General features: G+C 40.8%; 1 protein-coding gene and 1 non-coding gene across 2 annotated transcripts; one reads left to right on the top strand and one right to left on the bottom strand.

Annotated features, from left to right (window-relative positions):
* Positions 1-26568: 26568 nt before the first annotated feature.
* Positions 26569-26673, bottom strand: LOC123391428. Its single transcript, XR_006606110.1, has one exon. It is a non-coding gene; the product is annotated as a U6 spliceosomal RNA (small nuclear RNA).
* A 20040-nt stretch (positions 26674-46713) lies between these two features.
* Positions 46714-143941, top strand: SLC9A2 (solute carrier family 9 member A2). Its single transcript, XM_004764383.3, has 12 exons — positions 46714-47264; positions 82224-82687; positions 88969-89219; positions 108475-108692; positions 109097-109299; positions 120372-120461; positions 121221-121291; positions 127567-127728; positions 136808-136904; positions 139201-139332; positions 140561-140651; positions 142192-143941. The coding sequence occupies exons 1-12, from the start codon at positions 46979-46981 to the stop codon at positions 142560-142562; spliced, it is 2436 nt and encodes an 811-aa protein (XP_004764440.1). The 5' UTR covers positions 46714-46978; the 3' UTR covers positions 142563-143941.
* Positions 143942-144179: the final 238 nt, after the last annotated feature.

Below are 144179 nucleotides of genomic sequence, written 5' to 3'. Positions count from 1 at the left end.
CAGCAGACAACAGCTATGCCTCAGTCCTAAAGGGGGTCTGAAGGGTGCACACAATGCCTATTACCTCCACAAATTTCACACACAATCTTGAAGACAAGGGAAATGAGGAGATAATAGAAATTACCATCCTTGCATGTTTTAAGCTATGAAAATGGCACTAATACTTGTGATTCCCCCAAGAATGTGGTACTAATATCAGTTGGCAATTTTGCAGAGCAGGAAAAGGTCTATAGTTTCACTTGCTCCTTCATGTTGTGATAGCCATCATTTGACAAATCAGGGAGCCAATTGCTGAATAACTGTGTTTCATTTGTGCATTCAGGATCTGGAAAATTAACCACAGATAGATCCATAGATCTAGCAGGCCATCGATAGCAGAACTCATACCAAAATTCCATGTCTTGCTTTACCTCATAAGCTTCTATTGGGACTAGTTTTCCCCTGTGGAATTTTAGATTTGCAGAAATGAAAGGTACCTCAAGAACCCATGTCCAATAATTCCCTAGATCTTTCTTTCTCTTGGATACAATGATAAGGAAAATATCTGCAACTTACTTTGGAAAATATTGGATGAGATATTTCATGTGTGTGGTTTTGATTTATCATGGGATGTCCAAGGGTACCTGGTCTTGCCTTTATTCAAGGGGCTCTGGGTTTGTGAACTGAGTTAAATCTGAAAATTGGCAAGTGTCTATGAATCTACTGTGGTGATTTAAGCCAATGTCTGGTTGACAAATCCAGAGATTTAAGGGATCAAGACATATTAGCAGGAGTCCTTTCTATTTCATCCTGGGAAACCAGTCATCAATCAGTGACTGCCAAAGACCTCTGAAGATCAGACCATTCTCACACCCACACAAACCAATCTGACGACTACAGTGACGGTAGCTACCCTGCCTGTGGTTAGTAAGCACTGCTACTTTTCAAGAGTTTATCATCCACTGAGATCTGGAAGTCCACTTCAAGGTTAGTACCTCCCAAACATATCTATCATCTATGAAAACGGCCATTAACAGTGTTTTTCAAGACACTTATGCTAAGCCCCACATCACCAAACTGAGATTTAGCTTATTTACAGTTTCAGCCCTCCCAGAAATGGAATCTTACACCAATCAATCAAGAATCCCCTGATCAGCACTGATTAGGTAATCTGCCTGATGGGGCCCTACCATCCCCTAAAGAAGTGTAATATTACCATAACCAATTTACTTTTTGGCCTAATATACCTTCTTCATTCTTGCTTCCTTCAGCCTGTAAAATTTTCATTTGTACAGCTAGCTCCTTGGAGTTCTTCTCCATCTGCCAGACTGGATGTTGCCTGACTCATGAATCAATGAATAAAGCCAGTAAGATTTTTGAGATTTACTCAGTTGAATTTTGCATCCTAACTTGGTCAAGGAGTCTGTACAATTTTTAGCTCTGTTAACCCTGTAGGTCTTCAGGTCCAAAAGATCTTCCTAGAATGTGCATAGAAGCTTCTCTGGTTCTCTGACCATGCTGTATTCAGAGAATTTAAAATGTGGAGCCTAACCTTGTCCTTCCTTTATACCTCCAGCACATTTGGAAGCAGGAGCCCATATAGTATTGTGTTCCTCGTGTCTTCCCCATTGCCTAAGGCAGCACTCACTCCATCCTACAAGGCCTGATCTGCACTGGGGCATGTTACTCTGGGTGAGTGCTGATGACAATTAAAGAAATTCTTCCAGCATTATGTGAAATGGACAGCTGGAATCTCATCTTCTTATTCTCATCAGTTTTTTTGTTTTTTTCTTGTTTCAACCAGGCTTCTCCTTTATTAACTTCTCCTTTAAGGGAAGGCATGTTCCCTGCACCCACTGCTGGTAACGATTACTGAATAGGTTAAGAATCAGTCAATTGATTGACTGTTGATTGATCAGTCAATCAAGCAACAGAATCCACTATCTAGTTTACAAGGAATGTATTAACTGGCATCAGTAGCTCATAGTATCATTGGGACAGAAGGAGAGATGGGTCTGGGCCTAAGTGTCCACATAAAATGCTTAAAAGCTGTTGTTCCTGCTGCTGCCATGATGGAGAGCAGACACCAGATGTCAGGAACTCCACTGTAGTCCCAACTTCCTCTGCTCCTTCCAACTCAAATCCTATAGCAAAGCACCCGAATTGGAGGGGCCCACATCCACAGTATTACAGCTAGAAGAAGTGCATATTGAATTCTATCTGTGACACAGGCACGAAGATATTGATTGCAACATGGGAATATATGCCAACATACAAAGGCTTTTCAAAGGATGATGTGTGTATATATATATATTTTTTTTTTAATTTATTTTTTAAATTTTTTATTTCTTTTCTGCATAACAGTATTCATTGTTTTTGCACCACACCCAGTGTTCCATGCAATCTGTGCCCTCTCTAATACTCACTACCTGGTTCCCCCAACCTCCCACCCCCCGGCCCCTTCAAAACCCTCAGATTGTTTTTCAAAGTCCATAGTCTCTCATGGTTCACCTCCTCTTCCAATTTCCCTCAACTCCCTTCTCCTCTCCATCTCCCCTTGTCCTCCATGCTATTTGTTATGCTCCACAAATAAGTGAAACCATATGATAATTGACTCACTCTGCTTGACTTATTTCATTCAGCATAATCTCTTCCAGTCCCGTCCATGTTGCTACAAAAGTTGGGTATTCGTCCTTTCTGATGGAGGCATAATACTCCATAGTGTATATGGACCACATCTCAAAAGATGATGTATATTGATTGAAAAAATAAAATAAGGATATTATTTTAATCCTTATTAAAGGATTAAAATAAAATCTTTGAAGGATTGATAAAAATAAAATAAAAAGATCCATTATATCTTTACAACATGGAAAACTATTTACCATATGGTGATAGTTGTAGAAAAGCAGAGTATATCATAATAAGTCAGCTTCATTCATCTGCTTATTTATGTATTTATTGTTTGCTTCTTCTGTCTATAGTATGAGCTTCCTGAGGCCTAAAAGTTTTAGGATATCATGGATGTATCGGCTGGCTTTAGGTAGGATAGAGTTTAAACCAGAAAGTTAGTAGATAATTACTGAACAGATTAAGAAATAAACATCTATTTATATCTAGCTAGGCTTCTTGATATGTGGCATGAATGTTGCACACAAATGAAATTAAGGCTTACTATTGTTATTTTTGGAATCTAAAGTGAAATGGTCCAATTTCATTTTTCTGCATGTGGCTGTCCAATTTTCCCAGCACCATTTATTGAAGAGGCTGTCTTTTTTCCATTGGACATTCTTTCCTGCTTTGTCAAAGATTAGTTGACCATAGAGTTGAGGGTCTATTTCTGGGCTCTCTATTCTGTTTCATTGATCTATGTGTCTGTTTTTGTGCCAGTACCATACTGTCTTGATGATGACAGCTTTGTAATAGAGCTTGAAGTCCGGAATTGTGATGCCACCAACTTTGGCTTTCTTTTTCAATATCCCTTTGGCTATTCGAGGTCTTTTCTGGTTCCATATAAATTTTAGAATTATTTGTTCCATTTCTTTGAAAAAGATGGATGGTACTTTGATAGGAATTGCATTAAATGTGTAGATTGCTTTAGGTAGCATAGACCTTTTCACAATATTTATTCTTCCAATCCAGGAGCATGGAACATTTTTCCATTTTTTTGTGTCTTCCTCAATTTCTTTCATGAGTACTTTATAGTTTTCTGAGTATAGATTCTGTGCCTCTTTGGTTGATGCTTGAACATACAGTAGCTACTCACTTTATTGTATTATTATTTTAAAGTTGACCAAATACTGTTGTTTGACTTTTAGGAAAATAACTTGCCTAAGACTATCCAGTTAGTAGAGACCCGTGATTTTGGTATTAAAAATACAAATTCTGCTCCTGACACATGGTGACCCTGAGCAAGTTATCCTACTTCTCTGTGCCTCAGTTTCCTTATCTATGAAATAAGGGTAATAATAGTAACCATAAGATTGTGGTGATTTTTAAAAATTACACTTAAGTGTTTGTCACATGGTGGACATCCAGTGACAATATTACAAATGGCCAATTCATTCCATCCTCAGATACAGAGATGTGGTTTCTGCAGCCCTAGGGTCCCAGTCTTGGTGTCAGATGGGTACTTCTCTGGCAGGGTTTTCTTCTCTGACATTTGTCTTAATCCATCCACTGTTCGTCAAAGATTCATTAACAAGTCTATCACTGAATCAGCAGCTTCTTGAGGGCAATTACCAAGTCTTATTCATCTTTATTTCTTTAAAATCTGGTGCAGTAGCTAACACATTTAGCAAAATGATTTAAACATGCTCAGATAAAGGAGTCACACATACCAAGTTCTTATATAAGATTTCTGTAGGTTTTTCTGAGAAAGTGTTTGGTTTAGCATAAGATAAGGAAATGAGCAGGAGTTTCTCTGAAACTTAGATATCTCATACAAAGGGGAATAAGGAAATCAAGAAATAATCATTATAAACATGACTCAGAAAGAGAGAGGTGACAACCCGTATTCAGAAAATGTAGCAATCCATCCTTGCCCAGACTGGTCACAAGGAAAGCCTAGAGGTTGAGTTACAGGGTGGGGAAGTGTTTGTTAAAGGAGGTTGGAGAATATGAGAATGGTGTTTCTAATATTAATGTGATGTCAAGAAAACTTGTGCCTCAGGATTTTGCAAATAATCCAATTACACACACCCTTTGTAGAGTAGGAATGTGGAATACATTTGGACACAATCTTATGAAAGCTTCCTCAGATCCATAAACATTACGGCTGCTGGGGTTTATCTGAAAATGGTATACCAAGTAAGAAGTGTAACAAAATTGCAATGATAAAATGTCGTTGAATAAGTCCCAAGTAAAGGAGTTGCAAAAGTGTTTGTTGTGTGGATGGGAGGCAGTTATAGACTAGTGGTTAAGATCATGGGCTTCAGAGTTTGACTACTTGGGTTTTTATATTAGCTTTCACATTGATTAGACTTACGGTGTTCATGTTCATGTTCTCATCAAAAAAAATGATGATAATGGCTATGTGAGCTGTTGGAAAATGAAAAGAGAATTCCTGGAAAGTGTTTAAAGTACCATTTGTCAATGGTAACTGCTCAACGCATGTCAATTGCTATGATCATTTCCAAGCAAAATGTGAACCTCATTCAAACTTCCTTTATCCTTCCAAGAATACTGATAACTAGTACACTGTCATTTTTTAAAAAATATTTTATTTATTTATTTGACAGACAGAGACCACAAGTAGGCAGAGAGGCAAACAGAGAGGAAGGGAAGCAGGCTCCCAGCCGAGCAGAGAGCCCAATGGCAGGGTTCGACCCCAGATGCTGGGATCATGACCTGAGCTGAAGGCAGAGGCTTTAATCCAGTGAGCCACCCAGGCACCCCTACACTGTCATTTTTAAAGGGACTCTCCAGTCTAAACTGGAATGCAATGGACTCCTTTTGTCCAGGAGAATGGTAAGACCACTTCCAGCAAAAGATTTAGTACACTGTGGTAGGGAAGGAGTCTTCTGTTGGGCAAACTCTGAAAACTGGGCTTTTCTTGGCTCCTTACCTTCCGCCATTCCCATGTAATGACATTGTTTGTCACTAAAACTTATTTTCACACTTTCAAATGTCCGGTGCTTATAGTTCAGGTGGGGCTTCGTAACTCCTTAGCTTCAAATTTATAACTACATCCAGATTCCACTTCCACGTACTTGATCTTGAATAGTGAAGTCACAGATCCCTGACTAGATATGTGTGGGTCTATACCTGGACCCTCCCTTCTGTTGCAATGAATTATTATCTCTCCTTATTGCCAGTATCACTGTCTTGATTTCCTGTCCTCTTGATTTGTTATATGGATCCAAGATTCCATTGGACGTCAATCCTCTCAGCTTATAGAACTTTTAATATTTTCTATAGTCAGGGTCCTGGAGTCAAATTTTCTAATTTTAGTGTAACTGGGAAAAAAGTCTTCATTTGAGGTGCCTGGGTGGCTCAGTCAGTTAAAGGTCTGCCTTCAGTTCAGGTCATGATCCAGGGCCCTGGGATCGCGCCCCCACATCGGGCTCTTGGTCAGCAAGGAGCCTTCTGCTCCCTCTCCCTCTACCATTCCTCTTGCTTATGCTCTTATCCTCTCTCTCTCTCTCTCTGTCAAATAAATAAATAAAATCTTTTAAAAGTCTTCATTTTCCTCTCTTTTGTAAGGATATTTTCACTGGACATAGAAGTCTAGATTTTTTTTTCTTTTCATCACTTTAAAGACCCTATTTAATTGTTTTCTGGCCTCTATTTTTTTTTTTAAATAAAAAGTCAGCCATAATTTTAATGTTGTATTTGTCTATTTAATATCTTTTTTTCTCTATCTCCTTTTAAGAATTTCCCTTTATTGCTGATTTTAAAGTTTTATTATGATTTTCTACTATGTATGTTTCTCTTTGTTTTTATTTTGCTTAGTTTCATGGAGATTTTTAGATTTGTACATTGATTTTTTTAACCCAAATTCAAGAAGCATTGGCCATATTCCTTCAGATAGTTTCTGTATACCTACCCAGCCCCCTTCTTATCCTGGGGTTCCAATTACACAAATGTTAGACTGCCTCATGTTTTCCCATTGTCATTGAAGGCCTCTTTTTTGTATGTGTGTGTCATTCTGTTTTTTCTTAAAGTTCAGTTTGGATAATTTTCGCCCTATTTTAGAGCCTAGTGATCCTTTCCTATACAGTGTCCTATTGCCTAGTACTATTATTTTTTTCTCTGTTCATGAATTTTTCATTTCTGTAATTTCTACTTCTTTTTCTAATAGCTTTCTTTCTATGTTGATATTATCAATGCTCAAAAATCTGCCTTTCTTTTTCCATAAATCACTTACATATTAATAATAGCTGTGTTAAAGTCCTTGTCTGCTAGTTTTACATCTTTATGTATACCTCCATTGTTACTGTGTTTTTTTCTGATTAAGGGCCATTTTTCTGTCTCTTTGTGTATCTAACATTTGGACACTTTGGATGATATGCTGTAGAGATTCTTTTATTTTTTTAGTTTTCTCCAAATAATATTGAGTTTTGTTCTTCCAGGCAATTAAATTACTACTGCATCTAGTGAGCTTGTGGATGGTCTGGTTTTAGGCTGTGTTTGAATAAGTTATCTCAGTATTTGTTTTTCAGAGTACAGAAATTCAATTTGTTATATCAGTGAGAAATTTTTACTATACTTAGTGTTCATATTTTCTCAACTTTCCCATGGAATTTTTCTCTTCTACTTTTTAATCTGGTGAATTATATTAGTTGATTTACTAATATTAAACCAACTATGTGTGCTACTACTAAATTTGTTACATATTATCTATTATCTATAATATGTTACATATTTTCTTGTTACATATTATCTATTAAAATGTTGATAATTTTTTTGGTGATATTTTGCTTAAGATTTTTATAACTGTGTTCACCACAGACATAGGATGTATATAATTTTACCATACTCATATATAACAGAATGTTAGTCCAAGCATATTCTGCTTCAAGGTGAAGCCATGAACTTTCCCCTTCTCTCTCAGCAACACTAGTTTAAATCCAATTTCCACCTCAAGGTTCAGTTGAACTATTCTATTTCTTTCATGAATTTAGTCTCAATTCTTCTATTCACAGTGAATCATTCCATTCTGTATATAACAGTTTATCTTTGTTACACTTTTTCTGTATGATAACCCTTCCTACCTACTATGTCCATGATGTTTGAATATTTCTTCTGCAAGACAGTAATCCTCTTAAAAAGAGAACTTTGTGGGCCTCCTGAGTGGCTTAGTTAGTTGAGCTTCTGACTTCTTTTTTAAATATCTTATTTATTTATTTGACAGACAGAGAGTACAAGTAGGCAGAGAGGCAGGCAGAGAGAAAGTGCGGGAGAGGGGGGAGGCTCCCCACTGAGCAGAGAGCCCAATGCCAGGCTCAATCCCAGGACCCTGGGATCATGACCTGAGCCGAAGTCAGAGGCTTTAACTCACTGAGCTACCCAGGTGCCCTGAGCTTCTGACTTGATTTCAGTTCAGGTCATGATGTCAGGATCATAAAATTGAGCCCAAGTAGAGCCCCACATTGGGTTTACTTGGGGGTCGGGGGGAGTCTACTTCCTCCATCTTCTTCTCTCACTGCCATAGCTCTCTCTCTCTTTCTTGCTCTCTCTCAAATAAACAAATAAAAAATATATATAGAGATTTTTGTTTGTAAACTTTGCAAGCTCTATCACGATGTCTGGAACAACATAGGTGCTCAGCATGTTTGTTGAACTGGTTTATACCACGTTTTACATACTTTTCATTTGGATGTCCTTGTTCTTCATTGCCTGAACTCACTTTCGTTGCTTACACGGATTCCATGATACCCTTTATTTTTCTCTATGCAGTTCAAATAAAGTAATGATAATAATGATGCTGATTATAATGACAATATAACCAACACAGAACCAAAATGGTTCCTTCTGACCTCAAACTCATTCCACCAGAGAGTTGGTGTGAAAGATACAATAGTCCATGAGTAAAACAAATTGCTGAAAAGCAATTTAGTTCTTTTTTCTCTTGTGAAAAGACCAGATATAAAGAACATTCTGAGATGAATGCCTTAAACCATATAAAAATTAATTTCACATCTCTCTTACTCTGAGGGCCCACCATAGTGTGCTGGTATCCGAAGTCATCCTTTTAGTCAAGACTTCCCAAAATTGTCAAACCCATGCAAGGTCTGAATTCTTTTTTCATGCTTTCTCTTTCTTTTTCCATATTGAATCTTTCTTCTCTGCAACAAGTGATCTTTTTTTCCTTTTTAAGGTTTTCTCCTCAGGAATTAATTGGATAAGGCTGGTATAGGTGAAGGAGGCCTGAATGCTATTAGTCAAAGACAAAATTTTTCCCATCAGGTAAAAGAAGTGAAGCAACTATGAAACTCTTGTTTCACTTTAACTTTTTGTCCCTCTCACATTAAAAATTATCAGCCACCTATTACATTTACCAAACTTTTAATTTCCACACATATATAATTCTTATAATAACTCTGGTAACTAAGCCAGGTAAAGGCCTTTAATGGATTCTGTTACCAAAAAAAAAAAAAAAAAAAAGAAGAGAGAGACAGAGAGACAGAGAGAAAGAAAGAAATTCTAATTAATTAAATTCTAATTAAATAATTAAATAAAATTAATAATAAATAAGTTAATTAATTAAAATAAACTAATTAAATTCTAATTAAAATAAACTAATTACAAAATGTATATAAGGAAATGTAGCAGAATTATGATTCCTTGATAATACATTGATCATTTTTCTTTTGAAGTATCAAATGTCACATTAACAAAGCAAAATTTTGTTTTTTCTTAAACAGTCTCCTGATGCTCTAAGACTGGAACAAAGCTTCCTTATGGGCAATACATCTCTGCCTGGAAGGTAGGGTTCTTTTCCACTTAAATAAATAAGCTAAGGATCAGAGCACTTACCACCTCCCTAAGATTGCACAGTTGGTGTGTGGCCAAATAAGAATGGGAACCCAGGTAATTCAGTCATTTGAGACAGAGCTCACTAGTGTTTTACTTTGTTTTTTATTTTTTGCTAGAATTTTGGTTGGTTGGTTGGTTAGTTGTGTAGTGTTGTTACCTTCCATTTTATACTGCAAGTACATCTTACCATCAACGTGTACCCTATCTTTGGATATCTCCCAAACTCTACTTTTCTGATTGTATGAGCAGTAAATGTTGACGCCCAATAGATACTTCCTATTATCTACCTGACTTTTTACAAATCTTCCCCATCCAAACAATGAGCTCTTCTGTATTTTGAGCTCCATTATTATATGGTCTTCATTTTTACCTGCATTATTGCATACAGCTATTTCTGGCAAGAACAAAGATTGTAGGGGGAGGGGAGAATGAGGGCAAAAATGACCAGTTAAAGTGCAGGGAAAACTTGTTTAGCCCTTAGCAGAGGAGCTGCCCAGTTTACGATCCACGTATGTTCCCACGAATTAACATCAAATAACTCTCCAGGCAGCCTCTTGACATCATTCTGAAGTTGTTCTCAGTGTTAACAGAATGACTGTGAAAATTATGACCAAGTACTCAAAATCACAAGAGAAGAGTCAATATTCAAGCAAGTATCATTTAATATCAGTAAGAGAGGACGTATTTGAAAAAAGAATGGAGCATTCCATCAGGTCCATAGATCTTCAGAGCTTAATGGAAAAATACTATATATCTTAAGGGCCAAAGACACATACAATCTAATGAGCCCTCTGCATTATGGTGCAGCATCTGGGTTTTTGCCCCAAATATTTAGTCCCTGTGTAATTCTATCTCTGGGACTACCTGACTTCTTCTGAGTAATGGAGTCATCAATCCAGCCACCACAAATACAGCCAGGTATAACAACTCTTAGGGTCAGAGACAAGGATCAGTTATGTCCTGCCTAAAATCCCTGGTCATTAAGAAGCTCACCAAGCTGAGAGCCACCTGGGTGGCTCAGTTGGTCAGTTGTCTACCTTTAGCTCAGGCCATGATCCCAGGGTCTTGGAAGCAAGTCCAGGGTGCTGAAATCAAGACCAGACTCGTACTCTCTGCTCACTGGGGAGTCTGCTTCTCCCTTTCCCTTTTATAACCCATACCCCCCGCTCGAGATCTCTCTCTTATTCTCTCTCTCTCTCTCTCAAATAATAAATAAATAAATCTTAGGGGGAAAAAAAAAAAACCTCACCAAGTTGTGAAAGTATCACCTAAAATTATATAAGTAAAAAATCCCCAAATGTGTGAAATGCCATAATTCTTCCCTTACTGGATACCTATCTTTCAATGATGGGAAGACTTAAAACCTAATTAGAAAATATCCATGAGATCTAATCTTTGGTACTGATATCTTATAATTAAGAAATCTGTGCATGATTGATACTGTATGTATTTGTATTGTTTCAGATTTTCAACTATACAGACAACAGATTAGCCTTCTTAATGCAGTATAAGATGAATATTCAAGTAATTGAAATAGTCCCATGATTTTTAAGTAGGAAGATTACAAATAGGCATGGAATTGTAAGTTTGATTCATCAAATGTGGACTGACCTTAAAAGTTTAGAAAAATAGCGGAATTTTAGAATTTTAAATCTGTAGCTTTAGTAAATTTATTACAGATTTCTTCTGATACTCCAAAGCAGAGTGTTCCCATGAAATATCTCCTAAACTGGCATAAAGTGGCATCAAGTGAAGACACAATTATTGTTCACTTATATGGAAAAAGTTTTGAACATTCCCAGACTCCAAAAATCACCTCTCTTAGGCTTTTTCTGATACCTGTAGCACACATCTTGCTAACAGATGCACAGAAAAAATGGACATAAAGCTCAGAAGATCACAGACACAGGTCAGAGCTCTGGGGGTGTGATGCTGATGATGAAGTTCTAGAACCTAGGTGAGGTTCGATGTGCAAAAAGGTGGTTTATTAAAGCATGTGGACAGGACCCGTGAGCAGGAGAGATGCTGCCCCACTGTCCTGAGGAGTGGCTGATTATATACACAGAAGTTGGGTAGGTGAGGACAAAGGGGGTTTCAGGGTAAAGAAGACTGTCAGGATATTGGATATTGGATTTGGATATTATCAAGCCAAGGCTGTCTTTCCCTCTAATGAGGCACTAACATGAAGACAATTGGGAGTTTCCTGGTGGAATGTTACATTTCTCCTATCAAACATACTTGTCAGTGAGTTTTAGGTTTATTTTTTTTTAAAGATTTTATTTATTTATTTTGACAGAGAGATCACAAGTAGGCAGAGAGGCAGGCAGAGAGAGAGAGGAGGAAGCAGGCTCCCTGCTGAGCAGAGAGCCCGATGCGGGACTCGATCCCAGGACCCTGAGATCATGACCTGAGCCGAAGGCAGCGGCTTAACCCACTGAGCCACCCAGGCGCCCCGAGTTTTAGGTTTAGAAGAAATTTTTTTGTTTTAAAGATTTTATTTATTTATTTGACAGACAGGATCACAAGTAGGCAGAGAGGCAGGCAGAGAGAAAGAGGAGGAAGCAGGCTCCCTGCCGAACAGAGATCCCCATATGGGGCTCGATCCCAGGATCCTGGGATCATGACTCAAGCCAAAGGCAGAGGCTTTAACCCGCTGAGTCACCCAGGTGCCCCAGGTTTAGAAGAAATTTAACTTTGTTTCCATTTCCTTCTGCCTCAGCCTCCTTCAGTTTTATGGAGGGGAGGGTGATGTTAGGCCTTGAAGAACTGAGTTACTTATCTGTGGAAGTTGGGCTGTTAATAAGATAGCTTCTTTGTTGTAAATCAGTAGGACATTTGTAAACGGAGGGAGACTCCTGTCTTGCAGGATTGTGATCTCTGCAAGCTAACCATTTGTTTTTCTTTTAGGGCAGCAAAAGAGGTGCCTGAGGAATAAGAGGGGGTGCAAGGTGCCACCTTTTGCTTTGTCCTCAGCCAGCCTTCTGCTCCCTCATCACTGAGATGCTGAGATGCTGAGATGCTGAGATGCTGAGTTTAGCTCCTGGGGAAGGGGCTCAGGCACGCACTCTCTCTATAGGAGCTCACAGCAACACCAACAATGAATGCTATTTTTACTTTTTTCTTTTTTTTGCAAAAGACAAAATCCTTCCTGGATTTCTCTGGGTTAGGGAAAACAGGTACTGATGTAGGTCTTTTGTTAAAACAAAGTGATGCAATGGGACCTTTGGAAAATCAGGGGATACCTGTATTAACTTTTTAAAACCAAAGTAAACCTCTGAATAGCTTTTCCGTGCACAACACTGCCCTACAGGGCACCAAAACACACTTATCAATTGTGAGCCAATCTCTTGCTAAGCTTTCTGCCTGTTTGACTTTCCATTTGGCTCTTCTTCAAATTCTTCTAGAAAATGCCTTCAGACTTGGGATGGCAGCCTGGGAGCTGGGGACAGATTCACTAGGTGACACCCGAGGATCACGGAGAGTTACCAGATGGTTAAGCACAGCCAGGCTGTAAACGAAGAGAACCAGAGAGACTTTGGGAGTCATCAGAAAGTATTCTAGAGAATTCACCTGACCCCTGGCTACAATTTGGAGAACACCAAGGTTTAGAGCCGAAGTACACACTGTACCCTTCCGCCATAGGGATCCAGGACCCAATATTTGGACTCATTATCTTCAATGATAAGGAATTAAGACTTAGAGCGTGTTTCGCTCTGAAAGCCAATGTGAAAGGTTGTTTCTGAGATAATCTTTTGTTAATCCTTGCTTGTTGGGTTTTTTTCTTTCCCTCAGGGTAAATTCCCTGGCATGAAGGCCCACTCCCTTCTCTATGTGGATGCTTTAGCTGGCAAAAGAACTGAGGTTGAAATTTGAGATTGGCTTTATGGGTGAGGTTCCTGTTTGTTCAAAGCCACCTCCTATCTTTCCCTTCTGAAGCCACCAAAGAAAACTCTGAAAATCCTGGAGTGACCCTTAATTAAGGCAGCTCAGGGAGGAGGTACAGAGTAGCTAAAATAGAGCCTTTCTTTTTCTGTATAGCAAATATAGGCTGGCGGAAAGGCTTATATGGGCTGATCAGCTTTCCCTGGTTTGATCTACTATCTGACTAAAGGAAAACAATCTTTCTTCTGTTCCTTTTAGACAAGGGGCCAGGTTTTGAGCAAGTGGGTCCTTCAGCTGCAAATAGCTATATTTCTGGGAAGCACCAGCCATTGTCTCCAAATGTCTCTTCCCGACTCTTGGGGAAAGTAAGTGGTGACAGGATGGCGCTGGTCCTGGGAAGGGGTCAAGGTCTTCTAAAGGATCCAGCTCCTTGTTGCTCAGCCCGCCCCTCCCCTTAAGGCCTTGCCCCCAACCCTGGCCTACCCCGACACCCCTTACTTTATCAAATGCCTCCTTAGGCAAGTTCAGAAGAAGCACCTTACGTTTTGGTGTGTTAGAGCTCTCAGATCTAACTTTCCTCAAAGCCTCATTTGCAGAAAATGAATTTCAGGCATCAAAGTGGTTGAAAAGGGTTTTTAGGGAAAAAGAGGATTCCCTCTCACTCACTTTAAGAAGGGAGGCCTTCTTAAAAGGAAATGCGATGTGCTCAGATCTGTGTGAGGCTCCAGACCAAAAGGAAAGTTGGTCTGGACTAGTGCTGTAGCTGAACTTGATCTGGCTTGAAGCAAACACTTTAAGCAATCTATTGAAGTAAAAACTAGAAAGCACTTGGGAGTGTATCTTTAAGCTTAGCTGAAGGGAATGTGAAAGTGTGCCATTTTGTTTTTGCCACGCAATTTAAAATCATCTTTTTTCTCAGGGAGGTCTTTCGATAGAAGACATTGGACAAAGTAGAAAGGTTTAAAGGTTATTTTCTGGATATTTGCACACTCCCAATGTTTTCTTAAGAGCACAGGTAATCACCTGTAAAATGTTTTATGAACATTTTGTCTTAATGATTCTCAGTCTTTATTGTGCATGAGAAATACCTGGAGAAATGGTCCAAACCTGGATTGCTGCACATTCTTCTTCATTTCTTCCCCAGATAATCTAATCGGTGCTGGGGCCCAAGAATCTGCATTTTGAAATTCACAGTGATTCCGATGTTGGGTAAAGCACAGGGTTTCATTTAACCTGCAGGACTGCATCGCTAATTCTGATTTGGATGCTCACCCTCTTTCCTGGCCTTGCCTGTGCTCAGCTCCCTTTGTCCTTCTTTGTCCCTTTTGCCTGTGTTGCCTCCTCCCCGCCCTGGGAAGCTAAGCCCTGGAGCACCACACTTTGAGTCCCCGGTTGTGACTTCGCCCCTGACCTTACATGCAGACCTTTATTGGCTATTGGTCACGTGGCGAACAAATTCTCACTTGCTCTGGCCTCATTTCTCCAGGATAAGTTCCAGTCCTGGAAGAAATGACCACCTAGAAGTATGTTGTGTGAACGGGTTACTACACTTTAGGAAAAACATAGCAGATCTGGAAAAGAGACTGCAGACATTAAAACAGCACAGAAGGTTTCATAGGAGGCAGAAGAAATAATTACAGTCTGTATACCTGGGAAGTAAAAAAATTCCCCAGGAGGGCCATAGTCAGAACCAGCTGGCACCATCACGGGGTGCTGGCCTCTCAGTTCAAAGTCACTGGAAAACATGTACGTAAGAGCAAAACAATGTGGTCTTTCCTCATACAGAAAAATACCTATCACGGCTTGGGGGAGGGGATCATTTTGCAAGATAAAAGAAACATATTATCTAACAAGTTATGCATTAGATGTAGACAATACATTATCAGCAAATAAATCACGTAAGAGTTAAAAAACATTCTTGAAACATTGATGCCTGTGGGATACATGAAGAAATAAAGGAAACTAAATATGTTCTGATGAATCTCTAATATTTGAAAGAGACCAATCTCTCCCAAAGGGATTTCTTTTTCCTTTACTTTTTTTTTTCTTTTTAATTACTGGTTTGCTGAAACCAGACATTTATTTCTTCTTCAGCCAGCAGGTCAAATGAAACCTCAGCACACCTGTAAAGTAATGTGCATGGTATAATAAGAAAAATGGCATGCAGCCCTCTGGAATGTCAGTGTAGTTGGAAGATAGAACATATGCATAAAAAAAAAAATAAGCATGGCACAGCCAATGGAATGCACTGGAGTTGGGGAAAAGGCCCTGCACTACGAGAGGCAGAATAGTCTAGTTAGTCCCTAGGGATAAATGTCAGGATCTAGAGTCACCCTTAAAAGATTTTTGCCTCAATTTTTTTTATCTTTACCATAGAGACAATGGTAACAGTGGTAATACCTCTGTTAGTTTATAAGGCTAAGATTTAATTAATGCATGTAAAATGTATGCCATCCAGCGTAAAAGCTTAATAAATAATCAGGTCCTTATTATCACTGTGCCCTTCCTTTTGAATGTTTTCTGTCATGCCATACTTTCTTTTAATCTGGTTAACTCTTACTCACCCCTCAAAACCCTGCTCAAATAACACCTCCCTCAGGAAGCTGGCCCTGATTGCTCATTTTGGTTTTGGAGTGCATTACTATCAGCATTGATCTCTCAGTTTTTGGTCTCCTCCACTAGATTCTATGCTGTCTGAGGGTAGAGAGCAGGATTTATTTGACTGTGTCCTGATGGCTTAACAGCACACTCAACATATCTCAGGTACCAAGCAAATAATTCATTAGGTAAAATTAATTTCCTTTTTTTTTAAGATTCTATTCATTTATTTGAGAGAGAGTGAGGGGGAAGAGAGAGAGAGAGAGAGAGAGCATGTGCACAAGCAGTGGGGAGGGGCAGAAGAAGAGGCAGAAGCAGACTCCCTATTGAGCAGGCAGCCTGACTTGGGGTTGGATCCCAGGACCCTGAGATCATGACCTGAGCCAAAGGCAGAAGACACTTACCAGCTGAACCACACAGGCACCCCAGAATGAATTTCTTAAATAAGGAAGGCAGGACTTTGTACTCAAGGTCCAGGTAAAATCCTAAAGGACAGCAATGGGAGGGGCACAAAGTCTCATGAATGAAAAACTATTGGTTTATACACATCTTCACAAAAGTTACAATCCCCTCCTCCTGTTGATCCATATTCTTCTGTTGGAAATGTACCTACAAGATGCAATTTTAGTTTGGGTATTGATATCTAGATGGTTACTCCACCACACTAATTTAAAAGAGCTTGACATATAGCACCAATGGCCATGGTCGCCAAACTGTGGAAAGAACCAAGATGCCCTTCAATGGACGAATGGATAAGGAAGATGTGGTCCATTTACACTACGGAGTATTATGCCTCCATCAGAAAGGATGAATACTCAACTTTTGTAGCAACATGGACAGGACTGGAAGAGATTATGCTGAGTGAAATAAGTCAAGCAGAGAGAGTCAGTTATCATATGGTTTCACTTATTTGTGGAGCATAACAAATAGCATGGAGGACAGGGGGAGTTAGAGAGGAGAAGAGAGTTGGGGTAAATTGGAAGGGGAGGTGAACCATGAGAGACTATGGACTCTGAAAAACAATCTGAGGGGTTTGAAGGGGTGGGGGGTGGGAGGTTGGGGGAACCAGGTAATGGGTATTGGAGAGGGCACGGATTGCATGAAGCACTGGGTGTGGTGCAAAAAACAATGAATACTGTTACGCTGAAAATAAATTTAAAAATTAAAAAAAAAAGAAAAGAAACACAGTTATAAAGACAGGGAAAAAGAAAAAGGAGCCTGACAGAATTTCTACTTCATAAAGTTATTATTGTCATTAAATGTAATAATAAATATTTGGAAGCAGAGTCGCCCACTAGTAGTGTATCCAATATAAACTCAGAGCACTTTTGTTAATCCAGCACTTCTTTCCTGTCTCATGCTCTGGCATAGGAGCCCCATGAATGAAGGAACTATCTCTTTCACCATTATAACCAGAACACCTGGAAGAATAAGTTCCAAGTAATTTCTCAATAAATATTGGTAGATTGAATGAATGATTGAACAAATTACTGAGTAAGAGCGTATAAGCTTTTTTTCTCAAGAAAATAGTTTATTTACGCTTCCCCACATGCTGTCTGCCTTCCTGTGTTTCTCCCTTTGACTGACCCGCGTTCTATAGCTGGTTAACCAACTTTACACAGATACCTTCCTGCTAATATTGTCCTCTCAGATTTCATTTTCAATGGCCCCATCTTTCTTTTAGAGCCTTATTAATCCCCCAATATAAATTATTGTCTCTGCAACTCAAGTCCTATAATAACTGTCATCTTTATTAGAACAAATCTTTCATGCTGCTTGACTTTTTCTGACCCTGATCCAGATCTTAAGTAACCCATTTTGGTTCCTTGACTCGTGTCAACTCATTCTTGATCACATGTATGGTATGAGTTTTTGCTATGTTGCTTCAAAGACAGTTTTTAAGTTATAAAAGTAAGGACTGGGCGCCTGGGTGGCTCAGTGGGTTAAGCTGCTGCCTTCTGCTCAGGTCATGATCTCAGGGTCCTGGGATCTAGTCCCGCATCAGGCTCTCTGCTCAGCGGGAATCCTGCTTCTCTCTCTCTCTCTCTCTCTCTCTGCCTGCCTCTCTGTCTACTTGTGATCTCTCTCTGTCAAATAAATAAATAAAATATTTTAAAAAAGTAAGGACTTCAACATGTCAACATATCTCAACAATAGGTTATATGTAGATATAATGTCTTATATAATATATTGTTAGGCATTTAGATTCAGTTATTTTCCAAATATTTTCATTTGTGGGTATTTAAATAAATATGTACTCTTGCTGTATTTCCTAATTTTAATTTTAAGAAGTATAACTTTCGAAGGCACATGGGTGGCTCAGTTGGTTAAGTGAATGACTCTTGGTTTCAGCTCAAGTCCTGGTCTCATGGGGTGTGGGATCAAGGCCCCTGCTGGGATACCCACTCAGCAGGAGTCTGCTTGAAGATTATCTCACTCTGCCTTCCCACCACTTGCACATGCATACGCGTGCACTCTCTCTCTCTCAAATAAAGAGATAAAGCTTTGAAAAAAAAAAAAAGTATTACTTTTTTTCCCTTATGGTTCACAACATAGTAATTCAACAATTGTATATATTACACAATGTTCACCCACAGGAAGTATAGTTACCATTTGTCACCAGGAAAGGTATTACTTTGTGTGGATTTAAAAATGACTTTTTAATTTGGTATATTTATATATTATATTATATATTATTATATTTGTTATATTTAATGGTGGTTCTATAATTTGGGCTGGTTCTGATGTCTCAATGACTTAACTTCCCTGATTCCCAGTTTTTAAGTTTATAAGGTGGAGTTTCCTGTCAGTGAACATCACATATGTTACAAAATTCATTATTCTTTCATAGTATTTAACCATAATATTAAGAACATTGTGTATTATATTAATATTATTTGATTCCTAGTACTTAGGGTATGAATTTTTTAAAGATTTTATTTATTTATTTATTTATTTGGGAGACACAGAGAGAGCACACAAGCAGGGAGAGAGGAAGAGGGAGAGGGAGAAGCAGACTCCCTGCTGAGCAGGGAGCCCTTTGCAGAGTTCAGTCCCAGGACCCTGGGATCATGACCTGAGCCGGAGGCAAACGCCTAACTGACTGCGCCACCCATATGCCCCTAGGGTATGAATTTTTTAAAGCTGTTGTAAGTATTGTCAAATAATTTTTCAACGTTTTCTGCCACATTGCGTGGTCTCCAGAAATGGATAGATATACCAGTTCCATTCATATTTTCACTGGTACTATACACACTATAATTTTAAAAATAATTTAATAGAGGAAATGAACTTCATTATTGTTTTCATTTGAGATCTTTCACTAGAAATGGAGTTGAACAATTTTCAATTTACTCAGACATTTTTATTTTCCCTTACTCTTAGCATACTGATCCCAGACTATAGCGGAAAAAAATATTTTAGCAATTTTTATGCATTAAAAATCATCACCACAGATTTCAATAAACTAAATGTCTAAAACAATCTTTTCAATAATACCAGTTCTCATCATGCAGTAAGTATTTACATAGCTTAAATCTCACTTCAATGAAAAGGATAGTCATGGATTAAGAGAGAAGTCGTAAAAATCAAGTCCTGTACCCAGGTCTCTTTTTTAACAGTCAGCTTCTGTTAATTACAAGCCAGGGGCAGAGAAGGGAGAGACAGTTTCTATTCTATACCAAATCAAGAGAAAGGGAGGTCACTTATCTGGTGAGTACAAAGCAAATCAGACTCTGCTCCTTTCCCTATTCCACCTTTGTTTGCTTATTTAACCAGGCAAAAGTACTTAACTACACAAAACAGCTTCTACTATATTGACATAAAACTCATTTCCCATGACCCACAAATAATCGCTGGCAGCCTTCAAAAGGGTACCTGCTCACAGCTCCATCATTTCCTTAAAATGAACTGTGGCAACAGCCCTACATTCAGTCAGTGCAATTTTTAAAATTTTAGAACCAAATGGCCCTTCATTTGCCAAGCAGTTTCCATGAAATAGTTTTTTTTTTTTTTTTTTTTTTTAATCATTTATAAAATGTCACTTTCAGGGCACCCTGGTAGCTCAGTGGGTTAAAACCTCTGCCTTCGGCTCAGGTCATGATCTCAGGTTCCTAGGATGGAGCCCCACATCAGGCTCTGCTCAGCAGGGAACCTGCTTCCCTTCCTCTCTCTCTGCCTGCATGTCTGCCTACTTGTGATCGCTGTCTGTAAAAATATAAATAAATAAATAAATAAATAAATAAATAAATAAAAGTCACTTTCACTGTTGGACAAGAACCCAATTTGATGACCAAGTCTGAGGACTTCCCGGGGCACTGGCTCTCGGTCGTAGCTGCGCATTGGAGTTTTCAGGAGCTTTAATGGACACTAGTGTGCCCCCTTGCCCAAGGTTCTGATGTCATCTGCCTAGGCTGAAGTCCAGGCAGTGGGATTTTTTTAAAAGAGCCTCAACCAAGAGCTTCAACCTCACTGCTTTAGGGGAAAGTAAGGGATAGAGTTTCTTTGTTACCTGCTGTAGGACTTCTGTTTGTGAAATGTGATGACACATGTGAGTTTATTTCTCAAAAGAAGAGATTCCTGAGGATTTGTTTTTTGTCTGTTTACTTGCTTGTTTGAAGCCATACATATTTTGCCATAGTATTTTGAACTACGTATTTAAATACTATGTATATAGTATTTAAACTATAGAATAAACATGATGCAAGTTAATCAGATCTTTTAAAAAAGTAGTTCTTTGGTTTTAAGACTTTACACAAATGCGGTTGAAGGAACAAGTACCAAATGGAAACGGGACACCAATGGCTTTGCCAATGATGCTCTGACTCATAGTTACTGTTTTAGCATATTTCCTGGCATCCTTTATTCCTACTCTTCTGCTTTCCAGAGACATCCAGACCACCTCCTTTATGCATCTCTTTGTTCTCCCTGCCTGGCAGTGGTGCCTGATACCGTCCAAGACGTGGTTGTTGACTGACTGCATTTTTCCATTGTTCTGCTAGCTAGAGAGGCTGTTATTCGTAGCAGTGCCACAGTGACCTCTCTTGATGAAACCAGAAAGTGCAGAAAGGCATTTTAGAAAGGAGTTCTCATGACAACAATCAAGTTGAGGTTAAAATGGGAGCCAGTCTCAGCCTTGGACAAAACTGAGGAGGAGATAATACCAAAGGAGCTTAGGGCAAATGGGAAGCGGAACAACACAGTTGGTCTGTTTCTGTGAGTAGCCTGCCCCACACTTTTAACTTGTCCGAATCCTTTTCTCTGTACATCCATATCCCAGAGGCACAAGCCTAAATGCACTCTTTTTAAATGATTTTCCTAGGTTTTCAGCATTCAAAGATTTAAATGTTTTGTTCTATGGATTGATTTTTCATGAGTCAACAAGGCATTCTAACCAAAGCAATTAAAAAACCCCATACTGTATTTTGGAAGATAAAGTCACAGTGCTTTAAAGTAGTTTTTTTTTTTTCTTTTTTTTTAACTGTTCTTACTTTTAGTTTGTATTTGTTGTTATTGTTTATGTACTGATACACACTTGGTGTAAACTCAGAGGGAGGAAGAAATGAAAGAGACAGCTTTTGATGCTATGGTCAAGGAGATATCTCCTTAAGAATTTAAAGGCAAGAAAATTCGATCTTAGGGGCTCCTGGGTGGTGCAGTTGGTTTAGCATTAGACCCTTGGTTTCAGCTCAAATCATTATCAGGGTCATGAGATCCAGACCTGAGTGGGACTCTGTGCTTAGCATGGAGTCTGCTCAAGATTCCCTCTCCATATTCCCCCTCCCCTCCACTACCTCCTTTCCCCCACCCCCCTGTCAATCAATCAATCAATAAATCTTAAAAAAAAAAAAAAAGAAAAGAAAAGAAGAAAACTTGATCCTATGATACAAGTACAAATGAGAATATTGCTACCAAATCATAAACATTTAGGCTATCAGGGTTAGCCAGCTAAGAGTTAACCTGAAGACTCTGGCTCTAAACTCAGGGTTCAGTTTCAACCTTTGCACTGACTGAATCAATTAACTTTCTGCCTAATTAACTCAGCTCTCAGATGAGGCTACCCATTAAGCATCCCATATGGACAGTGGCCCTATTTCCCCTTCTAACAACAAGGTATAAAATTGCTTATCTGCATACTGATAACTTAGAGGTTAAAGAAAAAAACAGGAGGTAGGGTGTTTGTTTAAATAGAAATAGGATATTAACACAAATGTGCTTTGAACAAAATGATAATTTTAGAGCTGGTAATAAAGGAAAGAGTATACAACATCCAGGTGAAGAATTAAAACATTTTCTTCCGTGAATGATGAATGAAAACACCCTGGGTCCTCACCCCATTGACATTCTGGGGGCTTCGATCATGGGCCCACCTTCACAGTGGGCCTACACTGCAGACCCCCTAATAGCAATAAATAAGCCTTTTGCCATAAAACCATTTTAGAATGAATCCAACAAAGAACTCCATGTCAAAATACCAAACTATTTTTATAAGACTGCAGGTTTACTCTATTTATTTTTCTTCACACACCCTGTCCCCAAGACTTTTAAAGAGTGCTAAAAATGATACAAAACCCAAGAAGATAACAATAATAAGGCAGAAGCAACAGAATAAAGGAAACTAAAGATAGGGCCAGAGAATGGAGCCAGAAAAGAGGCTAAAAATATGCATAAAAAAATATGCATCCATGTGCTCTCTTCTACACTAATGGGCCACAAATGTGGCGTTCACCTGCTAGCAGCCACAGTGAATAGTGGCCTGATCAAGGACTTCCAAACAGACTCTCTAAGATAAAAACAAATGAATTTCACAGAAGACAACCAACTCTTCCCTGTGCTGTGCCCAGAAAAACAAAACAAAATAAAACCAAAAAACCCTACAAAAAAAAAAAAAAAAAAAAAACATTTTGCTTTGTCCCTTTGTGAAAAAGAAACTATGTGATAGAATAAGCAATGTCCTCAATAATATCTTTTTCCCCCATTTTATTTTATTTTATGTCTTTTCTGTGTTCCAAAATTCATTGTTTATGTACCACACCCAGTGCTCCATGCAATACGTGCCCTCCACAATACCCACCACCAGGCTCACCAAACCCCCCATCCCCTCTCCCCTCCAAAACCCTCAGTTTGTCATCAATAGTATCATAATACAAAATTTCATAGGACTTTTCCTGAAAATACTCCTCTGGACGGGGTGCCCAGTTTCATTTGAATTTCAGATAAACAAGCCAGACATACTTTCACTAAACAATTACTCATTGTTTGTCTGTGATTCAAGTTTAACTCAGCTCCCTGTATATTTATTTGCAAAATCTGGCAGCTCAGGGAAGGCCTCAGATAGAAATGCAAATCCCTACATCTGTGCATGTTGATAATACCAAAGTGTAGGACCCTGTTGAGCTACCAGCCGAGGGCAGATCTGTGCTATATAGCTTAGGACTCTTTAGTATCTAGGGGACAAATATTCACCCCAGTTTAAGAATTGGAACATTAGGGGTGCCTGGGTAGCTCAGTGGGGTAAGGCCTCTGTCTTTGGCTGGGGTCATGATCCCAGGGTCCTGGGGTCGAGCCCCACATCAGGCTCTCTGCTAGGCCGGGAGCCTGCTTCCTCCTCTCTCTTTGCCTGCCTCTCTGCCTACTTGTGATCTCTCTCTGTCAAAAAAAGAAAAAGAAAAAGAAAAAAAGACATTAGATGGGAAAGCAATTTTCTGGGTCATTAAGAACTAGAAGAGCTTTTACTTAAAAATGCTTCTAAGTCTGCTGTATGGACAGGGGATTGTTTCTCCTCTGTGGGGGTATCAGAATATCACTGATAGTCTCCCCTGTAAAAAATCAGTGAGTTTGCTTGTTTATTTTTTTCTGGATTAGGTGCCATATAAAATGATTGCACACTGACATAGATTAATTATCTTAAAGTAGAGCTTCCAATCCATCCTGTGGAATGTGAGAACCTAGTAAAATATTCTAAATGCTTTTTGAAGTATTAATTAGTGATAAAAAGGCACTTGACAAAAAGAAAGAAAGAAAAAGGATAGCTTTTCAGTCTTAGAAAGTCAATTGTGGGTTCAAAGAGATTACATAGTCTGAAATTTGATAGAAATTGCCAAATTGCTCCCTAGTAACAGTTTACATGCCAACCCATGGGATAGAGAGACTGCTTTCCAGCACCCTTAGTAATAGGATACTTTGGGTGCTTTCATTTTTGCCAGTCTTCATGTAAAAGAAACTGTATTTCCATGTTGCCTCTACTTGAAACTCATCAACTATAAACAAAATTGTAGTTGACATTTGTCAATGTGGGACTGCCAGCCCCCACTGTCAGTCCTTTTCACCATTCCCAGGCACCCAAGGATTACCCTTTGGAGAATTGTACCTTGCTGTGTCTTTGGCGTAGGCGGTAGGGTCCACATCTCATTATGAAAACTATGGGGTCAAAGCAGGGGGTCCCATGCAGGAGGTCCCATGACAGTCCTTTGGACATTTGGACTTTCTAGGGGAGCGCTGATTAGGAGAATGACCCAAGAGTGAGGGCACTGGGTGAAGCCACAGCCGTCGCGATGAGAACTGCTGTGTGAGTGCTCTGTGCCTGTGCTGAGACTTTGACTGCAGTTCTTACCACACAGAGCTCTGTGGCCATGGTCTGGTTTAGAACATAAGCTTTTACTGCCCTGAGCCCCAGCTCTCTCTCCAATGCATCCACTTCCTCTTTGAGAAAAATCATTGTATTCCTTCTGCTTGCCATCAGGGACACTGGCACTATTGCATAGAGAGAGGTTCCATCTAATTTTTCTATAGTGGATCTGTTAAATAGTGAGCCTTTCCAGTGCATGAACATGATTTGATCACAGTTTACCTACAATTTCCTCAGGAATTCATCTATGGTATTATATGCAAGTATTAAATCCAAATTACAAAAAAAAAAAAAAAAAGATTAGCATGAACCCATCTAGAAGGCAGAATTATGAGGTTTCATTAAGGACTGGTTCACTTTTAAACAAAACGATTACACCATGGTGTAAAGCGGTGTTTGGGTTTGGCACATGGAGCATAGTGAGGAGAATTGAAGTTTGTTGATTTCCGGGTTACAAGATTAGTAAAAATAAGGACTTAGCCCTAAATATCAATACTTTCATCACTGCTTACCAGCTAATGTGGAGAATCAGAATATGCCACCCATTAATGTACAGCTTTAGTATAAGGAGATTCAAGACATGTAGAAAGAAGCTTCTCAGAGCTTCTTACCTGACTCAAAGCAAAAGCTTCTGGAAAGGAAAACTGCCCCAATTGCCCTCTCCATGGCTCTATGGCCATGCAGAAGATGGAAAGCTGGCACCAAAATGGACCTGCACAGACAAACTTTGTTAAGAAGGCCCTCCTTGGGGTACCAGGGTGGCTCAGTGGGTTAAAGCCTCTGCCTTCGGCTCAGGTCATGATCCCAGGGTCCTGGGATTGAGCCCCACATCAGGCTCTCTGCTCAGCAGGCAACCTGCTTCTCCCTCTCTCTCTGCCTGCCTCTTTGCCTACTTGTGATCTCTGTCTGTCAAATAAATAAATAAAATCTTAAAAAAAAAAAAAAGGCCCTCCTTTTCCATTAGTTTCTCCCATGTAGGTGGCCTCCCACAGTCTGCAGCCCCCCAGAAGTCTGGAAACTCTTCTCCCTTTGTCTTGTCACTTCCTTACAAATTTGTCATTCTTTGTCCAAATGCCATGTAAGTCCAAGTTTGAACCATCCCTTTGAGTTACCCGTCACTGAGTTCCTCCCACATGCATGTATGCTGTCCATGTCAGGACATTATGTTTTCTCTCATTCATCTGTATTTTGTCAGATTATTATTCAGGAGCACCTGTAGAAGCCATTCATTAATAAATACCACATGTTCCCTATAGAAAGTACTATTTCTTTTTGTTATTAAATTGTGTGTATGGACAGCACCTTCCCCTATCAAATGGTTGCAAAACACTGCAACTGCCCCCTTGAAGTGTAGCCTTAAGGTTTGATCATTTCTCTTTCTTTCTCTGTGTATGTATGTGTGTCTCTTTCCTTTTCATCTGTGTATATAGTCTCCCCATCGCCTTTGGCCAGAATCTTTCATGGATATAGCTGTACAATTACATATAATGCATGGATTTTAAGTATTCATTCTGAAGAGTTTTGTTAATCATATACACCTATTTAACTGCCATCTGTGGAAATAGTAAACATTTCCCAAATCCCAGAAAATCCTCTCAAGCTTCTTTCTAGTCAGTTCTGCACTATTTCCCCTAAGAGAGAGAGAAAAACAAAACAAAACAAAACACTAGTTTCTAACAATTATACTTGTTTTGCCTATATGAATATTCATATAAATTGAATCATAAAATGTGTGCTTTAGTTTTAAATTTGTTTAAAGATTTTATTTATTTACTTGACACATACAGAGAGAGATCACAAGTAGGCAGAGAGACAGGCAGAGGCGGGGGGAGTAGGGGAAAGCAGGCTCCCCACTGAGCAGAGAGCCTGATATAGGGCTTGATCCCCGGACAATGAGATCATGACATGTGGGGCTTGATCCCAGGACCCTGAGATCATGACCTGAGCTGAAGGCAGAGGCTTTAACCCACTGAGACATAGGAGCCCCGTTTGTATTTTTTCTTATGAGTTCTCTATGTAATTTGCAAATTTGTGTTCATCTTTGTGCAGGGGCCCTGCTACTCTGCTCTATATCATTCCAATTTTAGTATATGTGTTGCTGAAGAGACCATAGTTCTTTATGTATTTTGGATTCAATTCTTTAATAAGATAAACATTTTTTCTCAAACTACTATTTTTTAATGAACAGTGGCAAGTACATATCATAACCATTCTCTGGAGTAGATATACCCAAACATTCAAGTAACAAATATACCAGGCAGTTATTGCCATCACAAATATTTGGTATAAAAAACTATCCTAAAACACAGTGACTTAAAAGAATAGCATTTATATAGCAACCAAGGGATGAAGTCAGTTTGGGTCAGCGGATCTAGGCTGGGTTCAACTAAAGCATCTTGGCTGAGGTGGTTCTGTTCCATGGGTCTCATGTTCTCTTCCTGGAATCAGTGCGTGGGCACAGCCATATTCTTCTCATGGAAATGGCTGAGGCACAAAAGGACCAGCAGAAACATGCCAGGCCTCTTGAGTCTTAGACTCAGACTAACACTGTGTTACTTTCTCATCCACCTGCAGACCAAAGCCTCAATCATGGATGAAACTAGAGCTAAAGTGAGAAAAGTGCCCTGCCCACCATTAGTAACCTTGGCAAAATTACTTGGCAAATGACATAGATACAGGGAGGAGTGAAGAATGGGAATTATTGAAATCTGTTGCAAACATGTGACAGTTGCAAGTTTATAAGTCCATTTTTAAGAAATTTATGATAGAAAAAAGACAGGAATAATTCACAGAATATTTTGTCCTCATTCACTGTCTTGCTGAATGTTTGATTTCCCGCCATCCACCCAATTCATTCCATTTCGTATTCAACTAGTCCTAAAACCATTCATTTATGAATCCATGAGTTTATTTAATAATTATTCAGAATATTTCATCTATGCGAGGTACTGTGTGCTGGGTTCTAGAAGTACAACAGTGAACAAGACAGGAAGAAATTATGAAGTTCAGAACAACTGAGTAGGAAAGTTCATTCTGTAGGATGCTAAGGGAGTCCACTGGAAGGGCAGCATACCCCGAATCCTAGTGTGAAGAAAGATTTTACAAAGAAAATTATATCTAAGCGAAAGCCTAACTGACACATATGAGTTAAAAAGGCAGAGGTGGAGAAGAGATGTAGTAGCCTGTGCAAGAAAATGCGTAAATGCAGCCCAGAGTTTGAGTAGAGAGGTGACTATGGGCACAGAGTGGAGGAGAGTGGGTCGAAGATGTGGAGAAACAGGAGGCAGGGAAGATACTGGAGGGATGGATTCCATTGGACGGATTCCAGTGACATCTGGAGTCCTGGTGAGAGGGGTTGGAGTTTGATTTTAGGTAGGATGAATGGAGAGGGAGAAATCAAGTATAATGGCCAAATTTCTTGACTAATCAAATAGATTTCACATTTAATGAAGTAAGACGTAGAGGAAAGGGTCACATTGGGTTGATGGGAGGAACAGACAAATTTTATTCTAAGATATTGAGTTACTGTGTTAAAAGGTAAACTGAGCCATACTAAATATTTTAAGAGGGTTGTGTGTGTGTGTGTGTGTGTGTGTGTGTGGAAAAATGAATTCAAATCAGGCAGCATCCCATCTAGAAGCCATAAAGAAGTTCCAAGGAACCCCATAAAATGGAGGACTTATATGGGCAGAAAGGAGATGGAATGAAGAAGATGGAGAAGAGGCACATTAACATGTGCAAGGTTATGGCAAGCTGACTTTCCTTTGGGGGATAACAGGGACTTCTCTGGAAGATTATCTAATTAGTGCTGGTGAGATGATTCCTGATCAACTGATTCAGGATGCCATTTCTGGAAGAGCTGGAACTGTAATTAAATTAAGCCTTGGCTTGGTGACATGGGGCTTAGCATAAGTGACTCTATTGGGGGCCTATTGGTTTATTTTTAACACTTGTGAGATACCTAGGAGTTACTGTCTTCCAGCTAGCAGTAAATATGAACCTGAAGTTTAATAGAGAATTTAGGACTGATAGTAGCTTTACAGGTCACAGGTATAGTCAGGATTGAACGCCAGGGAGAGGGTAAGATTCTCATGGAGAATACACAAAATAGGAGGACAGAATGGGGAAGAATATCAGTCAACAGGTCAACAAGGAAAGGGTCTACAGATGAGGGGATCTCGCCAGGAAGGCAAAACAACTTTTTATTTTGTATTTTTTAAAAATTTCTTAGAATTATTTGAGAAAATCAGAATTTATTTATTTTGATCAGCTCCACAGAAATAATAAACTCTTCAGTCAACAGTAAAGAAATAAAAATGGGCTTTCCGCAACGATGTACATTCCATTGCTCAATCTCTTGTTGATGTTCTTATGTTTGTTTTCAGGTGACTTCAATGGACAAGTGAGTTTATCTGCTTACTTTATTCTCTACACCCAATACCTAAGGAGCATATCCTGAATGTATGGTAATTTACCATGATACTTTAAACATTTTGGAAAAAAAATCATCTGTATGGGTCAACATTTTATATGTTAAGGCAGAAGATACACCTTTAGATAGGTTTCATTTCAACCACAGTCTTTTGAATCAAGATACAACCATGCCTGATGCAGCAGATTCTCACTTCCCAGAGTGTAGTAACACATCTTAGGACAGAGCATACTAAGGTGTTGGTGGAAAACACGAGTATAACTTTATTTATTTTTATAAAGATTTATTTATTTGAGAGAGAGGGAGAGAGACAGTACAAGTTAGTGGACAGGCAGAGGCAGAGGGAGAAACTCTCCCTGCTTAGCAGGGAACCTGATTTGGGGCTCGATCCCAGGACCCCAGGATCATGATCTGAGCCAAAAGCAGACGTTTGACTGAGCCACCCAGGTGCCGTTATAATTTATTAATTTAAAGACATACTCATAAGAGAGCCTGGGTGGCTCCGTTGGTTAAGCATCTGCCTTTGGCTCAGGTCGTGATCCCAGAGTCCTGGGATCCCTGCTCAGCAAGAAGTCTGTCTCTACCCCTGCCCTTCACCATGCTTGTGCTCTCTCTAACTCTCTCTCTTTCAAATAATAAATAAAATCTTGAAAAATAAATTAATAAATTATGATAAAGCATCTTTATCAACTCAAGTTGTTAAAACAGAAGCAATTTAGTTATAAAATGTGGAACCTGGGTACTAGTGGAAGAAGGCAAGTCTGCTTAACAGAGACAACTACATAATCTAATGACAAGAAGTAGGCTCTTGGTGCAGCCTAATAGAGGAACTGGTTTTACAACTTTGTTTGATGTCTGTGAATTAAACAACAGGTCTTAAAAACAGGTTTATAAGAACTGGTTCTTAAATAGTGAAAGCTAGATCGCACCGCAGGCATTTTTGAAGAGGAAACTGCCTGTTACCTTGAGTAGAATATACACAAGATGAATGAGTCAAAAGATTTCATATGTTTTGGTTGTCTTCACAATATAACTATGACTCAGGCAGTGAGTCACATCAGTTGTTAAAAATGATTTAAATATAAGCCAAATAATGTGTTCTTATGAACACAGCTTGGCCATTAATTTTAGATAAATGGACATATCCTTTTTTTTTTTTATTTTGATGGCTAACTTCCAGGTGTTGTTTTTTGTTTTGTTTTTTGTTTTTTTTTTTTTTTGGTCTCTGTTATAAGCCAAAATCCTATAGTATCCCCTCTCTAGGACCATGGCAAGTGATGCTTACGACAGGAAGAAGTTGAGAGTAATCTGAGAACACTTCTTGACCCCCCAAAATGCAATAAAAGCCTGGATCTAAGGAAACTGGAGTGAAGTATGAAGAGAAGGAAGCCTGCTTCTTTGTGTAGATGCAGAAAAGTATGGTACGGGGGTGGGGGGGAGACAGAAGGTAGATAGATAGAGTGAGCTAGATAGTTATATTGTCACCATGTCATCATTGAATTCTCTGGCTTCAAACTGAGGGGTATATGTTTACATATGTGTATGTATCTGTGTGTTCCTGTGTGTAAGAGGAAATATCTATTAGGGAGAAGGAAGGGGGAGAGGCGGAAGGAGGAAGAAAACAAAGGAAGAAAAGAAGGAAAGAGGAGGAGGGGGAGGAGGAGGAAGATAGAGATGTACCATGAGAAAAACCTATGAAAACAACATGGCACAGTCCCTTCCAACACTAAGGGATAATTCTGGTTTCCTTACTCTCTTTCGCAGATGCAAAGAGCAAGACAAAACACAGAAACATCCAGACTTGTATTTAGGAATATGTTTCCTGCACTCAAGTACAATTCATCACAGGGACCATAATAAAAGTAGAGAGTCAGGTAGGAATGGGAGTGTTACTGCCTTATTTTATTCTTCCAAATAATCACATTTTCCACTTGTCAGTAGACAGGTACCTGAAGTCTGAGAATAATAAGGACATCATTAAGTGAGTAAATAGAGAACAGGGGGAAAAAAAAAAGAAAACTGGGTTGAGATTTCTTTTCTGATTTTATTTCCTCCTTATCAACAACTATGAAGTTCCTACGCTTTACCACACGGAGGCCATTATCCTCGGTCACCGAAACCTCCCTTCTACAGTTGTTCTCCCTAAGAGGGGCAAGCAGGCTTTCGGGGAGTCGAGAATAAGGCGCGGAAGGTGGCAGGCGCTGGTGTTCAGTAAAGGCCCGCCTGGCTTTGCCAGACATGGCTGAGCTCGGAGGGGAGGGGGATGCGCGCCCGCGCATGCGTGTGTTGCAAAATAAAGCTTCCTGGGTTTAGCTAGATTTGATTTCAATTCTGAGTGAGCCTGTATTTCCATGGCAAATCAACAGTAACTTTTCACAATTCTTTCTTCTCTGCAGGTAGGAGTGTAGATCAGATTGTGCCTACATTCTTTGGGATCAGAAAAATCATTTCCCTTCCTCTCTGTCTTTAGCTAATTTCCTCCCAAATCTCACTCTCCTTGATAAAAACATAATATTTCATAATGGCAACCCAGTGGTATAGAGCCTCATTACGCCTCAGCAAATCTGTGATTATGTTTTATTCACGTAGTATCTTTATTTAGGCCAGATATTCATAAAGAAAACTTCCAGGCGGTCCCAGAGAGATACCAGGAAACGCTCAAGTATTATTAAGCTGATTGGGAAGAGACCAAGCTACAAGTCAGGTTAGGATCCTTTTCTTGGATATGGCACTGATTTTTTTTTTTTTTTTTTTTAAACTAAGTCCACGCATTCGTTAGGACTTCACTCTCTTCTGTAAATGCAGGCATTGGAATGGAAAAGATTTTGTGCGCGCGCGCATGCTCACTCTCACGCAATTGAGAAATTGGGAGATGCTATTCCTTAACACTGGCACGTGGACATTTCCCTTCAGTGTTTCCGTCTACTACTTGGCATTGTGGGGGCTGTCTTGCTCCACTGTAAGTATTACTCAAAAGGCACCTGATCCCTTTGCGTTTCAGTGATTCATCTGGCTCCAGTTTATAAGCCTGGGTCATCGGCTCATACCTGTGATGTAACAACTAAACACTAACATCTGGGAAAACAGTGTCCAGGCCAGTGTAACTTTGCACAAGCAGCTGCTTCGGTGTGTGTTTTCCTACTAAATTCTTGTTGGAAGGCCTTCCTGCTAACCTGTGGCTTCAAGGACAGCACAGACTTCCTGGGTAATTGAACCCTTAACTCCTGAGCATGGTAACTGTGCCTGTGTTTTTGAGCAGTTGGAAATGGATTCGAGTAGGAGTGAATTTACTCTAAAACTCAAACCTAGGTAGGCTTGAATTTAAACCTAAATAGGCTTGAAATTTGGTCTAGTAGAACTGAAACTGATTTCTTTTTTGCATATCCAATTGATGTTAGTGATTCTGATGTCCAGTGTACCTGTAGATTCAAAGGAAAGTGAGGGGTTGAGTACCTAGTATAAACTGGGTCTTCAGCCAATCACTCCTCACCCCCGTTATGTATGTCTTTCTGATTGTTTCCATAAGTGCCCAAGTGATTAAAAGATCACAAGTTAATTTTGAGTCATTGAAAACTGAAGTCCCTTGGGTCCATAGAGGCAAAGAATTTCATTTCTTAACCATATGTGTGAAGGAGTTATATCTCCTCCAGTTGAGACTGGCATACTTTACATTAGTGAAGTGATATCAAGCATAAATATATATTTTTAGGATTCCTTGGGATTCAGATAAGATCCAAGAGTTATAGAGCAATATCAATGGTTATTAGGCATTACACGATGTGATACAGAGAATCTCGAGGCTGCCAGGGACTTTCAGTGACGATGTGGGAAGGACAGTTAATATTTACTTAATGTGCACTCTGAGCAGACTTGCACTGGGTGCTTAACCATATTTTTTCAATCAATCATGAAAGCAGCTCTGCAAAGTAGACACCATTATTCTAGTTGCATACATGAAAAAAATAAATAAATTGATGTTTGTGAAGCTGTAAAAATGTACCAACATGGGCACCCTTGTAAGTATCATGCACATTCATTGTTAATATGGTTTTGTTGTTATTGTTGTTGTTTTTACCACTCATGTATTCGTATATGTATATCACTTTTTTGTCAACTAACTCTAGGATAGAAAAGATATCCACACTTATAAAATGGAAGAACAATTCGAGGCAGAAATATGATCAGTAAAGTTATAAAATGTATGTGGAAACACCAAAGAAATGTTAATAGTAATAAGCACTGAAAAACAATCATGTCTAGTATTTGATCAATTATTCCAGAGAAGGGAATAAATATGTATCTTATAAATGTTGATATAAAAATATATAAATATATAAAAATATATATCTAAAAATATAGAAGGATGATTTTTCTTCCATAATAGAATTCTTAGGAAACCTCAGCGCAATGTGAAATTCCATTTTTAGGATGAGTGATTATGCATATATGAGTCATGTAGGTTGATGATGCCGTACTGCCCTTCATCAGTGAATTTCTCTTTGTGTGTTTTTAATCTCTCTATTTTATTAAGGAGAATGTTTATTTATTTTTTAAGATTTTATTCATTTATTCCAGAGAAAGAGCATAAGCAGGAGAGGGGGAGATACAGAGGGAGAGGGAGAAGCAGAGTGTCTGCTGAGCAGGGAGCCCGACCAGAAGCTCAATCCAGGACCCTGGGGGCATGATTTGAGCCAAAGGCAGATGCTTCACTGATTGAGCCAGTCAGTGAAGGTGCCCCTCTAACATAAGAGACTATTTAGTGTGTACTTAGTTATATGTACCTGTTAGCTGGCTTAAGGTATGCTTATCTCTTCAAAGCAGAGAGCGTCAATTACCATATGGTTTCACTTATTTGTGGAGCATAACAAATAGCATGGAGGACATGGGGAGATAGAGAGGAGAAGGGAGTTGGGGGAAATTGGAAGGGGAGGTGAATCATGAGAGACTATGGACTCTGAAAAACAATCTGAGGGGTTTGAAGTGGTGGGGGGTGGGAGGTTGGGGTACCAGGTGGTGGGTATTAGAGAGGGCATGGATTGCATGGAGCACTGGGTGTGGTGAAAAAATAATGAATACTGTTATGTTGAAAATAAATATATTAATTTAAAAAAAGTTATTACATTATTTTTCACAAAATTTAACCTGTATTCTAACCTCAACATTAACCATATTAAATTCATAGCATAAAATATGCATTTAAAATTAGTTTTAGGAAATAAAATTTTCTTGATATTTGAAACTTAATTTCTGTGGAAGCCAGGTCAAGTATCTTGGCAAACAACATATCAGAATTATTTCAATTCTCTAAACCCAGAGTGAGCAAAAGGTAATCTTTCTCTCTGACATTGTGGCATAAACAGGAAATATATACTGTTTTATGTAAATGTTAAATTTAATGTTAAATGTAAAAATTCAAAAAGCAAGTAGTATATTAATCAAATAGAAAGTGGTGTGAAGTATGGTTCTGATTAATTTCCAATTTTCTTTCTGAGAAAGAGCACAGAGGACCCTTACATGAGGTGGTAGGGAATGTCTTGGTCCTGGTTTCTGATCATTCCTATCTATCATGTTCACCCATTTTGTAACTCCCACTGTCATAATAAATTTGAGATCTAATTTTTGTATATTTATATTTTAAAGTACAATAGTTTGACTCATCTGGAAAGGTCTGTGTGGACCTATCCTGCTACTGGTACCGTCCTAGCCTCAGAGATGAACGGTGAGTAGTTCTGGAACCTGGGCAGACTTGAGATGATTGCAATGAGTTTTATTTTAGAAGGGGTGGAAAGATTACATTTTTTTTTTAACTGAAAATGTTTCATTTTCTGGAGCACCTGGGTGGCTCAGTGGGTTGAACATCTGACTCTTGGTTTCAGATCAGGTTATAATTTCAGGGTCATGAGATCAAGCTCTGCCTGGGCTCCATGCTCAGCAGGAAGTCCACTCGAGATTCACTCTCAACTTCTCCCTCTGCCCCTCCCACCACTCGTGTTCACAGGCGCTCTCTCAAACAAATAAATAAATCTTTAAAAAGAAATGTTTCATTTTCTGAAGGAAGCTCTGTAATAACTCCTTTGGAAAAGGTGACATAGAGAGGCAAAGGCATTGCTATTCACCTGATTTGTTGTACCTAGTTAATTTTATACTTTTCATTGAGGCTTTTACATAAAGTGACCCTTTCATTTGTTTTCAAGTTAGTCGGTTGTCTTGGCATTCCACATCGTCATTTTCACCTAAGGAAGAAGCCACCACCACAATGTTACAATTTGGGAGGACATTCCCAGGACTTCTGAGCAGAAAAATCTCAGAGAAGTTGCCAGCTAGACTTGCCTTTCCTCTTTATCAGCACAATTTACAAGAATGCTAAAAGCATGTAATAAAGACTGAGAGTTTAGATGAAAGTGCAAGGAGCAAACATTGGACTGAGTGATAAACAGAATGAAAAAGAATTCTCTAAGAATTAAGTAGGGCATGTCCAGACATCAAGACCATTCAGTGATTTTTTTTTTTTTCACTCATTCAACCACTGGCTAGGCATTTACCACGCCCTTCTAGTCTACCAAACCCTATGGCATCTGCTCTAGAACAGCTCATGTTCCTGGAGGAGACACACACATGAAGGGATGGGGACAAAGGATGAGTGAATAGAAGGAAGAGAGCCATGGACTATCTTGTAAGTAACCAAAGAAGGGCTATATAAAGTCTTCTGTAAAGATTTTTCTCTGTATAATATTCCTCAGAATTCCAGAATTGACAAAACTACCTCTAAGTAAAGTCTCTGACCCAGAATAAAAATAGGTTCCTAAAGCAAATCAGGGGAATTTTTTATGTATATGCTCATACTAGGGATAAATCATCGTTTAATGCAAAATAGCCCAGAATTCAAGTACAGAATTCTGAAGAAGTCCCAGGCCATGTCCCTGTGCAAAAATAAATTGCCGTCTATATTGGTATATAAATTTGAGTCTATAAGGGCAGTATCTTATGGGCTGTTCATTTGCTCCTAGAGTTGGAACAGTCTCTAAGCTTGAATTAATTAATATGGATGATTCGGGCCAACCCATGAGATAATGAGCTTCATTAGTTAAAATACTTCATGTTGTACAGTGATGAGAGTCTGTCACAAAGTCTAAAAGAATTCAGTTGAATAACCATTTGTTGAATGAACAAATCAATATCTGAACACATTTCACAAGTTATATTAAGTGTAGGCAGCTCCTTTTTCATAAATCAAAGTCTGCATGAAAATAAACAAATCCTTTATTAAATACAAATACTGGACATTTGCTCTCCAGTGTCCTTTCAGATCTTTCTGATACGGTCCCTTGGTCCTACCTGACTTAAATGCCATTTTACCATTGTCATTGTACATTGTAAATGCCATTGCCATTGCCCTTGCATATTCCTTCAAGCTCTTCACTTTGTCCTACATGCCTGGTGAAACCTCAATATAGGTTAATCTGAGCTCTGCCCACTGCATGCTTGCACCTGTGCAAGGGAATGTGGACCCAGAAAACACACAGTCCAACTGGCTGTATATTCCTGGTTACAGACTTCAAGTGAGCTCTAATTGTATTTGGAATTCATAATTTATAGGCCTAGTCATTCACCCTTCCAATGTCCTTGAATGACTATTTTATATTTTCATTTTTTCCCTACATCTCCAATACCACTCTCCCTAACCTCACTCTCACTGAAGACTCGAAGTGATGAGATCAGAACCCATTAAGCCGCTGTCATCACAAATGCTCACTGACCTGTCTGTGCCCTTCTCTCCTGCTGCTGTGGATAGACTGGCCTTGCTCCCAGCCGAGCCTGGTCGTTCCACCTGCACACTGGATACTATCCCTCTCCTCTAACTGGGATAGTCCTTCAGAGATTTGTTTTTTTTTTCTCTTCTAAGTCATTTTCCCCCTTAATGTTGGATCGTGCTCATCACTAGGCAAATATGCTATTAGTTCTCCAGTCTTTACAAATGTTTCTCTCTTTGACCCCCTGTTTCCCTCTGGCTATTGTCCCATTTACTTCTTTCCCCATACATTAAAATCCTTGTTGGTAGATGTTGGGACTCACTGCCTCCAATTCCTCTCCTCTATTCCCTTCTTCAGCCTGTGGGGATTTAACAGGTAGTGCTCTACCAAAATCGTTCTTCTTCAGGTCCCCAGACCTCTGTATCTCTAGATCAAAAGCCCCGTCTTTGTCCTCATCTTTACTCGATCGGTCACAGGATTAGATATTGGTACTCATGCTTCTGTCCCTGAAATACTCTCTTCGTTTGGCTTCCAGGATATAGACTCTGCTGAGTTACCTCTTATTTTCTCAATGTGCATTCCCAGTCTTTGTTTACTGGTTCTTCCTCAACTCTACAACCTCTAAGCATCAGCAAAACTCGTGGTTCAGTCCTTGAACCTCTCTTCTTTTCTCCCTCTATGCTCCCTCCTTGGGTAGTCTCAGTGTTACCCCCGGAAGAATTGCCCAGTTAATTGGCAAAGACTAGTGCTCCCCTTCCTTAGTGACTGTTGTTGCTTGGGAAAAAAACTGCCCAGCCAGAGATTGTATTTCCAAGTTCTCACATCTAATTATGACCACTGGTCTATTTCTTGCCAATGGAATATGAGTAGAAGGGATTTGTATGCCTCAAAAATTTCCCAGGGACATGATTTGTTTTTCCTCTCCACCCGTCGGGTGACGGTACCAATTGGCAAGCCTCGATCAGCCTATGTCCCTTAATGACTGTGTGAACCCTTCCCCTGAGATTTCCCTATTCCTCAGTGTGGACTGGATTTTAATGGAATGAGAAATTTCTATGAATTTAGGGAGTAAGGTTTTGGTTTTGAGTTTCAGCTCTGGTCACTTAGAGGCTGTGTTTTTCTGTAATAGCAAGAATATTGCCCTAATTAATATACCAATCTATTAGCTGCTGACTCACAGATCAACATATCTATTCGGAGCTTCTTCCCTAAATCCCAAACCTGAATATCCAACTCTTTTTGACATTGCCACTTGGAGGTCTGATAGATACCCTAAGCTTACCATTTCCAAAGTTCCTGACAACCACACTCTAAACCAGCCTCTCCACAAACATCCTTGTCTGTGTTAAAACAAAACAGAACAAAAAAAAAGAACTTTCTATTTTTTTCCCTTTTCAAAAAGATTTTATTTATTTATTTGAGAGAGATAGAGAGAGATTGAGAGAATGCACAGAGTGAGAAAGGGAGCATGAATGGGGGTAGGCAGAGGGAGAGGAGAAGCGAACTCCCTGCTGAACAGGGAGCCTGATGCACCCGCACCACCCCCATCCCAGCACCCTGCGATCATGACCTGAGCCAAAGGCAAATGCTTGACAGACTGAGCCACCTAGGCACCCAGAACCCAGAACTTTCTTTCCTTTTTTTTTTCCCCCAAAGATTTTATTTATTTATTTGACAGAGAGAGAGAGAGAGAGAGAGAGAGAGGGAATCACAAACAGGGGGAGTGGGAGAGGGAGAAAAGCAGGCTTCTTACTGAGCAGGGAGCCTGACATGGGGCTCAATCCCAGGACCCTGGGATCGTGACCTGAACCACCCAGCTGCCCCATCCTGGAACTTTCTTAAAGCCACTCCATTCCCCCTCTGCCCCCGGGGCTCAGAGAAGATGACATACAGTTAACCTAGAGTCTTCTTTTTCTTCCACCCTCCAAACTGATCTTTCAGGTAATAACGTTCATTCTACTGCTCCTAGGTGGACACAATTTAGCATCATCTCTCATTTAGCTTATTTTGAAAGATTCCTAATTTGCATCGCTGCTTTTGTCCTTGCTTTCCTAATCTTCATTCTCACAACAAGAACTAGAGGAATCCCATTAAAACAAAAGTCAGATCGTCTCATTTATTTCTGCTCAAACTTTTCAAAAGATTTCCCATGTCAGTGTAAATGTCAATGTCCTTGTCAGGGCCTCCAGGGCCCTTGGTGCTAAGGCCCCTATTTCTTCCCAGAGTCTCACTTCTGAATTCCATAACCTTTGATATTTATTTCGTTTGGGGCTTCTATCACATTGGAGGCACTCTTATGGCTGTTTATTCACAGCCTACAAGCCTGGAAAGAAATTTCTGTTCTCATTTCAGCTCTGTCACTTGGAGGCTGAATAGCTTTTGATCAGTTTTTTGTTTTGTTTGTTTGTTTGTTTGTTTGTTTTACACTTTGAGGAGCCTCGCATTTCCTCTATCTAAACGGGGGTTTGGGGAGGAAATACCCATCACATAGGATGGTTGGGTACCAATAAATAAAGAAAACAAACTAAAAGCTCTCCATTCGGGGTGCCTGGGTGGCTCAGTGGGTTAAAGCCTCTGCCTTTGGCTCAGGTCATGATCCCAGGGTCCTGGGATTGAGCCCCGCATCCGGCTCTCTGCTCAGCGGGGAGCCTGCTTCCTGCTTCCCCTCCTCTCTCTCTGCCTGCCTATCTGCCTACTTGTGATCTCTGTCAAATAAACAAATGAAATCTTAAAAAAAAAAAAAGCTCTCCATTCATGTTGACGTCATAATTAACATCACCATCCCAACCACCATCATCATCATTAGCCCTGTCCTTCATCCCCCTCATCACCATGATCATCATCACCACCACCCATCATGATCATTACCGTCATTCCCACCACGATGACCACCACATCATCACCATTATAATCATCACCACCATGAGCACCATTGTCATTGTTCTATAGCGCAGTTGTCTAGTATAGCTTCTAGGGTCAAATTATCTGTATTCAAAACTTCACTGGCTCGGTGAGCTTGGACAAGTTACATAACTCATCTGTTTATCGTTTTCCTCATTTGTGAAATGGGATCTACTAATAATGTCTATAGTTTTAACGTGTCAAAAGTTTTTAATGAGATGGTAGGTAGAATCTTTGAGAAACAGCCTGTCTCATGGCCTGTGACCTGTAAATGTTAGCTGTGGATATTCTATTGATTCTATCATGGTATATAGTTCTCAAGGGGAAGATTCATATGGTCTATCTCTATTTCCTGCCCTAATGAATGCTTAGCACACTAGTAGGGTCTCAAAAAGTTAAATAAATACTTGAGGTTTGGTTGAACAAATAAATTAATGGTTGGATGAATAAAAAATGGGTCAAAAATAGGGCATAATGTAGTACACATTCAATTTTAAATGAATGTTATCTCCTTAAGAAATTTTCAAGTTTTAAGGCTGATAAAGAGAACTGTAGAAGGGAGAATGGAGACTCAGAGGTATGCACACTCAGTTTTACCTTGGGGAAGCACTGAGAATCCAGAGAAACAGCCCTCTGAATGAGGGGCAGTGTGGGCCAGACTTCACATTGGACGTGGCTGATGAGATTTTCTCAGAGTGAACCTTTAATAAGTAAGATCTGTGCAAGCATGCCTTTACAGTGACCTTTAGAGAGATAAATTAAACTCAAAAAGCTTTAAGGAGTTAGTTCAGATCAAAGAGCAGTAGGAAGTGGATGAAGATGGTTGGGTGGAGACTGGTGTTTTATTTTTCTAATTTTTTAAAAAAAATTTTAAAGATTTTTATTTATTTGACAGAGAGAGAGTACAAGTAGGCAGAGCAGCAGGCAGAGGGAGAAAGAGAAGCCGGCTCTCTGCTGGGCAGGGAGCCCAATGCAGGGCTCCATCCCAGGACCCTGGGATTATGACTGGAGCCGAAGACAGCCGCTTTAATTGACTGAGCCACCCAGGAGCCCCAAGATTGGTGTTTTATACAGCACCTCCTTTGTTTCCAGGTTTGAGTTTGGTCACATTTTTATTTCCAGTATGGTAAGCTATTGATTACATTCTAGAATACTATAGAAAATATAAATTTTTTGAGGGTATTCTCATTTCCAACTGTTTCTAGAAGCATTTTTGCCATGATTGTGAAGAACAGGGGAATGAATGTGCTACCCTCAAGTATGCCACTTGGGTAGATTGATTAGTTCGAGCTGTGGATGTTTGAAAAACAGCAGGTACAGGGAGAGGCTTTCTCCAAACTCCCTTTATCTGCCTAAAGACAGATTCTCCAAAAGGAAGTCGGCTGTTGTACATATTCCCAGGAATTTCATCTACTAGGAAAGATTGACTTGTCCTGGGAAAGGAGACTAGACGTTGACACCAGACAAACTGTGACATGAACTGTTATCTCTCATCTATTATTCTAAGGGCCCATTCATCTTTCTTAATCCTTTCCCCTCCCCTTTCCTACAAAGGTGGTAGTTCATCCTGAATTCTACACCACCTTGGAGAGATACTCCCTTAGCTTCCATGTTTGAATGAGGCACCCATGTTAATAAGCTTCTGTTTCTCTCTTGTTAACTTTTTATTACAGGGGTCTCTGCTAAAAACTCAGAAGGGTAGAAGAAAAATGATTTTCCCTCTCCTACAATCCCATGGAATTCTCTTATTTATTGGGCTCCCAAAGATACAAAGAGACTTTTTGTAGCAGGTGCTTAGCAACTGCCCAGGCTCACTTTATAAATATTTGTTGAATTGGTGAATGGGTGTGCCTTACATGTAATAATGGGATACTATTCGGAAGTTCCCAGGAGGTTGTCTTTTCGCTTTCTGAGTGCACTGCCTATCAGAATTGAGACATCACACAACAGAGTTTAAAGGAAAGGGAGCCTGAGGAGGATGACACAGGATGTAGGTGTGTGTCACTTTAACACAGATGTGTGGCATTCACATTTTAGATTTTATTTAAGCCTTTAAGAAAGAAACATAAGTTTGGGAGAAGGGGGTGGTATTATGGACATTGGGGAGGGTATGTGTTTTGGTGAGTGCTGTGAAGTGTGTAAACCTGGTGATTCACAGACCTGTACCCCTGGGGATAAAAATATATGTTTATAAAAAATAAAAAAATTATATTAAAAAAAAAAAGAAAGAAACATAAAGTTCATTATCCCAAGTGTTTTCTTTCACACAGGAAAGCCGGGGCTCTGAAAAGCTTCGTGGTTGATTATCTAGAGACAGAATCTTATTTTTAAATATACCAGGAGATTCCAACACTCAAAGTACCACTGTTACTAACCTTCGCTTTGCAGAAAGTAGCTCTTCAGACAGCAAAGTATTTCTCCACTGAGACGAAACAAGCGTCTCTGGCTAAAAAGAGAGAGAGTTTCATCTCACGCACATAATCAAACACTCACAGCACTCCATGAGCCCAGTTAGCACAGATCTTTGAGAAGAGGGCTCCAGACTTTTGCTGAGGACTGTCTTTATAAACAAAACAAAAACAAAGCTACTTTAGACTTGAACACTTCCAAACACGTACCTTTCAGGTCAAGGGTACTAGGAGCGCTGACTTTTCAGAGGCAAAGATTTTGACTTGAAATGTCGCTACAAAAGGAAGGGTCAGGAGTTGTACAATGCAGATTGCAAAGGAGAAGTTAAAATATGAATCTATTATAAAAATACGTAAAAAATACATAGTGCGAAACGTCAGTTTTAAGTCTTTTCTATTACGAGGGACTCTGTAGTAACAAACAGTGGAGCCCTTCCAGGCTCCCTCTCTGGAGCAAGCCCACGCAGCGGCAAGGATCCCCCAGCTGCTGCGTGTGGGGAGAGGGCGGGCGCCACACTGTGGTGGAGGGGAGCCACTGCAACCTATGGACAATTGCCCCGGCTTGGTCAGCTTCCTCGGGACCCTCTGTCTGACAAATAGGAGTGATCCACAGCCTGCTGGAGTTGTCTGCTAGGACATGGGGATCCCAGCTTGCTCCCTCACACGCACTTAACAACCTCACAAAGCTCCCAGGTCTGTGTGGCAATCCACCAAGTTAATCCCAGATCCTCCAGAGCTTTCCAGGGCAAGAGGCAGAGATTGAAGAACAGCCTTGCACTTAGCCATGATCTTGACCTTCCCAGCAGAGCTCCCATTTTTATTTTTTAAGGTGCACTTCCCCCTCCTTTTTTTTTTTCCGTGCACTTTCTCTTAAGCTTAATTCCCAAGTCCTTTGTGAGTGTTAACGATGCCAGAGGTATTGTGCAGCTTGATGACTGCATGATGAAGGGGTTATTCCATTACATACACTGATATTCCGATATCCCAAGAGACCGCTTCAGATCAGCCAGTAGAGAAAACGATTACCAGTTTCTCGGATAGGGTTCATGAGATCCTTGTAAGCACATCTGTGCTATGATGTGAAGGTCAGTCTCAAATCAGGTAATTATAATGTGTATACTTAGAAATCCTGTCATGTGATTGGATTTTCAAAGTATTTGGGTGGAAAGAGAAAAAGGAGATGTGAGATCCTAAAATATGAACCAGGGATCGTTGGAGGGAAGTATTTCAGGTGGAACTGTTCATGTCTGTCCTGCCACTGATTCACCCACCTGAAAGGCCTGTGGCTCATATCCCTAAGGCAGACGAGCTGTCATCTATACAATACTTACTAAGTGGCATTTATTCTATTCTAGGTGCTGTGCTAGGAACTAAGGGTAAACAAGTGAATCAAATTGATCATCTTTACTTTCACCGAACTTTCAGTCTAACGGAGGTAAAGTGGGATGATTAAATGCTAAGACAGAAAAGTATGGACTGATATCAGAGGATATAAAATAAGAAGGCAGGTGCCAGGTAAGACCCTCAAGTCAGTTACCTTTGAGCAGAGAGGCCCTCGGAGGAATTAACAAGTTGAAGGGCAAAGAGGAGAAAGAACAGAATGTGCAAAGGTCCCGAGGTGAAAGAGAGCCTGGAGATTTGGTCAGAGTTCATAAAGCATTGGTAGTGGGGGTAGGGGAGTAAAATAGTGAGAGTGAAAGGCAGAGGTCAAATCAGGTAAGTCACTGTAGGATTTTAATCCTTCCAAATGGCACTGAAAAGTCACTGAAGGATATTAACCTGATAGAGGCATGATCTTGCCTTCACTCATTTAAGGGGAGCAGTATAGGTGGTGTTATCACTTTCAGGGGATGAGCTCCTAGATATAGGGCCCTTTGAAAAATGGCTCAACCAGGTCCTCCTCAACATGGGGGGGGGGTAGCTTAATTCTTATCTGGTTAAGGGGAAAAATGAAAAGACTGTTTTTAAAACTATGTCTTTCATCTTCCATTTATCTAAAAGAACACTTTTCTAAGTGTAAGAAAAAGTTGCTAATCTTTAACTACATTAACACAGATTTATAAAAGTAGAGTAATACTAGAGTCTATAATTTCAACGGTTACTCTGGGCAGTAAGATCCCAGACATGTAGATTTGTCATTCATCTTCTTGTTTATGATACACAATCTTCCTTTTTAAAAAAAATTTTTTAAAGATTTATTTATTTCAGAGAGGGGAAGAAGAGAGAGAGAGAGCAGGAACACAAGTGGACTTATGGGGAGGGGCAAATAGAATCTAAAGTTGGCTCTGCGATGAGCTTGACACAGGGCTCAACTTCCTGACCCTGAGATCACCACCCAAGCTGAAACCAAGAGTCAGGTGGGTACCTGACTGTGCCACCCAGGCACCCCTGATGCACAATCATTCTTGAAAGCATTATGTGTACTCAAACTCCTAGAAATTATTGCCCAAATGTGCCCTTGCCCTACTATTATTCCACCAAACTTGTAGAACTGGACTGACTTGCATACTGCAAATAAAACTTTATTTTGCTATGGCTTTTTGGGGGACGATCCCTGAATAATCTTCCACCGTTATATTTAAAAGAGCTTGAGAAAATAACCTGCCATTTATGGGAAACTGGTCCCCAACCAGAGGGTGTGCTGAAACCAGTGTTGGCATGGATAGGCTGATTTAAATTCCTTCTAGACTCTGATTTGATTTGTAAATTTGGATACATCTGTTTGCTGGTTTGTTTGTTTTTAAACATCTCTGCATCTACAATTCTTCAATTACAAAATGGGTATAAGAATGTTTATCTCTTTGGGGCTTTGTGATCATTGATGAAAAATACAGATAGAGTGTCTTTGCCCATGCACAGCTACACAATTTTACAAAGTTATTATTTGCTGTTCCTTTCAGGGAATACAAAACACAAATTTTTTTTTTAATTTAAAAAAAATTTTATTTCTTTGACACAGCAAGAGAGGGAACACAAGCAGGGGAAGTGGGAGAAGGAGAGACAGGCTTCCCTCTGAGTAAGGAGACCCATGTGGGGCTGGATTCCAGGACACTGGGATCAGGACCTGATCAGAAGGCAAACCTTAAGAAACGAGCCACCCAGCCTTCCCCCAAACACATATCCTTAATGAAGATTTCCATTGAATTTAGATAGGGATGCAGATTTTTGGTTGGCTCAATGATTCTTTTTAAGAAGATAGGACATCTGTACATTAAGTTTTGTTGCACTTTTGAGACACTAATGCTTTATAAAATATTAAGTGAGGTACTCTGTGTCTTCTCCTAGAATCCTCTCATTTGATTCTGAACTCGTCCCTGCATTAATTTCAAAGTCTGAAGATGACTGTTTTCCTTATACGCATCTATTCAGGTGGAGAGTGTTTTTTTTTTTTTTTCTTCTTTCTTTCTTGTGTCCTCTGCTGACATCTCATGGATTCCCTATGTCAGAACTTTGAAAAAAGAAATCTGCTTGAAATTTTGAAATGCGAGTGCTTAATAGTAGCAGTCGTGTTTTGACATTCAAAAAATTTTTGAAAAAAGAGAAGGATTTCATTTCCTAGATATCGAAGGGAAAATTGTTTCAATTATTTGAGTGACAACCCGTCTGCCTTTACGTTCGTTTCAGTTTCTGCTGATAAAGATGCTGGGACTACAGGACTGCAACCAGGGAAGTCGAAGACTCCCTTGTAAGAAGGCTGCGCCCCGAATGCGGGGGTGGGGTGTGGGGGGAGCGGTTGGCCCTGGAAGCTCTTTCAGATCCAGAAGGAGATCCGCGTTCCCTTTCCTTTCCTAACCACAAGCCGTCCTGTAATTAGCGGAGCAAGTCAATCTGAACTAGGCAAATCACTGGCTTTTCACGAAATAATTATATTTCTGTTGCTCTCGGACATGTGCACCTCTAAGCCTGAAAAACAGAGAGAGGGTGCTTTTTTGTTTTGTTTTTTCTTTTTCGTGACCGGGGACAGGGGGGGAAAGGGGGAAGCGACGGTGGGACAGGGAGTGAGCCCAGGGCAAGGTGGAGGGAGAAAGGAAAGGGTTCCGTGGGAGCGTGGGAACACGGAGGCCCGCACAGGCAGTCGGCGCGCAGACAGAATGCCCCGTACAGTCCGCGACTTGATAACCCTAAGAAGGGGAACAAAATGAGGCTTTTCTCAACTTTCTGTACCCTCCACACAGCTCCACAGTGTGTCCCGGCTTCCTCAGCTCCAGGGCCGAGAGCTCCCCCACCCCCGCGGGGCCCGGCTTCCCTTCCAGACCCCAAGCCTGCGCCACCTCCCCGCGTGGCCAGCGCACCCGCCTCCCCTCGGAGGTGCCTGCGGGAAGGGGGGGTGGGTAAGGCCGCGACGCGTGGGTCGCGCCGGCCCCTTCGCTGGAGGGACGCCCGACGCTGCCTCCGGGGCGGGGACAGCTCCGGCCACCTAGCGCGATTCCGCCCAGAGCTGGCTGGTTCCGGGGGTGGGGGGTCTGGGCGCGCGGTGCCGGCCAGAGGGGAGCGTGGCCCCGCGTCGCCCGCGGGCTCGGGCAGGTGCGCGGCGTGTCCGTCCCGTGCTCGCGTCCTCCCGCCCCGCGGCCCGGGCGCCGCGCCCGCCCCGCCCCCGCTCCGGCCCCCGCCCCCGGGCCGCCCCGGGCAGGGCCTGCAGCTGCGGCCGGCGAGCGGCGCATCGGGCATGGGTCGGCGGCCGGCGGCGGAGGGCGGCTGAGGGTGGCCGGGGGTGCGCGCCTGGCCCGGCGGTGTGGCCGTTCGCAGCGGGGACCGAGCCGTCGGCTGCAGAGACCCGGCTGCGCGGCCGGAGGCGGGCGGCGGGCAGAGGATCTCTGCTCCGCGCTGTGCGCGGCCGAGCGGGCGGAGCTGCCCGGGGAGCGATGCGCTGAGCGCACGGAGGGCCGAGCGCGGGTTCGCTGGCGGCTCGGGGAGTCGACCCATGGAGCTCAGGAGCACCGGGCGGAGCCTGCGGCCGCCGCCGCCACTACTGCTGCTGCTGCTCCTGCAGGTGGCGGGGCCAGCGGGCACCCTGGCTGAGACCCTGCTGGACGCGTCGAGGGCCATGGGCGCCAGCTCCAGCCCGCCCAGCCCCGCGAGCGTGGTGGCTCCCGGAACGACGCCGTTCGAGGAGAGTCGACTGCCAGTGTTCACCCTGGATTACCCCCACGTGCAGATCCCCTTCGAGATCACCTTGTGGATCCTGTTGGCCTCCCTGGCTAAGATAGGTGAGCGAGCTGGACCCTCCAGCTGGGGTGAGGGCGATCGGGTGGGGAAGCTCGGGTGGGCGTCTGAGTCGAAAGGGACCCGGGGAGGAGCATTTTCAGGCTTTGATTCTGAAGTGGACATTGGCCTTGAAATAGCCCCAGACTATGAGCCCATCCAAACTCAGGGACGTTTGCCTCAGACGCCAAGTGGTACAGCTCTCTGCCAAAGCAGAGACCTGTTTACTGAGGGAGGAGGGCAGTGGGCTGAGGTTTAGTCCTGTCTGTCATTAGGAGAGAGGCGCAGGCTAGGGCAGAGGTTTTAACAGTCAAAGTCTTGGATGCTCTGAGAAGAAAGAGGCGCCTGGGTCAAGACACAGATCCTGCCATGCACCTGACTAATGAAGTGCCTTGGAGGGGACCTGGGACAACTGAGAGCCTGCAGCTGTGACAGGAACACCCTGTCTCCTCCCTCCTTTGGGCTGAGGCTGTCACTCTCCAGGAAGCTTTTTCTTAGGCCACTGAGGCCAATGAAGTGAGATGCATATTTAAAGACCATTAACCCACTTTTGGAGCTATCTCTTTAACTCTCATTTGGAAAGCAGAAGCTCAGAAGGTATTTTCTCATCTTCATTTCCTACCCCACCCCCAATAAACTTTTGTTGCGATCATGGGGCTTTGCATTATTTTGACTTTATATTTTAACTACTTTTTTCATTTTAAATGTATCCACTACTGTTGTAAAGATTCAAAGAAGTTACTAGGTCGAGAGAATGTTTGCATTATTGCATATGTCTTCAGTATATGTCCTGGGAAAAATCCTGTGCTGTGTGGTGAGGCAGGTCTCCGTAACAGATTGAAGACACCTTGCCTGTCATCCTCCAGCTTATTGATTGGTGGGAGGGGTGCCGCATACGCACCCTAGTACAGGGAAGTGCTAAGTAGTGTGACAAACTCTGAAAAGGTAATATGGCAGTGTAGGGAGGCAGAAATCACTTCCTCATGCAACGGAAGCATTTAAATGGGATTTTCAAGGATGACCAGGATATAGTCAGTTGGAGAGGAAAGGGAATAATGTTCTAGAGAGGAATAAACAGAGGCATAAATCGGGGGGAAAGCACAAAGCAGTCCAAAGAGATGGGTTTGTACCATGGTGGAAATTGGGGTACGTAAGCCTGATGTCAGATTAAATTAATTAGATTCTATTAATGATGACCAAAAAAGGCGCATAATGTTTAAAGACTTTGCAGTCCGCCATTGCCTGGCTTTGACATGGTTGTGCTAGTTGCATGTTTTAATTCCACCTGAGAAATGGAAACAGAGGAAATGGATTTCCCCATCTATCAATTAAGTATGTGCATTTGCATAAATTCATTGCCTGTAACAATAAACTAAGGTGCTGTGTCCTCCCATGGTCCCCTCAACAGCCCTGCCGTGTGGGAAGGACAGTTATTAATACCCCCCCCCAACACACACACACACTTGGTAGAGGTGGAAACTGAAGCTCCAGAGAGTTGATGTGATTTGCCCACAAACACACAAAGTGGGGACCCAAATGCAGGCTCCTGGACTCTCTCTCTCCCAGCCTCCATCACTGGCCTGGTGCGTTTGTGCCCTGTTTCCATGACTGCTTTTTGGTTGCCATTTCTATTCAATTACAACTCTTTGTTTTGATCTTCGCTCCTGATTATTTTAATCTAATTAATTACACTAATAACAGCCGCTGGTAGGCTCTTAAGTTCATTATCTCTAATTTTCACAACCATCCTGGGTAGGTATGATTACCCCGTTTCCTATACAGGGAAGCAGAAGTGGGGAGGTTCCCTTGCTGGTGGGTGGGGAGCCAGAATTCCACCCAGGTCTGTCTGATGTCTCATCTTCGTGTCTCTCCTGGAGGCTTGTTTTGTCAGGAGGATTAAATGAGACTGCCTATGTTTAACATTCTTAGAAAATCCTGGGTATAGGGTAAGTGCAGAATAGTGTCATCACTAGGAGGAGTGGAAGAGGAATGGCAGTACCTCATGGGGTGCTCTGGCACTGTGTTTCCTTTTCCACTGTGCTGGGCTACCTCCTGCCTTTCTCTCTTTCTGTTTTAGGCTCAGCTTTTTCCAACTGCTCTTATTCTCTTTCTCATACTTGTTCTTTTTCTATCTTGATCTATTCATCTTGTTGGACCTTACTCTGTTAATTGTATGGTATCTTCTTAAAAGGCTTGTTTGAGTTTATAGGTGTATTGATCTGCCCATGGGTGCTATTTTTTTATTTTTTAACCCAGATGTATTTACATTCCTTGGCACTTGCTGTTCTCCCAATCTTTTAGGTACCCCCCCCCCCGCCAATTCTCAGCTTCACTGGCTACCATCTCCTTTTTCTCTCCTATATCTGCATGTGACAGAGAAATGGAAATAGTGTTCATGTCTCCAAACCAGAAGGGTTTGAGCAGAGAGACCCGAGTAGAGACTGCCGTGGGTGGGTTGAAGGATATAGTTCCCAGAGTGGAAGGTATGGTTTTAGAATCCCAAAAGCTGGTCCTTGTGGTGTTTCCTAGGTTCTTCCTATATATAGTCTAGCCTTGTCCTCCTGTGGCAGCTCTGTCTGTCCTTAGAGGCACCTGGAAATCTGCAGATACTCCCCACCTTCTCCCCCAGACCCTAAACTTTATGTTGGCTTTGGGGACGACTGTCCGTGTACTGAGGGTTGCCTTTCCAGCCCATTCAGCAGTATCTAGTCATTCTTAACTTTTGCACTGGAAAAACTTACTTTGGGGTGACTTATATGATTTAATTGCTTATATTTGGGGCAGGATAATGAACTGAGCTGTGCCAGGGACTTGAGGTGATGAGATAACAGATGTGTTAACTCATGCGAAATGCCATGGTTTCTATTTGGGGCACTTTTATGTCCTGAACCAAGTGTACCTGAACTTACCTGCCGCAGAGAACATGGAGACACATTGCTAGTGATTAAACTGAACAAAGGTAACAGGTTGCCCCAAACGGAGGCTCCAAATCACATCCGTGGGAGGTTTAAATCATGCCAGATGGTGAATTCAGCATCGTTTGCTAGATCGCAGCACAATATAATCTTAGAAATATTGCAGTCAGAAGTGAGCAAGTGCAGGGCGCCTGGATGGCTCAGTCATTAGGCATCTGCCTTCTGCTCAGGTCATGGTCCCAGGTTCCTGGGATGGAGCTGCCATGTGGGTTGGGCTCCCTGCTTAGTGGGAAGCCTGCTTCTCCCTCTCCCTCTCCCTCTCCCTCTCCCTCTCCCCTTGGTTGTATTCCCTCTCTCACTGTCTCTCTCTCTCTTTCTGTGTGTGTGTCAAATAAAATAAAATAAAATAAAATAAAATAAAATAAAATAAAATAAAATAGTGAGCAAGTGAATTTCTGGCAGAGTGTTGAATGATTCAACTTCTTATTGTTTTTGCTTGATTATCAGGGAAACTTCTGAATTTCTGAATTATTTGGTTTAAAAGAAATGATGATAATGTGATTGCACATGTAAAGTAGGTTAAATAAATAAAAGAACATAGAATTTAGTACAACCTTGAATAGTTTTTAAAATTTTGGCAAGAAACATTCTCTTGTTTTTCACTTAGATCCTTACACATGTGAACCTGTATTGTTCCTTATTTTGAATATTTATATTATGAGTAACTGTTGATTCTTTTTTACAGCTATAAATGCACACCTTGCTTGGTAAATCCTATACACAGGGATGGAGTTCTGCAGCTTAGAATAATAGGTAGCCAAAGGATTAGAAAGAGAAAAATTTCTTGGAGTGTTCTAAGAGGGTCTTCTCTGATTTCCTTGCCCATGAAGTGTATCAGTGGGGTTTGTCCTAAACTGGGTAAACTTGGGTATGTGTTCTACCTCTCTTCAAAATTAAGGGACAGAGCACTGGGTCCCTGCTGTTTAAAGCAACAGGACTCCCTTCTTTGTCCTCAGTGGTTTCCCAGATGTCCCCTCACTTATCTTGTAGTCCTGAGCTGGCCTGTTTTCCTCTTCCAGGTAGCAGCATGAATACTGCCCTTTTCATTTCCTTTATACCTAAACTTGGGGTTAGGATGCAGAATTTTCCACTTCCCTTTACCCTGCTGTCTTAACATTAAATAAGTTGTAGTATTGTAAGGAAAAGGCAAAGCAGTTTGGTCCATGAGGGTTTCTCCTCTGGGCTCCAGTCTGTCCTGATTTGAAGTATGAAACCAGGTAATTTCTTCAGTTAATATCTATCTGTATCACCTGAGATCTCGGTCTCTTAGAATAATCTACCTTTGCCCATGATCTGTTTCTCTTTGTTGTGTTCAGTTCTCCTCAAGCAGCAGCTGGTTGGTCAGGGGGTGAAGCTTATGATCTTCACCTGTTTGTGAACATTTTTGAAGCTATGTCTACCTGATGGCATGTGTTTGTCCTTAAGCTAAGAGTTTTGATCCTTTCTGTCTCATAGTTTCCATCTTTTCCCTTTGGGCTAACCAAAGGGTGAAAGATGACTACAACAGCTTTCTGGTATTCTTTACCAGATCATTTCAGGTGACTTCTAGAATTTTATCACTCTAACAGAGGAATATTTTCTTACCTTTTCAAAGAATAATAGGTAAGTTTTCACCAAAAATGTTACTCTCTGTAGCAACTTCCACCATGACAATAATTATCATCAATGGGATACTTTTTTTTAAAAACAGAATTCTTTCACATATTATGAAGCCCTAAAATCATATAAAGAACTTTTTGTATAAATGTGTTTGGTCTTTGTAGGGTTATAAAAATTCACCTGTAAAACCAAGTGAATTTCATTTGTATGTGGATAGATTTTCATCAGTGATTCAATTGCTTTTAAAGAACATAGTTCTATTTGGCTTATCTATTTCTTCTTCAGTCAACTTTAGTATTTGTGTTTTTATTTTTCTGGGAAATCATCATTTCATCTGAGTTTTTAAATTTATGGGAAGGAAACTATTTTCTACTTAAAATAATCTACTTTATCTGCACTTATTATTCTGCCTTTTTATTCCTAATACTGTTATTTTTGTTTTTTTTTTTACCTTGACCAAATTCTCAGAAGTTTATCAATTTTATACTTTTTCAAAGAATTGGATTTTGATTGGTTTCTAGTTTATCACTTCCTTCTCTTTATTATTTAGTTACTCCTACTTTATTGGTGTGTATTTTGTTATTTTTGTCCCATTCCTGAATTTAGAGCTTAGCTCGTTAGTCATGGATTTTACTTGTTTTCTAATATGTCGACTCCCACCTTACAAGTGTAGTTAATCCCTGAAAGAACACTTATAGTTGAAAACATATTTAATATTACTTTCAATAATTTCAATGATGAATATTTTTATGAACTCTGTTCTAAAATTGGCATACCCTTACACTAAAATGACAGCAGTCTTATTAAAATGGACAGAACTCTTTCAGTAGTTTATTTTAGTTATTATGACTCCTTTATTATTATTATTATTTTAGTTATTATAGCTCCTAAGAAGCCATTTCTCTTCATCAGTTTCTCCTAAAGACGGCTATTTCCTTGTTTTCACTAAATTCAAAGCTATGATAAACAGACATTTAAGACTGGTACAATGCATAGTCATGATAATTCTTAGTTTATGTAAATTCATCTTTATTGCAAATTGCAACAATAAAGAGCATGACAGAGACTAAAGAATTCAGGGGAGAGATGCAGATGAAATTGTAGTTTCCTATGAAACTGCATGAAATCATTATTGTTATCAATTGACAAACCATTATATTCTGAGAGAACTTAACCCACCAATATCAGTGATAAAGCTAGAAAGAAAACTGATGTATCTCATCAGGGGCTCTAAGTCACTGATGTGTATAAAATCCAATTTAGTCTTCATGGAACCAAAGAAATGCCTCATGAGCTGAAATAGGAATATTAAAAGAAACTCTTCTTAAAGATGGTTTCTTGTGATCCAAATGGGTATATCTTTTAAGGATAGCAATATATGTCTTGAAGGCTAGAAATACTATGCTTTGTCCTACTTTAGTTGTCCTACTTTAGTTGTTTTGATATGTTAAGTTTTCACTATTGTTTAGTTCTCATTATTTTTAAATTTCCTTGTGATTTTTAGAAAGGATTTTATTTGTTTGTTTGTTGTTTGTATGTTTATTTTTGAGAGAAAGTATATGAGCAGTGGGAGGGGCAGGAGGAGGGGAAGAGGGAGAGGGAAAGAATCTCTCAAGAGGACTCTGAGCTCAGTGTGAAGCCTGATATGGGGCTTAATCTCATGACCTGAGATCAAGACCTGAGCCTAAACCAAGAGTTGGTCCTTTAGCCCACTGAGCCACACAGACAACCTCCACCTTGTGATTTTTATTATTCTAGTCCAATAATTATTTACAGAGGTAGTTTATAGTTAGTAAACATATAGAGATATGTGGTTATTTTTTATTTTATTCATATTTTACTACATTTTGTTTGGATAGGCCTGATACTGATTTTTGATATTGATTGGGATGTTCTCTGTGGTTTAATATGTGCTCCTTGTTTATTTTTATTTAAATTTTAGTTAACATACAGTGTAATATTGGTTTTATGAGCAGAATTTAGTGGTGTATCACCTAATTCTATGGTCATTTTTAAACTGCGTTTTCCACACTTGCTTGAAAAAGATTATATATTCTCTATTTGGTGCAGAATTTTATACAGGCACATGTGCACATACACAGACACACACACATACACACGTACTAGATTAAATTTGTAATTATGCCGTTCAGATCTTTAATAGAATTGCCAAGTTTTTTGGCTTTTTTGTGTATTAGATTATATGGTACATTAAAATCAATCCTAAGATTGTGAAACCAATTACGGTTCATAATTTTGTTCATTTTTGCTTTGTATATTTTGATACTGTTATTAGGTGCATATGAGTTTATTGTTATGTCTTCTGAGTGGATTTGTCCTTTAATTATTAAGTTATGAACTTTCTTATTTTCAGTAATATTCTTGTGGCTCATAGTCTATTTTTCTTTTATTACTACTACTATTCAAAATAAAACTAGATTTTGCATATGTCTTTTTTTCTCTCTGTGTTTTCCACATCTGTATCTTCCAGATGTATCTCTTTTTATAACATTACTATTAAATCAATTAGGTAATTTTCTTCCTATATATTTTATCAAACCATCTATAACTGGATTTTTTTATCTTTAAATTTTTAAGATGTCTGCAATTTCAAAAGTGCAGTTACATTTATTGTGAGTTATATATGTGGGCTTACTTTGTTCTTTATTTACTGTGCTTTTACTTGGTGTCTTTATAGTTTTCTTGTCAGTTTTTGGTTTAGTAATTTTTTTTCATTTATTTTTTATTATATTATTATACATTCTCTTTCTCTTCCTTTTGTGGTGACTCTTCAATTTTAATCTGATTACCAGATAGCAGGAGTCATGCCAGGTTGCTTTGGCTTCCATCTCAGTTACACGTTCCTACATATTTTGTAGTTGTGTAATATTGTGTGCATAACTTAAACTCTCTGTGTTCAGTTGCTTTATTGGTTAAATGGGTAAATAAAAGTACCAAAGTCATAGGCTGTTGTAAAAATTAAATTAGCTAATATATGTAAAATCTTAAAATAACTTTTTGGAATGTGGTGAACACAGTATTTGCTATTTTATTATTGTTTTATCCACTTTTTGAATAATATTTAAACTCTAAAGCTTTTTGACTGCTGTCTGTTGCAGAATTTTAATTTTTTTTTCTTATAGTTCAGACTGGGTCTATATTTAACTTCTTCCAAATGAGATTTTAATTTTTTAGACCTGATTTCTATTTAATTTCCTCCAAATTAGTTTTTAATTTTTATAGGCAGTGTTTACATTTGCAAATATGCTTGCCAAATTTTTTTTATTACTTCTTCTGTCTCCCCTTTTCCCCAGATAGTTTTCTTTTTACTGAAATATGTTCTTTTTTTTTTTTTTAAATATTTTATTTATGTATTTGACAGACAGAGATCACAAGTAGGCAGAGAGGCAGGCCGAGAGAGAGAGAGAGAGAGAGAGAGAGAGAGAGAAGGAAGCAGGCTCCCTGCTGAGCAGAGAGCCGGATACCGGGCTCGATCCCTGGACCCCAGGATCATGACCTGAGCCGAAGACAGAGGCTTTAACCCACAGAGGCTTTAACCCACTGAGCCACCCAGGCACCCCCTACTGAAATATGTTCTTTGGTGTATACTTTAGGGAGGGCCTTTGATTGAGAAATTCTCTTGATCTTTGACAATGTCTTTAGTTTGATTACTCTCTTGACTGATTATATAACAGAGTATAGGGGTTGGAATATTACCTCTTAAAAATTGAAAGACATTATTTCATTACTTTCTGACCCCTTTTGTTCCTAAGGAGAATTAAGTTATTTTTCTCATTGTGCTTTGGAATTAATCTGACTTTTCTGTTTACTTGTATTTAAGATTCTTCATTTGGTTATTTCTAATATTCTTCTGTTTCCTCAATGTGTCTTGGTATTGATTTATTTTGTTTTTGCTTCTTGGAACTTGTGCTTCTATGTTTCCTACTGCTTTTTTATTTTTTTCATCTCTTTTCTTTTCTATTTCTTAGCAATTTTATCAGATGTTTTTCCTAGTATCCCATTACTCTCAGAGTGTTTCTAATCTGTGCTTAACCTACTCATTGGATTTTCATTTTAATTATATTTTCATTTATGCTGTTTGGCTCTTTGTGAAGTGGATCTCCTTTCTGTACATACTTTTCCACTATTTAATTAATTTTTATTTCTCCTTCTATTCTTTCGTTTATTTAAACTATATTCATTTTATAGTTTTTTTTTTCTGTTATTTTTAGCTGTTTCTAATTCTTACATTTGTCACATTTACTGACTTTCCCTTTTGGATATTTATTTCCTTATATAGATTATATTTTTTGTTATGAGCCTAGCTTCAGCAGGGGATGTTTACTTGGAAGTAGTTTGTTTCCCTTAAGTTATGAATGGTTCTTACAAAAATGGTTTTGAGTTTTCATGCTGGGACCCAGAGTTTTAGTGGGTGGCTTTTAGTACTAGTTTGGTTTTCCTATATGATTCACGTGAACTTTTTACCTGTATGTGGTATAAACCTGGAATTTTATACTCTGTAGGTAAATTTTCTTCCTGCTCAAGGCCTAAAGAGTTGATGTATTTGCTTCTATTTTTCCTTGGCTTTAGGCATCTTTTAGTATTTATTTATTTGACACAATGTAAGCTCTTTGAGACTCTGAAATTTATGCATGAATGCTTCCCTTACTGGTCTTATGTCAAATTTCTTGTGTTCATGTAGGTGTTCAAATACTGGGTCCTAGCACATAGGGCAGGTAACTTGTCTGGAATCCCCCTGGTTCACGGTGGCTTGAAATCCTACCGTCATCTCTTGCTTTGACTCCTCTCTTTATTTCTGGCCTTCCAGACATTTTCTTTTATTTGGAATGTGGCTTGATACTCATCTTACATTTTTGAAGTAAGAGATGACTTTATCTATGTTTGCATTGTTGGATGACTCAGTGACATTTTACTTGGCACTTTTTAAGCAAATGCTTGCTATATGATGTTTAAAACCCATGGATATGTTCTGCTTCTAGAATATCATAATGGACTCTCTTTAGTAATGTAAGGTGAATATAATAAGTGCTTTCCTAGTTTTTCTATGTGTAGGATGTGAAGATATGACTATTCTGCTTTTATCTTCTATGTTTTCATAGTTGGGTGGGAGAGAAATAACTGATCAGTTGAAGAAGTGTTGGACCTAAGTTTTGGGAAAGATGTCCCCCAGATTTGAAGCAGGAAGACCCTACTACAATTCGAGTTCTATCATCAACTTTATTGTATGGCCCTACCAAGTCTTCAACTACTTGGTTCTCACGTTTAATTAGTAGAAGTAGGGATCTGTATCTGCCCCATCTGTTTAACATTTCCACAGGGATAATATGAGATACTCTGTAGGGGAGGAAGTAGTTTATGACAAAGATTTTACTTTTATATAGCGAAAGAAACTTAAGCCAAGAGAAGCATGTGTTTATTATATTAAAGTGACATGCAGACATGGGCGTATTGTCATTCCAAATGAGGCATGCACAATTACAGGTTACTCTCTTGCAATTACGTCTTTTAAATGTAATGAATCATAATTGATGTACTTCCTACAACAATCATGCACATTGTTCATCACTATCCAAGGGCTTTCTGATCTTGATTTGTAAAATTCATCCCTTGTTTGAAGGTGTATGTGTTTCTTTCCCTAGTCAATAATTCCAGGGGAGGGAATGGGAATTCCTTTGAAGGCTATGTGGCTGTGACATAATTGTATTTTAAAGGTGAGTTTCATGTTATTACTTAGTGTTGGCTAGAAAGGCTCAAAGTCAAATTCACAGCTGTATTTAGAAATTTCAACTGAAAGTGAGATGGATGACACAGGACACCCTCTCTATGTGAAAGTGCTCTAAAGAAGCTTCAAAAGTTTTGTTATCCATAGAAAGTCTCTCATGTAGTCACGAGGCAGTGGAACAATTCTTTTGCCATATCCCTGTGACCCTTCCACTGGCGATTCTGCTGCTCCCTATTCGAAGCTTCTTTTCTAGGGGATCCTGGGGCTGGGGAATCTGATCTCTGTAATGCAGCAGAGCAGAGTCTTTTGTTGTGGCACAGGAGGGTGGAGATGGGTGGGCCTACGTAATCCCTCTATCATGGTTTCATGAATAAAACAGCAATAGCTAAGGAGGTTGAAGCATTATCCCATGCCAGGTATTTGAGCTAAGTGTTTTATACCCATTGTCTTATTTAATCTTCACAACAACTCAGGTTGGTAGGCACCAATATAATCCCCAGTTAAAAAAAAAAAATAGATGAGGAAATAGGTTGAGAGAATTTAGGTAACTCGTCCAGGGTATCACAGCTCTTAAGGGGTAGAGGTGGCTCTTAATGGCCAGTGTACCCCATTGCTCCACTGTGTTTTGTCCTGGAGAAGGATGTTAATATCTGTCTGTGGTCTCCAGAGCACCTTAAGGTGCCTTATCTTAGACACTCTTAACCTTGATCTTCACTGTCAGATTTTCACCATGAAATCAATGATAATTACATCCTGCTTACTTCATAGGATCATGGTGTGGACCGACTGAAATAATATAGGCAAGCACATTTGACTCCACAGTTAACATTAGATCAAGCTCACCACAACTCGGTGAACTGGTAGGATGGAGGGAAAGGTGGTGGGACTCATGCCTGGTACCAGAGCTGCAAGTCCAGTCTAGGATTTCTGAATCTCCATCTCGCCCTTTTGCCACAATGCACAGCTTAGGGAGTATAGAATTCTAGTGGTTTTGAAATGTAGATTTAACCTGTTAAGATTCATGGGTGAAGTGTTCAACCCATAACAGGGGCTACCATGTAAATTTTAATAGGCCAAAGTTCAACTTCCACAGGTTGACAGGGGAGAAGGTATTAAATCTGTTTTGTGTTGCATGCATATGCACACGTGTTGTCTTGCACACACACATGTGCACGTGCATCCGGCAGACATATACGTACACATGAATGACAGTCATTGGGACAGAAGCTCCATGAGGAAGGGATTTTTCTCTGACTCACTGTCCAGAATGGTGCGTGGCATGTAGCATGTACTGAGTAAGTAAGTACAGAGAAAACAAATAACTAAATAACATTTAGAGACATGTTTGCTTTCACCTCAGCTTAATCATATGGCAGTTAAGGTTGTCCATGATAGCCATGATCTGTGTCAACCAAGCACCGGTATTAAGAGTGTGTCCTTCACTCTCACATACCCTCATTTATATCATCCTTTATCTGGCCACTCTATTTATAATGCCTATACTATCCTTGCATGTACTTTGAGTGATAACCTCAGCTCTGTCATCTAAAATCTGAGCTATCCAGCTCTACCACTTGTTAGGTGTGGAGTTTGGGTGAGTTAGTAAGCCTCTATAACCTCAATTATTTCATCTGTAAAATAAGGTAACAATAGTGGCTTCCTTATTAGGTTGTTGTGAGGGTAGAGTTAATGCAGGTAGAAAATTTGCCACCCTCAGACTTTAGATATGTGGCTAGCCATTGCTTTCTCCTCCAAAGCATAATGGCATTGTACCAAGAAGGTCTGTTCTGTCCAGTTATTAACCTGTAGCAGGTTGTTTGATCACCTGGATGGTCCTGTCTCCTGTCTTTGGTGTTATGTCTGGGGTTCCCTCTTAATCACGCACATTTCATTTCTCATTATTGCATAAGTTAAAAAACAACAAACATCTATCTGCTTTTCTAAGTTAATTTTCAATGGAAAAGAAAGTCAGTGCACACCCTTTGGTCCCAGGTTCCTGTGTTGGAAACTAAAGGGGGAACAGCCAGGTGTAATAGGCAGGAGGCTGAAGAGAGGACCCCGCACAGAAGGCTCGTTCCAGTGAGACCTTCTCTGTAGGAGCGAGCTCTCTTCTTGCCCCTCCCCCTAACCCTCTCTGAGCTACTGGGTATACTCGGTGTCCTCCGGGTCAGTTCACACACAGGCCGGGGTGGAAATGTGCGTTTCAGCGGATCTTTTTCAAGTCCCTTTGTACTTTTTTTACAAACCGTGTCTTTAGGAATCGAGGCAGAAAAGCGCTGCCCGAAGTAATTGTTACTATTTAAAAATGGTCACCTGGCCCTCCTATCAGCAGTATTCTAAGGCAGAATCACACACTGGCCGACTGTCCATTTTCTCAAACAAAAGACCTGAACGGTATGGAGAAACAGGAATGGGGAATTGTGGCCCCTCCTTTCCATCCAATTGAAATGTGTGGTCTTCACGATTGGTAAGCGTACACCATCCATGACAACCGGTCTTCTTAGGAGAATGGCATCATTCCTTGTGCGTGCTCTGCTGACTGGTTTGGAAGGATATGAAAATGCTGCCTCTGGCTCAAGGAGCTCCCATCTTTAAGGGAACTAGGAAATGTACATGTGCCTGAGTGAAATAGCTCCTGCCCCAGTCTCTCTGGGTCCTGCTGTGCAGCCTTCTGCCAGCACCTTGATCATTATCTGACATGTATTTATTTATTCATTAGTCACCTGGGTGTGCTCCCTGTCCCTTCTTCTCAAGTCAAGGCTTTGGGGATGGGGGCCTTGGGTCTTTTGTTTTTGTCTGACATCTGTGGAGCTGAGGAAGCATGCACTTTAAACTAATGATGTCTACATTCTCAGTACTCTTTTGTATTCTATATATTTCAGCTCTTTCATATTTAAAGTCTCTTTTGATGCTGTCAAGAGCCTTCCTTTGGTTTTGCCTTACTGCTGATAGTCATCATTCATTCGCACACTTACATTCCTAGTTCAGCTGTGAGTGCTAATGGTTTTGCTAAAGCGATTTGGTTGATAAGGTAGCTAATTTATGTATTTAATGGCTTTACTCTTTATGCCATGATTTTTATTTTTGTCTTTCTTTTCATTTGGTCTTGATGTCTCAATTCTGTTTTTTTTTTTTTTTAATTTTTGAGAAGATTCTATTTTTATTTGAGAGAGAGAGGGAAAGAGAGAGCATCAGCAGAGGGGCAGGGGGAGAGAGAATCTGAAGCAGACTGTGCGCTGAGCACAGAGCCCAGTGCACGACTCGATCTCGTGATGCTGAGATCACGACCTGAGCCAAGACCAAAAGTTGAACGCCTAACTGACTGCGCCGCTCAGGCGCCCCTCAATTTTGTGTTTTGAGGACACTGAAACCAGGGAAATTACTGCTATTCCTGAATCTCTGAACAAACATGTAATTGGCAGGACTCCAGTCTTTCATTTTTCCACTAAATATGTTAGTAGCATTGATTATTATTTTAATAAAATGTAATGAATACAACAATGGTAGGACCATAGAATTCTTCAGATATCGACATCTTCAGAATTGGAATCCCTTTGGTCTTTGCAACAATAAGTGAATGGAAAGACTCATGGAGGGGCAGAGACCACCGAGTTGGTAGTCCGCTGGAGAGGAGGCACAATGAAGGAAAATAGGATGATTCTGGTAAGTTTAGAAAATAGTATAATTTACCAAATAGGGTAGTTTCTTAATTTAGCTCTAGCCACCCGGGTGCACGCAGACCCCGTCTGTGTAAATAACTGTGGATGGCAGCTAAGTGTTAGCAACCACTTAATTGAAAAATGAAATTAGGTAGCAATTACTGGTGATTGTGGGTTCCTCTACTATACTTTGATCTCTTTATTTTAAGCAAGTGGTAAATTTGCTTGGAAGGCAGGCTCTCCCAAGAATAAAAAACCAAACAGAACATAAAACTCCAACGCAAGGTGGTTGCGTGGGTGGGGTAGGCTCCCTGGATAAGCGTGTACAACTTAATGATTGGTGGGCAAACAACAAAACCCAAGTTGGCATAAATCATTTACTCACACAGGGGCTGAAAGAATGACAAAGCTGGGGATTTAACATCTGGCCTGGGGCAATAGAAAAAAAAAAGTTGCTTTTGACTGTTGACCTGCATGGAAACTTTTGACTCTCAGTTACAGTAGACCAGAGTCCTGGATCCTGGTGTCGCCTCCCTGTCGTCTTCCTGATCTGCAGAAACAGTCCACAGAGCCTAACGACTCCCTGGGATTCTGTCATGCCCCCTAAAGCATGTCTACACCCAGGGAAGTCTTTACCCTCAGAACGATCTCTTTCACTCTAACCCTTCCTCCACCAACGGCTTTCATCAAAGGGGGTTGCTAAAATGGGGGAAAAAAAAAAAAAAGGGACAAGTGTGGGCCGAGAGCCGCAGGGGCTGGTGAAGCTTGGTGAAGTTAAAGATTGTTTGGAATCTGAGGCCCGGGGAGTCTGCTTCAGAGCCGCAGCATCTCAACCCACAGTCTTGACAGATTCAGAACGAGTCCTGTGATGACTCTCTGTGTACTTCGCCAGAAACCCGAGTCGAAGACTTTTCTAAAGAAGAATTCTCTGCGTGTCCAAGGGCCGCGCTCATCATTTTAACAGCGTGGATCTTGTTTCCCACCTGGCTACATTAGAAATTCCCCTGGCACCTGCGGGTTACTTGACTTGGCACAGGGAGGCCCCTACTTCACACCCAGATATAAAATATGTGAAAATACTTGGGGCACCCTCCAGGGTTATCATTATTTCCTGGTCCAGGGTTGCGGCCTTGGTGGGCCGTGAGGGCGCCCCCAGACCGCTTCCTTTCTGGGCTGTGTGGGCGCTGCGGCATGTCTCCTCACCTTGGCAGCAAGGTGCTTGTGGAAATGAAGTTTGTAAAACTCCTAGGACATGATCCGAGCCTGCTGATGGCAAGAACTGACCATCTTTGGAATTCCTCCCCGGCCCATCCCACCTGTAGCTTCAGAAAGACATGACGCTTTGCAAGGAAATAATCCAAGAGGGTCTTCTCCAGCCAGAAGACCAAGAAGATGAAGTACACAAGTGGTTTTGATCCTCTGAAAGCCCGTTAGTGGTACGCTCGCTGATAGAAAATAGAAAACCATGAAAAACTCTAAAGAAGAAGTGAGAAACATTATTTATAGGAAAGCACAGTGTTTATTATTTGTTCTTTTCTTCACCGGCTTTCCTCACTCTCCAAGCTCAATTTCTTCCTTAATCTTGGAAAGGAAGAAGGGATCCGCTTTTTACAAGATCATTAGGCAAAGTAATTGTGGTAGGTCTACTTTGCAGAGATGCTAATAAGCTAAGCTCTAGCATGACAGTGTCTTAAAATTGCTGGAAAAATCCATAAGCTCTTTTTTTTTTTTTTTTTTTTGGTCCCAGAAGTCACCACCAGGTTGTTGGGGCCTGCGATGGTCACGTCACCCGAATCGCTTTTATAGAAATAAGCTGGCGGACGGTAGACTGGCTGTTAAGGCGGAAGCCAGGGAGCTGCCTCTGTGGAGGTTTTCTATTTTATGGCCTGTGTCGTGTGCTTGCCACTGTGGCTCAGCCTCCTTCCCAGCCAGGAGAACTTCTTTAGTCACTGGCCTGCCCCAAATGCACTGGGGCAGTGAAGCTTGGAGAGACTCTGGACCTTTTTGCTCACCCTCCCAGCTCCTGAGAGTGGAGGGGTCTGGGGCCAGGAGCATCTTTCCCGGCCACCCCTTCCCGCCCTGGGCATAGTGCCCCTCAAACCCCTCTTCCTGTGGAACCAAAACATTATCATTTGAAGGGATAGCTTGCATTCTTTCAGTTTGCAACTTCCATTGAAATCCAGAGAGAGAATAGTCTTCCCTTGTTTCCACAGCAGAGTCCTGAGAGCCCCACCTCCAGTTGCATCTGTCTTTGGCCCCAGTGTGTAGGTCTTATGTGGGACTTGAAATTCTCAGTCAGCGTTGAATATAGAGTCTTCCACGAAGAGGGCAAGCCAGAAGGACTTATGGTGACTCTTGTGGGTGTGTCTACGTGTGTGACACAGGCCCCCATATACACGCACACATACACACACTATTTTTTTAAAGATTTATTTATTTATTTGACAGAGATCACAAGTAGGCATAGAAGCAGGCAGAGAGAGAGGAGGAAGCAGGCTCCCTGCTGAGAACCCTATGCAGGACCCTGAGATCATGACCTGAGCTGAAGGCAGAGACTAACCCAACTGAGTGTCCCAGGCGCCTCACACACACACTTAAGTCAGTTAAGAGCCATCACAAAGTTGCTAGTTAAAAACTATGAAATTTCTGTTTGTGGATGTTTGCCTCGTCTACTTCAGCAAAAATAACTTTTCCAGCCTTGTGGTGATAGGCTAAGTCTTTTGGCCCAACTTGTAGAAAGGAAGCTATAATACTGAAAATGGATCTTATCTTGGCAAGGGCCCAGGAATGCCAATAATGAGTCTGAGCGTGAAGAAAGGGCTTAATGCATTTTGTAGTGAGGCAAGGGTGGGCATGAATCCAGTCCGAGGCCCAGTCCTGGCTTGGGGTCAGATAGGATTCAGCTGTCTTCATTGGAAAGGAAAGTCCAAGACCCACAGTGCACCCCAGAAGTTCTCTCAGCTTGCAGAAGCAAATGTCACCAACTCTCAGCGTGCTGCTTAGAGCCTGTCAGAAAGCTCACCCATTGACAGAAACCTGCTGTGGGGCCCCAAAACAGTGAGGTACCCCTGAGGAGCTGAGCCCTACGCACTTGCTTAAGAGATGGAAAGCCAGTTCCGTAAGCATGAAATCTCAGTACTAAGTTGTATTCTCATAGCTCCAGTTCAGAATTCAGGAGTCTAAAATGAACACTGAAGAGAAAGACGGTGAAAGGTGTCCCGCCCTCATCTCCGTTGCAGTTTAGGAGCCTCTGAAGGTTGGCTTTTGGATTTGCAGTCTAGACAGGCGGCAGACAGTGTGGCCTCATAGTGCGCATGCGTGCCCGGGAGGTGGGTGGAGGAGGATGCCCGGGGTGGGGGAATCCGGCCTGTGGACTGGGGAGCTAGCACTTGCCTTAGATGAAACCCCTGCCCAGCTCCAGCCAGCTGCCGCCTTGCACAAATTGGGGGACAGCAGGCCCAGTCTGCTCATTTTTTCCGAATAAACTAAACAGAGGATTTTATGTGTGCAGACTCTCAATCTCCAAAAGTTATTCAATATTCAAAAAAATACCAAATAAGCAAATAAGCAAAACAAGGTAGGCATGTAGGCCACGACTGCCCACAGCCTGCCAGTTTGAACCTCCGGTCTGCACTTTTTCACGTTACGTGACATTTTGCTTCCAGTATTCACACCTGCTGACATTTCAGGGGGCTGACGTAGGCACTCAGGATCAGTTGGGAGTTTGTGGAGTTAATAACAGTCCAAGTGAATACCGTCCTCAGAATGGGCTTATGTTACAAAAAAGAGAAATAAATAATAGTGGGGACATCCTCTTGCCATTGATAAAAGCAGGGAGGCCATTCTGGAATCCCCACAGAAGAGACATTCCCGTTTTACACCTTGAATAAGAAGCATGGGCACGGGAAGCAGCGCTGGGAGGGAGGTCAGGCCTCGCGCACGCCCCTCTCACGCTGCCTCTGACCTTTAGCGAAGTCACACAGTAACTTCATTATCTACGAAAGGTAAACTCTGCCGAGAAATCAGATGTTATCCCAACAGTTGTTAAACAATGGAAGTGTTGCTTCCCTTCGCTAAAGCATGTCTTGTCATTCTCAATAAGACAATCTGGTCTCAGGGACTCAGTAGATGACCAGGTCCCATACAAGAGGCGCTTTCCTTTAAAAATGTGTCTGCGAATAAAATAAGTGATTTTAGCAGTTTTAAAGATAATAAAATGGGGTGCCTGGGTGGCTTAGTGGGTTAAGCCTCTACCTTTGGCTCAGGTCATGATTTCAGGGTCCTGGGATCGAGCCCCACATCGGGATCTCTGCTCAGCGGGGAGCCTGCTTCCCCCCTCTCTCTGCCTGCCTCTCTGTCTACTTGTGATCTCTTTCTCTGTGTCAAATAAATAAAAATCTTTAAAAAAAGATAAAAACAAGTCAGGTTATTGTGCTGTTGTTCACTGAGCACCATTTAGAATAAACCCATAGGAGTGTTGGCATAATCAACACACGTCCTGTGGCAGATTGGAAAATCATGTCGGCATCAAGTCGGCATGTTAGACCTCATTCAGCCGTGTCTGTTCTTTGATATTTTTCTATAGGCATTTTTTTTTAGAAATTTGTTATTTGACACTTTGCATTGCAGAAAATTCTGATTTTTTTTTTCTTTTTCTTTTTGGACAGCCCATGCTTTGCACATTCTTGATCATTTCACCATAAATATGTTTGCCACAAGCATTTTGCCACCTGTCTAATTGGCCTTAAGGCAGTTTTGCCATAAAAGAGAAAATCATGAAAAATAACAGGAACGTTCATTAAAGAAAACATAATGATACGTGAAAAAATTAATTAAAGTGCCGTAAGGGTATTTGCCATAAAAGCGAAAGCCGTAAAAAATAAAATAGGGATGTTTTAAAGGACATAATTAAACATGAATAAAATGAATGATAAAATTCATTGTTAATGTCTTCCTTCATTTGGAGAGGTGTCAGTTTTCCAAATACTAGGATGCACATTTGTCACTGAGCATTTGTATTGTACTATAAAAGGCTTCTACACTCTTATTTATTCCTGATATATTGTTACATGTCCATTCAAGAGACGTTCCAGAGTTCTGTGGGAGATGTGTAAGACATATTAATGCTGTAATGCATTTTTAACAGAGCTTTGTTACCATTGTAACTGATGTATTGTTTTCTAGTATAGTATGCAATCCAGGTTTATACTGTGTTATTTCACACTTCCAGGAGGTTTTATCACCGTATTTTTCTATTGAGTCGATACATACTAGTTATCCTCCACTATTGAAGACCGCCATGACCACTCATCACTGTATAGAACATGATAAGCTCTAGCCAAGAGATCAGTAATGTAAAAATGGGAACTTTGTCAGTGGAGTAATGAAACCAAAGCGCCAACAGGTTCTTCTGTTTCAGAGCAGAATTGCCTTATGGTCAATTACTTAGCAGTGGAAATGTTTGGAAGTGAAAATGCCTGTGGCCAACACGGTGAAAATCCCAGATACACGTTTCACATCCCCACTCTGAGAGCTGCCTGTCAAAGACCCCGTTCAGAGGCTCTGGGTCGGTTGATCAGTTAGTTATTTAGGAATACGTGCATGGTGGCAGCACCTATCAGCAGAGATCAGTTTGAGCCACATCTTTTCATACTTGTTTGCTTAGCAGTGTTTATGTAATTATATCAATATTTCCTTTTGCTGTACCATAATCATTTTATAAGAACAAGTAGGAAAGTGAGAAACAAAAGTGAAGATTGTCTTCTATTGTGGGAAAAGATACATAACATAAAATTTACCATATCCACCCTAAGAAGTACAATTCTGTGGCCTTAAGTACATTCATAGTGCTAGGTGGTCATCACCCGTCTTTCTCCAGAACTTCTCCATCTTCCCAAACAGAAACTCTGCCCAAAAGACAGTAACGCCTGCTCCTCCCAGCCCCTGGAAACCTCTGTTCTTCTTTCTGGCTCTACGAATTCATCTCTAGGTACTTCATGTAAGTGGAATCATACAGCAGTTGTTCTTTTGTGTTTGGTGGAAGTAAAGATTTTAAAAAGGAACAGCATAGCTCTTACAACATAAACGAAATTGAGGCAGAGGTAGTAGAAGTCACCATAAGTGATGAAAGCATAAGCCTTTAGGGTAATCAGATACAGACCAGTTGGCTGGGCATTTAGTGGTAAATAAAATCACAAAACTGCAGATTATAGAAGATGATAGGAAAGTTGGAGCTAAGAATGTGAGCCAAGGCTGTGTGATAAGAGGTGAGGCCCATGATCTTTGCTTTCAGATGCTTGAACCCCAGCAACAGCACCCACGGGGGCGGGGTGGGTCGCATTTTCCCGGTGTGCCTATCCACGGGCATGGAGAAAAGCCCTTAAAGGAGAATAGCCAGATCAAAGGGAAGGTACAGAACTTCTCTCTCTCTTGCCATGTTCGTCCCCTCCGCTACAAACTCTGGGACAGTGGGACTGCAGAATTGAGTAAACCTTGCCACCACCCTAGGAAAGTGTTCTAGTAGGTGCAACAGACCCTCAAGTAGATGTGGGAGCTCTAGTGCAGTAAGTAGTCTGCTAAAGGCATCAGCATGGTATGACTGAGGACAGAGAGCCACATGAACCACTTGCTGTCCTCTCAAAACATGTTGTTCATGTCTTGGATGAGGAGCATTCCTTTTTCATCATATCGTTGCCTGTGTTGGGTGGTCCTACTTCCCAATACTTTGAGGTAACTCCAAATTTTGGAGGACAAAGCCTGGGTCATGGTACCCTCCCCCTCTCTTGGGTTTCTTGCAGTGCCTCCTAGAAGCCACACTTTGGTGCCTACCTTAGTGAACTTTGCACACATTGTTCCCTCTGCTTGGAAGCCCCTCCCACACCTCTTGGCTATGACCGTTCCTACCCCTCAGTTCCTTAAGGAACTCCTCTCCAGTGAGACCTATCAGAGTAGAGACTTACTGTGCTTCCACTATGACTTACATTTTCCTTTCCATAACAAGCATGACATTTGTAATGACTTCTTCGACATTTTTTTTTCATGCGGATGGTACAAACTCCATGGAAATGAAGCCATTTTCTTGCTGTGTCTCTAGTGCCTTGTACACTTGATAATGGTGGGTGTTTGGAAATACATGTGGGTCAATCAATGGAAGAATAAGTGATCATATAAGTCATTTCTCAGGTTTTAGGAAGGATGAATATTTTCTTTGCAATGATTTTTCTGTAATACACATGACTTCCACTTAATGATTTACAGGCTATTCAGTAATTTCTCCAACATTATGTGTCCTGAGTACCAACATGGGGTTTTAAAAGTGAGCAGGCACTTTTTTTTTGATGGTAGTTATGACTTGGCATTTTGAATCAGGATTTTATAGATGATCTTTATCAAGTTCAGAAAGTTCCTTCTATTAGTAATTTGCAGAGAGTCTGTATGATGGACGGATATTGAATTTTTGCTAAACACTCTTTCTGCATCAATCCCATATTTTCTCCTCTTCAGTCTCTTGATATGATGGGTTACACTGATTGGTTTTTTAATATGGAGCCCCATTTGTATTCCCCAAGATAAAACTTTGTCACAATGTATAAATCTTTTCATATATGCTGAATTTTTTGCTAATATTTTGCTAAGGATTTCTGACACCATCTACCAGGAGGTAGTGTCAGCTCCCACAGGTTTTAGGGGCTCTGTGCCAGGAAAAGCGTTGGAAGAACAAATGTGTATTTCTTCTTATAAATTATTATATCACAGTATTCATAAAGGATATCAGCCTGTTGGTTTATTTTTGTATTGTTTGTTTGATTTTGATATCAGGGTAATACTAGCTTCATGAAATCAACTGGGGAATATTCCCACTGCTTCTGTTTTTTGGAAGAGATTATGTAGAATTGGTATTATTTTGTAGAATTCACTACTAAAACCATCTAGGACTAAAGATTTCTTTTTTATTTTTTTAGGAATTTTAAATTACAAATTCAGCTTATTTTGTTTGTTTTTTGTTGTTGTTGTTGTTTTATTTGTTTGTTTTTGCTTGTTATGTGGCTGTTTAAATTATCTCCTTCATGTTGGGTAAATTATGGCTATTTGTGTTTTTGAGGAATCAGTCCATTTCACTGAAGATGTCAAATGTGTGTGTAAAGTTGTTCATAGTATTTCCATACCATCTTTTTGATGTTGGCAGGATCTGTAGGGACAGGTTTCTTTCACTTAGCACAATGTTTTTGAGGTTTATCTATGTTGTAGCATGTATCAATAGGTTGCACCATTTTGTGACCAAATACTCCATTTTTTGCCATATTTTGTTTATCCACTTATCAGTTGATGGGCATTTGGGTTGTTTTTACCTTTTGGCTGTTATCAATAATACTGCTCTGACATTTCTGTGCAAGTTTCTATGTGGACAGATTTTCATTTCTTTTGTATATATACCCAAGAATGACATTTCTAGGCCCAATAAGTCTGTGTTTATCTTTCTGAGGCATGGCCAGACTGTTTTCCAGTGTGGCTGTACAGTTTACATTCCAAGCAGCCATGTGGAAGGACCCCTATTTTTCCACATCCTCATGAACATTAGTGATTACCTGCCTTTTTGATGATAGCCATCCTAGTGGGTGTGAAGACCCATAAGTTATTTAGAAGAGTTTCCAAGTCGAGATTTTTTTTTTTTAAATATGTGACTGATTTCTAGTTTGACTCCATTGTGATAAGAGAATATATTCTGTAAGATTTCAGTTCTTTTAGGTCTACTGAGGTTTGTTTTTGTGGCGTGGGATATGTTCTATCTTGGTATATGGTCTGTGGATTCTTAAAGGTAGATTCTGCTGTTGCGTTTGGAGTAGGATTGATGGCCTAGTTTTTTTTATATCAGTTGAGAGTGAGGTATTGAAGTCTTTATAATTGTGTGCCTGTCTCTTTCTTCTGATTCTGTCACTTTTTGTTTCATGTATTTTGTAGTTCTGTTGTTTGGTGCATGTACATTTAGGCTTGCCATGTGTTGGTAAATTAGCCCTTTCATCATTATGTGATGGCCTGTCCTGTCCTGCTGGTAATTTTCTTTGCACCAAAGCTTATGTTATCGATTATTAATAGAACTACTCCTACTTTCTTTAGATTAATGTTTATTGATATAACTTTCTTTATTATTTTACTTTCAACCCAGCCTATATTCCTGTATTCGAAGTGAAGTTTTTGTAGGCAGCATACAGTTGGGTGATACTTTTCAATCTGTTCTACTAACAGCTGCCTTTAATTGATGTATTTGGCACATTTACATTTATGTAATTATTGATATGTTTGTTCTAAATCTGTGACTTTATTTTTTGTTCTCTGTTCCTTATTTCTCTGTTTTCTTTTCCTGCCTTCCTGTGGGTTATTTGAACATTTTTTTGGAACTCTGGTTTTATTTATCTAGTATTGTGGGGAGTACCTCTTTGTATAAGCCTCTTTAGTGGTTCCTCTAGGAATTATTATATATATATGTGTGTGTGTGTATGTATATATGTATTATCTGTACATTATTTTGTGTGTATATATAGACATATATTTATACATAAAGATATGTATTATAACTAATAGTTTACTGATATAGTCATTTACTACTTTGAGTGAAGTATAGACCTTACCTCCTGTAACGTCTTTTTTATTTTTTCTAACTTGTCATAGAGTTGTTCTAAACATTTTCTCTATATACATTGAGAACCACATCAAGTAGGGTTCTAATTTTGGCTTCAGTGGTCAAACTTAATTTAGAAAATTCAAGAGGAGAAGAAAAAATGCATAGAATTTGCTCATATTTTAATTCTTTCTGTTTTTCTTCCTTCCTGATGTTCTAAGATTCCATTGTTTCCTTTTTTGAGAATTTTCTTTAGCCATTATTTTAAGGCAGGTCTGCTGGCAACAAATTTTCTTAGTTTTTCTCCAGCTGAGAAGGTCTTGATTTTCCCTTTATTCCTGAAGGATATTTTCATTGGCTATATAATCTGGGTCAGCAGTTTGTTCTTTCTTTCTTTCTTTCTTTCTTTTTTTCCCTTGCACATGAATAATGTTGTGTTATTTCCTTATAGTCTCCATGGTTTCTTTCTTTTTTTTTTTTTTTTTTTAGATTTTATTTATTTATTTGACAGAGAGAGATCACAAGTAGGCAGAGAGGCAGGCAGAGAGGAGGAGGAAGCAGGCTCCCTGCTGAGCAGAGAGCCCGATGTGGGACTCGATCCCAGGACTCCGAGATCATGACCTGAGCCGAAGGCAGCGGCTTAACCCACTGAGCCACCCAGGCGCCCCTAGTCTCCATGGTTTCTGACAAGAAATCTGATGTTCTGTTTTCCCTCCTGTAGAGAAGGTGTCCTTTCTCTTTGGCTGTTATCAGGACTTTCCCTTCCCTTCCTTTCCTTTCTTTCTTTCTTTCTTTTTTTTTTTTTATTTTCTTTTTTGTATGTTTAGAAGTTTGGCTGTGGGGTGTCTTGCTATAGGTTTCTTTGGATTAATCATATGTGGGCTTATTTAGCTTCTTGATTCTATAGGTGTATGTCCTCGGTTTGTTTTCTCCCTGTTGTTCAGAACGAGTAATTTCTATCATTCTATCTTAAGGTTGACTAATTCCTTCCTGTTCACTGTATTCTGCCATTGAGCCTACACAATTTAATTTTTTACTTCAATCTTTATATTTTTCAGTTCTAAAATTTCCATAAGGTTCTTCTTTATATCTTCTATTTCTTTGCTCAGATCTCCTATTTTTTTTCATATATTTCAAGTGTGTTTGTAATTGTTCATGAAACGTTTTTATCATGGCAGTATTCAAAATTTTTTTGTCAGATAAATCTAACATCTCAGTCATCGTGATAGTGGTATCTATTAATTTTCTTTATTTTTTTTTTTCATTCAGTTTGACATCTTCTTGATTCCTGGTACAATGAGTGATTTTTTTTTAGTGGAACATGAATATTTGGAATATTAGTTATCAGATTCTGGATATTATTTATGCCTTCTGTTTTAGATGACTTCTTATGACACTAAGTGGGAAAGGGAGGTGCCATATTATTGCCAGTTAGGGGTAGATTTTCAGGTTCCTCACTTTGCTTGATTGACTACCTGAGGAGGATGCTCTTCATTACCATATGGGGGCTGGCAATTCTGTATTCTTACTGGTTCTCTCCTGGTACCTGTTTGGCTGAAAGGGGTTAGGAGTATCTCCTTGCTATTCTTCTGGTGGCCTCCACCGACACTCTAGTGGAGCAGTAGCTTCATATCAGGTGGGTAAAAGAGCAAGTCTTGACTCTGCTAGGCCTCCTTTGACTGACGTCGGGGAAGAGGATGTGAGAGGCCTCGTTACCGCAGGCTCTGGAAGTCCAGATTCTCCACATAGTCTTACTGGCATCATGGAAGAGAGTTACCACCCAATTGAGAAGAAAGCCCTACCTCCGTGCTTTTTTCTTTCTTAAACCACCCCAATAGAGGGGTTAGGGTTTTATTATAGTCTAGTAAACATAGAATCTAGATTCCCCACTCAGATTTTGCTAAGACTGAGACCACAGTTTATTCTTTGGTGTCTGGCAGGAATAGAGCAGCTATTACCTAAAAGTTTTCTCTTTTTCTATGCTGATTCTTTCCTGGTCCAGTGTATAGATGGAGGAGGCTTTTGTTGGGACTTTTGTTGTCTGTCATCATTGGCATTTCCAGCCTGATGGCTTCTTCAAGTCTTGGATCTGAGAGGGAAGACAAAAACCCAAGAAACTCAAAACTGTGTTGTTTTTCAGATCTCAAGGTCCCTAGCTGGTTTTCCTTCTTCTGGCTACGTTTACAACCTTCCTCTATTTCTAGTTATTGTAGTTTTTTTTCTTTCCTTAGTGGAAGGGTTAGAGGAAAATGAATATTCCATCTTTCCAGAAGCAGAAGTTGGTTCTTTTTCTTCACTCTTCATTTTCGTACCTTCCCCCCACCCACAATCTTTAAAAGGTACCTAATTTGGGCATCCCTAGGTTCTGTCTTAATATTCTCCACTTTTGGGTCACTGTTTGGAATATGTCAACTCCTTTCAAAGAGAGATGATTGCAGTATAAGATCTCCTGGTGTATTTTATAGATTCTTCTTTCTTTTCTCTAGTGCTACACTCTTTGACCTATATGTAATTTTCTAAAACTTCTGGATTTGTCTTTGATTCATCTGTCTCACTGAGAGCAAAACATTGGTGAAAAACAATCAGTGTTTTTCTCTCTGCACTTACAGAACAAGTTTGGCCATGAGATGTTTGGGTTTTCCACACCAAGCAATTCTGCAGTTTTCTAAGGATACCAACTGGGTGTGCTATAATTCAATTCCGTTCTAACATTATCTACCTGGAGTTAGTGTCAAAGCCTATTAATGAAAGGCTCAGTCTCCTAAGACTGTTCCCATTACAGATGTCAATTGTAAGTCCCTGTGCTTCTTACTGACCAGCTATCGATTGAGGTTCCCATGATGCCTTCCTTGGGTCCAGTCATTTGCTAGAACAGCTTACAGAACTTAGGGGAACAGTTGTGCTTCCTGAGAAAGGGTATGATAAAGAATGATAAAGAATGCAGCTGAATAGCCAGGCAAAGAGATATAAAGCAAGATCTGGAAAGGTCTCCGGGGCAGGAAATTTTGTCCCTGGGGGGTTGCATTTTATCACCCTCCCACCAGGTAGATTTGTTCATCAGCCCTTAACCTCTCTGAGCACCATAGTTGAGGGATTTCTATGGCGCCTTTATCACAGAAGTATTATCAATTATTAACTCTCCAGCTCCTTTCCCCTCCCCAAAGGATGAGGCAATGAAGCTGAAAGTTAAAAGCTTCTCCTCATGGCTTGGTCTTCCTGGTGACCTGTCCTTACCCTTTGGCTATCCAGAAGCTCACTATGAGTTGCCTCATTAGAAGCAAAGTCACTTTTGTCACCCAGGAAATTCCAAGGAACTTAAGAGCTCTGTGTCAAGAACTGGGGTCAAAGGCCAGGTATACTAAAAGATGCTCCTAGCACTTCTATCACTTAGGAAATCACAAAGGTTTTAGGAGCTTGGGATGAGGGCAGGAAACTGAGGATGAAGACCAATAATGTAAATATTTTTCTAGTATCAGAGAATCAACACTCTTTTCCCTCATCCAGACCAGCAACATGATCTGTTGGAACAAGTGTCAAAATGTATTTTGCATGTCCCCTCCTTTCATACATATCACGACTTCAGTGAAAAACATCATATCCTTCCTGGATTATTGACAGACTGGTGTTCCTGCCTTCATTCTTCAGTAGCAGCTAGAATGACCCTATGGAATGGTGAATCTGATTTTGACGTTCCTCTCATCAAAAGCTGCCAGTGGGTCTCATTGCACTCAAAAAAATATCTAAAAAGTCTTTCTCATGATCACGCGTGCTGTGTACTCTACTATTTTGCTGCCTTTCCACTTCACTTCCTACCATGTTCTCTTTACTCTCCATGCTCCAGCCATGGTGGCTTCCTGGGTCAGGGTGCTCCCAACTCAGGACCCTTGTTCTTCCACATGTTTCTCATACTCTGTCCATACAGGGTTTTGTGCAGACATCACCCATCAGAGAAGCTTTCTTTGACCAGAATGGTATCCAGTATCATCTCATCCTGTCACTTTGCATGCTTTCACACTTCTCTGTCTGCCTTTGTAGGGCTCAGCACTATTTGCGATGATGAATTTACTGGTTGATGTCTTCATTTCCTCTTTCCCTCCATTAAACTGCAGCCTTCTGGTACAGTGGCATTCTCTCATTCATTGCTGCATTCCTAGTCCCTGATATGGTACCCAGCACATGGTAGAGTCCCTACAAAGGTATATTGAATGAGAAATATGATTGGATGACATTGATCATTTCTACTGCTTCTGAATTTTCCATGTTATATATAGTGTTGCAACATAGTGTTTTCCTGTTGTATATACATATTCTTTCGCCTTACTACGTAAGTGTGTGGAATGGCTCTCCTCTTAGACTTTTTGAGATGCATAGATCCCTTTCAAGTTTGGGCTCCTCTTAAGCTTTTTAGTTACATGTTTGCATCAATATCGTCTTTATTTTCAGTGATGGTTAATCATGTCCATTTGGTGTAAAACTCTAATTGGACAGTTCTCATCCCTTCATTTCCAAATTCCAGTCTCTAGTCTCTTGGGCAGGGCTTGTCTCCGTTCACTCCAGGTGTGGAAGGAGTGGAGGGTTCTGAGATACCCTCATTGGCTCCCCTTGCCCATAGAACAGAGGTAGGTCTTCAAAGATTGGATTACTAGGCCTTCTACCGTAGGGTCACTCCCTATTTGATTGGCTCATCTCTTCCTTGCTGTATACACTTGGTAGACAGGTTGGTTGTGCTGTCCCACTGTCATGGTGCCTAGCCTTTACCCCGTGCCTTCCTCGTGCCTCATCCTCCTGAAACTGAAATATGCACAGCCAGTTATCTTAATGCCACCTCCTCTAATTCCTTCCTGAACCTCCTCATCTGAATTTCCTTCCCTTCCCTGCCCTTCTAGTACTTGTTACATCTCTTCTTTCCTGTCTTGTAGGATAATGACTTGTGTTCATGTCTGATCTTCTGTACCAAATAGAAGCTCACTGAAGATACAGCCCATTTAAGATCCAATACAAGGTGCCTCAGAGCCTTGTGCAGGGAAGGGACTCAGTAGTTTGGTGAACAAAGGTTTAACTCTTTGCTCCTTTTCAGAATTCTTCATGGACAGACTGTACTCACTGTGTTTCTCTTTTCTTTGCAAGCAGTCATGTCATTTGGAAAAATCAAATACCACCTAAGTCCTGCTTTGGAATAATTCCCACAGATTTTTAATGTTTCATTTATAGTTTCTTTTTTTCCAGTTATTATATTATTATAAGTCCTTTGCAACCTCATAAGGGGAGCATTTTTTAAAATCTCTACAGAAGGATTGCAGATTCAGTTCTGAGACCACTGCAATAAAGCGCACATGCAGTAAAACAGGTCAAATGAATTTTTTGGTTTCCCAGTGCATGTAAAAGCCATATTCATACCACTCTGTAGTTTACTACTAAATGTTTGATAGCATCATATGTAAGATAGTATGTATACCTTAATTAAAAAATACTTGACTGCTAAAAATAATGCTAACCATCATCTGAACTTTGAACAAGTTATAATCACTGATCACAGATCACCATAACAAACATAATAATAATATAGAAGTTTGAAATATTGGGAGAATTACCAAAATGTGATATAGAGACACAAAGTGAGCGAGCACATGCTCTTGGAAGAATGGTGCCAATTGATTTGCTCAAGGACACAGAGCTGCCACAAACCTTCAATTTATAAAAAATGCAGTATCTGCAAAGCACAGTAAAACAAATTGCAGTAAGACAAGGTTTGGCTCCATATTCATAGTTGCACTATTTTTGAGTGGGGTGAAATTAAATGTATCTTTCAGCCCCAGCATGTGACTAAATGTTGTAAGAATGTGTTACTGACATAAATCAGTTAATTCTGTTTTGTTTACTGAATTCCATTCTGTTTATGTATTTATTTCTTTCCGTATTTTTACTGTTTGTTTTTACTTATTTACTCAATTTGATTCTATTTATTTTTTTTAAAAGATTTTATTTATGTATGTATCTATTTATTTGAGAAAGAGAGAGATCAGGGAGAATGGCAGAGGCAGAGGGAGAGGCATACTCCCAGGTAGGCAGGGAGCCCCCACGGGGGGCTCAATCCCAGGACCTGTGTTGGAGGCAGATGTTTAACTAGCTGAGCCACTCAGGTGCTCCTCTATTTATTTTTAGGATTGGATTCTTTCACTCAGTCTTTGTCCACTTAGCATTATCATGCAATGCTAACAGCTTGTTGCTGTTTCAGATCAAAATGATGTTTCTTACTATTTCCTGCTTCTCATTACCTATTGCTTACTACAATTCTGTTTTTAAAAAGTGTGTATTTGGTTGCTCTGTGAATTAGGATACATGAATCCAGCATTTTTACCTTTGAATGAACTTGCTTATTTCTCTTAATACTGAAAAACAAATTTAATGTACTCTGTAAATATTTACCTTTATTTCCCCCCAGCCAAGAAGACCTGGCTCATTTTAGACTAGTCTTTACGTTAAATCCCGGTATTTTCCAGAGTTGCTTCAAGAAGGAGCAGCCTGGGAAGCTAGTTCTGAGTCAGGCTGCCTCTGCGCCTTTGTTTCCCAGGGTACTCAACATGAGCTTGGAAAATATTGGTGGATCTAATAAACATCATTATTTTTTCTTTAAGCTCTCATAAAATACGGAGCATTAATTGGATGGTTTGTGTTTGTCTGCACCTGGAGGCTGCACTGTCTCTCCAGAGGGCTTGCCTATTTCCCCTTTCCCCCCTGGGGGTGTCACTTGTTCATTAGAACTGTACATAATTTTTGAAACTTTGTGTGGTTTCTTGTGGTGGTGGTGGTTCTCTGTAATTCAGATTCTTACATTGTTGCCCTTTTGTGGATCCTGCTATCTGGAAGCTTCCTGTCTTCTCTTCCCAGCATTTGACAAATAGATTATTTTAAGTATAATGAAAAATTAGAGTGAATCAATTGCTTTGTACTCAGCTACACAGAGCTCTTTAGCTTTCAGCTCAGTTTGTTTCAACACTTGTTTGCAAAGAGAAATTAAAATAGATTCAGTCTAAGAGGTTGTCTTAGTGGTGTATTTTGTATGGAACCCTGATCCTGTGCCCCTTCTCACTAAGTGGATTTCTACAACAATTTAAATAAAATAAACCTTTTTTAAAAAAAGATTTCATTATTTATTCAACAGAGGGAGACAGCAAGAAAGGGAACACAAGGCGGGGAGTGGCAGAGGGAGAAGCAGGCTCCCAGCTGAGCAGCGAGTCCAATGCAGGCCTTGATCCCAGGACCCCGGATTGCTTAACGACTGAGCCACCCATGCACCCCTAAAATAAAACAAACTTTAAAGTACCCATCCTCACAGACTTTTATGTGCTAGTAATAAAAAGTGAACGACACAAGTACAATGCCCCAAATACTACTAAGTAGCAGGAAATATAAAGAAGAGACTAACATGGGGAGGTAACCCACAGCCTAGGGCCAAAGATGCCCCTCACCCCCCATTTTCTATGGTCTGGGGGTAAAAAATGGCTGTTATAATTTTAAACTGTTAAAATCAAAAGAAGAATGATATTTTGTGACATGTAAACTAGTAGGAAATTCTCATTTCCATGTCCACACATAAAGTTTTATTAGGACATAGCCGCTCGTACACTTAGGTATTGTCTCTGGCTCCTTTTGTACTATGACAGCAGAGTAAAATCTGGTCTATGAACTGGAAATATTTACTATGGGGCTTTTGATAGAAAATAGTTAGCTGATCCCCGGACTGAGCAGTAGATTGTACTTGTGGTAGCTCATGTTCCACCTTGTAAAAACTGTGAAAAAGTTCATCATGTTTTTCCTGATAACCGATCTATTTCTCCATAACATCTGATAAGATAATGACCCTGGAGAGCAAATTCTGCCTATTCAAGTTCATTTACCCAAGGAAGAGTCGGGGTTGGGGAGAGCTGTAAGTGAATGCACATTTGCAAATGTTGATTCGTTTGTTTTACTCTGGGAATGAAGAAATTTAAGAAGACTTTTGTTTTGTTTTCCTGCTATGTTTGACTCTTGTCATCCATACACCCTACACGCTTACACACCAAACCTTCCAGCCCGCAGAGAGCATGTTGTAAGATTTGAGGTCTCTGCTTTATGTTCACCAGAAATCACAGAACTAAGATCTTAGTTGACCACCCTTCCTTTAATCCCTCCTTATTCCTGGAATAACTGGGCAGATCCAGTAACTACCATCCAGTTTCAAGCAAAAGGTCACTCGGGCCAATCAGGGGGGACCTGAGCTTTCACAGAAGAAAGGAGAGGAGCGTTTTCAAAATGTAAACACAGGATCTTGTTAAACAGCAACTGCTGGCTTGTTGCTATTCTTTTCTGTTATCTGCTGTTAGTTTATATGTTACTTTTCCGACTAGTGTTTATGTTACGAAGTGTCCCTTCAGGAGCCAGAGGTCCCCCTCCTTGTCCCCCAGCACCTGTCCCAGTGGCCCTTTTGTCTCGGGCCATCCTGCATGTCTGTTTCTGCTTTTCTCCCATTGATCGTATTTCCAACCCTCCGTCCTTAGGATAAGAACCTCCTTGAAGCCCAGTGACAGGAGACCATATCCCACGTGAGAGCCCTGGGTACCTGGGTCCTGTGTGGCAAGTAAAGGAAAGTGAGAGGCCATGCGGAAAAGTGGGAGCCACCAGGGAGAAATGGAAGCCACCATCGTGGCCTGAGTGACACCAGTGAGCCTTGCTCACTCTCTAGTCTGTCTGCAGAGGAACCTGTTCCTTGCTTCTGTGCATTTCTTTAGAACTGTTTCCTTGGGGCAGCTGGGTGGTTCAGTTGATTGAGTGTCTGCCTTTGACTTGGGTCATGATCCTGGGTCCTGGGATCGAGCCCCACATCAGGGCTCCCTGCTCAGTGGGGAGCCTGCTTCCCTCTCCTTCTGGTCCCCCTATTTGTTCTCTTTGTCCTTTTCTGTCAAAAGGGTAAATAAAATCTTAAAAAAGAACTCTTTTCTATTGTGTTCTCATGTGGAGGGGGGCCGGAATGGGGGGCATTCGTGACATCCCAGGTACAGTGGTGCCTTATCATGGTTACAGTCTTTGACATACGTCAGTGTGTCCCCATTTTGCAAGTGAGCAAACAGGGCCCAGGCCTGGTTGTAACCTCCCCATGGTCACGAGCAGCATCAGGAACATTGGGTCTGAGGCCGGGGACAGTCATCATATAGCATCCATCAAGGCCCACGGCACACACAGCGCCTTCAGGCTGGGTCTTATTGCCCTATGCTCCTGAAAGGAGCTGATTTCACTTAGACTCAAGGGGGCTATTAGGGGCAGGCCCATCCTTATTACTCAGGGAATGTGTTGCCCCGAGAAGCAGGACTCAGTGTGAAGAGAAGTTACAAAGATGAGGTTCTCAGGGGATGTTCTTCAACTTCTCTGTTCAGCACAGAGGTCAGCAGGGCAGAGGTCATGGGTGAAGGGTGGCTGAACCGGCTGAATACATTTTTCCCCAACAGTGATTGGAGCCTCCGAGAATATGAATAAAAACTTGATCAGAGTGGGTGGGATGATTTGAATCCCCATGTAAAGGTGTTCACATTATTAATTAGAAATTCTCTAAATCTCTTCAAATTAGCATGATCCCTTTTTTGTTGTTTTTCACAAGCTGTGCCATGCCGTGTCTTTAGTACAGTGTGTAGAGTTTTAAGGGTTGGTTTATTAAACTTGCTGTGATACTAAGCTTCTAAGACTCATTCTGTCATTGTAGTATGTTGTTCCTATAGTTCAGATAACTTCCGTTTGCTGCTTTAATTCTGAACTGTGTGAGGTGCCTTCAGGATGGCTGGCTGTTGTCTTATAAATAAGGGCTGTCCTCATGTAAGCCCTATCAGGTGACCTTCCTGTGTGAAGTTGCTCCTCAGGTTACCACATGTGCTGGTACAACCCATATTCTGCTCCTCTCCCCCTGCTTCCAGCCCCACGCCCCCAAGCATGGTCATTGTATTAAAGCCACACTGAGCTCCACCGTGAATTAGGAGATGGGTATTTTCCTCCATTTCTTTACTTCCTTGGAGGCTCTTCATGCCTTCTCTATGCATTTATTTAAATATTTATTTATAAAAGATTTTATTTATTTATTTATTTATTTATTTGTCAGAGAGAGAGAGAGACTGCACAAGCAGGCAGAGGCAGAGAGAGGGAAGCAGGCTCCCTGCTGAGCGAGGAGCCCGATTCAGGACTCCATCCCAGGACCCTGGGATCATGACCTGAGCTGAAGGCAGTGGCTTAACCAACTGAGCCACCCAGGCATCCCTTTCTCTGTGTATTTAATGTCTGTCCTTCTGGAATCCGTGCCAGATGCTGCTTCCTCCATGATGTCCTTGCTGATTTCCTCCTTCTCTAACCCTTAGAGCTTGTCAGGGACCTCATCACACAGTGTCTTATATTAGAGTAGGTCATAAACATCAGTTCCTTCACCTTGATTAGAAACTCTGAGACTGAAGATCATGGTGGTTTACATCTCTTAAGTAGTAATTACCAGAAGTGCTTTTGAAAGATTGAGTTGGTTATTTCTGAAGGAGTGGACCTCTGAAAAATGAAACATACTTAGCATTCCAAGTGCACTAGCCTGAAATTGATAAAAAGACTTATTTATTTGAGAGAAGGAGAACAGGCACATGCATTGGGTGGAGGGGTGGAGCAAAAAAGAGGAGAGAGAGAATCTCAAGCAGATCCCCTGCTGAGTGCTGAGCCTGACGTGGGGCTCAATCTTATCATCCTGAGATCATGACCTGAGCTGAGATCAAGAGTTCGAAGCTTAACCCACCAAGCCACCCAGGCCGCCCCTGAAAATAAAGATATTAAATAAGTTGCAAACTCTGCTCAATCCCAGAGGGGACAGTGGTAACCCGAAAGCTGGGGTGTGATCCCCGGCCTTGGCAAGACCCTGTATCTCCTTGAGCCTCAGTTTCCACTGAGATCAATAAATTTAAAAAGATGAAAACAACTTTCCTGCCTTCCTTAAAGTTTTTATGAGGATGAAATTGTGATCTCCAACACATTTTCAACACATTTGAAAAAGTGTTGGAGATCACAAAACTGCCTCAAATATAAAATCGTGTAGTCGCATTTAAAAAAACTTCATTGGAGGTAGACAACAGCTATGCTGTGTAAGTATGGTGTACCCGTATCATTGAGCTCCTGATGTAAAGTTGCATTCGTGCCTGACCGTGCTTCCTGAATAGTTTTAAGATCATCTGATTTTTACGCCATACTCTATATAGCCAGTTATGCTGACCTGGGAGGTTTTGGAATAGAATCTATTGGTTCTGGCAAAGAGAACCAGTTTACCTTTGCCCTAATTCTTGCATACCTCCAATGCTTTATCTTTATTTTTTCCTTCACAGGTTTCCATCTGTATCACAAGTTGCCCACGATAGTGCCTGAGAGCTGCCTCCTTATAATGGTTGGCCTGCTGCTAGGAGGGATTATTTTTGGAGTTGATGAAAAGTCCCCCCCTGCAATGAAGACTGATGTGTTTTTCTTGTATCTGCTCCCCCCCATCGTGCTCGACGCGGGCTATTTCATGCCCACTCGCCCCTTCTTTGAGAACATTGGCACTATTTTCTGGTATGCTGTGGTAGGGACCCTCTGGAATTCCATTGGCATCGGGGTGTCTTTGTATGGTATCTGCCAAATTGAAGCCTTTGGCCTGAGTGACATCACTCTGCTCCAGAATCTACTTTTTGGCAGCTTGATCTCAGCCGTGGACCCAGTGGCTGTGCTCGCCGTCTTCGAGAACATTCACGTCAATGAGCAGCTCTACATCCTGGTCTTTGGAGAGTCCCTGCTGAATGATGCAGTGACAGTGGTGAGTAACAGGTTCATGCTGTGTCTCCCCAACACCACCAGTCTCCCCAGGTCTGCATCAGCTTTCTGAAGGTGACAGCAGAGTGGAGAACCACAAGCACCAACCACACTCGCACAGTCATGCAGTCCTGCACTTAGATGGGCCCCTCACTTGGTTTAAGGCTCTGTCACTGCTGTCTTGAAGTGCTTTGTAAAATGTTTTTTATTGATTATTTTTGATTGATTATTATACAATGGGCCCCTCACTTTCATGTTGCACGGGGTTGCACAGACTGTGTAGCTGGTCCCTGCTTGCAAGGTCCTGCTGGTGTCAGAAGACCATGAAAGTGAGGGTGACCTTTCCTATCTGAGGATTTCTCAGTTGGCATTTTGAAAATGACAGTCTTTGATCAGAATTCAAGGACTTCGGGTCATTCAGAGTTCTTGGTGAGATGTGATGCTGTTGTGAGTGAACATGCAAAACGGAAGCGAAATGACGATGCCCGCCACGTGCTATTCTGGGTCCGGGGATGGTTTATTAATTCCTTTATGATTTCAGGCCAGTTTTTCATTACACTCTCACTTTCTGTCTCTGCTCAGCCAGCTTATTTCTGATCCCCACCACTTTCCCGTGAGTGGATATTTATTCAGAAAATGCTAATTTATTTTTAATTCTCACTAATTAACACATAATTAGAGTCAGAGGCTGTTGTGATCTTCATGTGAGCAGAATTTACCTCCAGCCCACTTTCTGAGCTCAGGCAAAGCGTAGGGAAGTGGTGAGGAAGCCTCCCACCCCCACACAAGCCTACAAAATGGTCCTCTCCCAGTGAAAGACACTCCGGTGACCCCATATAGCTAAACCCATGAGGGGGCCCCAGTGATGCTGTTTTATTGTGTTAGCTGCCATTAACCTCTTGTGAGGGCCTCCTGTGTGCTTGGGTCTATGTGGTCATTATTTTTCCCATTTGGTAGGTAAGAAAGTTGAGGCAGAGAAAAATTAAGTAACTTAACTAATTTATATTACTTCGTTTGTTCCTCCCATTAAAATATGATTCCTGACTCATTTAAACATCAGCGTAGAAACCAACATCACTCCCTGTTAGCTTATAAACAAAATAAAATATCATTTTGAATGTTGTCCCTTAGCTCCATGTGGACATTATTATGTAGAAAGTAATTTATTGATAAGGAAATCCCATTTTTTAGAATAGCTGCTAAGATAGCTGTTTTGAGGCAGCTAAGGTCTCTCACTCAAGTAACAAAATACACTTCATTTATTCCATTATTCACTAACAGTGATTAGTCATTAACTTACCAATATTAAATTTTAACTGGGAAAGTACCACAGCAATGAAGACATTTTATAATTTATCCTAATTTCCAGAGGCTTCAACATTTTATTGTGACTTATGTTTGCTATATACATGTTACCCTCGTTGAGGTAGATCGAGGACATTTTCATGAGGTTTTCTTGGATTTCCTTCATGTTCAGGAAACTTTATAAAGAAATAATAACACCCTGGCGCACTTCTTCTAGGGCAGTCCAGCCACGTCAGCTCAGTTTTAGAGTGACACGCCCTGCCTTTACACTGCTTTCTCTTCTCTTAAAGAATTTCTCATTCAGACACCTCAGTGTCCATTCTTTGAGTTCGTCAAGACTCAGATCTGAGCCAACAGTCTGGCTAGATCCCTGTTCAAACTGCGTGAAGGCCCCAGGCTTTCCAGGGTCACATCCGGTGCTTCCTGTCAAGAGGACCCAAGCTGTCGAGTGTGATTTTATGGACAGAGAGGGAGGCCTGACCCAGAGAAGGCAGTGGGCCAGATTGAGGGCGCCATTCCAATGCAGGAAGGAAGACAAGGACAGAGAAAGGGCATGGCTGCTCTTTAGATGTGGAATCCCTTGTTACAAGGCCAAAGCCTATAAGTCAATGACTAAGGGTTTCCCGTGAATGAGCCTTCCTCGAGTTAGATACCCTGGGCTCAGAGCCTGTGGACCCTTAAAGCCACACCCATAAGATAGCAAGGCAAGCCCAGGGATTGTGCCTTCCTAACACTGAAGAAAAGACCTCCAGGTATGATATTCCTCTATTGGCTGAATAGTGGGCTGAACGGATCAGGTGTTAGGAATAATTACAATGACATTTTAAAAAGTGATCATTTTGCCTCCCTTGTCAGGTACCCTCAGAGTACAGAGGTGGAGATGCTTTATGGATGATTCTTTGATGTCTAGTCTTATCTGTAGGAGAGATTTAAGGAACCCACGGATTAAGGAACTCATCATGAAAAGTATGGACCCTGCTGCTCACAGTGAAAATGACGAGTTACTAGGAGTCACAACTAGAAGGGTGAAGATTAAGAAGGGAAAGATTAGAAGGGAAAAGATTCGTGTTAAAAAACGTAGTCTAGTCTAGAGTAAAATTATAGGTCTGTGCAATAAATCCTGTCCCCAAATCATGGTAGATTCAATATGCAGCTAGCAGAGTTAAGGGGAGAAAACCTACCATGAAAATGTCTCCGTGCAAAGATAAATTGACATTATATAAATGATGGTCCAACAGTGCCATTATCCAAGGTTACAGTAGATTGGAATCGATTGGAGAAATGACAGCTGAAGGAACAAAGGTCAGATTTTTAAATGGGATTTTTGTGCTTTCCCTTAGCTTAAATATTAGGCAAAGATCGCTCAGGTTCTCACTTCTAAGATCAGTAGTCCTCTGCAGTAGTCCAGAATCAAATGACTTTTGTTCATATGGTAATTTCCGACATCATTTCTAGAACATGTTAATAATGCAAACATTGAATGATCAAATGCACTTTTCAAGAACACTTAAAGAATTTCTTCAATAGGTTTGGTTACGCAGAGCTGGTTCTTTGGAACCAGACTAGGGGTGGGGTTTATGGCCCAGGCATTATGTGCTATGCACTGGAATTTAACTTCAGGAAGCTGGAAGGTAAACAGTAACCACTTGGTACTCATTTTTGCTCTTGCAAATTGCAGAATATATTTTAAATTCCTTAGGCAAAAATTTTTCTTGTATTTCATATTTTAAAGAAAGGGTGACCTGAAAACTATTTTTTTCTGGAACAGAGCTTTTCTGACAAAGAACCAGTATTCTTTGCATCATTGTGTTACACAAATTCACTGAGTTCTTGCACCTTTTAATCAAAGGTCCAAATAGAGAATTTCTAATTCTTATAATACTCTAGTATTTTAGGATCTCATACTCTACCACTTGAGCTAGCTGAGTGGTTAATATAAGTATTTTAAAAATCACAATAATGAGTAAAATATCCTGAGAGTGCTTTCCCTTTCCCCTTCCCTCAACTGTCACATTAGCCCACCACAAAACACAAGCAGCACTGGTATTTCAGTCTTCAAAAAATGCGGTTGTCAAGTAGAGGAAAACTTTGCACAGACCAACTAGAGACATAATTGTAGCCAACATGCCTAGTACACGTGCATATGCATATACATATATAAATTCTAACTCCAGAAGGACTTTCCTACATAGATTCCCTTGCATTACAGTTCAAGTATTTAAGAGGAATGAGCTAACTGGGGGTTATAGCCAGTGGTAACTGAAAGAATTTTATCTTGTGCTGATCACTGGGTATCAGGTTCACTGTAAAGCAGGTGGGAGGGTATGGAAAGCCTTCTGGTTGTCAAGGCAACATCTCTACCTAAGACATTGCCCTGGCTTCCGAGGCAGTAGAATGATTGAACTAGAGCTCCTGCCCTGTGTGCTGAAGGTACAGCGCCTGTGACTCAGCTCAGTTCTGTGCAAAACCTGAAGAGCTGTTGAAACTGGCATGTCCCTTTGATCAATTTGATGGACTGAGTTGCCAGAAGATGCCTCTGGAAAAACTATGACTGCATGTCAGGGGAACATAGGGACACAGGCCTGAGCCACCTTTGGAGTCCTCATAAATGGTCTTGGTGGGGTGGGGAGGGAGGAGGAGGAGGTGATCTGGGTCCTGTGGACGAGGACTCTCTAATTTTGCTGGGGTAGATCCCCAAGAGGCAGTGCCCACTGTGGAAGATGGCCTGTCCCCGAAGCCTCACTGGATTAGAAGATCATCTTTGTTGCAGGAGGGCAGAGGTGAAGGTGATCTGTGGGGGCTGTAGGCGTTTAGGAAGGCTCTTGAGAGGAACAGTGGCTTCAGCTGGGCCCTGGAAGATGAACAGAGTTTCCCAGGGCATAGGGGCTGTGTTCCTGCCAAGAGAAACCGTGAGAGGGAAAGCAGGGGAAGTGGTGAGTGATGGTATTAGGTTTTGTGGAGCTGAGATGAGACCCTCTCCCATACTGAAGGGTATTGGAAAGCAGTAAAAATAAAACAAACAAAGCAAAACAAAAACCCAAAACAACAACAACAACAATACCAGGTATATTGAGCCTTCCCAGAGTCAAGGATTTTAAACTTGAGAGTGACAAATGGAATGGCAGTATTTAAAGGAAGTGAGTCTTGTGTTGGCTGGAGGGGGCATTCGAGCAATGGTGAGCTGAGATTTGCTGGTGTGGGCGGGAGTCAGAGAGGGCAGAAGCCTGGGTGACCAAGTGGCCTGGGCAGAGGGAGGCTGACTTTGCAGAGACGGCTGGTGGAGAAGCCTGCCTCTCTCTTCTGGCAGCTGGTGGCCGTCCCTCTTCGTCCTTGGCTGTTTGGAGACAAGGGGTGTATATATAGCCCATCTCTGATCCCATCTCCGGAAATGACCACAGTGTGTTGATGTGGACGGAATCCCGCCGGCAGCATGCCTCTGGTTGGAAGTGGGAAGAGGCTGCTGTTTTAAATACCTTTCTTTTCTGACAAATGATGATCCTCTCAACATTTTTAAATCCTCAGGGGAAGAAGTTGCTCTTTTTGTTCCTTCTTAGTCAAGTCATTTCCTGGGGCTACAGTACTAACTGCTTTTGAATGTCATATTGATGATGATGAGAAAAAAGCTCATTCATTTCTAAATCCCAAACCACCGCTTTCTTCAACAGCAGCAGATCTGCGCTGTCCTCTTCAAGGCAGCATGGAAAAAGCCAGTTATAATAAGGAATGACCCTTGAGTTTATAATCCAGCAGAAAAGAGGGGGAAAATGACATAAAACCTGCCAATGTGGTGGGCTCTGATGGACCTTCAGGAAGGCAAAGAGCAGAACTGACTTTGCTAAATCCCACTCTGGCTAGCAGGCTCGGAACCTGACTTGTTCTCCCATACGTAAACTTTGAAAAATGTACCTGGAATGTCAGGAGACCAGGATTCTTCTATCACATCTGATATTTTGTGTGAACCTGGACAAAGGGGTTCAATTTTAGTTTCTCAGAAATCAAATAAGGGCTTAGCATGGCCTGTACCATCAGAGGCCTTCACCCCAGTGTCCTGACAGCCAGCTTTCCTGGATAGTCTGGCTGTCAGTAACCCAGTGAGAAGAAACAGGGCGCCCGTTGGAGTCCTATTTTCCTTGTTGGCTTTGCGAAAAATGTGGTAGGGCCCCAACCATCACTTCCTGTCTCATTTGGGTCCTTGGAAACACGTTTGCGAGCAAATTCCCAGCAGACATGAAGGGCCAAGCATTTTTGAAGCTTACAAACTAAGACTATGTAATGACTTTGTGGCTGTTTCAGAAGCCAAGCAGCTGTGTGGGGTCATCCCTTTAGAAGAGGGACACAAAATGTATGAAATTACAGTACCTATACACACAAGCACACATACACAACACAGGTGGCTGCATCTTTGTTTAAGAAAGTTCCTTCGGGTCTCATGTTATAGCGGCTGTATGTGGGTGGGGTGAGGAGAGAGGACTTCAGCGCCCTGGGAGAAAGATAGCTTCAGGTGGGTAGCTGCACTGATGGCTGGGGCCCCTTCTGTGGCACGACCCCACCAGAAAGCCCCACAAAGTAACTGACTTCACAGCAGCACTGACCGTCTTTCTCTGTGACCTGTTCCTTCCCCGGCATCGCTAACACAAGCAGGGCCTGTCGGATGACAACTGAGTCTTTCAAGATTGTCTTTTAGATGGTATATTAAAAATGATATTTTAGGAGTGAGTGGCGTCGTAATTGTGACGTCTCCTCTCCCTCACTTTCAGAACTACCTTTCCAGACAACACACATTTATCTAGCTTTCTGTTCAAAGTTATTCAATATCCTATTAAAACATGAGATGGGGCAATACAGTTTTGCCACTGGCCATCCACTTGGGGGGCACAGAAGAAATGTCCCTGTTAGGAGGATGGGTGGATTTTTCTGTGGCCACAGTGAAAATGGGGACGTCGGATGGAGTCTTGACCATGCGCTCTCTTTCTCCCACAGGTCTTGTACAACTTGTTCAAGTCCTTCTGCCAGATGAAAACCATTGAGACCATTGACGTGTTTGCTGGAATTGCAAACTTCTTCGTTGTGGGAATTGGTGGGGTGTTAATTGGCATCTTCCTGGGATTTATAGCGGCGTTTACTACTCGGTTCACGCATAACATCCGAGTGATTGAGCCACTCTTTGTCTTTCTGTACAGTTATTTGTCCTATATAACGGCTGAAATGTTTCACCTCTCAGGTATCATGGCGTAAGTATTCCCCTCTTCATTAAAAGCACTTAATGTCATGACATTTCATTTAATTTACATATGCTAAGCTAGGATGCTGAGGTCGCGTAAGTTTCATGGAAGGGGTTTCCTTAAATCCTCTTCAGAAAAATTAAAAATGGATTTTCCTACTCTTTGTTTCAAGGAAATGGAGACACCCAGCCAAATTTATACGAAAGTGATCTGGTGCTAGAATGGAAAACTACTTAAGAATTAACCTCTAGGGTCTTGTGGGAAATATGACCATAGACAGTTGGGGTTGATTGTCAGGCCCCAAGAACCTTCTGGGTTTGATGCCCACTCAGGGTAGTCCCTGTAGGCAGACTTACACTTACTCCAGCAAGGTCCTTTCACCTAAACTGCATCTGGGATTCTCGACTTGCTTAGGATATTCATTAGAATGACCTTAGTGGTAGGGAACCTTCACTCGGTATGCTAGATTTGATTTGAAATAAGTCAATAAGCATTAAGTCATTCAAAGCAAAATCCAATGAATAAGGCATGTCATCATGTCATTCTAACTTAACCTTTCAAATAAAGAGGCGTGATTATAAAGCAAGAAATGTATAAAGCAAGAAGTATTTTTTTTATGGCTACAGTTAGCCGGTCATTTACTAACAAATTCAGGAGGACCTTCTCAACAAGGGTGGTGGTTGGATCGGATTCTAGCCTTCCGAGGGTCACTTTGAAGGAGGTTCCTCGTGGCGTGTGGATGTTTTTGTAACAGAGCTTCCAAAAACAAGCCTATTTTATGATGGCTACACCCCGTATAGGGTTGATGAGAAATACTTTAGTAATGGAAAGCCTTTATAAGTTTTCATTTGGACAGGTATTTATTTACAGCTCAAAAGGTGCTGGGTTCTATGCGAGGAGGGCCTGCGACATGTTAAGTTTTGGTGTGGTCAGCCCAGGTCTGGTTCTTGAGGTTTTCTGTGCGGCCTGATTTAGGTGTTGCTTTGATTAAGGACTTTTTGTTTTTCACCTCGTGTCCCTGCTTTTGTATCAGAAGCAGATTAGATTTGTGGTAAGAGAGGTCAGGTGCTTCTCCGTGAGGAGAGTGGGACCCATTATAATGCAAGCCAGGAGTTAAAGGTTGTGTGGTTTTTTGTTTCACCGAGAACCTAAATAAAGCAACATATTAATCCACTTTGACCCAGTAATGAAATGTTCTGTATCTTCCTGGTTGCTATTCATATCATCTGTCTGACTTCCAGTTTCCTCACTCTGCTTTGACCAGTGTCATTGAAAGCGTGTGATCAGCGAGTTACAAGGTCTCTACAGAAGGATGGGGGTGGGACTCCGTGTCTGGTGCTCCAGCCATATGCTAATGGCAGTTTGTGGAAGAACCTTGAATCTATTTTGACCACATGCCTAAGGAGGAGTTCTGGAACACCCATACAGTTGTCTCCATATGTCTGTCAGCTGGCCTGGTGTTCGGGGGCAGGACCTGTGATGGGAAGATCCAGAGCTGGGGGTGGGGAGGATAGTGAAAGTGCTGGAAGGGGTTGGGGCTGTTAGTGCATCTTGCTTAGAAATATCCATGAAGGCCAGAGTCCACAGAGGCTGGAAGGTGGTGCTGCATGGAGGCCCTGACAGCCTGTGAAGATGGGATTATTATTACTTGCTCTGGAATTAAGAAGTAAGGGACAACTAGGACATCCTATTCCTGGTAAATAGTGCAGGTCATTTTCTGTGTGCTTTGTCGGTGGAAGAAAAACATCACCTCTGTTTCCAACTTCAAAGCGATCATTTCTTTTACAGCTTGGCGCACAGAAATGTCCTTTATTACATCGAAACTACTTTGTCATGGCACAGAGTGCTAAAATCATAAGTTCACTGTTAAATGGGATGTTACAGGAGGTTTAAACATTTTTGGATCAGGAATGACCACACACACCCGTTACCCTCTGATAGCCAGTGAAGGAGGCTGATGTCCGAGTGTGTTTGTTCGCGTAAGTGATACCCTGTTTTCTAATGTGAGGTGATCCATATGCTCCTCAGAACCTGCCCGTGGGTGATGCTTCTGTGTGGTGTACATCGTAGATGTGCGTGACCCCTCCGCATTTGGAAAGTGCACCCAAGGGAGCACGATGTGCTCCCCACGTTGCAAGTGCCATCCTTACCTGGCCACGTGGGTCCAGGGGGTCCACTATAATGATGTAATTAAAATTGCACATTCAAGGGCACTTCTCTTATAGAACTAGTGGTTTTTGTTTCCTGCACTTAAATTTGCACTGTGTTTAGGAATTCCTGTCATATCTCATGCTAATTGCACGCTTTTACCCAATTTTAAGGTTAATGGGAGGGAAGGCATGTAACGTGCTGAGCGTGCTCAGTCATCTGCCTTGTTTGCTTAAGAGAAGGGAGAGGCCACACGGAAAGGAAGAGGCACTGAGGGTAGGCAGCCAGGGAGCAGAAAGGTTAAAGCCCCTCCAGAATCTGAAAAATGGTGTAGCCACGTGATGCCGTCCTGCACGAGTTTGGCTGCCTCTCCTCCCTGTCTCCCTCTCCTCCTTCCTTCCATCCGACTCTCCTTCCTCTCCCTTCCCCTTCGGATTGCCTTTCAGATCCCACAACGCTCTGTGCCTCAGCTCTGTCTTGGGCAAGGTCTGAGGCAGCGTGTCCCCAATTGAGATCACTCCAAGAGCAGGAAGTTAGCACAAAAGTCTGATTAAAAAGAAACATCCTTCCACAGAACAGAAGAGTTGGGTCTGGGTTCGAAATGCAGATCAGTGTTTTCGGTGGAGAAGCTCTGGGAGGACTTCAGCGTCTTGGTTCCTTTGGAGAGATGTCAGAGCGATGTACTCTGGACATTCACAAAGCCCCATGGCAGCTGTTCCTTTTAGGTCAGGGAATTGTGGTGTGAGGTCATTTTCACTGACAACAAGTAAGTGAAATAATGAGAGATGGTGTTCTATCTGCCTTCTCCTCCTGTCTTATAAAAGCTTTTTAGAGGGGCGCCTGGGTGGCTCAGTTGGTGGAGCAGCTGACTGTTTCAGAAAAATGCTCACAGATAAAACACTGACAAGTCCCCATTGTCCCCTTCCTTTACCCAAAGACACAGATTTCCTTTTTTTTTTTTTTTAAGATAATTTCTTAAATCAGATCCATAGTAGGACTTTGTTCCCTCCTTATTGAACAGCAGACACCTTTTCTTGTCCTTACGTCGTACCCCTCACATTCCCCTGTGCTCTAGTCAATGAGGTGCCGAAAATACACGGTCATGAAGGAAGGGAGACTGGGTCTCCATAGAAGCTTGTGGCCTCTGGGGATGTGTAGAATCTCTCTTTCAGGTGCTCCAGGAATTTCAAAAAGTAGCTAAGTCATCCTTTGGATAGAAGAGTAGGCACTCAGTATTTCTTTTCTCTCTCTCTCTCTTTTTTAAAGATTTCATATATTTATTTATTTGAAAGAGAGGGAGAGAGAAAGCATGAGCAGCGGTGGGGAGAGGGGGCTGGTGAAGAGCAGAGGGAGAGGAACAAGAAGACTCTGTGCTGAGTGAAGGTCCTGACACGGGGCTCGATCCCACAACCCAGAGATCATGACCTGAGCGGAAATCAGGAGTCAGATGCTCACCTGACTGAGTCACCCAGATGCCCCAACTGTTTTTCTTTTCTTTTTTTTCATGGATTTGTAATTCCTTAGTCATCCTTCTCTTGAGGGTATTTAAAATGTTTTCTACTTGCTGTTTCAATTATTCCAGCAGTGTTATGGCAAAGAAAATAGGAAATGGTAAATATTAGTCCTGTCTTATGAATGAGTAATTTGGGGCTCAGGTGGGCAAAAAAATATGGCTGTGGGTGAGTCTGTGGAAGTTGGGCCTGAACCTTAGGTCTCTAGTTCTCAGGCTAGCCAGCTTATGTCCCAGCATCCACTTAAAAAATAAAAACAAGCACATGTCAATGAAAATTTTTAAGTGAGACTTTAAACAGGAATTTTCAGAATGATAAGCTCAGGCATGAAGTCTAGGAGGAGGCCAAGCTAGCGGGACAGAGGCAGTTGCCACTGAAGATGTGGACACCATGATTCTCTCTCTTTCTTGTTTCTCTGTGTATGAGCCGGTATATTTCACACTTTGAGAAAATAGGAAAGCATGCCCTTGTTTGCCATTTTGAAGCTTCTGTCCTGGTTCCTCTTGACGGGTCTGCCAACCGTAGTGCTGAGGAGGGCATGTCCGTAAGATATAGTCATGTGAATTCACAGTCAAGTAAATGTGCCAGAATGTTCCTCCTCGCAGAATGGTCACATGTTCTGGTCTTCACCAAATATGGCAAAAAAATGAACATACGACAGTGCGAGACATTCATAAAGCCTTATACAAATCATCTTACGTATGTACAGGTATATGTACATTTACATGTATGTATGTGTAGGACGGGCTTCTTTTATTCATTTCTTTTCCCAGACTTGTCTCATGTTTACTGAATATTTTTCTTAATGTCATGATGTGACCTGGAGCTTTAACGAATCAGTCTGGATAATGCTACCTGGATGCATACTCGTTTGCCCACAGGCTGTCGGTTATTACACACTCTCTGGCTTGGCCTCCATGCAAACCCAGTTGGTCTCAAAGCCTGCCTAAACAGAGAGCAAGCCCATCACATCTGCTTACTTCCAGTGTGAACTTCAGACTACAAATGCACGCCCATCTGCAACACACATACTTTTCCCCACATGCATACTTTTCCCTACACACACGCAAAGAAGCGATGGCCTTTAAGGACTGTGTGTGGTTCCTAACTGGCTTATGCTGAAGCTAGACCTTGAAGTCAGTTGTTAGCTTCTGGGCAGGCCAGCTGGGATGCTTGAAGCATGACAGGTAAAGAATGGATAGGGGATGCTCTCAGGGAGAGGCCCAGGTCCTGGTGCCATGTGGCTGCCAACACGCGCACATCGCAATCTACGTATACTTCCACATATACGTGTCTCCTGTCTAAGCTCTGTTTTCCTCTAGCTCTTTAGAGCTTGTAATGTCCTAACACTTTGGGGGCATAGAGATGGACAGAAACTTATTCTAAATAAGCAAGGCATAATCTTATTTCTAGCAGCATCAGCCAAATGAACAGAGAGGTACTCTGTTCTATAAAGTCTTAACTATTACAAAGATCCAAAGTGTAACTAACAAAGCTTATACCAGTTTCTAAGGCAGATGCCAGCTCTGGTCTCTACCAACAGGCTTCACTCTGAGTCTCCAAAATGCCTCATTCCCATCAGTACTGTCCCCAGGAATGCTTTGGTGCACTTGACATTGGCTGCACATAAAGAATGAGGCATTGGTAATGTTGGGCACCACACTTCTTCAACACTAATTTCAAATTCCTACAGGACCACCCAGCATATCTTAGTTTCTTGTATGATGTCAGCTATTTGACATGTACACATTGCAGGTTCATGACAGATAGTAATATTTAACACACAATTGATTGTGAATGAGCCTTAAAACAACAACAACAACAGTAAACAACTTTTAATTCTTGTCCCAGCATTCTAATCTATACCTCAGAGTTACACAGACCATCTCTCAGCCAACTAAGCAGGCCTACGGAACCAATCTTTATAGCACAGGTAACAAGCATCAGTCCTCGGTTAAATTTACCATGTCCTCATTCCAAAAAAACACATCTACATGTCTAACCTACCCAAGTGAAAATTATTCAGACTTTGATGCTTGGAGTTTTAGCGAACACACTTCACTGGAGCAGGAACAGCCTCCAGCTCTAATATCCTTCATTGCTCCAGGTGACGGGTCCGTTTTCTCAAGAGCAGCTCGCGGCATTGTAATGGGGGCTCCTTTCCTGGAGGACCGAGAGAATGGAGCGGGACTGGAGATGAAGTGGGAAGAAGCTCAGACCATACTTTTGTTCTGCTCTATCAGTCTGCACCACGTCTGCTCCAGCCCTCAGAAACTGAGCATCATGGTTCTAACACACGTCCAAATACACGGGGCCGCTTGGCCCTCAGTATCAACCCTTTGGATTATGAAGAAGAGCAGGGAGAGTAGAGAGTTAGAGGGGAGGACAGAGGGGACCACGACGGTAGGCTTAGCTCTCCGGTTCTATGACCTCTGCTCTCTACATTGGCTCATTATACCTTCTGTTGCCTTGGCAAAACAAAGCTTTCCTGTTGATTTTGGAACAGGAAAATCACTTATGCCTTCACTTATGCCTCTGGCCCAAACTGACCTCTTTAAAATCTTGTAGGACCCCCTCAAACACAAATGCTAAATGGTGGGGGTTTGGGAGGAGACAGTAAAATGAGGTAGGAAAATCAGTTAAATAATGAGAAAATAAATCCTCTCTCCCTTAACTTTCTGGGAACAGTTAAACAAATGAAAAGCTTATTATTTTTTATTACTACTCACATGTCTTTTATTTCCTTTTGTACAACTTGCTTAAATTGCAGGGTGAAACTAGAAAAGGCTGAAGGGAATATGAAATTAAAAATTTTTCCCCCTCGTTTTATAATTGACATGTGTAAGTTTAAGGTGTACAACATGATGGCTTAATATATGTATATACTACAAAATGATTACCATAATTAGATTAGTTAACATATCCATCATTTCATGTAGTGACCGTTGTGTGTGTGTGTGTGGTGAGAACTTTTAAGATTTATTCTCTTAGCAACTTTCAGGTATGCAATAATGTATTATTAACCATAGTCACCATACTGTACATTAAATCCCATAACTATTCATCTTATAGGGGAAGTTTTACACTTGGCCACATTTACCCATTTCCCTCCCTTTCTCCCCTCCCACAACCCCCACTCCTGCTCTCTAGCCATGATAACTACCAGTCTACTCTCTGTTTATATGGCTTTTTTTTTTTAAAAGATTTGATTTACTTTATTTGAGAGAAAGAGCAGGGGGAGGAACAGAAGGAGAAGGACAAGTGGACTCTGTGTTGAGCAGAGAGCCTGATGTAGGGCTCAATCTCATGACCCTGAGATCATAACATGAGCCCAAACCAGGAGTTGGACCGTTAATTGACAGAGCCACCTGGGTGCCCCTATGACTCTGGGGTGTGTGTGTGTGTGTGTGTGTGCGTGTGTGTGTGTTTAAAGGTTTAATTTATTTATTTGAGAGAGAGAGAGAGAGAACACAAGCAAGGGGAGCGGCAGGCAGAGGGAGGGGGAGTAGCAGGCAGAGGGAGAGGGAGAAGCAGGTTCCGCACTGAGGAAGGAGTCTGATGTGGGACTCGATCCAAGAACCCTGGGATCATGACCTGAGCTCCTGAGCTGAATGCAGAGACTCAACTGACTGAGCCACCCAGGTGCCCCATGACTTTTTTAAAATCTTATTTATTTATTTATTTATTTTAGATCCCACATGAGTGAGATCCTGCAATATTTGTCCAGAGTAGTGTAAGTGATTCATGAAATTACTTGGATTTATTTTTATGGTTTAAACTGTTTAATTAAATAGGTTCAACACATGAACTATAGCATTGCTTGGTTTTTCTGAGACAAGGAGAAAAATCAGTGGCCTGTCACTTTCTCCCTGGGTGCTGTCCTGTGTGGTGACCATCACAACATGTAGCTTTTGAGTACTTAAAATGTGGCTCGTCTTGAGATGTGCTCTAAGTTTAAAATATACATCAGATTTTTAAGATTTAGTAGGAAAAGACTATATCAACTCCCTGTTGATATAACAATAAATTAGATTTGTTGAGTTTTTAAATGAATACAGATAAAAATTAAACTCTGCAGTTTCTTTTTACACTTTTTATCATGACTACCAGGAAGTTCAAAAATACAAGTATGGCTTGCATTATATTTCCATTAGACAACATTGTTCTCCAGCGCTCATGGTTAGTTTTTGCTATTTGGATGTTTGAAGGCTTGTTGAAATATGTTTTCTTCCCTCTGATGAAATAAAAGAAAAAAAAAATAAGAGCGTGAAAAGATGGAAAAGAAAACAGAACAGAAACACATTACCTTTATTGATGTTAATCATGCTATTTTTAAAGAACATTTCTTTGAGACTATAGGAAGTTAGAAAGTGAGAGGAATAACTGAAGGGAGGGGCAGAAGCCATTGAGAACAAAGGAAAAACATTACCCAAGATCCACGTTTAGGGGTTTTAATACAAACTCTTCAAAACTTGGCCCAGGGAGGGAATCTCCCTGAGAAAAGTTGTCATAACTATAGGAATGAGCACAGTCCATTAAAACATTCTCTGGGGTTGGCTAGTTTGTATTTTTCACAAATTGACAAATTGACATTACAATTATTCACAAATTGACAAAATTTTTCACAAATTGACATTACAATTATTCAATGTTCAAAAGAATATGTTTTCATGACTCATCTTATAAGTAAAAAAAAAAAAAAATTAAAAACATTATCCATTATCAGAATCACCTGTATGGGGAATACCATTCATACAGTCCATGAATTCTCAACCACATGTATCTAATTCAGTTACACAGCTGGTAATTACGTATTTTCAGATATGGTAAGAATGCAGAAAATATCGTATGGGATATTTTTTAGTATTTCCTGAAAACAGTATAAAAATGAAAAAGAGCGGGGTGCCTGGGTGGCTCAGTGGGTTAAGCCGCTGCCTTCAGCTCAGGTCATGATCTCAGGGTCCTGGGATTGAGTCCCGCATCGGGCTCTCTGCTCAGCGGGGAGCCTGCTTCCTCTTCTCTCTCTCTGCCTGCCTCTCTGCCTACTTGTGATCTCTCTCTGTCAAATAAATAAATAAAATCTTTAAAAAAAAAATGAAAAAGAGCTGACCCAATAAATGTTACCATAAGAGAGTTTCATTTTGGGGTGCCTGGGTGGCTCAGTCAGTTAAGCATCCAACTCTTGATTTCAGTTCAGGTCATGATCTCAGGGTCATGAGATCGAACCCTCTGTTGGACTCTGTGCTGGGTGTGGAGTCTGCTTGGGATTCACTTTCTCCCTTTCCCTCAGCCCCTCTCCCCTAGTCCCTCTCCCTCTCTCTTTCTTTCTTCTTTCTCTCTCTCTCTCTCTCTCAGAAAAAGAGTGTTCCATTTTGTGAACAAATGCCTGTTTGGGGCAGTGGGGAGGAAGCTAGCCTGGTGGGACCCCAGAGTCTTGCTCTGTTGGTTTCTTCAGTGCAGGAAAGCTGTGAGTTGCTCCCCTTGATGCTCTAGCTTTACTGTGCTCTCCCAATGTGTCTTCTTCCCCTGCTGCCACTTCTCCATCAGTCAGACCTCAGGCCTTTTTTGATGTTCCCAACGGACCTGGCCAAGTGGCGGAGATTCTTTTTCCCACATGCATCCTCACAGTTGAGTCACCTGGGGTCCTTGTAAGTAGGAGCCCAGCTCAGTCAGTAGAGGGAGGCTCTGTGTGAGCAAGGGAAACCCAAATCAAACCACTTTCATTGGCTCACAGGAATCAACTCTTGATGAGGGCTGGTATAGATCTGGCCTTGGGGCTGTGGGACCCCAGGCCAGAACCACCTTTCTCTCTCGTGTCTCACCTTCTTCTGAGCGATGGCTTCCTTCTGATAGGACAGGCATCTCTAAAACATCAGACAGGGATCACAGACAGATTGGGCCTTACATCACTGGGACTCTTGTCCCTCAAGAGTACAGGAAGTTCCACTCTGCTAGCTCCTGTCAAAAGAAATTTCAGAGGAAGGATTGGGATTCGCTCAGGGATTTGAAGAACTGTGACTGGATCAGACCGTGTCACATGACCAGCCCTGCAGCATGAGAAGTACTGGAAGAAGGAAGTCTGTGTTGCCTACAAGTTAACAAGGAACGTTCAGTGCTTTGTAGTAAAGCAGAGTGAGGGTTGGAGGGTGATAGGCTGAGTTGAAGTTTCAGTGAGGAAGAACACTGCGTGTTGAGGGTGGCGGGTCAAAGGTGAAAAGCTCTGCTACCTCGGGGGGACCAAACCTCAGGGTGGTGAGAAAGGGGGTAGATGCCAGGTCTTGCCCTGTTTTGTTCTATAGGCAATTGGGAACTCGAAGCTTTGAGCAAAGAGGTGACATCACTGTATTTCTGTTTCGCAGCGAGGACTGGAGTGCCTCCAAAGCTTTCTTATGCCATCCCACAGAGAACTGACAGTGTTTCCATAGCACTCTGGGGTAACAGCTGATGGTCATGGCCTCGGGCTTATTGGATGCCCCCAGGGCTGGGGCAGTCGCTGTCTGGGCAGGAGGAGAGAGAAGAGCTGCTGGCAACAGGGCGAGGGTGCCTAGGTGAGGGCTTGCCAGGGAAAGAACATGTGCAGAGTCCTACATGCGAGTCCAGGCAAGAGAAGATGGAACCTGTTCCCAGAACCAAGTCATGGAAATTGGGAGAAGGGAAGCAGAAGATCGGGAGCAAAGTATAATGAAGTCCTCGCATCTCACACTGGCCCTTATTTTCAGATTTCAGTAAAATTGTCAACATAATCATTCAAGTTTCACCTCTTTTCCCTCATTCATTCTTCCTCCCCTGAACCCTCTGTCTATAACCCCTCTTGCTTTCCTTATCTTGGAGGTAATTTAGGAATCACCTGGAAAGGTGGTTGACATACACAGAACCCGAGGCCTCAGCCGGAGATTCTGATTCCATAGGTCTGGGATGGGGCTCAGGCATTTGCATTTTTCCAAGGATTTCTAGTAGTTCTATAAAAGCCATACTTTTACAAAAGAAACACAAGGCCTTTGCCAACACTCTTCACTAGAGTCAGTGGACTCTGTGGGCCCCTTGATGCTTTGAGTTTCATTACTCTAGTGACCGTGAATTGTGATTCTGTATGTGTTTTTTCCACAGAATCATGACTGCTTTAAGTGTCAGTGAATCTCCTATAAACATTAATTGAATTGAGTTGAAAGCCTATAAAGGAGAAGGGATGAAAAGATGTGGAGAATCCATGAAATAGGCAGGACTATCTCAATAATCAGGCATTTATAATAGTTTAAGTTTATTTTTATGTTTTTGGTATATTAAGAAAGGTGGTTCAGTTTTTATGCTTGGATCCTCCCTTAAAAACAAGCCCTGGGGGCCCCTGGGTGACTCAGTCGGTTAAGCGTCCAGCTCTTGATTTTGGCTCAGGTTGTGATGTCAGGGTCAAGTTGTGAGATCAAGCCCCATGTCAGGTTCTGTGCTAGACATGGAGCCTCCTTAAGATTCCCTCTCTCCCTCTGCCCCTGCCTCCACCCTGCTCCCATGGTCCTGCTCTCTCAAAAAACAAAATAAACAGAAATTTTGTTTGTATTTTCTCATATGTTAAACTCACTGTGCTCTTGGTTGTTAGGTTTTCTAGAAGAGGCAATCCATGATATGGCAAATTCATGCCTTGGAATAATTAATTTATCTCCCATGAGTGAGTATTTTATTCTGAGAGTATCCAATTCACCCTGAGCCCCCCCAAGACCTGACTTTAATCAATACAGAGAAAGCTTTTTAATTGAACTTCGTCACTGCTAACACTTGACACTGACTAGTGGAATGTGCTTTCATATCTGCAAAGTCTTTGCCGAGAATATGCAGCTATTCTTTGGACTGTGTTTGTCTACAGTTGAGTCCGTACTTGCTTCAGTTCCCACGGAAGAGGTAGAATGGGAGCAGAAGAATTTTGCAACGTTCTTCTTATCTGTTTAACTCATATTCCAAGCAGTTCAGATTACAGAAAGCGTCATCTAATCTGGGAATGGAAATTAGAGATTTGACCCCTTCTGAAAAAAAATGAAAGCACTTGTACTTAGAAACTGAATACACTGAGACATGGCATCACCCTATGTACATAAACACAGACAGGATATATATTTTTTATCTTTACAACCAGAGATCTGCTGTCTCCAACCCGCCTCCAGTATCGATGCTGGTTTTTTTGGTTCTACAGATCCCAGTCGTCTAATTGAAAGGTTCGGGATCTTCATTAAACTAATTTCAGCCAGTATTATTTGACCATGCATCTTGGTACCATGATGTGCAGACAACCACGGTAAGCATGGCTGAATGCTAACCCCACACTTTCAGAGCATACATTCTGGTAGAAGGGACTGAATGTCTACAGAAGAGTGGTTCATGGACCGCCAAGATGGCATCATGGAACAGTACAGAGAAAAGTCTTTGTTGGAATTTTTCTCTTCAGAAATAGTCAAATGACAGATCCTTTAAAGACAAGGTCTGTTTTTCCCTTGGAAGACTCTGCTGAGATAGTATTAGCTGGCATGAAGTTCTCGCATGCTGTATTTAGCATGACGTAGTGGTGAAGAAAACCTCAATTGCTGGTTTACTGCAAAAACCACTAATTATAGGGCTTTAGCTTCTCGGTCTCTAAATTGGTGATAATCACCATACGTTTATGTTAAAACGTAACATGAGGTAAGGTAATAACAAAGCAGAAGGCACCAGTGAATTCTATACATACCTTACCTCTATGTGGCCCCACAGAATGGAAGCAGCACCTGTCAAAAGCACAGACACGTTTTGATATACTGTAGGGGCCAAATAGGTGCTACCATGGATTTTGTCAACAAAATGATAGGCCACTGCAAGAAATGAGTGGACTCCAGCCTCTAGGTTCTTGTCCCTCCAAATCTGTTTTCCATAGTTCCCGCAGAGTTCCCTTTCTAGAACTCAGAATCTGGCCATACCACACCACTGTCCCTATGAACAGTTTATCCATATATTCATTGATTCAAAACACGCTAATCACCTGCTGGACACTACACTAAACGTTGATGATACTTTTTTTTTTTCTCCTGAAACTACCAGTTGGATTAGGAAAATAGACATTAATTATATGAGCAAAGATATAATCTCTCACGTTTTCCCTCTAGCCTATGGAATAAAGTGGAAACTCCTGAAGGTAACATATAGCAGCATTATTTGTCATTATCTAGACACTAACTCCTTTCATCCTTGTATCTTAATATTATCATCCCTCTCTTTGGCCACCAAAATCATTCCCCATTGACTGCATATGCCAGCCTGTTTCTTCCTTTCAGGCCTTTGCACATGGCCGCATCTTCTTCTTTTTTTTTTTTTTTTTGGCTCACTTCTTCCTGGTTCCTGAGCTCTTCACTTAGCTGTGGAGATGTGACTCAAATGGACCCCCTTCTGTGGCAAAGGTCATGATTTTCTTCCCTGCAATCCTAATCCCATTTCTGACCCTTGCACTGTTTTGCCACTTTGATATCTTTGTGACCCTTTTTCTCTGAGACCTTGAACCCTTAAAAGTAGAAGCTATGTCTTATTTGCTTTTATCTTTCTAGACCCTAGCACAGAACTTGCCCCCAAGTAGATGGTAAGAAAATGTTGGTTGATATTAAATGTCCTTCATAACCATATTAGCCAAATAAGGAGACTAGAAAAGAGACGTGCGTGGGAAGAGGGGAAAACTTAGTGACATAGGTTCATAGAAATAAGGTCATATTGCAAATCCTAAAGGCCAGTAGTCCTCTATTTGAAGGCTCTTCAGGGTTAAGAAGTCCAACTAGAGGGTGGCACAGTTGGTTGAGCATCTGACTTATGGTTTTGGCTCAGGTCATCATCTCAGGGTCTTGAGTTCCAGTCCCGCATTGGGCTCTGTGCTCAGTGCTGAGTCTACTTCAGATTCTCTCTCCCTTTCTTTTTGCCCCTCCTACATATGTGCTCTCTCTCTCTCACTCAGGTAAATAAACCTTTAAAAAAGAAAAAAAAAACGTAGAATTTTCTAAAATGTAATGAGTCTCTTTAGGTTATTATTTGATGTGGATATTATCTATCATGTCGGTGTTCAGGCCTGAAATCCTCATGGGTGTCCGTGCTGATGGAAGAGGGAATCTCACTTCTCTGGAAATGCAGCACTACTGTGATAACATTTGAACATGAGCCTGTACCCAAGGACACTCCTGGCCAGGCACTTCAGACCCTGTGAGGCTGAGGACAGTCAGACAGCAGCCAACACCATTCTCACCTCATACGTTTCTTGTGCTTCCTTTAGAAAAATGAGAAAGAAGCAAAGTTATGGTGCCAAGACCATCAGCTGTAGATGATGGTTTATGCAGAGGTGGGAGAGAAGACTTCTATTCTATTCTATTTCTGGGAGACTGTGTTGCATTTGCCTCCCTCGTTGTGTGTACTTGTAATGTTACTGCAGTGAGGGGGTTTGACTTCAGGTCAGAGTATACCATGACAAAAAACCTCTTACAGTGAAAACACCTCCTGGTCTTTGCATGAGTTTGTAGAGGACAGGCCAGGGCAGGGACGTTTGGACCATCTGTCCCCAGCCTGTAGTATGCATCAATGTCATAGACATCCCCAGGCTTCTTGAACGAGGCACTACCAGATGCTGAGGCCTCTGGTTCCCACCATGGGCATTCTTCTCCCTCCAGTGTCTCACTGTGCTGGTAGGAAATAGCTTTAAGTTACAGCGAGGTGTCTGGCAGACATGAGCATTACTGCTGGTGTCACGTTAAGGACACAAAGCGATGGAAATTGATCCCGTGGACATTCATGCAAAATTCATTTATTTTTTTTATTCTTACACCAAAGCTATGTTTTTCAATAACTTCCAAGTAAAATTTTTATTGACTTGATCATATAATGAAGTTAAGATTACTTTTGACCTTTATGGTTTACCTTTTGCCCAGTGACTGACAGGAACGCAATCTTAAGAGGGAGATGTTTATCTATTCACAAAACCAATATTCTCCAGCCTTTTAAAAATCACTTTTTGAGTGATTAAAAATAATCTGAAGCCAGGAGAGAGAGAGGGATATAGGGGTAGTATGAAAAATGGAGGGATTTCAACTCTGTAGCTGATGTTTTATTTTATTTTATTTTTTATTTATTTATTTATTTATTTTAAGATTTCATCTATGTATTTGACAGACAGAGATCACAAGTAGGCAGAGAGGCAAGCAGAGAGAGAGAGGAGAAAGCAGGCTCCCCGCTGAGCAGAGAGCCCGATGCGGGGCTAGATCCCAGGACCCCGAGATCATGACCTGAGCTGAAGGCAGAGGCTCAATCCACTGAGCCACCCAGGTGCCCCTGTTTTATTAAAAATATATATATATATATATATATATAAATTGATTAGAAAGAACTGGGTAGTGGATACTTCAGTGTTTATTTTCTATATTTGTCTCTAAGTTTAAATGCTTTATAATAAAATCATTTAGAGGCACATTTTGCATGGCATTAGAGAATTTCAGGAAGTAATAGGACCATTAGAATTTGTTTTTGTTACAATGTTTTAGCCTGATAACATTTAAGAAAGGCTCATTAGTTTGTGTTGCTGTATACATCTTTTTTTTTCTTTTTTGATAAAACACATTTTGCTTTAGATTGGTAATCAGTTTAGTTGGGCTTTTGCCTTCATTACTTTGTATCGGACAACTCTTACTTTTTGAAGTCTGGTTAATGAAAAACCGAACTATGAAAGATGAAGATGTTCAGAACCATTGTGAACAAATAGTTTTTATGGCAGTGGAGACTGGCAAGATGCCCTATGAGGCTCATTCAGAGAGGTGCCACTGTTCTCCTCAGTCGCTCTTGTCTGCTGGTGGAGGTTCTAGCCTATGAATTGAGCCAGCAGGACAGAGCGTCTGTCAGCTTCCATCACCAAGCACACTCAAGCAACTCTGGCCCCGATCATTGGGAGATAGGCACTTGGTTGTGGGCACCACGCCAGGGAGGGGAATGCCAGCAATGGTATGATCCACAGAACACTGGCTCCCAGAGATTCTCATCCCCAGACCCTCCTTGCAAGTATATTACCTTACATGGCAGAAGGGACTTTGCAAGTGTGATTACGTTAGTGTCTTGAGATGGGAGATGACAATGGATAAAATCACAAGAATACTGAAGAGAGGACAGTAGGAGGGTCAGCGGTCAGAAGGAGACATGACCACCAAGGAGGCAGAGTTTGGGATCACGGGTTCCTGAGCCAAAGCAGGTGAGCAGGCTCCAGACGAGGAAAAGGAAGGAACTATCTCCCTGAGAGCTTCCAGAAGGCACAAAGCGCTATCAGCCCCTTGATTGTAGCCCAGTGCAAGTGGTTTTGGCCTGCTGACCTCTGCAAGCATACGATGATGAATCTGCGTCATTGTCACTAAGTTCTGGCTAATTTCTTACCACAGCCATTGGAAACAAATACAAACAACCTCGTACTTGAGAAAGGCTGAGCAAGGGCTTGGTAGAGGAGTGAGACTTCCTCCCCTGCTGAGGTGACCATGCTCACAGCGCCGGCTTTGAGTCAGACTGCTTGAGTAAAACTCCTGGCACCACCCTTTATTAGCAGTCCTCTTGGATTAGTGGCCTCTGCCTGCCTTTGTTCTCTCATCTGTAAAATGGGAACACTAACAGAACTTGCTTCAGAGGTTTGTAATGAGGTGAACCAACATAATCCACACAGAGTGCTTACAGAGAACCTGGCGCAGAGCAGGGAAGCTATAAAGGGTGACTTATTATAGAAGCCCTCAGCTATTCAAAGGCCTTGCCATGTGTTTGTGGTTGCTGAATTTTATTAGCTGACTTAATAAGGCACTCTTTCTTTTGGGAACCACGTGAATTATGCATTCCTCCCTCATATAAATCTTAAAGAAGTACCCACCCATTCTGGGGCCAGTGACATTGTGGCTAAATGCAGGGTTCCTGACCTGGCGGGGGTCTTTGTTTTCTTTTAATAGGGGCACACAGATAAAGAGACAAGTTGCAGGGAAATGGGTTCATGATTACCCGTTTAGGTCTTTACTCAGAGGACCCTTATGTTTGTGTTCTTCTACCTATCCGTCTGCTTGCAGTAGGAAGATTTTCCTAAAAGTAAAGATTTTCCTGAAGTAGCAGAAAACTTCCCAGGGTAAGGAGGACTTCATGCAGTGGTTGGGGGCAGGGTGAGTTTAGGATCACGGTAGCTCTGAAATGAGGAGAATGTGGAAAGCTTCACCGATGGTGACCAGCGGCTGGCTTAGAGCACAGTGATCACTCAGTGGAAGGTGGACTGCTCACTCAAATTCTGTCTTCCTTCATTCTAGAATGCCTTCTGATAATGAAGTCATTTGTTTCCTAGTATACATGTCTCTATTTTTTATTTAATTTTTTTCATCATGATACATATACTCTTTAATCCCCTATTTCCCCCAACCCCCTACCCACCTCCCCTCTGGTAACTACCAGTTTGTCCTCTTTAGTCAAGAGTCTGTTTCTTAAAAAAAAAAAAAAAAAAGAGTCTGTTTCTTGGTTTTTCTCTTTTTCTCTCTTTTTCCCCTCTTTGCTTATGTGTTTCTTAAATTCCACACAGGAGTGAAACTATATGCTATTTGTCTTTCTCTGACTTATTTTGTTTAGCATTATACTCTCTAGCTCAGTCCATGTTATTGCAAATGGCAAGATTTCATTCTTTCTATGGCTGAATAATATTCTATTGTTTGTATCTGCCACATTTTCCTTATCCATTCATCAATTGATGGACACTGGGGCTGCTTCCATATTTTGGCTATTGTAAATAATGCTGCTATAAACATAGGGGAGCATGTATCCCTTTGAAATAGTGTTTTTGTATTTTGGGGGTAAATACCCACTAGTGCAATCCCTGGGTCATAGGGTAGCTCTATTTTTAATGTTTTGAAGAACCCCCATACTATTTTCCAGAATGGCTGCACCAATTTGCATTCCCACCAACAGCTCATGAGGGTTCCCCTTTCTCCACATCTTCTCCAACACTAGTTGTTTCTTATGGTTTTGATTTTAACTGGTGTGAGGTGGTATCTCTTTGTGGTTTTGATTTGCATTTCCCTGATTATCAGTCATGTTGAGCATCTTTTCATGTGCCTATTGGCCTTCTGTATGTCATCTTTGGAGAAATGTCTATTCATGTCTTGCTCACATTTTTTTAAAAGATTTTTTTATTTATCTGACATAAAGAGAGCATGAGAGAGGAGAAGGTCGGAGGGAAGAAGCAGACTCCCCATAAAGCTGGGAGCCCGATGCGGGACTTGATCCCAGGACTCCGGGATCATGACCCGAGCCGAAGGCAGTCACCTAACCAACTGAGCCACCTAGGCACCCAATTGCTCACATTTTCTAATTGGATTACTTGTTTTCTGGGTATTGAGTTGTATATGTTCTTTATATATTTTGGATACTAACCCTTCACTAGATATGTCATTGGATATGTCATCTTCTCCCAATCAGTAGGTTGTCCTTTGGTTTTGTTGATTGAATTCTTCATTGTGCAGAGAACTTGTTATTCTGATGAAGTCCCAAAGCCTTTCTTTTTTTTTTTAATTTTTTTTTTTTTTTGCTTGTATTTTCCTTGCCTTAGGACACATGTCTAGAAAAATGTTACTACAGCTGGTGTCTAGTATCGGTGTCTCTTTAGATGGAACTTAGGATGAGCTGTCACCAAGCTTATACTGACTTTCCCTTTGTAGGTGGCATTTGAGATGGGCAGGGGTAACATTTCAGAAAGAGAGGAGTGTATGCCCACAGGAAGGCAAGAAGATAGGAAAGAGCAGGGAAATTACAGACAGACAAGGCATATGGTATATGCTGGCTAGAGATGGGGTAAGAGATGAAACTGGATTTGTCCACTGAGTGAAGAGTGTAAAGATTTTCAGACATCCAACCTAGGAGCACAGACTTGACATCGAGGGCCCTTCCCTTACCAGAGTGTGCACAGGTACTCTATTAAAATAATTTCCGTCAGAGAGGAAATCAAGCTCTGTGGTCCCAGAGTTTTGAAGATACTGGGGGAATAGGAAAACGGGTTTCTGTTCTCTAGGTGACCTCAGAGCCTATAACTATGTTGTGAATTTTCCAGAGGTGGAACTAAGACGTTGGGATAAAGGAAGAGTAAGTGGGTCCAAGAGATACTTGGGATGAGGAGGAGAAAATAATTGGCGACCAATGAGATAGCGGGGTGGGGGACACGGAGAAGGTGTGGCAGGGAGAAAAAGCCAAGGAGACTACAGTTTCAAGGTTAGCATTTTAGGGGCTAACTAGAGCGATAGAGAAGACGAAACTGGTTTTACAGGAGGAGAGCGGGTTTTGAATATATTGCGGACCTGTTCTATTTGTGATGCTGGCAGGTGCCGATGCCCTACAATGGACTACAAAGCTGGGCAGAGCTGAGAAGTTCCAGCCATAGGTATTGATGAGGTCTTTCAGAGACAGTGGGGTTTCAACGATGCAGATCACATTCACTTATACCAATCCATCAGCGAGGTTACAGTGATGGGCAGAAGGGTTGAGCCATGACTTAGCTCTTAAGCGCAGAGTCTTCTATTTGGATTAGGGTCATTGTCGTGTTTAAATAGAAACTGTATCTCTCCTTGCAGAATCACTGCTTGTGCAATGACTATGAATAAGTATGTGGAAGAAAACGTATCTCAGAAGTCGTACACCACCATCAAGTATTTCATGAAGATGCTGAGCAGCGTCAGCGAGACCCTGATCTTCATCTTCATGGGCGTGTCCACTGTCGGGAAGAACCACGAGTGGAACTGGGCCTTCGTGTGCTTCACTCTTGCCTTCTGTCTGATCTGGCGAGCGCTGGGTAATGGTGCTTGTTTCCCGAAGGAACACCCGACAACACTCACTAGAAGAACGGGGCTTGCTTCTTCTCGTCCCTCCCCTTGGCTGCTGGCTACTTCATCTGCTGCTACTGCTGCTTCCTCTCCCTCTCCCTCACCTCTCCCCAACTCCTCATGGATTCTGTTCATCCCCAAGTACCTTCATGACTTTGCTGTAAGTCACACTGACCTCTCTTGGCCTCCCTGAGTTCCCATTTCCCCCTGTTACCCTGGAACAACAAATGCCCGTGAGCAGAGGAAAAGGGGAGAGACTGTGGGGCTCATAAGGCACCTCGGCCTGTCACAGAAGCGCAGAGAATGAGTCTTCCTGGTTTCACATTCTGGCCTCACACACTCTGTTTTCTTTGGTTTTGCTTTTCGTTCTCAGGTGTCTTTGTCCTGACTCAGGTCATTAATTGGTTCCGGACGATTCCCCTGACCTTTAAGGATCAGTTCATCATTGCCTACGGCGGGCTCCGAGGTGCCATCTGCTTTGCGCTCGTGTTTCTCCTCCCTGCTGCTGTGTTTCCTCGGAAAAAGCTGTTCATTACAGCTGCAATCGTTGTCATATTCTTTACTGTCTTCATCCTGGTGAGTAAGCTTCTCCCTCTCGGCAGAGTCTCTCCGGTTACCGAGAGGAGACAAGATCTTTCAGGCTCTTACAACAAATTCCTTTCACAAGAGGCCAAGTGGCTAACGTGTGTTGCGGCTTTGGTCGTCATGATGTTTGGGAAAATGCTGCTTCCTGGTGTCACCTGATTGGGCAAGGGCCCAAGAGAATCCAATCTAGTCACTTGGCTCACATGCAGGGATTCTTATTTAAGGAAACTCAGCTTAGTGATCTAAGCTTACTAGTGGAAACTAATGAACCGAGCTCGCTAATCCTTTTCATTTATGTCACTCCCTGACCTAGTAAATATACTCATTACATGCTACTTGTGTAATGACCTTCCAGCAGCAATTTGACATTAGTTGACAGCATAGTAGTGTGTCCCTTGAAATGGTGGGATGTGTGACTACATGCTTAGTATTGCGAGGCAGGAAGTGTGGTGGGAAAACGGGTTTGGGTCTTTGACTATCAGTCTCTTCAAGTGACTAAACCAGTCCTTAGGAGATTCTGTTTTGCAGATACCCATTTAGTAAATACGTATTAGGCTCCGGCTATGTGCTGGACAGTGCTCTAGGGGCTTGGGATCTGTGAGTGAACAAAAGGCAGAAATATCCCTGTGCTAGCGAACTTACATCCCAGAGGGGATGGCAGATACTGGACACTAGACATGCGGAGTGAGTAAATTATAGAGTATATAAGGTGAAAGGTGCTGTGTTTCAAGAAGCAGAGTAGTGAGTGGGGGGAGCTGCACTTCTAAATATAATTGTCATAGAAAGCAATGGAGAAAAAATGACATTTGAGTAAAAGCTTGTGGGGGATAGTGAAGGAGTTAGCTAAGCCGAAGAACATTACAGACTGATAGGACCAAAGGTATGTAGGCAATATGTTCCTGGCCAGTGTGGCTGGAGGGATGGGGATAAACACGGTGAGGGAGACTCTGGGGTCCTCAACAGGATAAGGCCACACGGGCCCATGTAGGGGCTGGCTGTTCAAGTGGAAGGGAAGCCATTGGGTTCTGTGTAGAAGCGTGATGTGTTTTGACCGACTTTGTAAAAGGATCACCTTGGACACTGAAGAACAGTCTGCTAAGAGGACAGGATAGACATGGAAAATGTAGTGCAGAGGCCAATGTAGCCACCAAGCAAAATGGGTCCTGAGAAGGACTGAGATTCTCAAATCTCAGGATCCCCAATGGGGTAGACGTGGGTGTGAGGGAAAGAGCCATCCCGGAGGACTCCAGAGCTTCTGGTCCAAGCTGCTGGGAGGACAGACTTCCTCTCACATGAGAAGGGAAGTGTGTGGATGGAGAGGATGGGACTTGGTTTACTAGCATAGCCGGTGAGGGGTGCCGATTTGACCTACAAGCAAAGGGATGAGCGGGAGGCAAGGTACTGGGTCTGAAGTTCAGGAGGAAGTCGAGAGCTGGTGTTTGAGGTGCTGAAACTGGACAGGATGGTCAAGGGAGTGAATATACATCCAAGAAGCCAGGACACAGGACCAGGAACTGGTATCTACGGCAGCCCAAACTTAAGACACGTGGGAGAAGAGGAAGGCAGCCAGGGAGCCTGAGGGCAAGTTTTGATGACAAAGGGGGAAAACTGGGAGGTACTTTTTATTTATTTATTTTTGTTTATTTTTAGGGGGTAATTTTTATTTACTTATTCTTTGTTTTAAAGATTTATTTATTTATTTGAGAGAGAGAGAGAGATGGGGACTGGAGGAGGGACAGAGAGGGTGGGAGAGGGGCAGACCCCTCACTGAGCGTAGAACCAGATGCAGGGATCCGTGATCCTGAGATCACAGCTTGAGCCAAACAAAACCAAGAGGCAGGTGATAACTGACTGTGCCATCCGGACACCCCTTTAGGAGGTACTTTAAGAAAAAAAAATTGTTTAATAGTTCATCACAGAATGTTTCTAGTTGCCTGACTCTGGTCTAAGCTCTTTTTATATTATCTCATTTAATCCTCATAACAACTCTATGGCACAGAACTCTAGGAGTCACTGTTATTATTCCCATATTACAGATGAGGACACTGAGGCCCTGAGCCTGCGCTTCAGTGCCTTTCTCAAGTCTACACAGATAGTAAAAAGTGAAACAGGAATGAGTTTGGTGTTAACTGTAAATAAATTGCATAGTAAGAGTTCAATATTGTAACTCACTGTGCTCCTTCTCCTTCTGCTGATCAGTTCCCCAAAAAGCAGTTCATCCTTCATCCATTGACACCTCCCAGGGCTGGGGACTGTGGGCTGTCCTGTGTGAGGAATCCAGGAGAAGAATGCCTTGGGAGCCCCTGTCCTAAGTCAAGAAGTGGCCACTTCTTTGTTGTCTTTGTCACCAGCACCTTCCTGCTGCTGGTACTCATCAGTGATGGCTATCTTGTGTCAGGCACTCAAACAAGACCTCTTCTGTATGTGTTATCTCATTTCATCCTCACCACACACCTTTGAGAATGAGCCCCGTGAGTCTGAAACAGAGAAAGGAGACAGACCCAAGGGTACATGTAAGTGAGTGACAGAAGCTGAACTTGATCCTAGGACTCTGACCCACAGACCAGCTGAGACTGACTGACCTCCGTTGGCTTCACTCAGAAGACATTGTTGACCAGGTCGTGGTTAGTAATAGCTTCAGTTAAAGTAAATACATGCTAGTTTTGGTTCAAATATCCCATGTACTTCTTATACTTTGGGAGATACCTGGGTGTAGAGGAGAAGTGAATGCCCTTTCCTTTATCTTTTTACTAGAGTGTTTATAGGATCCTTGTAAAAAGTCATCCAATTTGCTACTCCCACACTTTACCTGAGGCAAAATGGCACATTGAATTCATTTTGCCTCCAGCCTTTTAATCTCTCAGGAGCATCCTAGGGCATCAGGCTTGAGGGGAAAAGTCAGGTGGGGGTGAATGACTCAACCGCTTCTCCTAGGCCAGCTGCCCTGTCCTTCAGCACTCCCCACGAGCCCTGCCAAGGTTTAGTCAGTGCCCCGGACTCCTCCGTGCTCTCAGAACTGAAGGTGTCAAATACAAAAATAGAACTGTGTTGGTCTAGTGTAACTAGGAACTGGGTCATTTGGAGATGAATATATCAGCGGCCATTATCCACCCAAGTGTATCTGCGGGGCAGAAGTAACCCCCTCCCCCAACCTCATGGACACATGCATTTGTAAAACCCAGTAAAAATGACTAAATAGGAAGATGTAATTCAGGAGAGGACGTACAAAAGACAAGCTCAAATTTTCAGTCAGTATATTCAACAGACAGAAAATTACGTTTCTACAATCAGATGAAAACATAGCATAGGAAAAAGGAAAGTATTGCAGAAAGGTATACTATTACTCAATGAATGTGTGCATAGGTGATTAATACAGAGTCTCTTTATTATACTCCTATCTTGGCTTTTGGGAATTGTAAAGTGACCAAAAGATATAGGTGAAATTTGGATTCCTCATCTTCAAGCCTGCACACCCACTTGGAAAGAATAGCATGTATAGCAATATTTAACAGAATTTTTGATGTCACAAATGAAAAAAGACAGAAGCCGCAAACAGAATAGCTTAGACTTATTGGCTATATTTGGTATTATAAGCATATCATATTAACCCTTCAGAGATTTTGCGGGGGTCAGTATTCAGAGTGTGTAACCATACCCCCCAGGCGGTCTTCTCTTTCAATTAGGTTGAAGGGATAACCTGGCGAAGCTCTCTCTGATGCCTGTGGGGAAGAAGAATTTCTGCAGTTCCGTTCATACTATAATCTTCCTGTCATTGTTGTCTGTCCCACCCTTTTGTGGGCATAGATTGGAGACTAATCTGGCTCTTATGAGACTCTGGGTTATGAATACACACGTGCATACCCACACAAACACACACACACACACACACACACACACACACTCCCTTCAAAAAGGATATTTTTTTTTCCAGAATACATCAATAATTAAGGAACTCAGGGAAAGAAGCCTGAAAGAAAATACTTAATGGGTTATGAACAGAGTAGAAATAATTAATCATAATCTTTGCATAACATTTTGTCTTCTGATTAAGGGCTATGCATTCTTTTTCAAGTGACAGCTTTTACGTTGATGGATCTATCATTAAATGTCTAAATGTCTTTTCCCCTTATTTCAGTATTTCTTGTACAATGAACTCTCTTATCCCTAATACTTTTGAGTTAATACTATCTTCTAAAATAGCATTCTTGTGACATATGGTTTATCATTGCAAGCCTAGACTTATAATGAGAATTTTAACATTCCTTGAATCATGCTGATAATTAAGAAAGTAGCCTCTTGATGAAACATATTAACATGTTAGCAGACTACAGTCTTGCTTGTGGAATACTGAATGAGTAAATGATTCTGATTCCTTGGGCATGTGAATTCATTTTCTTTTAGATAAGTTTGGTAATGTTACATAAAACATAAGCTCTTATTTTAAAATTATATTCAAGGGATGCCTGGGTGGCTCAGTTGGTTAAGTGGCTGCCTTCGGCTCAGGTCATGATCTGAGCATCCTGGGATCGAGTCCCACATCAGGCTCCTTGCTCTGAGGGAGCCTGCTTCTCCCTCTGCCTCTGCCTGCCACTCTGCCTGCCTGTACTCTCCCTCTCTCTCTGACAAATAAATAAATAAAATCTTAAAAAAATAAAATAAAATTATATTCAAGATTGCAGGCAAGGTAGAGTACCATAGTAGAAAGCACAGACACTGGAGGAAAGCTGTCCTGGGCTGAGATTCTGGCTGATATTCTGATAGTTATTATCCCAGAACAGCCTCTGTGAGCTTCTGTGGATCCAGAAAATGGTACCTCCCTCCCAGGCAGTAGAGAGGAAATTGGTATGTAAACATAGTATTTGATGATTTAACCTGATGATTTGCTATGTTTTAATTATGACATTAAGTAAAATGGTAGTAGAAGAAAGAAAAACAATGCCCTTCACTGTACGTTTCTTTTCTTTGAAAAGAAAAATGATTGCAGAACAATCTAACAATCTGGTTATTATTTATTTATTATGGAGCAGACTCTCTGAATTCTGAAAATCCATTCAGTGGTTATCTAGAAGCCCATCAGGTAGCAAGGTTAATTGGAATTCATGACAGGACAATCTTTTTGTGCCTCTACTGCAGATCCATGTCATGTCTATTGTGAGTTATTGTCCAGAACTGGAAGCATCTGGGATTTTACCTTATTTGCAAGTTAACAAGTTTAACTTGGCTGTAGAATTTCCAAGGATGCTTGCAGAAGATACCTGACCCCTGCTTCATGGACAAAGGGCTTTATTACTCATGGCCAAAGTAGTAGCCAGAGCTTCCTGTTCACTTGTGTCAGCATTCCAAACACCCCAGGTTTCCCCATGGAGGACCCAGGATAGATGTCCCTGCATGCAATGGGTTGCATTCCAGGATACAGGCACTGAGCAGGAGGATCTCTCTCTCGTTGTCTTGAGGGTGGCATTGCCTCCTCTCTCGATGCTGCTTGTTGCAAATGCAGCCCTGGAAATGGCCTGGGTAAAGGTAGTTGAGGCCCTTGCATCATGGGCACCCCCTGGAAGAGTGTGTGGGACCCTCAGGACTCAGGGTAGATTGGCCTTTCCCAATAATCAAATTCCTCTGGGGGCATCTGGGTGGCTCAGTTGGTGAAAAATCCGACTCTTGATTTCAGCTCAGGTCATATCTCAAGGTCATGAGTTCGAGCCCTATGTGGGGCTCTGCGCTAGGTGTGGAGCCTGCTTAAGATTCCTCTCTCCCTCTCCTCTGCCCCTCCCCACCAATAAATAATAAAAATTGAAAAAAAATAACGTCTGCTGACTCAGCCTGTTGAACTGGGCGATGATGACAACTATTTTATAGACATTGTACTTTAGTTTGTTAAAGGAATGGTCATGTTTAAGATACATATACAGTGCAACAATGACACATTCCTATATTTAATTAACATATACCATTACTAAGCAAATGAATTAGCAAACATTCATTCTGGTCCTACAACAAAATGAGCAAGATGATTAAGATTTTTTTTTATAGAATTTATTTTTATTTTTATTTTTATTTTATTTATTTATTTGAGAGACAGAGATCACAAGTAGGCAGAGAGGCAGGCAGAGGGAGAGAGGAGGAAGCAGACTCCACGAGGAGAAGAGAGCCTGATGCGGGGCTCGAGCCCAGGACCCTGGGCTCATGACCTGAGCTGAAGGCAGCGGCTTAACCCACTGAGCCACCCAGGCGCCCCTGGATGATTAAGATTTTTTAAGATAAAAAATGTAGATGGATAATTTAGAATCTGAGAGAAAGCAATATTTTAGTTGCAAGGGTTTGCGACTGAGCAAGTAGGCAAAAGAAGGTGATATTTAATTTAGTATTAGGGGAGTATTGGGTTTGAAGGATGGGGATCAGGTGTTTGGTTCTGGTCACATATATCTTGGAAGGCCTATTGCCTATTAGACATCCACATGGAGTTATTGACTAGGCAATTGTATGTATGGGTCTAGAATTTATGGGAGAAACCAGAGTGGGAAGTAGAAATTTGAGCACAGGGAGAGTATAGAGGAGGCATGCTAATACCAAGACGTCTAAGAAGTGTTCAGGATCCAGCCAAGGAGAATGAAAAAGGTGAATAGTAAAATGGGAGAAACATCAAGAGGGGCTCATCCACACAAGTGAAGAAAGTATCGAGGAAGGAGAGGGTTCTAGCAACTGTGACAAATGTGGTGCGTAGTCAGGCTAGGCGGGAGCAGAGAGCAGGCTATTGGATGCAGCAAGTCCCTGATGAGTGGACCTACTCACAAGAGGGCTGGGTCAGGGGGCATGGGAACTCTAATCACCAGGATTCCAGGGAGAAGGATAGAGACTGGAGATGGGGAGAAGGATGCAAGTCTGCTGAGGCCTGGGAGCGGAAAGGAGTGATCGTGGGAGGGGAATGTGTGCCAGAGGAGGGTTTTTATTTGTTTTTCAAAGACGGGAGCCATAGCAGCGTGCCTGAATGCTGGTGGGACGGTAGAGAGAAACACTGATAGCACGGTGAAGAGAGAGACGTGATTTAGGGGAAGAGACGGACCTCTGACAGCCAGTTGCTGTGCAGTGTGGTTAAGTCTTGAAAAAAAGATACTCAGAGCCAGGAGGCTGTGGCATGAAGAGCGTGAGCACCCCCGAGAACACTTTTATGGTTCTTGACCACTTATCCATTCAGAGCTGCACATCGCATGGGCAGCCGGGCCCATGATCTCTGTGATCAAGTTTGTACCGGGAGCGAGGCCTTACAGAGGATATGGGATGACAGAGCAATAAGCATGACTTTTTGTTGTTGTTGTTAGCGAGTTTCTTTATATTTTCCTGGACATTGTCTACTTAATCAGCAGAGAAATGTAAGACAGCTCCTCCCATCTCTCCGTGTGTGTGCGTGCGTGCGTGCGTGTGTGTGTGTGTGTAAATTTTAATTAAAAACAAAAAACAAACAAACAAACAAAAACCCAAGAAATCATTTTCTTCCAAAAGCTCAAACCAAAAGAACGCTCCTGACTTTGTCAGACAGCAGTTGTTTTTTTGGTGCTTCATGTTCCTGGGAGCAAAAGCAGGCAGGGCAGGTGGAGACAGAGGTGGCAGAAGGTGGAAAAAACAGAGCTCGCCTGGCTGTCCTCCTGTCCATGCCTGCTGTTAAACCATTCCCTTCCTTAGGTCTGGCCCCGAGGTACTGTGCGCATCGTGCCAAAGCCAAAGTGAATGGGTGAACCTGTCGTTTGTCCTTTGCAAACATGGTTTTCGGTGGTTTGTTGGAAAACCGAGGCATTTCTTTATGGTTTTAACCTATGCAGATGGTAACAAGCTATTTTTCTAAGGCTTATCAGGTTGCTTTCCCACGTGACCTTAAACTGGAAATTTTGCAATGTGGTTAAAATAAGGTGCTTTCTCAAAGGTTAGCTGTTGTTTTTTGGTTTTGCTTGTGTTTTTCCTTTATTTCTCCCAACCCAAGACCCAGGGCTCCTAGAGGATAGCGTCCAGCTTGGGGAACTTAATATGACATTCACCACGTACTCTGTCTCCAAATAGATGGATTGAGGAAGGAAGGAAGAAGGGAGGGAGAGGAACCCATCAAATCATTCCTGCTGACATGACATGACAACTGCCAATACTTCAAAGAGCAAATAGGGGACTCTGAAGGCAGCTGTTTAAGTAGAGGTTGTTCAAAGACAGTGTCCATGACCCGTTGCACATAACCAATACATTTTATTAGTTATAAACTACACTATGTGGTATTTTTAGAAACAGGAGTCGCGCTAGGAACCAGGCCATGCTTGCTTCTGTAGCTGATCAGTTTTTATTTATGACAGCGCACTAGCTTCTAGATTATCTGTCCAGGGGAAGCACTCAACATCTGTACTACGGCATGTGTCCTGTCTTTATTTTAAGCCCTGTATTTACAACTGCTGGGCCCTCCGTGGAGCCTGATTCCTCCTCTGTCTCTCTCTGCCTGCCACTTGTGATTTCTCTCTCTCTGTCAAATAAATAAAACCTAAAAAAAAAAGAGAATAAAAATGTGACATGGGGCTCGATCCCAGGACCCTGGGATCATGACCTGAGCCGAAGGCAGAGGCTTTAACCCACTGAGCCACCCAGGCGCCCCCACATTTTTATTCTTACTAAAGGATATGGATAGGGGAAAAAAAACATGCAAAACAACAGTTAGTGTCCTTAGAACATTGCACTGATTTTGTTGCCTTTTTGTTTTTTTTTGTTTTTTTTTTTTTTTCCTGGAGCGCTTATTAAATCTGGGGCTTCATGGAATCTGGAGTTCAGTGGAATCACCCATCACCATAAACAATGTTTACACCCATTTTCATTTACATAAGTTAAAAATTACGGGATACATGTTAATTGGAAAACTGTTTATTACCTCCTGTGTGATTTCAAAGTGACAGACTAAAAGGCCAATAAGACATAAGGTGTGTCTTCTGCCAAATTTGGTCAAAATCAGTTCACACTCCAGAAAGTTGAAGTTAAGCTTAAAAAATTCCCAAAGCCGGATTGATGGAACAGTGAATGACCACCTTTAAAAAGTGAATGTGTGTTTCACAGTTTATATAATCAAAAGCATTTTCAAATAAAGGCATGCATAAAAGTGAGACGAAATCAAATGTGTGGCAGGGAACATATCTCAGTATACCCATCCCTTCCCCACTGCCCCCAATTCTCTTACCACCCCCACGCCATGTGCTCCCCACGCCAAGAAGGGCCGGCCATCTGCCTGCCATGCAGGAGTATCGGGATCTTCTTGGTCCCATGTTCTCACCCCCTCCTCCCTTGGCCTATTTTAGTGTTTGTGTCTCGTAATTTTAAGTATATTAGCTGATTGTTTGTTTTATATTTTTTTAAATTTTTTATTTTTTATAAACATATGATATATTTTTATCCCCAGGGGTACAGGTCTGTGATTGTTTGCTTTGATATCTAAGTTCTACTATAATTCTTCTTTTTCTAAATTTTTCTGACTAATATAGAGCTGACTTTTCTAGTTTTGTTAACAAAAATCCTTTTGGAATATGGTATTGAAATTGTATTGCATGTACTGAGATAAAATTGTCAACATAATATTGTTATGGAATCCCATTATAGTTCTTCTTGTGAAGGTTTTATGCATTTCATGATAGGATTATATATTATATATTGTGTGTTATGAGTGTTATATATATGTGTGTATTATTATATATTATATATACATGGATAGAGTGTATAAGTTTATTGTATATTATACATTGTATATCATATATATTATATATACATGGATTATATATTATACATACATGGATTATATATTATATATATACATGGATAGAGTATATAAGTACATATATTTAATGTGTGTATAGTATATATATTTTATATATTATTATATATTAGCACACCCTAATATATTTTCCCTCTCATGTAGGTGTTTGTTCTCTTTCTTTTTTAAAATTGAAATTTTTTTAAATTTTAAAATTTTTAAAAATTAAGTTAACATTAAGGTTTTTTTTTATTAAGTTGACATTATATCTAATCACTTTATTAAACTTTCTTGGTATTTTTAAATGAAAAAGGGATTATCTTAGATATTTTAGTACAAAAACTAAATCACTCATGAGCAACAAAAATCTCCTTATTTCAATTTAAGTATCTACACTTCTACCTCTCTGCCTCTTATTTAACTGACTGGGACATGCAGAACTGTGTCATATAGCAGATAAAGAGTATCCTTGTGTTATTTCCAGTTCTAATGGAAAGGCTTTTAATGTTTAATTATTAAGTCAGATGTTCACTGTAGATTTCTGGCAGATGTCTTTTTTATCATGTGAAGGAAATTTTTCTTCTTAGGTTACTAAATAGCTAAGGTTCTCCATTTTCCAAGTTGACAAATATGCCCCAAATCCTCTGTACCCTTTCTCACTGCTGGCTCTTTACTCGTGGTTGATCCCTGCTATGATATGCTTCCGCCATGTTCATTGTTCCCTCTCTATGAGAGGGAACTGGGCTGACTTCCTGTGTATCTCTCATTCTTCCTTTAGTGTACTCTGTAACTGTTTTTGGCTTATCCTTCTCCCTTTAAAACTACAAAGTCCTACCACTGAGGGCCTTAGTTATTTATCTTTGTATCCCAAATGCAAGACCCCAACACGTGTGCCACAAAAGTACCATGAAAATGGCTTTAATAAATTAATGAATGTAAGAATTATTGAAAAGTTTCCTGTGGATAATGAAAGTAGGTGATTCCTTTGTCTTGGATAATACTTTATTAATTCTTGGAATTTCTTTCTTTCTCTCTTTCTTGGAATTACTTAGAATTGGTTTGCAATTTCTTGAACACTATCCATTGTTTGGTTTCTAATAGCATGTGTTGGGACATGGCCCTCTGAAAATATGCCAGTTACTGGAGAGGAGGAAAAATGAATGAAATATTACATATACTGTATTAAATCTTGAGAGGAGGATATCTTTTGTTGGTTATCAAAGCTTGGAAGAATAAAAGTTATTCTTAAATTTTTCACTTAACTTTATAAGAAGATACACTTTTTTTCCTCCCTGTGCAGGGAATTACTATCCGACCACTGGTGGAATTTCTCGATGTTAAGAGGTCTAATAAGAAACAACAAGCTGTCAGTGAAGAAATCCATTGCAGGGTAAGTGTTAATGTAGTAATCATGATTTAAATGATAAAAGAAAAACTTGTTGTGTTCAGTCGACAGCTTGGCATTCTGGTGCTCATTTCTTGAAGGAGAGAGAAATGGCAGAGGGTAAAAGGGAGAGGGCCAAAGAGGGCATGAGTTGGGGGTGTGAGCACAGCCCCATAGTGACTTCTCCAGATTAACCTGCTAGACCTCGGGTGCCTGGGGGGCTCAGTGGGTTAAAGCCTCTGCCTTCGGCTCAGGTCATGATCCCAGGGTCCTGGGATTGAGCCACACATTGGGCTCTCTGCTCAGCAGGGAGCCTGCTTCTCCCTCTCTCTCTGCCTGCCTCTCTGCCTATTTGTAATCTCTGCCTGTCAAATAAAATCTTAAAAAAAAAAAAAAAAAAAAAACCTGCTAGACCTCCTGGGAATGGGAGAACAAGGAATCCCTCTGGTTACTTCCTTCAGTCTGAAAATGTTTCTATTTGAAAATTATCACCATATTTCATATTTTCCAAAATTATGAATAGACTATTATGATGAGAAAAATAACCTGAGAATTGCTTATTATTGATATAGTAAAATCAATGTATTTGGAGAGGAATCATTGTTTCATTGCTTCTTGTGAAAACAAAATGGAACAAACAAACAAAAACCCAACAATAGAAGAAAAGCAAAAATGGTTAGGGTCTTTGAAATTTAGGCATGATGTAAGTAGAATGTAAATTACTCATTTCAGGTAATAATCAGTAGCCTACTTTTTCTGTTTCAGTTTTTTGATCATGTGAAGACTGGAATTGAAGATGTTTGTGGACACTGGGGTCACAACTTCTGGAGAGACAAGTAAGAAGGTCTTATGCCATTATATTATGAAGGGGCTCTGGCTCACTCTGGAGGCAGGACTTACTGACCTGTGTTATTTTTCAGAGCTGCGAGTCTGTCCTGTGTTGTTCCATAGTATCCTTTGAGATAAAGTTCAGCAATCACAAAAACCCAGAGCAAAATAGAAGCTTATCTTGCTCTTCAGTAAAAAGCCAGACCTCTGTGGCAATGTAGTTGTAATAGGTGAGCTTTGCTCCACAGACTTGTCATGGTCCCAGGATGCTTCTGTCCTGGTGAATCTGCAAACAATTTCCATTTTCAAGGTTGCCTCTTGGACCAGAATGGCTGTTCCAGCATTAGCCATCATGCACACATTCCAGGCTGTGTGTAGGAAGAAAGATAATGAAGAGACAAAGAATATGTACTACTGGTTTCCTCCTAACTGGAGTTACCGGAAGCTTTCACACCATTCTTCCAGTTACACACATGGCCTGGCCTTCTGTGGCAGGCACTCAGTCATGCAGGCCTTTCTCACAACAAGGGAGACTGAGATATACAGCCTATTTGGTGAAAAACTGAGGGTTCCATTACTGTTTGTGGTCCTGCATATGTTGAGGGGCTTTGTCAAATGCAGAGCTTTGGAGCACCTGATGATATAATTAGACTAACATGTATTTTACAAACAAACTTTAAATACAGGTATTGTAACAAATAGAAGTGACAAATTTTTTTTTAGAAGTAAATATTTTTAAAGCTGCACTTCTATGAAAGATTATGTGTGCTTATATAAATGTGTCTGTCTATTTCTGTTTTTTTTTTTTCCCTTTAACTTTTAAAGGCTTTGTGATGTCTCCCTTCAAGGTTCTTTTTTTTTTTTTTTTTTAAGATTTTATTTCTTTGAGTGAGAACAAACGAGTCAGCATGGGGAGGGGCAGAGGGAGAGAGAAAGAATCTCAGGCAGACTCTGCACTGAGCACAGAGCTCCATGTGGAGCTCGATCCCAAGACCACAAGATCGTGACCTGAGCCAAAACCAAGAGTCAGATGCTTAACCCACTGCACCACCCAGGCGCCCCTCTTCAAGGATCCTGTAGTTGAAATGGACAAGGTACACTAGCCAGGCAGAATTTGGTACATGCTTTCGTATAAACTGAAAAACAGACTTCCAGGATTAATTCCAACAGCAGGGTTGGGGACCACGGAACCAGAGTTGGGAACTCAGGAACCAGCTCACCCGACCACCAGAAGCTGACCATGTCCCTCTCCTCCTGACTTCACATTCAGTGCCATCCACACAGGTAGCCTGAGTCAGCCCGGGGGTCCTATGCGGAGGAACTGACAAATACTATAAACCAGGGCCCATTTTTTCCCCCATAAAACGATTTGTGAACATTTATCCTCACATCACTGGTTAGGAAAGCTTTTTGAAGGAGACAGACAACAGCTTTAAACTATATTTTGGTAGTTTCTTTCTTTCCTTTGCTTTCCCAACTTGTAATAGAAGCCCTCCCCCACCCCCTGCTAATTTACATGAAGTTAACCAAGATGCCAATTTATGTAATTTAACATCAGGGAGTTTTTGAGTGCTTATTGTTTGTTCACATGTTCTGACAGGATACTGGATTATAGCAGAAGTATAAACCATGAACTCAGGACTTTAAAATTTTGCAATATAATAAAGGCAACAAAACAGTCACACAGCAAATGGGTGTGTGTGTGAGTGAGTGAGTGCTGTCATTAAGTAGTAAGATGAGTTACAGAGACTCTAAGTGCTAAAACACCCTTGACAAACCTGACCACACTGGTTGCTAGTGGAGAAAAGCCTCATAGACAGAGCCTTACTCTGTAAGCAAAGAAAAAATAGTTTATTTGTATGGAGAGTTAACTATGAGGGGGCACAAAGTACTAAAGCAAACTAAAATCTCCATTGTTAAAATATGGGGGGAAAATGACCATTTGTCTTGGGCAGGAGTCACATTTTTGTAAGCAGGGGGTAGGTGAGAGAACCCTACCCATCGGTGCTGTGACTTTCTACGCACTAACCTGCTTTATGTGCCTGGGACCTTCCTAACAAAGACGGATCCTTGTCTTTGCCAAGCCGGCAATTCAGACTTTTCTGCTTCTCTTCCTCTGTTTTGTTGTTGTTGTTGTTTTTCTCAGCCAGGTCTGTTTTCCACCTGCCTCCTCCCTTTGCACCCGACCACTTGATCACTTTTCTCACTCCTCCAGCATCCCATGTCTTTCCCTGGAGGGGCAGGAGAAAGTCATCACCCAGGACAGTTGGTTCTTTTCCAAAGGGGAAATTAGTGTAAGGATGTATACCACGCCTCTGCCTCCCAAATGGGGACAAAGACGTGAGCAGGAATCAGGTCAGCATCCCTGGGGCAGTGTTAGGAGGAAGTGGTGGACGCTGTGGTCATGGAGATTTGGTCTGGAACCTCAGGTAAAGGAATATCAGAGAAAGTCTGGCTGCATCCTTTCTTTCAGGCAGAGATACTCTGTCTCTGGTGTACATGAGTCTGTTCCAGGCCAACATCTACAGGCTGCCAGGCTAATTAGACTATAAATACTAAAGATGGCAGAGCCAACTCTGATTTCATGTCTGAAAGGTACTATAGCTCCGTGTCTCCAGTTTTCCACTGCAGTGTACGTCTTTCTTTCAATCCCTGTATATTTCCGTGCATGACAGTCTCCAGGTAAATTTCAGCATAATTCCCTGGATTTGTCAAGTGTACTGGATGTCACAGGTAGAGCAGGGAAGTGTGTGTAGGTATGGAGGAATTTGGTGCTGACGCAGATCATTCTCAAAATCAGCTCTGCTCAGATCCTATCTCTGGTATGTACCTAATTGTTGATGTTACTAAAGATCAGATATAAAGAAGTGGACTGTTTTAGGTATGTTGGGTATCTTTCCATTTCCTCTGGAATCCTTAAGGCTGTGGATTTCTAGTCATCTTGCCAAAGAATTTGTGAGGCAGCTGATCCTTTGAGAAAAGGCAAGTTTTAAACCTTTGAGGAGGGAAGTTTCTCAGACTTGGTACAAGGAGTCTAATGACGGCAAGAGAGCGCACCTAGGTGTAGGTTGGCAGAGAACTGAAAGGTGTGAAAATAAAACATAGAAAGCATACAGTTCCTATGTTAAATCAGATGCCTTTGCCCTTAATGCTTATTCTCCCTTTTGTTTCTCTCTAGTGAAAAGCTAAAATAATAATAAGAGTAACCAAAGTTTAAAAAGATGTGTTGTGGCCAGAAGTCCTAGCCCAATGAGCCTCACATGAAATTTAGAATAAACACAGAAAAAAAACTTGGTCCCTGTTACATGCAGTAGCCAGTGAAAAGGATGACCCCTTAATTATTTATTGCCCTCCAGTGTAGAACAAAGGGCCAGTACCAAGAATGTGGGTTCACATTGTTCCTATCGTAGTAGCACAGGTGTACCTATAAACCTCCTTGGGCTTATGGTAATCACTGTAATGCATTTCTTTCTTTCTCAACAAATATTCATTGCATGCAATTTTGCTTACCTATTGGCATAATAATGTTACATAACAAACCACCCTTTTACTCAGCTGCTCGAACAACAGTCATGTTATTAAAGCACATGAGTCATGAGTCTGGGAGTCCAGGCTCTGGGCTGTGCTGGGCTGCTGTGGACTGGGCTGGCTGGCTCATGCTTCAGGGGGTTGGTTGGTTTTGTCAGCTGATCCCAGCTGGCCTTCTCTGGTGTGACTGGAGGGATTGAACTCTACATCATGTGGCATTCACCTTTGTCCTGGGACTGAGTCACTCCAATCATATCCTTCTCATGGTAATTGTGGAAACCAAAGAGGTAATTCTTAGTACAAGCCCATTTTAAGCCGTTGACCCAGTTGTTATGTCTGCTACAGCCCACTGACCAGAGCAGGGAACATTATTAAGGCCAGTGACAGGAAACAAGATAGCACAGGTCACCTAGGCCATGGTGTAAGGACATGGCCAAGTAATAGGGCAGAGGGTGTGGATAGAGGGAGGAATTGAGACCAAATGATCCATTCCACCGTCTGTGCTTACAGCATGCCAGGCATTGGTGGTAAAGGACAAAAATGGAAAACAAAACAAAACAAATCTCTGCCCATATGTATCATTTTAGTGGTAGGGGACAGAAAGTAAGAGGAATTATATAGCCTATTTGAAAATGATAACTGCTATGGCAAAAAATATGTGTAGCAGGTAGAATAGGAAGTTTAGGGGGTGAGAGATGACATGTGGTTCTAATGGGTTGGAAGGGAAAAGCTTTTCTGATGACTCCTGAGGAAGGACTTAAAGGAGGGTCTGCAACTGAGCCATGCAGGTGTGTGGGGGAGTGTTCATGGTGGAAGGAATACTGGGTCTAAAGGCGCATGGGTGGGAGCAGAGCTGGCAAGTTTCCGGGACAGAAAGGACACCAGTGAGGCTGGACATGAGAACAGTGCTAGGAGATGCAGCTCCAAATTATGGAGGGCCCCCTAGGTCATTGTGCATTTAGTCAAGGGAGATCCAGAGTTTTACATGGTTTGACTTGTATTTTATCCAGATCACTCGGCTTCTGTGTCAAGGGTAGTCTGTAGGAATGCAGTGGTGGAAGCAGGGAGACCAGTTGGTGCCTATTGCAAGAATCTGCTTGAGAGATGATGATGTCTTGGACCAGGGTAGATCCAAGAGATAGGAGTGTAGAAGTGGTGAGGCCTGGTTGGGTTGGGTTTGTGTTTTGATGGTGGAACCAACAGAAATTGCCAACAGAGTGGATAATGGATTATGAGTTTGCTAGAGTTGCTATAACAAAGTAGCGCAGACTGTGTGGTTTAAACAACAGAAATTTATTTTCTCACAGTCCTGGGGACTAGAAGTCCAAGATCAAAGTGTCAGCAGATTTGGCTCTTTCTGGGGGCCACAAGGGGAAGCATCTGTACAGGCCTCTCTCTTTGGCTTGCAGCTGGCCTCCTTCCTGCCTCTTTACTGTCTGTGTCCAAATTTGCTTTAGTCACAGAGATGCCAGTCATATTGGATTGAGACCCGCCCTCATGATCTCATTTTAACTTAATTGACACGTAAAGACCCTGTCTCCAAATAACATTCTGAGGTCTTAGGGGTGAGCACTTCAATCTGTGAATTTTTAGGGGGGCACAATTCCTGCCTTAACATGGAATGTGAGAAAAGGAGAAGAATCAAAGTTGACATCAGGGGTTTTGGCCTGGTAGAGTGGTCATTAACTGAAATGGTGAAGACTGTAGGAGAAAGTGCGTTCAATCTGGGAACATCAAATTTGACAACTAGATATCTAAGTGGGGACTGGCTTAGGACTTGACTAGGCAGTTGAATAGCCCTTTCCAGGGCCTAGGGCGAGACTGGAGCAGGAGACACAAATGTGGGAGTGGTGGCATAGAAATGCCATTAAAATCAGGAGACTGGGCAAGATGGCCTCAGAGCAAGCGGAGGTAAAGAGGACCAAGAGGGAACCCTGGGTCCTACATCAAGAGGCCAGAAAGAAGATAAAGACCATGGTTGAGAAAGAGGTAGGAGGGGACCCAAGGGTGTGTTTTTTTTCTAGAAGACCATGTGTTAAGCGGGAGAAGTCAGGAAAGGTGACGGCTAATGATTGGCCATTGGATTTATATTCTGGGGTCACTGATGACCTCAATACGAGTAGCTTCAGCAGAGTTTTGGGGACAAAAGCAGTGAATGTTTTAAAGAAAAACAGAGAAAGAGGAATTGGAGGAAGTATTAACACTTTTTTTTTTTTAAGATTTTATTTATTTATTTGACAGATAGCGAAAGAGGGAACACAAGCAGGGGGTAGTGGGAGAGGGATAAAAAGGTTTCCTGCTGGGAAGAGAGCCCAATGTGGGGCTCAACTCCAGGACTCTAGGATCATGACCTGAGTCAAAGGCAGACGCTTAACAACTGAGCCACCCAGGCGCCCCAAATATTAATACTTTTGAGTATTGTCACTGAAAGGAAAAGCAGGAAAATTATAAATGTTAAAAATATACATATTTTAATCTATAACTAGTAGATATTAGATGTATGTATATCATGACTCTATACAAAAATGTACCAAAAGTAACATTTATATATAATTATATTTTATATGCACATATATCCAGGTATGCACATATAAAAATAAATATTAATCAGACAAACGAAACATGGCTACTCATTTTTTTCCCGAGTGTGGTAGAAATGATGGTAAAAACAGGCTTGTGTTGGGGTTTTTTTTGGGGGGGAGGGTTGGTCAATGTAGTACTAATTAATTGAAGCTTGGATTTTCTTTATTTCCAGGTTTAAGAAGTTCGATGACAAATACCTGCGGAAGCTTTTGATTCGCGAAAACCAACCCAAGTCAAGCATTGTGTCTTTATATAAAAAGCTTGAAATAAAACACGCCATCGAGATGGCAGAGACGGGGATGATAAGTACGGTTCCTTCTTTTGCATCTTTGAAGTAAGTACGGTCTTGCAAATAAAAGTACTACTAAGTGCGTCTTTATAGTTTTTTGAAAGCAGTCACGGTAACAAATTTCCTCTATGCCCTAGACCTCCCAGAAGGACGAGATTCTGGTTAAAAAGTGAAGCCTAGAAATGTACCTTCTGTTATGTTACATCAGGTCCCATCATGTTGTGTTATTTTACAATTGGCTGGCCAGAAAATACCTTGTCATGTTTAGAGCAATTATGCCTTTGTTATATTTTCTTGTGGTAATTCATTGCTTTGGCAAAGCGCCTCCTCAGCAAGAATTTTGAAATGGAATATCTTAAGGTGTATGATTGTAAGTATGCATGTAATTATATAGCTGTTTCCTCATAGATTATTTATTTAGTCATAGTTGAAGGCTTGCAAAGAACAGTCGTGATCACCTGGTACAGCGGTTCCCAACTGAGGCTGTACATTAAAAATATCTTAGGAGCATTTAAGTAATACAGATGTCCAGGCCCTGCCCACAGCAGTAAACCCCAAATCTCTGGGGGTAAGGCCCAGGTATGGGTATATTTTCTTTCTAAGTTCTTCAGCTTTTTCCAGTATGCAGTCAGGATTGGGAGTCATTGTTTTTTCTGTCTCCCTAGTTTTAAAAATGAGGAAATGAAGATTCAGGGTAGTAAAGTGACTTATCCAAAATTCTAGAGCAAATCCATAGCAGGACAGTAACTGCTCAGTTAACCATAGGTCATTTTGCCATGTAAACATCAATCCTTCCCTACCACAAAATGACAGAAATTACAGGTTCTGCTGATTTCTTCTTTCACCGATGAGCTTGAAGTACCTTTAAAATACATGTCACCTAATTAAAATACGATCTGTGGGAGAGCTGAAATGAGACATGAAATTCCAAATCACACCTAACCATATAAACTAGGCTTTTTACTAAGACTGTAAATCCCCTATTAAAAATATAGGAGTTTACACGATCCAGAAGAAAAAGAAACATGGTCAGGAGGGCTTGGAGGTACAGGCATTATACTGCCCAAAAACAGTAGTGGTGTGAGCAGAGTGACTGATTTATAGTCCCACCCTGCCATAATTCACCCTGTGACCTTAAGCTGGTTCATCTGTTTTCCTGAGATCGAGTTTCTTCCAAGTGGAAAATGGGACTAGACTTGATCTTTGTTTCCCTCTAACTTTACAAGTTAACGATCTTTCTTATGCACTATTCTGTTTGCAGTTGTAGCAAGGAATAATTCAATTATTCAGCTTCACAAAAGAGAGTCAATGTCTTTGTGATCACAGGAGAAAAAAAAATCTTAGTTTTACTTCCTATTTATACTTCATTTAGAAACTGGTAATAAGAAGAGCAAAGGTAAAGTTTATGGAAGTGAGTAGCAGAATTAATGGTCAGCTGCACAGTTAGATAAATGAATACCATATTGACCATTCCACATCTCCTGAAATGTTTTCTTTAAGGGAAATTAGAAGCAAAAAGAGAGGTAATAAAGAATTGTATTTCTGGCAGTAATGGACTAAGTGTTCTAGACAGACTATCCTAGGAAAACAACTAGGAAAAAAAGAACAAGATATATTTTATAGGGGCACCTAGGTGGCTCAGTGGATTAGACCTGCCTTCGGCTTGGGTCGTGGTCTCAGGGTCCTGGGATTGAGCCTCACATCGGGCTCTCTGCTCAGCGGGGAGCCTGCTTTCCTTTTCTCTCTCTGTCTGCCTCTCTGCCTACTTGTGATCTCTGTCTGTCAAATAAATAAATGAAATCTTTAAAAATATATATATATATTTTATAAATTTGCTTTAAAGCTGCAAAGTACCAGGATGATGAGGAATTTCTTGGCTTAGAGTCAACAGAAAAGGGAAGTCCAAGAAGATGGAACTGGCATTTGGTGCCCTTTTCCCCCTGGATCACAGAGAAATGATCTAGAGTCTAAAAGGCTAAAACAGAAGTTTTGACAGACTGATTGGTCTTTGAGAATAAAATTGGAATTTAGGACCTACCAAGAAAGAAGAGCTCTTGTGCTCAGCTGTAGGTTGTTACTTTAGGATTCTATACCTTAACCCTCAAAGGAAAGAAGTCTGACCTAGAATTATCTCAATCCATGATTGTTTAAATCATCTGAGATCGATATTACTTTTATCCCAGCTGACTGAGAGAAAAAAACTTAAATCTTCTCTGGAGGAAAATAAGATTATAAAGAGTCTTAAACTATCTCCATGATTTTTCATATATAATGTCTAGCAACCAATCAAAAACATATAAGTAGATAAGGAAATGCTATTGGAATCTTTGAGAAAAAGATCAACAAAAACAGTAGTAACAGACACACAAGTGGATTTCAGATAGTTGAGTTAGGGACTTTAAAATTAAAAGTATGTTTAAGGATGGAAAATGGCATCAACAATTTTGACATTGTCATGGAGATGATATAAATAAAAGACCTAAATGGAATATATGAGCTAAAAATTAACTAAATTTGGGATCTCATTTGATAGTGTAAAAGATTGACACAGCTGTAGAGAGAATTGATTGATTGGAAGATGGGACAGAAGGAATAATCAGAATGAAGCATATAGTGAAAAAGACAATATGGAAAATATGGGAAACAAAGTAAGAAATATATGGGATATTATGAAATGTTCTGGAAGGAAATGAGAGATAAATTAGTAGAAATAGTATTTTAAGAGATCATGATTGAACTTTTTCCCAAACAGATAAAAGACATGAACTATGACAAGCCCCAAGCAGATTAAGTAAGAAGAAAACCAAAACCAAAAGCTAGTAAAACTTCTACAAGTCAAATACACAAAAAGAAAATTTTAAACATAATCAGATGAAAAAAGAGACCTATTTTCTTCAAAAGAGAAAAAAAAGAAACATACATGACAACTTATTTTTCAACAAAAGCCATGGAAACCATTGGCATCCTCCAAATTCTGAAAGAAAGTGACTGATGACTTAGGGGTCCATATCCTGCTAAAATATTCTTTTAAAAAAAAGGTAGAATAAAAATATTTTTAGATAGATAAAAAGCCATCATACTACATTGAATGATAAAATGTTTCAGACAGAAGGAAGAATCACCTAGAAGCTTTGAGATTAAGGAAGAGATTAAAATAATGGAAAATATAAATATTTATAAAACCTAAATGAATAGTAATTGCATAAAATAATAATATATGTGGGGTTTTGAGTGTAAATAGAATTAAAATTAACAACAAAAATAGCTTATAAATTGGAGGGAGGTGACTGGTGTTGTTGTATTCTAATGTTGTAATCCCACATAACCCCTGAAAAAACAGTAAAAGAATGTAACAAGCTAACAGACCAGGGAAATAAAACATCCAAATAAAATAAAATTTAAAAAGGCAACAGAATAGAACCCATAAGAAAAAGCAAGTATAGAATAGAACAAATGGAATGCAAATAGTAAGATGATAGCTTTAAACGCAAAGGTAATTACATTAAATATAAATTTATCCCATTTAAAAAGATGGGTGATCAGAATGGATGAAAATATACAACTCACTAGATGCTGCTTATAAGAGCTAGTGCTTTTATCTCAGGGTACAGAACGTTTACAGGTGAAAGGCTGATAAAAAGGTATCTTGTTGAAGCACTAAACAATAGAAAGTTTGTGTAATTATTTTCATAAAATGTAAACTTTATAGGAAAATATTGCTAGGCATAAAGAGATTCATTTCATAACAATAAAAGGCTCAATTCTAAAAGTAGATAGAAAAGTCTAAATTAGCATACAAATAATAACATAACCTCAAAATATATAAAACCAAACTCAGCAGAGCCATAAGTAGAAATACACAAACTCATAATCATAGTGGATAATTGTATAGCTCTTCTCCTAGAAACTGACAGTACAAGCAGACAAACTTTCAGTAAAGATATAGAAGATTTCAACCACATAATAAACAACCAAATCTTTAAAAGTTTCACACATGATATGTTCCCTTACCAGAAAGGAATCAAAAACAAAATAAAATCTAAAACAGTCTAAAAAGTCAAATATACCTTTACTTAGAAGTTAAATGAAAACTAAATCAAATAAATTATGATGTAAATCAGAAAATATTTTGAAAAGTATGACATATGAAAACATGTGTAAAACATTGTTTAAAGGGAGATTTTTTTTAACATTTAATGAAAAAAAATTTTTTTAACACTTAATGTCAAAAAAAAAAAGTCAGGCTGAAAATCAATAATCCATTCTAGAAACTTAGGAAAAGGAACGATAAATTAAACCCATAAAAGCCAGAAAATCTGAATAGTACTCAAGTATTAAGTTAATAAATCTATAATTGAAATTGTTTCCACAAAGTAACCCCTAAGGCCATATGGCTTTATTTGTAAATTCTACCAAACATTTAAGGAGGAGATAAAACAAATCTTGCACAGACTTCTTCAGAAAGTAAGGAAAGATGGAAATCTTCCCAAATTGCCTTATGGGACTAGCACAATTTTGATCTTAAGCCTGATAAAGACACTTATACAGAAATAAAATTATAGACTTTATATTTCTGTAAAAATTCCAAACATAATATTAGCAAACCCAATCTAGAGATCTGTAAAAATATATATATCAGAATAATTTTGACTTAGTCCAGGAATATAATGGTGGCTTAAAAGTAAAAAATCAATCAGTTGTTTGTCACTTTTACAGAATAAGAGAAGAGAAATCAAGGGTCATTATTTATCTTTAATCAAGGCAGAAAAATTATATAATAAAATTCAATATCTATTCTTGTTTTTAAAAAAAGTATTTTATTTTTTTATTTATGAGAGAGAGTGCATGTGCAAGCAGGGGGAGGAGCAGAGGGAGCGGGACAAGCCGACTCTGCACTGAGCTCAGAGCCTGACCCAGGGCTCTATCTCACAACACTGAGATCATGCCTTGAGCCAAGATCAAATTGGACACTTAACCAGCTGAGCCAGCCAGGTGCCCCTCTATTCCTGATTAAAAAAAAAAAAAAAAAAAAAATATATATATATATATATATATATATATATATATATATATGCACACACATAAATAGACTAGAATAGAAGAAATCCTTTCTCAAGCTGATAAGGTTATTCATGAATTATCTGTGGCGAATAGTATTTTTAATGTTGAAATGTTGAAGCGTTTACCTTAAGATTGGAACATAGTGGCATATCATTATGATTTCTATGAATATTGTACCACTGCTAAGCAAAAAAAAAAAATGAAGATTAAAGATAGGAAAAGAAGGCTGTCATTATTCCCAAATACCTTGATTGTTTTCAAAGAAAATCCAAAAGAATCTATGGATAAATAATTAGACATAATAAATTAATTTATCCAGGTTTCTTAATACATGGTAAAAAAAAAAAATCGGTGGTAGTTTTCCTAAGTATCAACAAATAGAAAGTGGCATTTAAAAAAATGCTTGAGGAGCACCTGGGTGGTTCAGTAGGTTAAGCCTCTGCCTTCAGCTCAGGTCATGATCTCAGGGTCCTAGGATCGAGCCCCACATCGGGCTCTCTCTGCTGAACGAGGAGCCTGTTTCCCCCCCTCTCTCTGCCTGCCTCTCTGCCTACTTGTGATCTCTCTCTGTCAAATAAATAAAATATTTTAAAAGAAAAATAAAAATTTAAAAATATTTGATTCAGAATCATATCATGAAACATATATATCAATATCAAACATCAAAACGTAATTTAGCAAATATGTGTGAAGCCTCTCTACAGAAAGTCCAAAACAGATAAAGACTATATGAATAAAAAGAAAGACTCAATATTATAAGATTTTCAATTCTTCTCAAATTGATGTATGGATTCAAAGCAATTTCATTGAAAATTGCAATGTGTCATTAGACAGTCTGGTCCTAAAATTTCTGTGGAAATGTAAAGGGCCCAAATTAACCAAGACAAAATTGTCTTCAAAGCTGAAGAACAAATTTGGAGGATTTATACTATTAGGTAGCAAGACTTTCTATAAAGCTCCTGTGACTGAGACAATGGGATACTGAACAAAGATAAAATGACAAATAGACCAGTGGAACAAAGTATGAGTTTGGAAGAGACCCACACATATATGGATAATTATTAATGTCAAAGTTTATAGCACAAATCTGTAGGGAAAAGATGGCCTTAAAATAATGGCCCTGGGTCAGTTAATGATCCATATGGAGATTAAGTGGAATTGAACACAACTTCACATTATATTAAGCCAAGGAGTATCATAGGTATGCATGGGAGTGGGGAAACAATAAAGCTTTTATTATATGAGAGAGTTATATTATATTATATATATATTATGTATTTTATCTCATATATAATATATATTATATATCCCAAATATAATTTATAAATATACATTATATATTTCATATATATATTATATATCTCATATATAAAATTTCATATATATTATATATCTCCTATATAAAATGTATTATATTATATATCTCATATATAAAATTATATGAGAGAATATCCTGTTACTGTTGTGATAGGAAAATATTTCATTAAAGGAATGAGAAGGCAAACCATAAAATAGAAGAAGATACTTGCCTCACAGAAAACTGAGAAAGGTCTAAAAAAAAAAAAAAGATAGTCCCATGGGAAAATGGACACGAGACTTGTTCAGGCAGTTTACAAAATAGGATATCCAAATGGCCAATAATCATATGTGTTCCAAAATATGTATATGAGAATACTCATAAAGCATTATTTCTCGTAGCCAAAATTCAGAAATAGGGCAAATACCCCTCAATGGAAAAATGGATAGATTGTTATAGGGTCATGTAAGGGGATATCATAAATGAATAAAATGAACAAAGCACAGCTACATGGGATAACACAGAGGAATCTCTAACACGATGCTAAACAAAAGAAGCTGAATTTAAATGATCACCTACTCTAAAAAATAAATATATACCTACATAGATAAATCAATAAAGAAATGAGACAACCTATTGTAGTAGTAGGTACTCTCCATTTATCTAGGTAAGACTCCATTTATATAGAGTTCAAATTCAGGTACAACTATTCTGTCAGCTCGTTAGGATGGTGGTTGTTTTATCAAAGAGCAGGGAAGTAGAGATGGTTGGGGGGGCAGAATATGATGTGGTTTCTGGGGTTTTAGTTCATGTTCTGTGCTTTCACTTTGGTTGCGTTTATACAAGTACATTCACTTTGTGATAGTTCATTGAGCCTACATGTAAGATTCATGTACTTTTCTCTTTCGAATTATATTCCAGTAAAATATATTTTAAGTATAAACAAGGGAGGTTGTTGTGCACTTATTGCTAGAGTTATACAAACATTTGTTGGGTAAAACCAGAATATTAGATCTCGAAAACTTGGTTATCTCTTGACCTTCTAGTCCTTCTAAAATTCTGTGAATTAACTTAGCTGATCAAAAAACCCTATTAGAAACCTGGACAGCTGTCCAAACAACAATGCCTCCATCTAAGAAGATGCGTCCTAAAAACTCATCCGTGCAATTGAGGTTGAGGCAAAAAAGAATCATTTATAGTTAGGCAAGTCTGTTCTGCTGAAGCCTTAGATTTCTGTGTTCATTCCTTTGTGTTTCTCCATTACTCTTTGGTAATTAATATTATACTTGGTAATTAATATTATAGGTAATTAATATTATACTTGTTTTTCAGTAACAAGTTTGCTTTAAAACAAAAAGTAAGAGAACTGTGCTCTTCAATTGGTATGTCCCTAGCCCATCTTCCTTAAGACCTGCATTAATGTATATTAACCTTCTCAGCTTTAATTTTTCCTATCTATGTATTTTATTGTACTATATATTTTTGTAGGCCCCCTCAAAGCCTTTTTGAAGCAGTTAGAATAGAACTGTATAAATACAGTTGTTTCTCACTGTTGGCAGTAGTTATGTTCTGTAAAATTGCCATGAATGAGGATTTGCGAATACCAAACACTTGCTCCTAGGAGAAATGCAGGTTTAGCTCCTTATGAGCCTCTGGCCCTGAAGACATTTTCTCAACCAGCTGATACATAACTTGTTTTATGTATATTTTCATTAAAGACATACCCTGATACATATATATATACACACACATATATATATAGTGTATATATATACTATATATGTATACATATATACATATACATAGTGTGTGTGTGTGTATATATATATACACACACTATATATATATGTATATATATATATATATATATATAGTTTCATTAACACTCCACTTATGGCCAAAAGCACCACAGCTCATGCTTGAACAAAACTCATCTGACATGACTTTTCTCTGGAAGGCACATTACAGCTTTCTTGTGCTCGGGAATGTTCGACGGCACTTCAGACCTACACTTCAGGGCCATTTTAAGCAGTGAAGTCACCAAACAAAGCACAACAGTGTGAAAAATGTGTCATGAAATAGACCATGGAAAGAACATTTGTTTACAGTACAGGAGCTGAAACAAGAAGGCAGAACATCACCATGTTCAGCCTGTTCATCTAGGAAGCTGTGTGTTGTGGAACTCAAATTTTCCCCCACTTTGTTATGAGTACTGGCACTGTGTTTATAAATAAATTTTAGCAAGTAGGTGACTTTGACTTTGCAAATATGAAATCCTTGAATAATGATGATTGAATGTATATACCTACCTTTTTATAAATGGTGTCTTCACAGATATTTTTAATGAAGTGTTTAAAAGAGTAGGCCTTAATAGCAAAATGTAGGTAATTAAGTTTCTGTTGGAACAAAACCCAATTGTGTATTACCATCTTAAGGAGTATTAAAAATAATAAAATGATTGCATTATAAGCTACTACAGTTTTTCTTCCTTAAAAAATACTTGTGCGGAAAAAAATAATTGCGTGAACAGACTGAAAACTTGGGCATGATTAAACTCAATTTGAATAATTTTGACACTGAAAAGTTTTAGAGTTTGGAATTATTTTAAAATATTCAATACTCCTTAAGTATATTCTTTAGCTAAGATTCCTAATCTTAAATTATATTCTTCTTAAACGATACCGATACCATATCTCCAAAAAGGAAAATTTAGGATTCCAATGTTTGTTGCATGGTAAATGATATTCTTTTTCTAACTTTTCACAGTGATTGTCGTGAAGAAAAAATAAGGAAGCTCACACCTGGTGAAATGGATGAAATTCGAGAAATATTATCCAGAAATCTCTATCAAATCCGTCAGCGAGTAAGAATAATCTATTATATATATGTGTGTGATTTAAAGATTTTATTTATTTATTTAACAGAGAGAGAGATCACAATTAGGCAGAGAGGCAGGCAGAGAGAGAGGGGAGGCAGGCTCCCTACTGAGCAGAGAGCCCGATGTGGGACTCGATCCCAGGACCCTGAGATCATTACCTGAGCCAAAGGCAAAGGCTTAACTCATTGACCCAGCCAGGCACCCAGGAATAATTTATTTAGAAAAATATCTCCTTGCCTTTGGCTAAAAATATGCTTCCTATTATTGTCTGCTACTCAGTTGTAGCGGAGATTGCCCAACAATGACGCCAACCGTTTTGCATGTCCCACACCAGGCATTTTCTCTTCTCTGAGAGTCCTAGCCTGTTAAGGGACCACTCCCTCTCAGACACTATGGGGAAAAGGAGAAGAATCTGCCAGGAGTTCTGCTTCTATGGATTTGAAGATAAAAGCATCTGAGTTAACTAATTGTGGCTCTCTTTTAATTTTTTTTTAATGAAATAGCTTTATAACTTACAGAAAGCTTACAGCTTAAAGAAAACTTGTTAAAATGTATTTAATCTTTCTTGCTTTTCATTAAGTGCTATAGTTTCTTCCTTTAATGTATCTCCCAAGTGACTTCTTTCATTGCTGTTCCATTGTTTTCTTTTTTATAAAGATTTTATTTATTTATTTGAGAGACAGAGAGAGAGATAAAGGGAGAGCACAAGCTTGGGGCAGAGGAAGAGGGAGAGACAGACTCCCTCCCTGAGCAGGGAATCCTATGAGGGCCTCGATCCCAGGACCCCGAGATCATGGCCTAAGCCAAAGGCAGCTGCTTAACTGACTGAGCTACCCAGGTGCCCCTGCTGCTCTGTTACTAACACTTCATTCTACCAATTGGCTAATAATAGAGCTAACATTTCGAGAATACATACAGTTGGCCATCCCCCATTGCAACATGTATTAACTCAATCCTCCAAAGGTGTTACTCTTATTTCCATTTTATAGATGAATAAATTAAGATACAGTTTTGGGGAAAGGTGTCACACAGTCCACATAGTCTGTCAGGAGACTTCCTCACTCATGTTGGGGTCATTTCTGTACTCTCTTGCTGGTCTCCCCAAAGACTGTCCTCATTCCATCACTCATTACTCTTGCTCTGCCTTTTTCCCCATAGCATGTTTAATGGCAGCATTCTCCTACTTAAAATGAAACAAACAACAGTTATGGCTTATAGGCTAAACTCTTATTTCAGAATTTGGGATCTCTGATTCCGAGTTCTGCTGTGGCCAACCTTACATCTCCCTCCCGTCCCCCAAATACCCAAGTTCTGTCTTCCTTCCTTGGCCTGTTCCTCTCTTCTCCGTCTCCACTTGGAACAGCCACGGGTTCCTGTCAGCTGCTCCATATCCTGCAAGTTTTCAGGTTTCCTCAAAACCTCCATATTATTCCCAGCCCTTTCAATGGGATAGCACTTGGAGCTCATCCCATGCCACACAGTTTTAGCATTTCAGGATTTATATTATTATGTTAGCCTTTGATGTCCAACTAGCGAACACATTTCTCAAGGCAGGTTTTAAGCCTTATTTTCTGTCCCTTTCACGGTTTCTTCAAGATTTAATATAGTTCAGGACACAGGGATATTTCCAAGAAATACATATTTATTCTACCAGAAATTGAACTTGATGCCTAATTGCAATTCATTTTAGGAGACTTATAAAACTAAAAATGCATGCCATGCACAGCTCTGGTCTAGAAATTTTACTGCTCTAAATACCAGCACATGGTTATTCCTAATTCTAGCAGCAGCTTTTTCAGTTTGACAACTTGGTTGAAAAGAAGGGTTCGGAAGTTAATCAAAAGGACATGGCACCACCAAGTGGCCCAAAGTGGTTTGTCTTTATACCAGTAATTCCTATTCAATAGAGAATGTATAAAAATGAATTGTGTTCTTTCCCCAGCTGTTAATGATGGCTACATAGATACAAAGTAGTTCAAGGTAGACAGAAGTACTTGATGAATTCCATCATTCTTCTGATTTATGAAGATCACACTTTTCAGTGAAAAATAGCTCACAAACTTTTATTAGAGGACAAGAGCTTTCAAATTTTGAACAAATGTTAACTTTTTTTTCCCCATGTGTGTTAACTCTTGTGCTTTTTATTTATTTATTTTTCTGCTCTGCACATTCATTAAGTGCCTCACTCAGGTGCAAAGTCAAAGCAACCTAGTAACGTTTTGGAATCTCTGGGGTAGCAATCTGTTTTTCTTGTAAAATGTCTCCTGTGTTTTCATTTCAGACTTTGTCCTATAACAGACACAATCTGACGGCTGACACAAGTGAGCGACAGGCCAAGGAGATTCTAATCCGACGGAGGCACAGTTTGCGAGAAAGTATCAGGAAAGACAACAGCTTGAACCAGGAGCGCAGGGTAACTGTTGTTTGTTACCATTTGTCTGGGATGAGGAAGGCTTCCAAGAGTAGAACCAACCAACTGCTGTTCTGGAGGTCCTACTGACAGATTGGCCTGCTGAGGGTTGATTCATGGGAATTCTGGGATGGAGTTAATTGTGTGAAGTTTTTCTAGATGTTTCTAGAACACCTATTGTGTTCCAGGCACTGTTGTAGGCACTTGTGGGTGAATGAAACAGACAAGGCTACCTTTGCGTGGGCCCAGCAATGGAATGTGTTATCTGTTAGCTTAGTGGCAGTGAGTGCTTAAGGAGGAAGAAGGGGAGGACAGGAAAGGGTCAGTCAAATTACAAATTTAAGCAGCATGGCTGGACCAAGCTACATTTAGAAAGTCCTATTTGATCTCCTCAGGGAGAGGTTGCAAGCCGCTTGTGCTGAAACTGCAGAATCACAGCAGCTAGGGGTGCAAGTGTCCACCTTTTCATTTGGCCCAGGGCACTGTCAACAAATAAGGAAAATCATTTTTAAATGACATTGTGATTGATTGATTTCACAAAGCAGACACTGCATCTTAGCATTTTTTTTAAATTTGAGTATAATTGATACACAGTGTTGCATTAGTTTTAGGATCACATCTCATTTTTAATAATATTCACTATTGGGTCATCAGAGACCAAAATGGTAATATGTGAACAAGAAGATTATCTTTTTTTTTTTATGTGAAAATGTGGAAGCACTGATTAAGTTAAAGAAAGAGAGATTGTGGCATTGGAATTGTCAGCTAATCAGCTCTGGTAATACTTTTCATTCTATCATTTTCAAGACTTACTAAAGTAATTAAAATTTAAATATGCTATATTTTTCATATATTTTCTTTCCATATATGTAGGTTCTACTTTTTTTTTTAGTAATACTCTTATAAATAAGTGTGTCTGAGCTTCTCTTTAAGAAGACTTGATGGTTTTCCTTATTATTTCATTATTCTTATTTCTATGGTCCCACTTTACTTTCATTTTCATTAATACTGATTTCTATTTTATTTTTAGAAGAGAGTTAGTTGTTTGAAGTGAAATAATTATTACTTGGAACTTTATTCACCATCCCCACAGCCCCTCACAAACTGATTTTGGAATAGAGAAGTACAAATTTAATTTTTAACATCAGGGTTTGATATAAGATTTTGAATTTCTGGTACACAATAAATGGCAACTATAGAGTCTAAGTAAGATTTTCCATGTTTTCCACAGGCTTCCACTTCAACCTCTCGATACTTATCCTTACCAAAAAATACAAAGCTTCCAGAAAAGCTGCAAAAGAAAAAGAATATTTCTAATGCAGGTAATGAATTTAGTTGGAGCAGAATGAGTAAATTTATTAACTAATGTTCATAAAATAGAGAATCTCCTCATCCTTTTTCTTCATGAAGGACAATGAGCTTAATGATTTGCAAGTCTAAAATAATAATATGGTGACTTATTATTAGCATCATGAGCTTTTTGGATGGAGCTTCTGTACACATTATAAATAACTGAGTCCATTATTTACGATAATGTACCATAATGATTCTATTGGATATAGCAAAAGCAAGTGCTGTCACCTGTAATCAGTGAACAGGTAAACAGAAATAACTTATAAATTTGTAAATTTGCAAAGGTATATTTAAATTTTTACAATTTTCATAAAGGGAGCCATAAATTTTACTTCTGCCCCAAATCGTTAAAGCTTTGACATATAAAGTCTAAATATCTCTTTATTTTTTATTTATTTATTTTTTAAAGATTTTATTTATTTATTTGAGAGAGAGACAGTGAGAGAGAGCATGAGTGAGGAGAAGGTCAGAGAGAGAAGCAGACTCCCCGTGGAGCTGGGAGCCCGATGCGGGACTCAATCTTGGGACTCTGGGATCATGACCTGAGCCGAAGGCAGTTGTCCAACCAACTGAGCCACCCAGGCATCCCTAAATATCTCTTTATTTAATGATAATCTTTATGTAGACGCCAAGCCATTTTCTGTGAACCCCAGAAGCAGTATATTAGGATAGCATGTTATTAAAATGTAGGATAAGGGTAACCCCCTTTTATTTTTGGTTGTTTATTTAATTAACCAAGAAGAGGAAAGTCTAATGTCTAACCTGGTGGTGACAGGTGAGATGAGAAATGAGAAGGGAGGCCAGGCAGCACTCACCCACCAAAACACTCTTTCGTCCGGAGAATCTCAGCTCCCATCTACTGTCCTCCCCACAGTTCTCTAGGACCTGAATTTTGACAACCAGCTAATTCTGATCACGTGTCTTCCCCCTGTTTGGAAAGTGTGCATTGGTATTTCGGCCCTTTTATGAAAACATAAAGGAGAGAAAGAAGGTTGTCTCTGAGATTCCAGATCAAGAGACGAATTTTCAGAATAGCAGCTAATTGCTGGTCTGCTTTGTGTGCCAGACATGGAGCAGAGCCCTCCTGGGTTGTTCTGATGGGGCAGGTGGCAGCACAGCGGCTGTCACCCGAGAGTCTCACTTTGAGAGCCAGCTCCACTGCTTACTAATCTCCTGAACTCCAGTTACTTGCCCTGGCAAATGGGTGATTATGAGGATTGAATAGGTAAATGCATTTAAAAGAGCTTATCATGACAGTTGCCTGGCACACATTAAGCCCTTCAGTGTGGGTGTGCACATTCAACATGAATGCCCACAGAGACTGTGTGTTATGCCCAGGTCTGTGGGCTAGAGGTAGTGAGCCCTCTGATCCACCACCCCCCCCCCCACCCAGCCCCCAGGGCCTGAGGGCACAGCAGGTGCTGGACCCGCTCATGCATTGCTGAGTCACTTCCAATCCCTTCTCTCTGACACACTTGTCTACGTTGTCCTTCTTCTGTTCTGCGGTAGGCGGTAACAGCAGTGACTCGGACACAGATGTTGGGACCACCGTCCTCAATCTGCAGCCCCGAGCAAGGCGCTTCTTGCCAGAACAGTTCTCAAAGAAAGGCCCCCAGCCCTATAAGATGGAATGGAAGAACGAGGTAGACGTTGATTCCGGACAGGGGCAGCCTTGTGCCCCCCCAACTCCACACAGCAAAGAGGGGGGCACCCAGACCCCAGGCATGCTACGGCAGCCCCTTCTCTCCAAAGGCCAGTTTGGCCCCGTGAAGGAAGACAGTGGGACTGAAGGCGTCCTACCCAAGCCACCACCCAGGCTGGTCCGAAGGGCATCAGAACCTGGCAACCGGAAAGCCCGATTTGGAAGTGAGAAGCCTTAATGGAAATGGCCAAAGCAGAACTGGGATGACTGACCCGGTGCAGCTAGGGTTCGTTACTCTGAAACCTGACACAACAGTGGGATCCATTTAATACCCTCCATGCATCTAAATACTTTCATTGGGTAGTAGAGTCACACCATTGACTGACGGGATGAATGCTTAACCCAAGAAGAGGAAAATCAAAGAAAAAAAGCCCCATAAAATGCCTTTTATGACTTCTCACTAGCACTTATATTCTTCGCAAGCCTAAAGAAAAAAATTGTGTGCCTTTATTGAACTTGAATGACAGAACTTGAAGTTTTTAACACACCCATGTTGGTGAAAATTTTAATATATACATATATGCCTCAGATTTTATTTATGAAAACCTATGTATATCTGTAATCAGTTTGTAAGCGAAGGGCGTTAAAAATACTCTACACCTTTCCAAGGCGTAAAGGGCAGCTCCGGGAGGACGGTGGACCATCTGCTCAAAGCCAAGGTGTTTTTTCCCATCCTGAGCTGATGAGCAGTGGTAAAGGAAGAGCACAGCATGGAGAAGGGATGCCTGGTGAACTCAGACTGGGGAGGCAGTCAGAATGTTTGGGCAGATGAGAAGGCCTGGCTCCCAGAATGCAGATGTCCGTGAAACAATGAGTCAGCTGGATTTAATTTGTTCCTCATGCTACCAGATGTTTGAGGGTGACCTAGAGATTCCATCTCTTGTGTGTGTTTGAATGGTGCAAAGAGAAAGGCTGTGTGCATGACACGGTGTATGACAGACTTGGTGGCAGCTTTGGATGAAGTTCCAGTGTGGGTCTTATGGTGTACGTGGGGAGACAAGGCAGCCGCTTACAACTTGTTGGCAGGTTTTACATTGTGCAATACTGGGAGGAGGATGCAGGAGATTCCCTTTCATGCCCATCTATGACTACCTGCTATAGAATTTTTCTGTAGAACATTCTAGAACTTTGAAAACAGATCAGAGGCTCCAAGCAGTTTATAGAGACAGTATTCCAACATTTAACAAATTGGTGAGCGTTCAGATTTTGAAATTTATTCAGAAAGCACTTTGGAGAATATAGGAGTTGTATTTTTTTCTTTTTTGCACTACTCTATAATTTATCTTTTTGCCCCTCAATAAAGTAGTGACTCAAATTCTTTATATAAAAATGGATGCTACTCATCTGAGTACTTTTTAAAAGTACAGCAGAAAGACAAGAAGTGGAATATAATCATTAAAGATTAATATTTGAATTTCCATCTTAAACTGTAGATTTTATTGGCCTTTTTTTCCTCCCCGAAAAAAATCCTCTTTAAAACTGAACTGGAGGGATGCCTGGGTGGCTCAGTCATTAAGCATTCGCCTTCAGCTCATGTCATGATCCCAGGGTCCTGGAATCGAGCCCCACATCAGGCTCCCTGCTTGGCAGGAAGCCTGCTTCTTCCTCTTCCTCTACCCCTGCTTCTGTTTCCTCTCTCGCTGTCTCTCTCTCTCTCTGTCAAATAAATTTAATCTTAAAAACAAAAACAAAAACTGGACTGGAACAAGACTCTAAATGTCTGGGTTTAAATACAAGTGAGGCCATGCATACAGTCCCCTGGTTGTGCATTGGAGATGCAACCAAGGATACAAAC

This window comes from Mustela putorius, unplaced genomic scaffold (genome assembly GCF_011764305.1).
Source record: "Mustela putorius furo isolate JIRA1106 unplaced genomic scaffold, ASM1176430v1.1 tig00000224_pilon_pilon_pilon, whole genome shotgun sequence".
NCBI classification, from domain to species: Eukaryota; Metazoa; Chordata; class Mammalia; order Carnivora; family Mustelidae; genus Mustela; species Mustela putorius.
This window is presented reverse-complemented; position numbering and strand designations above follow the sequence as displayed.

Coding starts and splice junctions, on each gene's coding strand:
- SLC9A2 (XM_004764383.3), top strand. CDS start 46,979: ATGGAGCTCAGGAGCACCGGGCGGAGCCTGCGGCCGCCGCCGCCACTA. Junction 109,300..120,371: donor TCTTTACTGTCTTCATCCTG/GTGAGTAAGCTT, acceptor CTCCCTGTGCAG/GGAATTACTATCCGACCACT. Junction 139,333..140,560: donor GCTTGAACCAGGAGCGCAGG/GTAACTGTTGTT, acceptor TGTTTTCCACAG/GCTTCCACTTCAACCTCTCG.